The sequence below is a fragment of the Corvus kubaryi genome, unplaced genomic scaffold (assembly GCF_017639235.1).
Source record: "Corvus kubaryi isolate FWS band 111438036 unplaced genomic scaffold, C.kubaryi_AGA036_p1.0 134, whole genome shotgun sequence".
Lineage (NCBI taxonomy): Eukaryota > Metazoa > Chordata > Aves > Passeriformes > Corvidae > Corvus > Corvus kubaryi.
This window is the reverse complement of record NW_024580668.1, coordinates 6,136,001-6,254,184: the sequence shown is the minus strand read 5'-3', so window position 1 is coordinate 6,254,184 and position 118,184 is coordinate 6,136,001. Positions and strand designations below refer to the sequence as shown.

Sequence of the window (118,184 nt, the reverse complement as noted above, 5' to 3'; positions counted from 1 at the left end):
TGCCAAGTTTTTTTACTTTCCAGCAGGAACAAAGTTGCTCCCTTCATGCAGGCACCTGCAGGCTCTTGTTTTCCCAGCTCTCAGAAGGATCAAACAGCCAAACTGAGTAATTTGCAGGCAAAAATCAGGCAAAACAGCACTTGGGGCAGTGCAACACATGGGCCAGCTGGGATCCAGGGCTGCCAAACCGAGTGCAGCCCCTGAGCTGCCATCCACCACACCATGAGCTCCGGCCCAATATCCAGATCCACAAAATGCATGTCCTGAGCAAGCCTTATCTCTCTCCTCATTATGGAGGGGTCACTGTGCACCCAAATCCTCCCCCCAGCCCCAGCCACACCTGCTCAGGCCCTGGAACTCGCTCCTGCCCCTCGAGGTACCAAAGCAGAGCAGGGCAGCCACGTGTTTGGGGAGCAAAACAAGCTCAGTGCCAGCAGGGGCAGGCTGTGTAGCCAAGTAAGGAGAGAAGAGGGTGAGGGAAGGCGTTTGCAACACCACCACAGCCCAGCCAGATCCTGCTCACGTGCAAAACACACACGGCCCAGTGAGTCAGGCTAGCACGTGGTATCTGGCACCACTGCATCCTGCTCTGCGGCCAGGAGCCGTGCTGTGTCCTGGTCCAGCCCCACCAACACCCCCAGCACCGCTCTGCTCCCCCCTCCACAGACAAAGAACAACCCACAGCGTTTTAAAAGGCTGCTCAAGTTTATTCGTTGCCATTGTACAAGTTTAGGAAAAGCTTTGGGAGGGCTTAGTTACACTGGGAGAGAGTAAAAAAGGCCGGAGTGGAATCGTCGGGGTTGCTGCACTTCTCCATCAGAAAGCAGCACCTTTTCCTTGGAGCAGCCAGCTACTCTACAGGGGAGGGGGGGAGCAGCCGCCGACCCGCTCACACCGAGGGCCCCGCGCTGGACTCGCTGACGTGGCGCCTCCGTCCCGCGCCCGGGGCTGCCACCAGGGCACAGGCCATCGGTCCTGTGGCCACCCGCAGAGCTCCCAAGCTGCAACACAGAGCAGAGAGAGAGTCAGCACTCATGCCAACCCCGAAATGTGGCGTGACTGCTCTGCATTTATTCCTGCAGCCCTGGGCATGGACATGGCTCATTGGGTCAGAATGCACCTTCGGGGATGCAGCGGGGATGTCCCCAAGTGCCCTGGGTGCTGCATTGGTGCTCCCCTGTGTCACCTCTAAGCACTCACCTCTCCTGGGACTCTGACACCGTTGTCATGGCTGGGTGAGTCGTCTTCCCAAAGAAGAAGCTGGCCCACCACTGGCCGGGGTCAGACTTGGGCAGGTCTGGGGAGCAGTGCATGACACGGACAGTCCAGGTCACTGCAACCTGGGCAGCCCCATGGCCACCCCAGCCTCATCCCACAGGAGAGGCTAGGTCACCTCCAGTAAGATTTCCCAAGGAGGGACTGGGAGCAGTGTCTCCCTGGGCCACGACAGGTGACACTTACCCGGGCCATGGGGGATGACCTCCCCAGAGTACTCTGAGCTGCAGGAGCTGGTGCTGGATGTGGAGCTCAGGCGCCCTGTGGAAAAATCATGGCCATCAGAACCACTGCTGAGCCATGGTCATGCCACAAGAAGGAAAGCACAGCCTTGGCATGGCTCTCCCTGGGTGCTATTGCTCAGCCTCATCACTAATTCGCTCCAGTACTTGCCCAGTTTAGGGCCAGGCCAATAAAAACCACTAGAAGGGAATACTGTGGAGATTCCAAGAGCAGGGAGCAGAAAAACACCTGAACACCTCTGTAGGAAAAAACCTGCAACCCCAAGGACATAGTTTAGTGGCTTTGAGAGGCCTCTGCAGATGAATTGAGGCCATGAGGATGCAAATTCCTGTGTATAATCCATGTGCTTTTAGTACAACAGCTACGAGCCTGCTGCTTGTTTCAGCTCAGGGGGAATCCTTTAATTCCCTCTGGTTTAAGCAATCCATTAAACCAGAAAGTCTCCCCTGGCTGAGGTACGAGGAGCTACCATTGCCCAGACTGGTTTAGCAGCTCATTTCTGAATGAAAGTGCAAGGTGAAAGTGCAAGGTGAAACCATCCACTCTGGCCCCTACAACCCTCGTAACAAGTGAAGGAGATTTGAGCCCCCTCACCAGCTGGTACAGCTGGGCTGGGGGGCCCAAAGGGGGGCTTGGGCAGCAGCACAGACACTGCTGGCTGTCCCCTTTTCTCAGCAAATGCTCACATGGGGCTGCAGCTGAAAGCACAGACCTGAGCTCAGCTCCATCTCTGCAGGAGCCACATCCCCCACACCTGGCAGAGATCCCCCATATGCTCACCCACCACCCCAAGCCCACGCCGGCCCCCAGCCTGCCCTTACTTCTGCGATAGTTGTGCGTGGCCATGAGGGAGCCGCTGGATGGAATGGATGCCATGGTTCCTGATCTTGGTTCTTGTGCAGATCTAAACCTGGGAGCATAGAGGCAGCTGTCAGCACCCACCCCTGCACCCCCGAAAGCTGCAGGGGTGTAAATGGAACCAATGTGACTTCTGGAGAAAAGGGACGTGCAACCCTGCACTGGGAACGGCGGCTGGTGCTCACTGCACGTGGATTAAATCCACAGAGCTCCAAGAGCTATGTGCAAAACCAAAATAATTCCCCTCATCCACAACCGCCTGCCCAGAGCACAGTCTGCACAGCCCCTTCCCGAACCCCCCTCCTTCCAGGGTGTTTTTCTTGCAGAAATCCACCTCCCCTCCTTGGATCAACATCTGGAGTTACAAAATCCCAGGCGGATGTTGCATAAGGAGCAAAGAAACATTCAGTTGGGGCACATACCGGGGCTGTTCCTGCAAGGAGCTCCAGCCCCAGCCTGTCCTCAGCAGCTTCCCCATCACCCACAGCCGGTACAAACCTGCCTGCCTTTAATGTGGTGAAATGTTCTGAACTGGGGAAGTTTTTTGCCTCTTCCGGGTACAAACCACCTTCCTGCCAGCAGCTGACTCTTCCCACAGTCTGACCCCTTCTTCCCCAAGAAAGCTCTTAAAAAGGCTCAGGGGGCCAAACGTCCCAGCTGCCAACAGCTGGCGGGCACCGAGCCGCATCCGGGAGAAGCAACCTTTCCTCAGCGGGGAAACCGAGGCACGGGCAAGTCCCAGCGCAGCCCCCTGGCAAAGCAAACGCGCCGATCGCTCGCTCGGGGCCGCCCCGTTCCCCCCGCGGGCAGCGCACCTGGGCTGTGTGCGGGGTCCGGCGTGCGGGATCCGGCGGCCAGGGCAGGGGGTCCGGGGCGGCGGCCGCTGTCCGCTCGCACCGCACGGCCTGAGCCGCGGCGCTGCCGCTCCGCCCCCGCACGGAGCCTTTATCCGCTCCGGACGCGCCCTCCCGGCGGCCGCCAATGGCAGCGGGGGCGTGGCCGGACACGCCCCTGCCACCCGAGGGGTCGCGATTGTCGCGACGGGGAGCGGGGACAGCCCCCAAGGCCGCGCGGAGCCGCCGCGGAACGCCCCAACAACGCCCGGATCCCGGAGAGAGGGGATTGGAAATCCTGCCCGCCCTTCGCCTTTGAGGTGGTTCAGCTCCCGTTCTGAGCTGGTGAAGTTTTGGTTTTTTTTTTTTTTTTTTTTCTCCTTTCAAGCGATGCCGCCTTTTACATGAGGGTAAACATGAAAAATAAATAAATACGGATTCGAGGGATTCCAAGCTGGCTGGGCTTTATCAGTTTTGGGAAGGAACGCTTTATTTCAGAGGATAAACTTGCAACAAGGCCAAAGTACGACCTGCACCACAGTCCAGCTCCTCCGTGTTTGGGCACCGGTGAACAATCCTGCTCCATAAATCACTGGTTTTGTGGGATGTGAGTCTGGGAGAGACAAGGCAATGGATGTGTGTACAAGGAAGCAGATCTGTGTAAGAGGAACAGAAACTTCACAGAAAATTTCTTTCTGTATGGAATGGAAATGGGGTTGAGAACGAAACACTCAGAGAGATGCCAGAGCCTTGGGGTATCTCTGCAAAGGCAGTTTGGTACTTGATATACCTAAAATGTTACTCATTTTTTTCTCCCCTAAAATTCAGTAATGCTCCAGAGCAGAGCTCTGCAGCCCAGCATACTGAGGATCTGCAGTAAAATCCTGCACTTTGAGTGCAGCTGTGGAAAAGAGCATTTTCTGGGGGGGTGATACTTCAACCATTTCAGGGATTGGAGGCAGAAGGGAGCCCACCTTGCAGCCTGGGGTGGTTCTGGCACAAACTCCCAATGCAACAAGGTTCACTCCTCCCCCGGTTAGTGTTTTTTCTCATTAATCTGGAGTTATTCTTTAAGCACCAGAATGAGGAACCAGTGCCAGGGGAGGCAGCCCTGGGTTGCTCCAGGGCATCGATCTCCCTGCTCAGCTCATGGGGCAGTAAAAGGGCCGAGGGTGTGTTTCTCAGTGGGGTATGACCACCCCAGCATGGGGACACTCCATGTGAGCCATGTCCCCAGCTGACCCAAGAAGAAGGCCACACTGTCCACTGCCATGGCAACATCCTGTTCTACTAGCTAAAAAAAAAAAAAAGAGATCTAGTGTGGAAATGTGGAAAAACCCACAAAAACCACAGGACTTTGTGTTGTAACACCTGCTATTGCTCATGGCTTGCAGCAGCAATAATCTACCCTGTATTTGGCACAAATTGTATTGTTTGCTATGACAGTTGTCATGTTCCAATTCCAAAATGCAAGATTTGACTATTCTCTGATTGGCAGTAATATAAAACAGCACATTAGCTTTATTTTACTTGCTTTACAGAATTTCATCACAAGGTAAAATCAGAATCTGTCCCATTAAATAGGCATTGAAAATCTGGACAAAAGTCTCAAACCCATGAAACAGGTGAAAGTTTTAACATAAGATCACATGGTTTTCACAATTACTTTGGATTAATTTTAGGATTTTTTTCTGTGCCTGTCTGAAATTTCCTGGGTCCCTCATGACTGATCTAAATAACTAAAATACTAAAGATTTATTGCCATAAAAGGATTTCTGTTTTCCAAGTGATAAGAATTTTATGACACGTATTGATCTACTGAGGTGGTAGTAGTCACTGAAAGATGGATCTTCCCATTTATTTTTTTGTCCTTTTTGCTATTATTATTTTATTGAGAACATGTGAGAACAATTGGCACAAAACCTTGAGATGCTGATAAACTGATAAGCCGTGCACATATCCGAAGCACTAGTTGATCAATGTATATTAACTAAGGTTACTTGGACAAGGAAATTTAATACTTTCCACATCTCCTCTTGGAAATAAATTTAATAGTCTATCTCACCTCCCATGTGTGTCCCAGTAATCACCCTGTAATTTTTTTTCCCAATTAATTACAGCCTTTTAGATGATGAATGGAGTCTTTCTCATGGGGACATGAAGTCAGAGTATTGCTTGGAAAATGCAGCCTTACCTACAGATTATTTCTAAGCAGATTTTTCCCTGTGTCTCACTCATCTCAATGCGTGTTTGGAGACTCCAGAATTTATTCCAACCTAGTTTACAACTAAATTAAAGGACGGGAAGGAAACACCAGAAGGAAGATTTCATGCAGTTTGTCAGTGTAAGCTCTGATCTATTGAGGATTATTCCCTTGTTTTTGGAGGTTTTATGATCTTTATTGTGATTTAAGGAGGAAAGTGCACAGGATTTTTTTTCTGTGTTCTTTCTCTTCTGTTCATGTGACCTCCCTTCCTCATTTTTCATTTACAATGCTCGCTCGGAGAACACACAACAGTGGCAACATTTAGGAGCAGGGAAAGATTTTAATTGTAGTCTTCCAAGGCAATGACGACGACGAACATAAACCATTCTATGTGAATTATGTTACAGCAGAGAATCTCACTGAGGAATAATGAGGAAGCAAACAGAAAATATTTGCAGGAAGGGAAAATTGGAGACAGACCAGATTGCAGATTTCTGTAGGATCTTTTTCCTTAAGCCATATCCCAGCCATGCTACAAATATATCCTAGAGCAGGAATTAACTGCTTAAGGAGGTCGTGCTAATGGGGATGGTTTTAAAGCATGAGAAATTTTGCTGTTTGTGTTTCAACACCAGGGAAAGAGGCATCATTTGGAGTCCACTAAAGTAAATCTCCACGCAGACATCTGACAGGCATGAATATGTGGTGTGCATAAATAAATGCATACTGTGCAACAGAATTCTTATGGAAATTGCCATATTGCAGAGAATGTATTTTAAAAATACTCAAGGTATCAAAAGTGCATCACCTCCTGTGCTGCTTAGCTGCTCCTGGGATATTGGGGGAACGCTTGACATCTCAGTGTTCCTAATTCTGTCAGTGGGCCCCACTCCTGGTGTCACTGAGTCCAGCTTTTGACTGTCACAGGTAATTTTTCCCTTTAGTATTGAGTTTTAGGTCTGAATTTAATTTAGACTGCTTGTGTGATCAAGTTCATTCAGTGTGGGCTTCACTTAATAGATGGGCCAGGGTTACCACATTGATTTGCATAGAAATTAGAATTGATCAAAACTAAATTATTGATTATTTCAAGTTGAAAACCACCCTCTTCAACCTTGCATTCCCATAGAGCACCTCCTAATTGATGAGCTTTTATCGTTACAGAAGTGGTAACATAATAAATGCAGGTAGGGTGGGATTTTCTGGTCATTTTGAACATTGTAGAATGGATAATAAGTTTGAATCTGAAGAACTTCCCTTTAAATGTTATGAAGACCTGATACATTCTGATATTTTCAACATTATTTGGGAATGAAAAAGGCTTGATTTTCTGCTTCACATTAAAAAATGTGGTTTCCCATTTAAAAATTAATCAATTAAGCTTTTGATGTTGGTATTCATGTGTTCTTATTTATTTGAACTTTTTGTGGATATTTTTGCTAGTAATTCCATGGGAAAGTGACCTTGTAATTCAAAGGTACCGTATATTTGCTACATTAAAAGTGAGGTGGTGCTCTGTTTGTTGCTGGGTTGTGTTTTCTCTCAGGATGGCACCACTGAATTTTCTTGGAGAAAGTTCCAGTGCTGCAGTGTGGGGTGGAGGGTGCAGCTCAGCACACGCCGGCTCCTGCCGGACACGGGGAGCCATGAAAAAAACCGGGACAATTCCATCCGGGATGCAGGCTGGGGAAAAACCGGGACGGGATTTTTCCTGGAGTACGGAATGGGGAAAAACCCGGACTGGAATTTTCCCAGAACACGGAATGGATACGGGGAAAAACCCGGATTGGATTTTTCCCGGAGTACGGAATGGATTCTTGGGAAAACCCGGACTGGATTTTTAAAAAAAAAATGTAATGGGAGAAAAATCCGGACTGAAGATGATAGTACCGGTTACCTCTCAAACTCAGAACAGATTTTCATTCCCTCCTCTCCCTGCACACCACAAGAACTCATCCTCAGAGCTGAAGAAATCGACCCGGTTTATTTGTAACATGTCCCTGAAATGGAATTTAAAGATTCCGAATATTACTACCCTGACTTCCTCCCACCCCCATTCAACCTGTGGGACCTGAAGCAGCTGGGCATCTTTGTCCATGTGGAAGGGGAAATGGATTTCTGTCCCAAGCCCACGGGATCTCTAGAGAAATACATCGAGTGCCTGGTGCAGCTCATAAACAAACCAGAAATTGCATGCCAGCATTTTGAATTAAAAATGCATTTTTGGGAGATCAGAACCAGTTCTTAATGGTTTAACAAACTGGAGTGAAACAAACCAAAATTCCCCATGCATGTAATTTGCCAGGCACAGTTTGACAGGCTCCCAGTAATGGCTACATTTTTTCTGCACAATAAATACCAGCCTTGGAGTCACACTGTTACTTCTGTTTGGAATGGCGCTCTAGGTGTCATTCCAAAACTGCCACTCAGCCCCTGGGGACTGGCTCAGGTGACCCTGCCTGGTTCTGTCTGCTACCCTTGGCTTCAGCTGGAGCAGAGGAGACCGACACTGTGCCAGATGAGGATTTTTGGAAGGGCTGTTTCTCACAGAGCATCCAACAATATTCTCCAGGCAAATCTTCTCTCCATGATGTAAACTTCATTTCCCATACACATTTACATAAATTTGCTGGTGTTTCTCTGAAATTTCAAACACAAGGTAATCTCTGTGATGGGACACCGCTCCTTGATTTATTTGTTTACATTACATTAAGCAAAACAGAAATGTGAGTGCTCCTCACAAGATTTTTTTAGGACATCATTGAGGACACAGGGATCTTTACAGAATTAACTCAGACATTCTGCAGATTCCTCTGCCCTCCCTGTAGTTTTGTGGGATTAAAACACATCCATGCCATTGACACCTGTCTCATTATCTTCAAATGGCAGTCCCTGGACTTATTACCAAAGTAGTCAGGTTAAAAATGATTGTTGAGGCTTAACTATTATTCGATTGCCAGTAATGTTTATCAGTGCTCTTTGCATTTGAACTGACTCAGGGGAGATTGCAGGGGGCAATAACTGGGCTGATCTGGCTCAATGCAACGTAATTGCAGGGTCACTCATGAGGTGTTTTCTATCATGTCCTACAGTGTAAGATGTAACCAATAGCAGTATTCTGTGATCATCTTCACCAGCTGTTAAACTGGGTGGGGCAGTGATCGCTATCTCCTACCATGACTCATCCCTGATAAGCTCCCTCCAGGTGCTATCTTTGTTCAATGGGCAATCAAGGACCCACCACGTGACTCATAGAATGACATCATCCCATTGTGAGCTGCTCCGCCCAGGGGGAGGAGCCAAGCATTCCCACCTGGATATAATCTGGGGTTTGAAACAGCACAAGAAGCCTTTACCTCCTAAAGTCTTGCAGGATAAGAGCTACTACTGGGCTGTCTGGTGAAGACCAGACCCTTCTACAGGATCCCTGCTACAACAGGACCACTTCATTTGGACTGCCACCACCACTACCCTGGCTAAGAGGGTGTCATGTTGTATCCTGACCCTGTCAGTGTTTTTGTTCTATTTCATTTAGTTTAATTTTCCTGTTAAATTATAATTCTGGTTTGCAATCTGCCACTGGTTTGTTTTCAAACTGGCACATTATCAGTTTGTTCATAAAGCTGCAAATGCTTTTAGGAGTCTGTGGTAGTGCTGCAGTGAGGCAGTTGACCTGAGAGTAGCCAGTGGAGGTGGAAAGGCCATCCCAGCCCATGCACTTGGAGAGCACTTAACAAAAAATCCCTCTTTTGTTTGTGTGTGACCGTGGGGATATTTTCATGCACTGAAAAAAAAGTAAGTTTCCATGAAGAGTTCCCAGAAAACACCTTATATGATAAAGTTTTAAACATTAAAACTGATGTATAGACACCAACCCTCCAATAATCTCTCTGATGTTCTCTCTCTGATTCTGTCCACAGACAATGCCACACTGTTGTTAGAAAAGCAAAGGAGGGGGAGAAAAGGAAAAAAAACCAAGGGCATTTAATGATGAATTCTAAAATCAATTTCTTCCCTATCCTGCCCTCCCCCCTTCAGACACTGAATTATTTAATGAAAAGATCTGAGGGCACATGAAACACATTACAAAGGACGATGTCAGCTGGGGTCTCCATTACCACAATCTTCTTGTGTGGTTTTTTCACTGACAGTCTAAAACCCAAACTAGCCATATTATTTGATGGAGTTTAAAGAAGCAGAAATTTTCAGGGGCAGGGATAACAGTCTTGTTTGTAATGAAAGATAAGCTAATTTCCTTTGGAGTTTTTAATTGCAAGACACAGGGAAGCGATAAAACAACATGAACAAATGGTCTAGAAAGTATATTTGTGATTGGGTGAATTTGTGATGCCAAACTGGTGGCAGCAATAGTGGATCAGGGGAAGAAGGAGGAGTTACTGGGCCAGAATCTTGTTTAGACAGTGCATTTTTGGGGTGAAAACTGCAGACTGGTTACAGAACACTTGTTCTGATAAATCAAGTTAGGAGAGCCTCAAATACAGAACAGTGCTAAAAGAGTTGCTCTCCATGTTACCCAGCTGAGTTTCTAAAGGGTAACATATCCTCTCATCTGTGATGCTGTAACAACCCTCAGCTGCCAGTGCCATCAGTGGGGACACTCTGGTGTGTGATCTCACTTAAAGATACCACTGGTGTGTTTTAAATACATTGGAAAAAAGAATTTGACTTAGATATTTCCCCTATTTTTATTGTGTATTGATATTAGGGGTCTGTTACCAGAAATTTAGAGATATTAGAGCTCTAGGTAGATCCCGTTTCGTGGAAATGAGAAAGATATAAAAATGCATTTGACTTTTTTTGAGTTTGCTTTATTTAATATGAATTGTTCTCTGTATTCCTATTGCTGGGAAGATAGAAACTTGCTAGTGAGCTGTCTGTGAAAGTCAGCAGCATTTATGAAAACCAGGCAATGTTCTGTGTAAATTATTGAATATTGGCACGCACCTGGCTGAAAAGGTTGAACTAGAGATGAACTAGATCTACTCAGAGGTGGGACGAAGCCACGCCCACTCATCCTGCAGATCTAAAAAAGGCTTAATTTATGCTTTAGGCTCTATCCCCCAGTGTAGCCTCTGTCCTGGTGTCTGTGCTGTCATGGCCACTGACGGGAAGGGCTCTGCTTTTCCCGATGTCTTCCCTGGAGGACAAACATAAATATTGTGGGAGGTCTGCATAAATAAATACTTCTTTAAGCCCAGATAAATTAAAGAATAAAAATTCATGGAGTACAGTTATGGTCCAGAGTCAAGTCCATAAGTTTAGTGATAAATTTTGGGGTTTACCAGGGTAAAATGCTGCCTGAATTCAGAGCTGCATTTGCTGCACAAACCAAGGTCATGCAAACGTGGGAGACTGATTTAGCTTAAATCTGGCTCATATATCAGTAACAGAATTGTTAATTGACTACAGAATCGTTTATAGCCACTTACACAATATCAAGGACTCTGATACTAAATTTACAAGTTTGTTTATCAGGCTGGTGAACAGGAAAACCCTTTCCTTGGAAGCTACTGCAGTTTTAAATGAATTCATTGATATAAAGCTGCTATGTCAAATTCTCAGCAATACACTCCAGTTCTGCCTAAGAGAATGAATCTGTGCCAGTTTACAGTGTCTGAGACTTTGGTCCCATGAGTCCATTTTTAGATTCACATTTTGACTATAATTGTATTTTAAAGTGTAAGGCAGAATATTATGTGGCATTTTCTTCTACTCTGTTAAAATGATCCCAGTATAATGGAAACAGGGGGAAAAAAAAAATCACTTTTTTAGGCAGTTTCCAAAATTGCAGTTCTGCAGAAAGGAGGGAAGTGAGTAGTTATATTTAAAAACGTTGGTAAATTGTCAGGAGCACGGATGGAAGAAGAAATGGAAGCGGGAGTGTCTGCACAGCTTCAGCAATGAGTCTGTGTTTGTGGGCACTGCGCACACGTGCAGAGCCTCCTGTTGGCACAGCCAGCTCTGTGCTCTGGCAAAAATGCTGTGGGTTTGGGAAAGTTTTGCTTGGCATTACACTCACTTGACTTTACTTAACTGTGCACACATCAAAACCCTTACTCCTCTATCTAACAGAAAAATGACTTTGAAATATACACAGTCATCTTTCTTGGGTATGTATGAAGATGACGTCAAGCATTGTGGTATATTCATTTATGAATAATTCATCCAGCTGCACACAGTTATTTATTACTATTATTATTATTAATAATTATGTGTGTATAGCTGGAAAAGACAGCAAAGCTGTAACTGCTGCCTCATGAGAGATGCTTGATCTTAAGAATTTGGTTAGACCAAGATGTGTGATGTGAGAAAGGGAAGACAGACAGTGATAAATAGATCCGATGACAGAAAGGCTTTAATAATGTTGATGGGGAGAAATGTCATTTGTTTGAGATGATTGCCTTGGGAGCACAGGCTACTGCGAGTTCCCTTGGCAGGAGCTGAGCTCGTCTGCTGCTCTCAGTGAGCTGTGGCTATTCAGAGCAGCAGTTTACATTAGAGCACATCTGGATATTCAGAGCACCAAGTCTACATTAGAGCACATCTGGCTCAGCTCTGCAGTCTCCGCGTGGTCATGGGAGCTGAGATGGGCAAGAATGTCAGGAAAGGGCAAGAAAGGCTGTCCAGGTTAGACCAGCCACCCAGAGGAACCTGCATGGGCCCAGAGGCAGCCCTGTTTGAAAACAGACTGCAGAATTCCTGATCTCACATTATTTAGCTCTCTGAGAGAGAAAAGAAGGTGTGGAAGCAGAAAACGAAGATGCAAAGAGGAGCTTCACAGCAATAAACCACTCTCGGACAACATTTTGCTTTTATATTCCCCCTGCAATTCAGAGATATCACAAACACCTCATTGAAATTACATCAAATGTAATGCCGTGATTTACTTCTGGCTTAACTCAAGGAAAATATTTACACTTCATGACAGAACTGGGTAAAGTCTCAGTAACAATTAATCTATATTAATTATAATACCTATTTGCTGTGTTTAGACTTTTAGGAGAGCATGTGAGGAAATAAACTGAACTTAGTGCTGGTGCAAAGTTATTTATCTTGAATTCTTCTTTATGCAGTAAAAATGGAGTACTGTAGGACACCTTTGGTCTGCTTTTCTGATGGCTCTTGCATGAGGCCGGGCTGTGCTTCTTCCTTTCAAGGACTGTATCTCTATTTCTTTGCATAGAAAGAAAACAGCAATTTACAGTCATCCCTCTGTCCAGCCCCAGCTTTTCACTAGTGAGAGCAGAGCTTCTGGAGTAACATCCAGGCTGGCATTCCTCGTGGCTGCCATCTACCCTGCCCAAACCACCTCCTTCAGAGGAGCCCTTTTATAATGACAAACACACAAGTGCTCAGTGAACTGAACACTCACGGGCAGAAACACCCCCAGAGCCAGGCAAATCCAGGCAGGCAGCCTGGGGTGTTCGCATCCCAGATCCATACAAATTACCAGCACTGTGGATTATTCCCTCTCCCAGTCACACTGTGTGGGGCCTCTTGCAGAAAAAAATAAATTCCAGTTGTTATGTATGGGCAAATTGAAATTTTAGTACCATTTAAAGCATCAAATCTCAACTCGGGCTGTGGGGCTGGATGGGGTGGAGGTGATGATGATGATGAAAGGAGTAAGAAGTCCCTGCCATGTTTGTGTGAAGCCTGCCTGTCCCTTCAGGGGGAAGGGGGATTTCTTTTTTTTTTGAGGCACCCTAAATCATTTGGTGGTGGTTTATGGGGAGGGTGAATCCAGCCTAAATATGATGTAGGGGAATTGTTTCAGCTGGGCCGTGGATCTGATGGCAGATGGAGGGAGATGAGGTGCTAAACTTCAGCCACCCTCAGATTTTGCTTGCTCGGGTCTCTGTTATTTTACACAGCTGAACATTTAAGGGCAAATTTACACCATTTTTGTGAGGGAAAATTATTGCACTCAGGCGTGGCAGTTGAGCTTGATGGTCCCCAGGGACCTCATGTGTTCAGTGAAGTCCTTTGCCCCCAGTGCCAGCCAAACCTGGGCACACAGCTGTGGCTTTAAGCCTCTCGAGGCTGGGGGTAAAGTGGCTTAAGGGAGCTGGGATTAGCCAGGTCCGACAGCCCTCTCTCCTACTCAGGTCCTGGACTATTTATAGGCTGATGGGCCGCCAGGCTCTATTTCAGTGCAGAACAGGCCACTGCCCAGTTCCCTTCGTCCTGCCTGGGAAAAGGGATAGAAACTAAAATTCTGTTTACTGGAGAAGGAAAGGAGACAGGAGCAGTCCATCCCACGCTCACCTGGCAGAGGTGACCAGGATTTACTCCATCTCCATCTTCATTGTAAAACCCAGCCATTACTCTGCTGAGGGCAGTTCCCAGGCTGCCTCAGCCCTTCTGTAAAAAAAGGGAAGAGCACTAAAATATGGATAGGAAGGATAAGGGATTTATAAACCTCTCCCTCCTCTATGTTATCATGCTTGCTGTTCATCTCCAGCCCATCCAAAACTGTGGTAAAGCTTCTACCCCTGTCCCAAAACTAGGCTGGGGTAATCTCTTTAAATCCTCTTAGAGCCTTCTCCTTGGAAGTTTCTTTTTATTTTTCCTGGCTTTCAGTGCATTTTATGTTGTGCAAGGAATGCTTCATAAAAACAAAAGATAGCTTGACTATCATATTTCTAAGAAAATACCAATGAGCTATAATATTCATTAAAAAAGGCCTCCCTTTAAGCACTAATGAGAAGTTAGGAACATTTTTATCCACATAATGAGTAAGTTTTTAACCCTCAGTCTAGGAAGGTAAGAGTATCTTCATAAGGGTATCTAATTGAGCTGTTACATTCACTGGAAGGATGGTCTGGGCCATAAAATTAGTCTGGATTATTTCATATCTTTATTCAAAATTAGCTTTCTTTTGACCTATATTTGGTTTTGGGACACAGAAAATTTTGGATTGGCCTTGGAAATGCACAGCTGACACAGATATGAATATTCTGACCACTACATATTGTTGTTTTTATGCAAAGAAAATGTCATTATATTACTGAAAGAGATTACTTATGGTTTCCTTGTCCTCCTAGGACTTGAACCCCACTTGCTGTTAAATGAGATGATGTTGATAAACCACAAATTCTTGAGCAGCCCCTGTCCATGTTGCAGGTGCAGAAATCTGTTTTGCTCAGTTTGTCCCTTGCTTTGCCACTTGCTCCTGGGCTGATGCGTTCCCAGGGAGGCAGAGATGTGGGGCAGTGCCCTCAGCATCTGCCCATGGTTGTGTTTGTGCCCTGCAGGGACCCCTCTCCTCCCAGCCCCTGTGGGAGCACAGCCCTTCTGCACCACTGGCCCCAGTGGGGGCAGAACAAGGGATGTGGGATTTGGTGGCCCCCTCCAATCCCAACCCTGTCCCTTCTCTCCCAGGCTGCCACAGGGGGTCCAAGCCCCCTTCCACAATTTCTCCTGTCTTCCAAAAAGCCCTTGCCTCCATCTACCTGTCTTCCCCCCTTCTCTCTATCTCTAGTCTCTCCATCTCCTCCATCCCTTCATCTCCCTCTCATGTCTTCATCTTCCAGCTCTCCTATTTCTCCATCTTTTATCCTCCCATCTTACCCCCATCCCTCTATCTTCCATCCTGCTCTTTCCCTCTGATTCAGTCTTCCCATCCCTCCATTTTCTATTCCTCCACCTCTCCATTTCTCCTCCATTTTTCCCATCTTTCCATCCTTCTGCCTCTAATCTCTCCACCTCCCTCTCACGCCTTCATCTTCTGTGTCTCCTGTCTCTCCATCTTTTATCCTTCCACCTTCCTCCCCTCTCTCCATCTTCCATCTCACTGTTTCCCTTTGACTTCAGCCTTGCATCTTCCCATCCGTCCGTCTTCCACCCTTCCATCTCTCCCCACCTTTCCATTTCCCCCATCCCTTTATCTCCCATCCTTCCACCTCCCTCCCATCCCTACACATTCCCTCCCAGTCCCCCGTCTCTCCCGCCTCTCCCTTCTTCTCCTCCTCCTCCTCCTCCTCCCCCCGTCCCCCCCGCGCCTCCTCCTCCTCCTCCCCCGCCCGGTACCGCATTGCCGTAGTGCGGGGGGGCCGCTGCATTGCGCTGCCGCCGTCGATAGGTGGGCCCCTCCCGCGGAGATAAAGGCGGCGGAGCCCAAGCCGGCAGCCTCTGGCCGCCCCGACCGCCGCCCCGGTAAGAGCTGCGGGACCCCGGCGGGATGGGGGGGACAACCGGGATGCAGGGGGGGTGTCCTGCCCCAGGGGCTGCGGGGGATCAGTGCCCTCCCCACCCCGTGCGTGGGTGCTGTCAGCCCCTGGGGTGGGGGGTACCCCGAGAAGGGAAAGGATGGGGCTGGACCATTCCTTCATCCCGCAGGTGCGTCTTCCCGCAGGTGGGAAATAACACGCAAGCCGTGGTGCTTCAGAACATGAAAATCCTTCTAAAGGTTGTGCATGAGGAGGAAAACCTGATAATCCCCCCGAGCTCCCCCCTTGTTCCCCCCACCCTGCCTTTAGAATCATAGAATCCTCGAATGATTTGGGTTGGAAGGACCTTAAAGATCATCTCGTTCCAACCCCCCTGCCATGGGCAGGGATGCCTTTAGCTCCCTAGGGAAGGAATAAAAAAAAAATCCCCAATTCCCATAGAGATCCTGCATCTCCCCCCGTGTGCCAGGGGTCTGCAGGGGGGAGAGGGACCCGCACCCAGGACTGGGAGCTCCGGGACCGGGCATCACAGTGGAGCCGCAAAACGGCCAGATCCGGGCTGGCTGGGTTCAAGGGCAGGAGGGACGGGACAGCCGCGGCTCCTGCTGCCCAGGGAAGCTTCTCGCTGGGAATGTTATCACCCGCATGACTGAATCGTTATTAGAGCAGCAAACTCCTCCTGACCTCCTTTACTTCTATGGGCAGATTCGTGAAATTGGATTTTATTAGACGTCAGATTAAAGCTCCTAATTGTGCCCGGTTTGTGTGCAGCTGCAGAGTCATGGCAACGCCGGGAGATGCCAGGACAGCTCCCCGGATACATCCGTTTGCGTTTTTAGCCTCCTCCCTCTGTTCCATCCAGTTTCATGGCAGCAAAATATAATAAACCCCCCCAGTGCAGGCTCAGAGGAGCCCTCGGCAGCCCCACTGTTGGCAGCCCTGCTTGGGGGAGCAGGCGAGGGCTATTTTTGTCCACCCCATTTTGCAGACGCCCAGTTGTCACCTGAACTGTGCCCAGCTGGGGAGTGGTGAGGGCAGCCCGGGAGGACGGGCACCCTCGGCTCCTCCCAGGGCACCCACGACATGGAGGAGATGCCCTCGGGTTTGGAAAGAGCGAGAAGGCAGCGGAAGCAGCGCTGAGTCGCAGGGAGGTTTTCCAGGGAGGAAGGGCACCTTCGAAGTATCGATGACGTAGCCCTGGGAACTGGGGGTCTCCGCGAGGGCGGTGGAGGGCAAGATGCCGAAAAACACGGCATCTTGCTGAGACTTGGAGGCTGGACGTGGCAGCCCGAAATAGCCCGGCTGGCCTCCTCCGGGGGCAGGCTGGCTCTGACCCAGCACGGGCAGAGCTGCCAGACGAGGCCGGGCACCCCCGGGCGCGTTGGTCCAGCGGGAAGGTGGGGCGAGGGGAGGACAGCCTTTCCCGAAGGGCTGGGAGGGGGCTGGCACAGGGGGGCTCTTTTGACGCCTGCCTCTTCCCCCGCAGCCTCCCCCAAAAGGCAGCTGCGTTCCCACCGCCCTCCCCAGCGCCGCCCGCCCCGGCCAGCCCCGCGTAGCCCAGCAGCATGGGGAAGGAGAAGACGCACATCAACATCGTCGTCATCGGGCATGTGGACTCTGGGAAATCCACCACCACCGGGCACCTCATCTACAAATGCGGGGGCATCGACAAACGGACCATTGAGAAATTTGAGAAGGAGGCTGCCGAGGTGAGGAGTCCGCCCCTCAGCCTGCCCCCAGCCCGCATTCCCTCCCGCGGGGATGCTCCACGCTGATCCCCACGAGTATCCCGCAGGCAGTATTCCCCTTTTGCTGGTGCTGCCCTTCTCTTACCTTCTATTTCTCCCTTTGTTCCCATCTATTTTTCTCCCTTTGCACCCCTGGGTCTTCCCAACTTCTCTGGCCTTGGGAAAATAGGCCATTTGGGCGCTCGCCACCCTCTTTTCCGGAGCTGAGGGACTCCCAGCTGCCGGCTGTTAATGAGGGCAGGGGCACGGCGAGGTCTGCAAGATGGGTTAGGGAACCAGCAGTAATCACCAGGATTCTGGAAAAGCCACAAATCATGGTGCTTCAAGGCATGAAATTCCTTTTAAATACGGTGCACGGGGGGGAAAACCTGATAATCCCTCACTGCCGAGGTCAGGGCTGCCTGAATTTCACTCCCAAGCATCAGCTTCCAGTGCCTGCTGGGGACAAGGTGCAGCATCAGCTGAACCACTCATTTGATCCGGTTGAAAAACCCCATTCCCATTTTCCTCAGGCAGGTGGTCTGGTGTGTAGTTTGATTGGTAGCCTATGCTACAGAAAAGCTGGCTAGAAATCTGAGCATTTAAGTTAAATTCTTTTGTTTGACCCTTATAATGGGGGCATTTGTAACAATTTTATCGTGCGTGCATTTAGAAGCTGTCACACAGCAAAGCACCACCCGATACCTGCAATGTGGCAAAGCCCGAGGTTAAAGAGGAAGAAACAGTCTTGGGAAAAAAATGTGAATTGGGAGTACTGAGAAATTAATGATGGTAAATTCTAGAGAGGTGGGTGAGCCGGGAACAGCCTGGCTGTGTTATCCATAGGGCAGCTCCTGTCACTCAGAAGATGGCTTGTCGTCATCGCTCTGGGAATCTTTAATGCAGATACCCCTCCTTTCTCCTTTCTCTTTTTTTTTTTTTTTTTTTTTTTCTGGTCAAGATCCCACATTTCAGTCACCAAAAAAAAATTTACAGAGCTGCCACTCTTGATTTCACATTTTGCTGTCTGTCTTAACCTTTTTAATTTGCTGATAGCATCTGAGCTAAATCTCTTATTTTCCTGCCTTACTTTCAGCCTTTTTTCCCCATCCTTGAGCAAAGAGCCTATTCCTTCATACAAAATGATCCCTTTCCCCTGATTTAAAATGATTGCTGATATCCTTCCATAAATTCCCCCCTTTACCTATAAGGTCAGATAAGGCATGATAAGGTTATCGTCGATGTGATTGCAGTGGTTTTAATTGAACAGACACTTTCACTGACTTGCCAGGATCCACGGGCACCGGAGGCTGCTATTAATAGCCTATTGACTGAGCTTACAGACTCCATTTTCTGATGCAGGGCTGGGGAAGGGTTTGCTTCCATTAGGTGGCATTCACAGGAAATGGAGGCCTGCGTGCACCCAAAAAGCCAACAAAAAACCCAGGGTCTGTTATTTTATTTAAGAGAAAAGAGTGAGGATTTCTCCCTTTTTTTTCTTCTGATTCAAGGGCAGAAGTAACAGTATCTCTGAAAGAGGAGTTGTTCTGTTTTTAAAAAAAATAAATAATCAGTATTTGTGGCCTCCAAATAGAAAGCTGTCCCTCCGCTGGGGTTTGATCAGGGAAAATCAGGCTATTTCTGGCACTGAACAGGGAAGGTATTGTGCAGAGCTAGATAATACCCTGGGTTTTTCAACACCAGCTCTGGGTAACTGAATACACCCCGTGAAAGGAGGGAAACTGCTTGCTAAATAAAGGATCTCATTTGTCTTCACGTTACGTGTGATGCCGAGCTCTGGGGGGGGTCTCACACGTGATGAGCAGCTGGTTGTGTGTGTGGACATGGCTGATGGCAAGAAGGTGCTGATTCCCACTCATCTGCCATGGGAGAGCCAGGGGTCTACTCTGTGCCTCAGTTTCCCCTTCCGGAAGGGAGGGAATAGGCTGCTGATGGGGGAGAGGCTGCGGGATGTGCTGATTGACCTCCTGCCCAAGAAGAGCCCATTGTTAATGCAATGCACAAATGCACCATTCCCTGCTGTATCTCCATCCCCAGCAGTAAATGAGCACACTCTGATGACTCCACCCTGTTCCCTGGGAAGGGGGAGTTTGATGTGCATGCTGGAAAGGGTTAACTAGGCCCCATCCCTGGAAGTGTTCAAGGCCAAGTTGGATGAGATTTGGAGCAACCTGGTCTAGTGGAAGGTGCCCCTGTCCATGGCAGGGGGGTTGGAATGAGATGACCTGTGAGGTCTTTTCCAACCCAAACCATTATTTGATTCTAAAAACCTCCAAGCTCCTGCTCTACCCCCTCCCTAAATCCAGTGTCAGGAGGATGCTCAGGAGCAGAGACTTGATTCTGGATTTTTCCATCCCAGTGAGAGCTCACAGCTTCCCAGTGGAGATGGGGCATCACCTCCTCGACCTGGCATCCCCTCTGAGGAGCGGAAGTCTTGCCCCTGGCTTTAGGATTTTGCCTGTAATCCTCCAGAGCAAGCTGCAAAGTCATCGCAGCACTCAGCTGTTATGAAACAGGCTGTCACCATTAATTCCTTGTGCTGGCTGGAAACAGGGCTGGAGTGTGGGAGATGGAGCAGACCAGCCCCCAGGCATGGTGTGGGCAGGCCAGGTTTAGATGTGATGCTGCCTTCTCTTTCTTGGGGAGGCTCATCACTGGAGCCTTTGGTACCTGCCACTGGGAAGTGCTTCCCTCTGACCGGTGATTGGTAATGGGCCAGAAGAAACTGTGGTTGCAGAGAACAGAGGGATGGATGGATGGGAGCAGGGATATCACAGCTCTGGCCTTGCATAGCAGTAGACCATTAAATCATCTGCAAATGACCTAAATTCCTTTCTCTGCCTTAAAACTCCCTTGTATCTGAGGCCAAGAGCTGAAGGCCGCGGCCCATTTTAACCCCTCGCTTTGGCCAGGCTCCTCTGACTGCCCCAGCACACAGCGGGGTCAGCAAGGGTGGGCTTGTTGTGCCCCATCTCCACCTCTGCAGGATCCCAGCTCAGACTGGGAGCGTGACCTCCATGCTGGAGGGAAATCCAGCTCTCCCTGGTGCCATGACGTCAAAGGGCTCCAACCCAAAGGAGAAGGCACTTCAGAAGTGCCACTGTGGTTTTACCAGGGAATGTGCTTTATCACTGGCAGAAAGATTTACTGGAGCTAATCTCCCCCAGCATGATTTCCTGCATTACAATGTTGGCTGAGATTTTGGCCATTTGGCAACGACAGTTGGTCTGGCTGCAGCTCACAGTAGCTTTTCCTGTGAATTTGCACACTCTGTGGCAAAAATCAATCACATTTCTATTCTGCTCGTAGCAACCATCCCTCATTTCATTTTCTTTTAACCCATTCCACTCCTACACCCCTGCCAGTTTTGGGCTCACTCATGCAGCAATGTCCTTTCCCCCTAACCAGCTACCTCACAGGTCTGAGTCTTGGATTAAAATCACAGAATCAGAGAATCATTTAGGTTGGAAAAGCCCTCTAAGATCATTAAGTCCAACCATTAACCTAGCACTGCCAAGCCCACCACTAGACCATGTCCCTTCATATGCATCTCTGTGAAACCATGGGAAATAAAACAAAATAAATCCCATAAACAGACCTTTTTCAATAACTCCATTAAGGTGAGGAGATGGGATAAGTATATAAATATCCTCTCAGAGACATCTAGTGTGACAAGAAGCAGCTTTCCATGTCTCTGTACAGGATTTCCCAGCAGCAGTGCAGTATCCTGGTGTTTCATGGAGGAGTCCTCATGGGTTGCTGCCTTCAGGTCCTGCCCATCCAGCCCTACTCACAAATTCACTTCATTCCAACCTCTCCTGCATCCTGTTGAGGAACATGTTGAGAGCAACATCTCCTTTCCCCTGTATTTATTAGTAAATAGACCACAGCTCTCACTGAATTTAGGGAATTTTGCCTTTAATGTTTGCAGTGTGACCCTGTGTGAGCTTGGGAAGTGCCCTGATGGGTGGGAGGCCATCAGCAGTGCTGTGGGCTTGGGTTTCTCACTGGTTCTTGCCTCTGTGTTGGCTAGATGGGGAAGGGGTCCTTCAAATACGCCTGGGTGCTGGACAAGCTGAAGGCCGAGCGTGAGCGTGGCATCACCATTGACATCTCGCTGTGGAAGTTTGAGACCACCAAGTACTACATCACCATCATTGATGCCCCTGGCCACAGGGACTTCATCAAGAACATGATCACTGGAACTTCCCAGGTGAGAAATGGGGCCCAGGGGGCGGGGGCTGCTGGAGGGGGGAGGCTGAGCCTTGTTCACAAGCCCAAGGTCACATAGGTGCAGTGGGAGTCCTTTTGGAGGTGGGGATTTGAGAGAGAAAACATTGAGGAGTGTCCAGCAGGGTCCAGGGTCCTGCACCTCCCTGGGTGTCTGGGACAAAGGGTGTCTTTGGGCACAAAGAGGGGGTTTCTCCACCCCATTTCCACCCACGTGAGAAGGTGGGATGAATGTGGCCTGCCTGGGATCCGGGATACTGTGAGCTACAGGCCTTTGTGTGAGGGTATCTCCACATTATTTTAGCCTCAGCCAAATGAGATATACAGGAAACTTCCAACAGTCCACTAGGTTTTATTGGATAAAGGAGGCTCCACAGATCTTTTCTCCTTCCTTTTCCTCAAAACAGCTGTCTTTGTCGCACATCATATTGCCAGACCCAATGGTCTACCCTTCCTGAGTAGGGTGGTTTCCTTTCATTGCACTGTGGGACATTCCTGCATCTCCCTGTGACTGGTGGGTGCTGGGTGAACCCCAGCACATGCCCAATGAGATTTCCATTGAGGTGCCAGCTGGGCTGGGCATGGCTTTTTGCCAAACCCAGGCAGCTTCTGCTGTGTATTCTGGGTACAAAAGTAATCTGGGGAACAGTTTCCATGGCTGGAGTCACACCCATCACCCAGAGAGGTTTTTTGTAAGACTTCAGGGGGGTTTTAAATAAAACCTTGTCTGTAGATGATCAAGATGAGGTCCTGGTCAGAGTCTTGCATCCAAGAGGGATCCACCCCGGTTTCCCACTCGCAATGCACAATGTGGGTCTGGCAAGTCTGAAATAGCACAGCTGGGTCAGTTTTGAGGTGGATCAGCAGGATTATGGGTAGCAGCTGGCAGGGAGTCATCTGGAACTCCCTCAAAGCCCTCAGGGGTGTCACCAGGGCCATGCTCTCTGGGGACAGCAGCAGCTCATTTGCTCTCTCCCCCTAGGCTGACTGCGCTGTCCTGATCGTCGCTGCCGGTGTGGGTGAGTTTGAAGCCGGCATCTCCAAGAACGGGCAGACCCGCGAGCACGCCCTGCTGGCTTACACCCTGGGGGTGAAGCAGCTCATCGTGGGCATCAACAAGATGGATTCCACAGAGCCCCCTTACAGCGAGAAACGCTACGATGAAATCGTCAAGGAGGTCAGCGCCTACATCAAGAAGATCGGCTACAACCCGGCCACAGTTCCCTTCGTGCCCATCTCGGGCTGGCATGGAGACAACATGCTGGAGCCCTCTCCCAATGTAAGTGTGCCTTGTGTTAGACTTCTCCCCCCACCCCGGGGATCCTGACCCGGGCTGAAGATGAACTCTGTGCTCTGCAAACGTTTCATGTGCCCGTTGTGCACAAAGGCCCATGCTGGCAGCACAGATGATGTGCCATGGAGCTCTGCTTGGCCCTGGGCAGGATGAATGGGCTCACTGTTCATGGGTGCTGTGCCCTGGCCAGGCACCCCAGCAGCTAAACATGAGCATCTTCAGGAGATGATCTTGCTGGCTTTGCTTCTGGGCCGGGACTTGAAGTTTTTGCCTTGTCAGAACTCACAGTGACGTTAGAGCAGCAATTGTCACTCTCAGCAGGAGCAGCAGATGTGTTTTTAGGGCATTGTTTTCTGAGGGGAATAACACAGTCTGGTGTCAGGCTTGGAGCAGTTCCCCCCTGCAGCCAGGCTCCCTCATGCTGGGTCTCAGTCCCCTTTCCCACTGATGCTCTGTGTCACTGCCATGGCCAAACCTCCAGTTCCAGTGCTGGGATCTCACTCCCAAAGGTGACGTTTTCTTGAGGAAGTATCAGGTTTTCCATGCCAAACCCAAAGTTCTGTAGAGCATCCATTTGGGGCTGCTCCTTTTCCAGTTGGTTTTTACTCCCTCTGTGATGAGGATGGTGGGGAGACAAAGGCAGGGTGCTCTGGGGGGGGCCTGTGCCATCAGTTCACACAACAGAAGGAAGAGCTTAGGAAGGATGGAGGTTTTGGCAGACAGGCTGCCCATAACACTTGTTATTCTGACACTGGTTTTGTTGAAGGAAAAGCTACCCCAGGGTTAGTCTTCTAAAGAAGTGATGGGCTGGAAAGTCCTGGCCAGAGGAAGGTCCCTGCTCTTCTGATGACTTCTGTGTGACCTTGAGCAAGTTGCTCAGACCCCAGGAATCTCTTGTGAAACCAATGGGAAATTTGATGCTTAGGGGGACTTCAGGACATCACCTGTGGATTACAGGGCAGGGCTTTGTGACAAGGGAGGCAATCCATGAGTCCAGCAGCAACTGAGGGAGGTCAGGGATCACAAGCCTGGGTGAGGGGAATTCTGCAATGCAAGCTCACACAGTCACAAAACACAGCTCCTGCCCTGCACAGGAAGGGCAGCTCACTTGGGATGGTTTGGAAGGAAGGAATTATCGGGGTGCTTGGGAGATTCCTGTTCCCTGAGGAGCAGAGCTGGGATAAAGGTCAGCCACGGCCATGCCAAACCCAGCCCCGTGGTTCCTGGGTGCCTCAATCAGGCAGGCTCCAAATGTCAGCAGCTGCTGGGCTGGGAAGATGATCCTGAACAATTCTCCTATTAATAGGCTGCAGAGGGGAGGCACAGAGCAGGAGCTCAGTGGGCCCCTTCCTCCAGAGGGGTCTCAGGGCAGGTTCCCAGTGTAATGTGCTGCCTGACAGAAGGCAGGGGGTGAAATAACTCTCTCCTTTGTCCTAAGGAGGCAGCTGGCTTCTGGGTGCTGCCTGAGCTGGGGAATTGGGAAGAAAACCTGGCCTGGTCTGGAACAGCATGAGCTCTGCTGGAGAGGGTGCAGGGACAGACTCCTCCTCCCCATATTGCACCATCTCTAGGAAAGCTTAAGCAGGAACCTGGTGTAGATGTCTCTTCTCTCCTTCCTCGCCTGAAAAAGCTCTGATTATTTTCACTTGTAATTTCTGGACAGGTTTCACTGAAGCACAAGGCAGTCAAGTGACTTGTCTATCTGTCAGGGGACTTATCAGAAAGTGGGGATTAGAGCCATGATGTCCCTGCAGCTCCTGTTGCCTCTGAGCAAGGGGGGTGTGGTGGTATGTCAGGCTGGAACCAGCTCTGTGTGGGAGACTCCAGCCCACATCCCTGTTGCACAGAATCCCAGGGCCAGCTGCAAAAAAATGACAGCTGGGCCGTGCTTCCATCAAAGTTTTGCACTCAAGAGCTTTTTGGGAAATGGGGTGTTCTGTGAAGCAGCTATGTGATGCTGCAGCTGGCAGAATGGGGCCGTTCCATGTGGTTTGGGAGACTTTCACCCCATGGGATGCTGCAACCCAAACACACCCAGTCTCTGGTGCTAGGGAGTGTGGTGGCCTGGGGCTGCAGCTTCAACACTGGGGTGCGTGGGTGGGGGTGTTGAGGTGCTCATGGGCTGGGGAAGGTCAGGGAAAGGCAACTGTTCTGTACAATAGACTTTGAGTGTAGAAGAGCTGGAGCTCAGCTGTTATTTTGGGGGACCGGAGCCTGTCTACCTGCAGGATTTGGTCAGATCCTGCTTTTGCCATAGGAGTGGTAGAGTAGGAATTGCTCCTTGGGAAGCAGATTTGGGGAATACATGACAGTGGTTTTATTTGGGTGGCCATAGGAGGCAGCACAAACCAGGTTTTACAGACGCTTTTCACCCTGAGGCCATGCTGAGGTTTCGAAGAGATTTGTTCCCGGAAGGTGTCTAAGTCTTTATCTGATTCTTGGCTTGTCAGAAGTTCCTTGGAGAGAGGGATGGCTCTGACAGCCAGGTGTCATGGGCAGAGGTGGTCATTTCCCCATGTGCCAGAGCTGTGTGGGGCAGAGGGATGGGAGCTGTGGGCACTTGGTGGCTGTCATCCTCGAGAGCAGAGCCCGTGGGCAGGTGGCCACGGGGCAGCTGCTGGCACAGGTCCCTGCCTGGCATTTGGGCCCTGCCACAGCAGAATGGGGGAAGGTCTGAGTCATCCTGCACATGACACGAGACTCCCTCGATGCCTGGATGGAGTTTTCATTTAGCCAAGCTGTTGCCTGGTGCTGGGTCTGGCTGCAAGGCAAGAGCTGCAGTGCCCTGGGAAGAACCTGCTGCAAAAGTGTCCCCAGGCTCCTCCTGCCACTGCCACCAACAAAGACAAGTGGTGTCAGACATGACCCTCTGAAGGGGGCTGACCTGAATGCTTTGGATGCAGGCTGAATTCCCTGGCTGTGTCCAGTCTTTCCCTCTCTCCTTCCCAAAGCTGGTGCAGATTGCAGGACAGGAAACCACCCTTGGCATAGCCACATCCTCCAGGGATGGCTGTGAAGCTGAGGGCACTTTGGGGGTCTTGCTTCACCCCAGCTCCCCATGCCCACTGCACTGTGCCACTGGTGTTGGTAAGGGAAAAAAGCCACATCCACAAAGTGTGTGATGGATTTGGGACACACGGGAAGCATTTGACTCTGGAATGGGAAAATACTGTCTAACCCTCTCTGTGCAGAGGCAGGGGAATGGCCTTGCAGACTCTGATCTCTGCTTGTTGTATTAGGGTTGTCTCAGACCCAGGACTAAATTTTTCTTGCTGGCAAGCTCCAGGTGCTGCTACACCATCCAGATGTGCAGCATCATCCCAATAAAGCACTGCAGTTCCCTGCATTAAACCATGGCTGCTGCCGAGCACATTTCCATTCCTCTCCACCTCTTTCTGGCCAATTTTTAGTTTCAAAGGTCCAGTTTAGGTCAGGAGAAGGGAACATCTATGAAAAACAATCCTGCCTCTCAGCAGCTGGGTTTCCAGCATCCTCCCAAGCCAGGGGTTTAGAATCCAGACCTTGGGGGGGTGATAGCAAGACTGAGTGGGGAGAAGCGTTTGTCTGGGGCTCGCCTTGAAGGAACTTGGTTCCCAGGACTGAAGGTTGAGCACTTTGTAGCTGGGACTTGGCTGCAGACCCTGTGTTCCCTGTGCTGGAGGCAGCATTCCTGGAGGCTGGGATCCAGGCAGCTGGTGCAGTGCCCATGGATTGTGTTGGAAGTGGGGCTGTGAGTTTGCTGGCTTTAACCACTTCCATCCTTTTTCTCCTATTAATGGATGTCTTGCTCATTTCTAGAAGACAGAGGGACAGATTGAGCAAAGGGGGGCAAATAAGCCTGCAGGGATGGTGGAGTGGAAGGAGCTCCCCAGCCCCCTGGTAAAGCCAGGACATGGCAGGACTGACTGTATGGAGGTTGTCCTGGTGGGACATCTCTCTGGGTTCACCTCTGGGTGCTGAGGACAGACACACTCAGTGAATGTTGTAAGTGTTCAAGGCCAAGCTGGATGGGCCTTGGAGCAACCTGGTCTCATGGAAGATGTCCCTGCCCATGCCAGAGGGGTGGAAAAAGATGGTCTTTAAGGTCTCATCCAACCTTGTGATTCCATGGTTCTCTGTTGCTGCTCTCTTCTCAGATGCCTTGGTTCAAAGGCTGGAAGGTGGAGCGCAAAGAAGGCAACGCCAGTGGCGTGTCCCTGTTGGAGGCCCTGGACACCATCCTGCCCCCAACCCGCCCCACAGACAAACCCCTGCGCCTGCCCCTCCAGGATGTCTACAAGATTGGAGGTGAGCCCTGCCACTCCTCTGCCTTAACTGGAGTCTTCATTCCATGGGAATTTGGGAATGACATTTCCAGGTGTTGGGAAACTGGAGGGATTTGATTCTTCAAACCAGAGATAATGTTGGAGAAAAGGGTGGTAGCTGCAGGGCAAAGGCCCCATTTGAGCCTGGGCTGTCTGGGGTGGAGGGCACATGCCCAAAGGTGCCCAGGGACCAGAAAGGACCAGCAGGTTTGTGAGCTGTCCCCAGGGAACACATGATGCCAAAATGGCTGCAAATTTGTGTGTCCCAGAGATCATGGCTGGCCAGGCAAGTTGGAGGCAGCAAAAAGCATTCTGTGACCCAGATGAGGGACAAGACCAGCAGGGAGGGCCGCTGAAGCTGGTGGAGCTTGGCTGTGACCTGCTGAAGCTTCCCAAATGCTGGTGTCCATCATCGGCACGTCCTCCTGCCGAGCTGTGCCAGCCATGTGGGGAGCGCCGTGGCTGACGCGTGTCCCCTTCCCTCTGGAGGGGTGATGGGGACACTTTGCTCAGCTATAAATACCCTGTGAGCTCTCTGACCTGCTGGCATAAGTGGACAGCACTGCTGACTCCCTGGGGCTGGATTAGGCAGGCACAGCCTTCTCCAGCCCATTCCCACACTTTTCCAAGGATACATGCACTGCAAGGGTTGAACATGGGATTTAGCAGGGTTTTTTATGCAGGCTGCTCTTGTTTGCAGTGGAGATGAAAAGTGGTTAGAGGTCTGTGTCCTCCCCTAGCTCAGCTGGGGCAAAGAGATCTGGTTTTACTGGGAGGCAGGTCCTTGGGGAGCTGAGACACCGTGGGAAGAGGGAAGGTGGAGGCAGCAGGGTGGATGTGGAGGAGCAGATGGGTCCAGCCAACCTTCTCAATCTCTTCAATGTTGTTTCTCTCCATCATTCTTCACCTGCCTCCAAAGGGGAATTTTCCCAAAGTCTCCTGGTGACACAGGCTGTAAAAGATCCCAATCATTTTCTGACCCTCATTTTCTGTCACAGCTGGTGGTGTGGCTGTCAGGGATGCGTACAGTGCTGTTGCACGCATGCTATGATGTCCTAGTCCTCCATGCAGGAGGTGCCACAGCTGCTCCAGGAGAAGAACTTTTGGGGCATGTGGATTGAGCACGACTTTCTGTCTGTGGGTTGGTTACTTCTTTTTTACAAAACTTTGAGTAGGAAGGATGGACTCATAACAATTTTCAATACCCCAGTGTTGATCTGCTGAAAACTTGGGGGTTTTGGGCAAGGAGCAAACATGTTCTTTGGTGAAAACCACCGAAGATGTCTTGCTTTTGCTGAATCCAGGCTCTGGCCCAGCTCTGACCAAGCAGATTGAACTTGGCTGCACTCTGTCCTTGTCTCTGCAGGGATTGGCACAGTCCCCGTGGGCCGAGTGGAGACCGGAATCCTGCGGCCTGGCATGGTGGTCACCTTTGCCCCTGTGAACATCACCACTGAGGTGAAATCCGTGGAGATGCACCATGAGGCCCTGAGTGAGGCTCTGCCTGGGGACAATGTTGGCTTCAATGTGAAGAACGTCTCGGTGAAGGACATCCGCCGCGGGAACGTCTGCGGGGACAGCAAGTCGGACCCGCCGCAGGAGGCAGCGCAGTTCACGTCTCAGGTGAGCAGGGCTGGTGATGCCACCATGCCTCATTTGCCACCATGCCCAAGCTCCCAGCCTTGCCATGACACTGCTCTGTCCCTCAGGTGATCATCCTGAACCACCCTGGCCAGATCAGTGCTGGCTACTCGCCCGTCATTGACTGCCACACCGCACACATCGCCTGCAAGTTTGCCGAGCTGAAGGAGAAGATCGACCGGCGCTCCGGCAAGAAGCTGGAGGACAACCCCAAGTCCCTGAAGTCGGGTGATGCAGCCATCGTGGAGATGATCCCTGGCAAGCCCATGTGTGTGGAGAGCTTCTCCCAGTACCCACCCCTTGGTAAGGGAACGGCTCTTTGGAGGTCTCCTGTGGAGGAGCATGAGGGCTCTGTGGGTGCAGAGCTCACATCAGACATGCTGAGCTTCTCCCAGCGGGATGGCGAGGGAGCTGAGGATGTTTTGTTGCTGCCCCATGTGCTGGTAGGCTGGGGTGGGGCAGGCTCTCTGCCGAGCTGAGTTTCCGAAGGCTGGGTTTTCCCTCTGGGAGCAACGAGGTTTCCTTCACAGTTACTAAACCCTGATAGTTTCTGAACACAGAAACATTTTTCCAGTTTCCTCCTCTCTGCCCTAAAACAACTAGTCAGGAGAAGAAAGAGGAAAGTTTGCTCAGTGGAGGCCACCTTTTAAAGTAGGGAAGTGCCATGCTTGAGTTCTAGGATGGTTTGGATTGGAAGGGACATAAAAAAGCCATCTTGTTCCACCCCCCTGCCATGGTCAGGGACACTTTCCACTAGATCAGGTTGATATTGCACATCTGGAAGCTTCAGCAATTCTGGGAGCTTGCAGAGAAGAGATGGGGTTTAAGTTTAAAAAATATTAATTTAAATAGAGGGGAGCCTCAGTACTGGTGGTCAGAGAAAGGATTTATAGCTCAGGAACCTGCTCCAAGGGCAGGGGTAACACATGGCACCATGAGTGGAGGTGTAGACCCCACTACCACTCTCCCAGAAGAGCTCAGCCTCAGAGTCTCACTCGCATTCCCCCTCTCTCCGTCCCTCAGGCCGCTTCGCTGTCCGTGACATGCGGCAGACCGTGGCCGTGGGCGTCATCAAGAACGTGGAGAAGAAGAGTGGTGGAGCCGGGAAGGTCACCAAGTCTGCCCAGAAGGCCCAGAAGGCTGGCAAATGAATCGTGGGCTCCCAGTGCATCGCGCAGAAACCATCCCTGACACCAGGACGCTGCCACCGTCTCCCCCGGGCGCACGTGTGCACATCAGCTTGTAAGAGTTTATATGTCAACGACTGGATGCTCACCATTAAGGTCCAGTGGAAATTCTTTAAAAGGAAAAGCATGTTCCAGCGTTTGTGAGGCTTCATGTTAATTTTACCAATAAAACTGGTGCAACATCCACAGTGGAAAAAAAACCAACCCAACAAAACCAGACAAACCCCCCCCTCCCAAAAAAAACCAAAACAAACCAACCAACCCAAAAGGTGTGGAGCTGTGTGTGTGTGCATCTGTCATTGAGAGGGGCTGGGTTGGGTGGGGATTGTGTAGTCCCACCTAGAGCAGATGGTGGGGTCGGCACAGGAGGGCCTGGGATGGAAGTAAGGAGGAAGGAGGGCAGTTGGGAGCCCATATTCAGGGTGTTAGCCAGCACCCAGCCCTTCCCCAGCTTGCACCCCTTGACCTGGGTGATTCCCCCAGCCTGAAGCAGCGACAGCTCTCACAGCAGTTGTGATACTCTCCTTAACCAGCTCAAGATTCTAAAATCATTTTCCAGGACCTTTATTATATTTTTTTCCATGCAAAATAGGCTTAAATTGACCTCCTAGTTATGCCACTGAAAGGAAGGAAAATAGAGCACCCCATGTCTCCTGGAAGGGCGAGCAGCATCACTTTCGGTCTCTGTCATACCCCATCATCTTGGGAGCAGTGGCTGAGACTGCCTTCTCTCCCCACCTGCTGCTCTGTCCCCAGGATCCCCCAGCCTTTTCCAAACAACTCAACAGCAACATTTCTTCCTGATTGAAGCCCAGACATGACTCAGGTCTCACAAGAAGCCCCAAAACTCATGGTCTTCACCCAGGGCAGTGTTTTGACTTCCATCACAATCTTGCAGCCCCAGGCAAGGTGTGCACCTCTCCCAGCTCCACTCAGTGCAGCTGTCCCAGTCCAAAGGGCTGTGGGTGCTGAGTGGTTGGGATTGACCAAAAAGCAACAGCCAGGAGCTGTGAGGGGAAAAGAGTGGGAGCACCGAGTGTGAGGAGGAGCAGTAGATGGTACAATGGACCAGGCAGAAGGAGGGAGGTGGTGTGAGAGTTGTGCTGCCACTACAGCATTGTGGGGATGTTTCCAAGGGCCATTTCCTCCCTGGAGGCGCATTAGCAGCGTGCTGGGGCATCCTGAGCTTGTCTGTGCCTCTGGCTTGGCTTTCAGGAAGAGACAGTACTGGGAACAGGCGGCCCTACATAGTCTCTGTGAAGGGCAGCATCGTGCGAGGCCCTTCCCAGGAGAGCTCCAGAGGCACAAATATCATCACTTCTGTTTGTGTCACAAAGCCCTTAATGATCCTAATTAACATCTGATGCTCTGCAGCGCTGAATGTCCCCAGGCAGAGCCTCAAGGAGCTGACATCAAGCTGAATTACAGAGAGCTCTGCATGAACTCACCCTGCCTGCTCCCCAGACACTCTCCCCATCCCATGTCCAGGTCTGACAGCCACGGACATGGACCGGCTCCCTGGGCTAAAATCCCCAAAACTGTGCACAGGCCACCAAGGCTCCTCACCCCTCTCCGCACACCCCACATCCACCAGCTTCATCCACAGAAACCAATTTGATGCCAAAGGTCTTTGCAGTACTGGGCTCTCTGAAGTGCTGTGTCCTTGGCATTCCACAAATTGGAAGAGGATCTGGGGATCCCTGCGAGGCACAGCACAGCCACGGGGGAAGGCTGTTTTCCCACTGATAATTTAATCTCATCTTCCAGCTCCTCCCGCATTTCCCAGTTCCCAAGGCGTGTTTTCCCTGAGACAACTTGTGCCTCTTCCTGGGTATTTGCAAGCAGGAGAACATCCTCATGTGCATGATTTTCCTGCATCCTTAAAAGCAGCACCAACAGGAACTACTGTGGGAATATCCCTCCCACGCTGTTCAGGAACCTCCAGCTCCCTGGTGCCCCATGGAAGCCAGCTGCTGGCACAGCAGGAGTGAGCACCACCGTGGGGTCAGGGGGGGGACAGAGAAGAGCAGGAGCAAAGTCTGCACCTCTCCTGCTATTTTAAAAGCAAATACAGGCTTGACAAAACCACGGCTACGTTTCCAAAGAAATATGCCAGGGGAGCTGTGAAAGATACTCTGGGAGCACTGCACAAGTGGTGAGGTAATTAATGATGGAACTGCAGAAAAGCAAAAAATATAAAGCCAGAGGACTTAACTCAGACTTGCTCATGGCTCAGAGCAGGGCCAAATTTTCAGCCTCATTTAAGTGTGGGTTGGCACCCCAAGTGATCTGCAGGAGCAGAAAGAAGAGATGGTGCCTGAAGTGAGATCTCAGCAGTAGCAGCAGCGTCCCCCATTTTGGGAGGTTTGGGTCAGGATCTTTAGCGAGACAGAATTAACAGAAATATTGTGATTTAAACCCACTTCAAAGCATAAGCATTTTCCCAAAAGAAAAATATGCTGCATTCCTGGGCATCTCAACGCAGTATCAGTGAAGCCACAGCCTGCCTCCAGCCAAACCTTGGGTTTGAATCCCTTTTGGATCAGTGTTTTGGGACTGGATCAACAACCCACCACGTGCAAATCATTGCCTGGCCCCACAGGGCTTGCAGGCAAACAAGCAATGGTGCCCTTAGTTTGACATGATCCACTTTGGGATCCTACCAAAATGATAAGCAACCCAACAGGCCCCTGAACTGGACCACAGGTGGATTTTGGCAAAAAATTTTGAGCAGTGAGCTCAAGCTGGTTTTGGAACTATCAGCACCGTGTCAGAGCAGGTGGGTGTATGTGACCCATGGCAGGTGATAGAGCTGTGGTGGTGAGATGGATTTCAAAATACCAAATTCTCCTCCAGTTGCTCCCTGCCATGGGCAGGCATGCTGGGGCAGGCATGCTGGGACCCCACAACCCAGAGCTCAGAGGCATTTTTTCATAGCAACATTTATTGTTTTGGAGTCATTTTCCATCCCAGTCCTCCCTGAAGGCGTCGCGGTGGCTGCTTCCCGTCGCAGACTCATCGGTGCCATCTCGTGGAAACGGGGACAAAGTCCTCCTGGAACAGCTGCCAAGCAGAGGAAATCCAGACCCACGTCCCTGATCCTGGCAAGGCAGCACGTCCAAAGCAAAAAGAACATCCCGGGGAGACGCATTGAGGACCAGAGTTTGCAAATGTGATTGTATTTCCTGAAATTAAAAACTGGTGGGAGGAAAATTACTCGAGGTTGTAGGAAAGTCAAAAACCATCAGGGTGGGCTCCACTGTACAGCTGGGGATCAGCTCTTCAAGAGAAGAGAACCCAAAGGACCTGGAAGAAGAGGGAAGAAGAGAGAGGTGTGTGAGGCTGGATGTGAACCAGCACCCAGTTTCCCAAAGGGACATAATCTCCACGGTGCAGCACAGCCTGTGCACAGCATGGCACTGATGCCTTGGTGGGGGTTTCTGATGGAGAAGGGAAGATCCCAGGAATGGGACCATCCTTCAGGTGTGAATGGACACCTCTGCCAAACCCCAGCCTGGTGCTGGCTGCTCTTGTGGCATCCACCGGAGATGAAGGAATGAATACTTCTTCTTTCCCACCTCTACCCTCGTGTCTGGCTGTGTGCTGTTAATAATTTAAGGTAAGTTTTCTTAATCCACTGGAGCTGATTGGCTGACTCAGCAGGCATTTGGGGCTGCTCTAAAAAATTTATAAGGCTTTTGCAAGATTGCAAGTGGAATCCAGGCTGCAGATGCTGAGCTGGGGGAATTCGAACTGCCTGGTTCCCTTCTGCACTTGGAGCGGAGTTAAAGCATCAGCCACAACCTCTTGTCAGCCTGGGCAGGTCCCTGCAGAGAGGGGGCACAGGCCACACGTCACTGGCGTGCAGGAAACCTCTCCAGTCAGGGCAGTTGCTCTCCCATGGCTCCGTCATCTGTCACCAGATTTTGCTGAACCCTAACCCCACGCAGGCAGTGAGGTCTTGCCTGTCTCCTGCTGACTCAAAAGTCTTGGTGGCACCTGGAGCATTTCAACAGCATTTGAAGACACACCCCACTAAGGGAGAAAAGCAAATGAGCATCTCCTGACCTCCCATTCCGTTTCTGCTGCCTTGGATGTCAATGTCACTGACTGTCAGGGAGGTCAAGGTGCCCTTCAGCCCAGAATTCCCAGAGGACATCACCCAAGGGGGTTCTGCCATCGCCTGCTGGAGATGGAGATGCTGAATCATCTGTGGTAGAGGTGGGAATGATGCACATGCAGCACAAAGTGACTACACGACCTCAGAAAGTGACTTCGTCACTGACCGATGTCTTTCCTTGTGTCCCAGCAGGTGCTTCTCCTCTCGTTGGGAAGCTGCACAGCACATTCCACCTTGCAAAGCTGCACTGCCAGTGGGCAGCTCTCCATCCAGCGTGGGTGTGAATCACCTCTGCTCTGCTCTCCAGCCCAAATGTCTGGGCTTGGCCTCTTTCTGAGCAGATCCACACAACCTTGGGCACTCAGGTCTGAGCAGATGGGGCTGGGGCCATCCCCACAGCCTAGGCAGTGCCTGGCCCAGTGGGGATGAGGAGCTCTCCCTGGGTTTAGCCTCCTTGGGACTGGACACAAATGCCTCAGACTAAACCTTCTTAGGAAAAGAGGGTGGTCCAGACCAAAAGTTGGGGCAAAAGGCTGATCAGGGCAGAGAACATCCTATGCCTGGGTGGGTCTCACCTCTCCATCCCGCTTCCATCACACCCCCTTCACAAAGTCCATCAGCCATCCTTGGCCCCAGAGGTACAAATTCAGAGAGGAGGGTGGCAAACCAGGCCCTCCCCTCTCCCCCCTGGCATTTCGTAACATGCCAAGGAGCAAACCTGGGAGTTTTTGACTCATTTCCTTTAACCACCTCCCTCTGCATTCCCCCAGTGTGAGATCCACATTTTCAGGTGCATCTGCAGCCAAGGGAGCACAAAGCAGCAGCTCTGGCCAGGGCAATGCACCACGTCCCATCCTTCTCTTGGCCTGTGCCCTACCTTGTGCAGAGATATTGCTGAGCTGAAGAGAAACTGGAGCTGTAGCACAGCCCAGGGTCCAGCTCCGGGCCAGACCCCGCCCTTCTGCCTCGGGTAGCATTTGGCCACCACTCCGATGTTTTACGTAGAGGTACAGCAGCATCTTCAAATAACTCATTTCAGCTCTGCTCACAAACACTCCTTTGCTGCTTACAAATTTAGGATGGCCTGGTTTTGCTTAGTCTAAATGATTTGCAATCATCCCGTGTCTGGCACTATTCTCGTGCCTTATATCTGCTAAATGTTCTCTGCAGTCCCGGCCAGCCACAGCCGAGCACTAGAGTGATGAGTCTGGAAGCAGCCAGGCTTTGGGATGGGAGTACAAGTAGGGGAAAGAGAAGACGAGGATCCCCGGATATCAGCTTTGTGGGGATGTGATGGGTGTGACAGCAGTTACTTCGCACAAGCTGCGGGTTTCTGAGCTGGGTTTTGGTGTGGGGCGGCAGTGCAGGGGACACAGGAGTGTCTGTGCCAGCCCTGCCACCTCTCACACATCAGCGGGATGGGAAGATCCTCTCCAACGCGCGCCAGCTCCTGGGACACAGCCTGAAATTCTCCCCCAGCACCGACCTGAAGGACTGCGGTGACAAGAGAGGGCGGCTCATGCCGGGCGGGAGGCGGCTGTGATTTATGGGGCCGCACCGGCCCCTCGGATGCTCCGAGCGGTTCCCATTAGAGCGATGGCTGGGAGGGAAGCGCTGCCGCAGGTCGATAGCTTTGGTGTCCTCCCCGCCCATAAATCTCCGCGGGAACCACGGGGGATGCGCAGGGAGCGGGGACAGGGAGGGGCGGCTGAGGCTGAGCGCGTCTCCCGGTGCGGCTGAAGTCCCTCTCGCGGGGTGGCCCGGGCAGCCGGGCTGTGCCCAGCTGACAGCTCCTGTCAGGCTACAGACACAGCTCAGTTTTAAAGCTGCCTCCCTAGCTCTGCCTGCACACGCAGGCGAGCACACAGAGATGCTGAATGAGAGGTTTTGAGGGCACAGCCGGAGCGTCCGGATGCCCAGAGGACAGGAACAGCCTTTGGAGCAGCGTGAGCAAGACAAAGTTGCGAGAACAAAGCAGGGGCTGCATGAAAATCAGGCTGGAAGTGAGGAAATGTCACCCTGCAGGCACAGCACCCGCATTTTTGCCTGGGGGAACGTGCCCAACGTGCTTGATCCTGCTTTGCCCAGCACCAAGATCCCGAGATGTTTAGCAGGTGCTTCCCAGACAGGATCCAAAGTGAGCCCACAAAGAGGCAGTTTCATGATCAGTAGAACCAGGGGTGTCCATTTTCACATGGATTTATGTTTTGAATAATGTCCTGTGGGTTCTCTGATGTCCATTATTATCGTGCCCATGCATCACCATTTCCCGCAGTGAGGAGATTTCTGCCCTCTCTCTCATCACATATTCTCACTCAAAGCCATCTGAAACGTCCCCCCTATCTTTAATAGAGAAGATAAAAATTGCCCAAAAGCTCTGCAGTTATTAAAGGAGGGAAGGGAGATGCAGATGCACATACACCAGCTTTCCTAAAGACCTCAGGTTAAAGATAAATAAATCATAAACCCTTGTCCTTTCACGTTCTTTTGATTTCCCAGGTGTCCAGGCTGAAAGACTGAAGGCAGCCTGCAACAAAAGCCCATGGTGCAGAGAAACTACGAATTTAGTTACTTCAAGAGTTTTTCTTTGCAGATGACACATGGTGTGTGCTGTGACAGAGGCAGGAGCATGGAGACAGCCACGTCTGTCTGGCAGCTCCCCAACAGAACACTTCAATTTTTTAACCTGAAACGTGGATCAAAAGCAACCCTCCTAACTAAAATCAAAATCTAATATTCCTTCTTTAGCATTTTTGGAACGGAAAAAAATTACATGGAAGAAACGGAAAGCAGATTTTTTTTAGATTTGGAAGGGGTTTTTTTTAATCTCTCTCAATAATGAAGGGGTAAAATAATTCACCTTAAATCTTTTCAGTATTTTAGTAATTGGGTTTGGTTTTCTTACTTGCCACATCTGGAGATTTTGACATTTCAGCAAGAAACAAAAAAATTGAAAAAAAAAAAAAAAGCTTTTGCAACAAAAAAAGAAAACAATTTTTTCACCATGCAGGTTTAGAGCTTTTGCATCTCCTCATGCTGCTCCCCTCCTGCTGGCAGGGACCCTCCCAGCCAGCACCTTGTACCCCCTTTCCCTGCTCTTCTCTAAGGAATACCCCATCCCTGGGACAAGATACAATGGGATTATCTCTTTCACACACCCCTTGTGATCCAGCACAGCTCCCCAAGGGCTGTAACCCCAACAGGGCTGGAATCCCCTCACATCCTGCCCCAGCATCTCGTGCCCTATACACCAACCCCCCTTTTATGCCCCAGCACCTACCAAGGTTGGGCTCTAGAAGGTCCCTCCCAGCCCAGGACACCTGGGACCATTTGGAGCCCATTTATTTGAGCTGGTTTCCCTTCCATTGCAGGATAAAGCACAGAGCAATCTGATGTGCCCCTCCTTGCAGAGATGATGTGTCAGAATCAGCTATTTCAGTATGGGCTTGTTTCTTTTGGATGACAACCTCCAGTCCCTAAATATTCATGCAGGTTTTGATTCAGCTTTGAAGCTGGTGGGAGGCAGGTGCTTGAATGGGAACAAAGCACCTAATGGGCTTTATGGGACTGAGTCCCAGCCAGGATGCAGTTATGGTTCTGGGAGGTGCTTTACTGGGAGCAGAGCCAGTCCTTAGCTGGGTTCCAAGCTCCTGAAACCAGGCAAGGCTGGAAGAGCTCCTAGGTGAGACCAAGTTTAGTTTTGTTGCTGTAAATTGGGTATTGTGGAGAGCCCAGCGCTGGTTTGGAGACACGGGAAGGGGGCTGCTGGTGGGAAATCTTCTCCATCTCTGAGTGGTCATCCCCAAGGAGCTTGTGGTGGCCATCAGGGTGTGGGAGGAGGTCCTGGAGCGGCCCTGTCATGGGGAATGAGGTCTAAGAGCACTGAGGTGATGGGTATTTGATGGTGCGGCTTTGGTCCTTGTGGGTGCAGGAAGAGGCGAAAACCCAAGGAGGTCAGGAGGAACAATGTGAGCACTGGGAGACGTGAGGGATGACTAAGAGAGCTAAATTTACAGAGTCTGGGAAAAGGAAGGCTCAGGGGCAACTGTGGTCACGGGCTAAAAATACCTTCAAGGTAACAGTATAAATGAAGAAAGGGAATTACACGTGGTCCCAAAGGAGGTGAGGGCAGGAGATGGAGCTGGAGGGCAATGACAGAAGCAATTGGGGCAATGGAGAGTAGAGATGGGGAAGGAGACCTGGCCAGTGGGGAATTTGCCAGAAGGGTTTGTGGCAGCTGAGCAGAGCAGAAGCAGAGCAGTCAAAAGGTGACAGGGAAATGGGCTGGGTGCTGGTCCCTCCGAGACTTATTTTATGCTTTGTGGGTGCTCTGAGAGTAACACAATTTAACTCAAGAGAATTCACCTTAAGTTGGATTTTTTTCCACTTGTTTCTCCTTCCACATGCCCAGTCAAGTAGATGTTCTTTCCAGAAACTGGTTTTCTTTACTGTCAGGCCTCCACAGCACAAATTAATATTTAGATCGCAGCAATTTTAATCACCCTTAGAACGGAGGAATATAAATTTCTAGTTAAGAATGGAGTGCGTGTGTCTCCTAAGTCAGTTCAGTGTAACTCGGGGAGATTTCTGTTCATACAGTCAGACGCTTCCAGCTGCAGCTCAAGCTGATCTCATACAGCAGGATTTGTCGTGGGTTTTTCTGGAGCAGCCTCCAATGAGGTCAGTGCTGTCTGAGAACAGGGCAGGAAGATGGATGGTGGCACAGAAATTTTGCATCCAATAAATATGTAATATAAAATAAGCAGCTCTGTCAGCAGCAGGATAAAGGGAGCCTGGCTTCTTCTTATCAGCATGTTGCTTGTAAATTCTGATTGAGGATTTTTTTAGTGACTGGGAGGGGTGGCCTCCTCATGGGTACCTTTTCCTGTGCCTGGTAAAGATGAGAAAGCACTTTAAAATCCCCTTTGGAGGGGGAAGAAGGAGACATTGGGGAGCCTCTGTCTATCAAGGCTTTTAATGAAAATTGATAGAAACTTAATTAGCATTGAAACTGATGACTGTCAGATTTGATTTGAACTGGAAAACCATCTGGTGCATCTTCATTTCAGGTGATTAAAAAAAAAGTCAAAAAAAAATCAGTGGCGATACTATGGTCGTGACTGATTGCCAAGAGCAGCCTTTGCTCTCTGCCCAGTTTGAGCCCTCTTGCTCTCGAGGTGATCCTTCTGCACCAGTGTCCTCACCACCGTGCCAACCCTCTGCAGCTCTGCCCACATCTCCCCCTCCAAAATGTGGAAGCTTTGGCTGAGCATTGCCTTCTATTCTAGCCAGAAATGTCACACTCACCTTTCTCCTTTGGAAATCTGTATTTTAGAAATCTAAATTGTCTCCATTTGTGCACGTGAATTATCTTTCCTGCAGCATTTTTTTCTCTGAGGGCTGCACCTTATGCTGGAGAAGCATCCCCTTCCAGGTTGAGTTCCTTGTATGAACCAACCTCTCTTGGGTCAGGGCTGCTGGTTTCAAAGCCAAAACTGATTTGGCATGTGTTGGGGAGAGTCAAGCAGGGAAGAGACACGAATAATCAATAGACAGGGGCTCTCAGGGTCTGTTTCCTGCTCAGAGAAGAGGATGGGGTGGTGGGAGGTGAGGGGGAGCTGAAGCAGAGTGAGATGGGTGGACACTGGGTGCAGAGAGACCGAGCTGTTCGTGTCTTTTCCCTTGGCAGGTTAGTGCTGCTGGGATGTTGCAGCATCCTGTACGAGGGGAGGTAAAGCCATCTGCTTTAGGGTTTGAAAATAGCTCTGGGAGAGAGCTGTGAGTTACAAAACCCAGGCTATGGGTAGCACAGTTCACACAAACCACCAGCTGGGTGGGGATGGAGAAAGGGCTCCCGTTCAGTGTTTCAAGCAGAAATTTATCCCTGGAGTCATTCTACATATTTTTTACACCAGTCATTTCTTACTACAGCTCAACAATTGCCAGGGGACAGAGCATGGACTTTCTGCATCTTAACATGGATTGATGGATTTCGTCCTACCTTCAGGGTCTAAGCTATCTGCCATGGTGTTTGTGTTTTAAAGCCATCACGAGTGTTGAAAGCAAAGGACTGACTCAGTAATTCTGTTTGTTTGTGGAGACATAATGTCCTTGGATCAGATAAAAGCACCTTCCCACTCCTGCTTTTATATACCTCATTAATTCCCAGTGTTAATGGCTGTGTCTTGTCTTCTGCCACCCAGGAGAAGTAGCACACAAGTGACTTCATCTCTGAAATTACCTGCTGCAGGCTCCGTGCAGGACATCACAGCTCAGTAAGTGTTTGTGTCCCAGCTGTTCCCAGAGACTGCTGCTCCTCTCAGGGCTGCAGCTGGCCAGGCACTGGAGACTGGATCAAGGGACAGCTCCTGTGAGCTGGTGGGGTGGGAGGTGGGGCTGGAAAGGGGAAAGCCATGTGCTTCTGAACACTCAACTACAGCTGGCGGTGCCAACCCATGCAATAGTATAAAAATGGAGTTAGAGATGCCCTAAGAGTCCGAGGTGAAAAGAAAGAAGGGGTGAGGCTAGAACAGGCCTTCATCCACAATTTCAGGCCTTTTCCATCTCTCAAGGACCACTCTGATTACAAAAGGAGGCAATCCTTGATGCCACTTGCTCTCAAGGCTTGTCTTTGTGGATTTGCCTCCCTCCCAAGCAAAGCAACAATCCCTGACAGTCCCTACAACCACGCCGTGCCTTTCCTCAGCTCCCCCATGCCTTGGAAAGGGTGAGATCCCACCCCTTACCTTTCCCACTCTCGATTTCTGGTGGTCTCAGAGATGCAGGATACCCAAAGCTGTGCTGCAGTGTGACACTGCAAATGGCCAACTAATGAGGCAAAGACGAGCGCTTGAATTTAGATTCTTCTTTAGGGCTCACAGACTATTTGTAATCTTGAATTTGTTAATTGAAAATTGCTTCCTTTGTTTGTTGTTGGCCTTTTTGTGGAGGGGGATATTTCCTGCTTTGGGACTGCGTCACTGGATCTATAATAATGCACTTTGTACATTAGTGCCAGGCACATTTGTAATTGGCCACCCTATTAAAGAACACTAATGATCTTACAAGTGTTCACAAATAATGAATAGAATGGCCCCTCATTGAATTGAGCAATTTATTCACTGACATACTTGCTGATCTGTTTTTCCAGTATTTAACCCAGCTTTAGTTTTCTGTCTGCCTTGCAGAGATGGCTTCTCTTTCAGCCATGTGTTGGAGAGAATATGGGTCACAGGAAACGTTCTGTTCATACAAAATGTAGGGCTGCTCCACGCTTGCTCTTCTCTCAACGTGCATGACAGGGTTTGGGGAGTGAGAGGCAGCAGCTTTAATCTCAGTGCTCCTCTCATCCATTAGTTCTCACTGGGATCCTCCTGAGGAATTAGGAGAGGACCAAAAAGCCAGGACTTGCGAAGTGTACTCTAAAAGGTTATGTTGGTTTTCTCATTTAAATATGAGTTTCAGGAAAAGCTGGTAACAGTACAGACTGGCAGGATTGGTTTTCCAATGAAACACAGCCCTGGGTGGCTCCTGCAGCCATAAAACTCGGGGCCACCATTTTCCTGCTTCCCTACTAACATTGTGTGGAGGTATTTGTGATGAAAGGAGCAGCTTATCTGAGCTTGCAGTTCATTTTACATACAAAAAGTTTTGTCCTGAAGCCTTGTTTTACTTAAGAAGAACATGCAGAGGTGTGCACTTCACAGCACTTGTGATTTTTTGGGTTGTAAGGGATAGAACTGTTACTGGAAAGGAGCTGATGATCTTTGACTTGATTTTATTTGATTGCAGGTCTTCCCATTGCACTGCTAAGAACCCATTCCGTGGAGGATAATTATGTGGGGCAGGCACCTCTGTCATATCTTCTGCAGTCTCCCTGTCTTCTCCTGAGTCCTGTGAAGGTGTGTCAGGAGGAAATATTCCTTGGGGCAGAATCTAGCCATGGTGTAAGGGGGAAAAATGGTGCTACTGGACTATAAATACTGGGGTGTTAAAGAGCTGATTTGTGTCAGCACATCTGGAAATGTACTTTCTATGCTGGGAGTTTGGCTTCTGAACCCCTTGGTGACCACATCATGATGGGGTTTCAGTGCATGAAGGAAGCTGAATTTGGGCTTCCAAGATGATAGGTTGGGCCTTCGGGAAGCATGGAGAATGGGAATGACTTTGCACGCTGGGATTTGTGAGAGGTGGAGCAGGACTGTTGCCGAGTGGGCTCATGAACATGGGGCATGGATTGGGTCCCTCCTGTGAAGCTGCAGCAATGTCTGCACTCGCTGCCTGTGGGACCACGGGGATGGGCATCCCCTCCCAGGGTGCTGCCCAGCCCTTCCCGGGGGTGCAGAAGGAGCCCTCCCCGTGGTGATTTTGAGGGGGGTGACAGAGCCTGGTTTTGGGAGCGGACACTGGGTTGGGGGCAGGGGGAAGATGTTGTATCTTGATCTGAGAGTGGGATGTCAGAGCCCGCTCTCGGAGGGACCTACATTTGGGGGAACAATGCCAGACCCTGATTTTCTTGAGGGGCGCGGCCGGAGTCGCTTTTTTTTAAATTTTGGGGGGAGAGGAATGGCAAACCCGGATTTTTGGGAGTGGAGGCAGCGCGAGAGGCGGCTGCCGGCGGGGGATGCCAAGGGTTAAGGGGGCGGGCGGCGGCGGGGCGGCGCTGGCGGAGCCGATTGCAGCGGCTCTTGCGGCTTCGGCTGCGCCGGGCGCGGAGCAGCGGCGGGGAGCGCGGGCGGAGCCCCCGCCGGAGCCCCCCGCCGCCCCCGGCCCCGCCGCCCCCCGCCGCCACCATGGTGCAGAAATCCCGCAACGGAGGCGTCTACCCGGGGCCCGCCGCGGAGAAGAAGCTCAAGGTGGGCTTCGTGGGGCTGGACCCGGGCGCCCCGGACTCCAGCCGGGACGGAGCGCTCCTCATCGCCGGTTCCGAGAGCTCCAAGCGGGGCAGCATCCTCAGCAAGCCCCGCTCCGGGGTCTCGGGCAGCGGGAAGCCCCCCAAAAGGAATGCTTTTTACCGCAAGCTGCAGAATTTCCTCTACAATGTGCTGGAGAGACCGCGGGGATGGGCTTTCATTTACCACGCATACGTGTGAGTAAAAGGGTGGGGGGCAAACCTGATGGCAGAGACCCCCCCCCCGTTCGGTGTGCCCTCCTCCACCCCCTCAGCCCCCCAAATGCGCCGGAGAGGAAGGATGCTCCAGCTGCAGAGCGGGTGCGGGGAAGGGATGCCGGGTGCCAGGGCTGGTTGGGGAGCCCCGGGGGATGCTGCGGGGGGCGGCGGCTGAGCCGCTGCCCCCCATCCTCTCCCAGAGCAGTCGGGCCGCCCGGCCGGGCCGCCGCTGCATCCCGCATCCCGAATCCCGCATCCCGCATCCCTCGCCCCAGCCCAGGCGGTGCCCGGGGACGGGGCGGTGATGGCCATCCGGGGACGGGGGCGGGGGGGAAGGAGCTGCCCCTGCAGAGCTGGCGGGTGGCTCCCAGGAGAGGTGCGATGCAAGGAGCCCCTGTCGCCCCCTGCCCGCTCCTGCTTGCGGGGGAAGGGGCTGCTCATGCGGTCGGTGCAGGGGGCTGGAGCAGCGGGAGTGATGGGTAGCGACTGTTCCTCCGTCTTGCTTGAAATCACCATAGCAATGCTGTGAGCAGAGGAACAAAAAGCTCTGCTCAGGCACCGTCTCTCCTCCCCCCCACCCCCCAGCATCCTTCCCTCCCCGGCCCCATCTTTGCCTTCTGGCTGGCTGCAGTCGGTTTGGGTCTGGGGTTGGTTCTGTGGCTCTGCTCAGGGTTCTGGAGGTATTTCTTGTCCCCCGTGGGAAGCGTCTGAATGGGAGATGTGTCTAGAAAGAAATGCTAATCAGTGTCTGGGGCTCCCTGCCTGTACGGCCGAGCGGTAAACAAAGGAGCATCCCTTGGGTGCACATCTCCCCCCTGGTACCCGGGTTTTGGGCAGAAATGGCCCTGCTGACCCGCGTTTGGCAGAAGGATTCCCATCTCTGAAGCACTGCTGCATAGGAGAGCAGATGACTTCCCGTTGTTCCCAGGATTGCGAAGGGAGGGTCAAGATAAATCTCGGTGTTACTGCAACTCCCTTCCCTCTGGGACTTTCCACAGTCCCACTGGGCTCTTCCGCAGGCCTGGGCTCAGGCTGGGATGCTCCTACCCTGGTGCCAATGGTTTTTTTGTTTAGTTTTTGTGTTTTTCCTCATGGCCAGGGCCTCTGCCAGCCATAGCAAAAGGATTTTTGGGGATTTTTCTGGTTTTTTCCCCCCTCCATCCTTTTGCTGTTATGCTGCTGTAAGATAAGGAGTTGGGATGTGCTTTCTGCTCCTCAGCCATTTTGTACAATGAGGCCTTCCTTGGAGGTGTTGGTGGGACCAGTCAGAGAGGGGAGATCCTGGCTGAGTGGAAGGGGGAGCTTTGCTGAGCACTGCAGCGAGTTGGGGTCCTTGGGGAAGCTCATCCCCCCAGGGAAATGGGAGAGGAGAAGAGAGAGCATCTGTGGAGCTCAGTTGCAGCTACGATGAGGAGTGTGAAGTCCAGCACTGGGCATACTGAGCACCCTTCATGCTGCCATCCATCCTCTGGAGTTGTGGGTGGTTTGTGTCGCAAAATCTTCCAGAACCATGTGGAGGGGCCAAGTGTTCACGTTATGAGCTGGGTTATTGCCTGTGTGTGTGCACTGAGGGTGGGGATGTTGTGTGCAGCATTAAATGCAGGTGAGACCCCAGCTGGGGATGCTGGGGTGACAGTGACAGAGATGGAAGGGGCTGAAAGCCGAATGTCAAGCAGAAGGTGAAGCTTGACCGTGAGGGCTTTACAAACATCTTTGGCTTCTTCAGCTGCTCTGTCTTAACTTCTGACCTGTTTGGCTCTCTGCGGTGGGGTTTGCTTGGGCAGCCAGGAATGCTCCCAGGGCAGGAGTAGGGTCACCCTAAACTGCCCTGTTCCCAGTGCCAGGCTGTTCCCAGTGCCCCCTGGCTCTCACCATGTAGCTGCATCCCCCCCAGCCCAAGTACCCGCATTTGTTCTGGGCTTGTGACTCCACTTGTATCCGCTGTGACACCACAGGGAGCATGCAAAACCAGCCTCTGCCCCCACCCCTCACGTACCTGCTGGGAAATGGAGGCTGAATTCAGGGCTGAAGTGGTAATTGCACCAATGTCTGTGAAGTGGCAGTGATATGATTATTTTTTTACAGTGCATTGGGAAGTTCTATGGACTCCCGTGTCCTGTACCATACACATGATAGGTTTAGCCTTGGCAGTTTGCTGATACAGTGTTTGGAGAGCTGAAGGATATGGGAAACTTCACACAAAGTTACCAGGATAAGCTCCTGCATCAGTTATCCCCCCTTGCTGCCTGGGTGAGTGTAGTGTGGCCTGTGCCAGGTCTCTGGGTGTTGGAATGGGTTTTGTAACTGGAAGTCAGTAATGCAGACAGGACAGATAAAAAGCTTATTCAAAGATGTGGGAGGATGACAAGATTGCCTCAAGGTCACAAAGTTTGTGTGGAAGAGCTGGAGCCGCTTCTATGTCCCGATAACCAGTGCAGTGCCCTACCTGTGCTATTGGGGTCACTCTGTCTCCTCCTGCCCCAAACCCCAAACCCCATTTTGTGCCAAAGCCTGGAGCACAGAATCGCCTTTAGCCCTCATCCTGCAGGAATGGCAGTCCTGAAGAAGACTGTGGATGAGAATGCCCTGTCCTGCCACTGTCTTGGGCTCAGGCAGCCCCCCCTACTACCAGCACCGCTATTTCCCTGCTCCTGCTGCTCACAGGGACTTTCTTGCATGGAGATTTATTTCCAGTGTGCGTGAGTTTGTGATGCTGCAAGGCTGGGGTTTAGCTCATAGAGATGCTCACAGACTCAGCTGCCTTTCCAGGCATGGAGCTGCTCCGGGGCTGCTCAGGCAGCTCCCTGCATCCAAAGCCAAGACAAAAACTACTGGGACTCTCCCAGTGTGGAGATGTTTCAAGAAATACGAGAGGTGCCTCTGGGTAAGTACCTCTGCTAAATTCCTGCCTGCAGAGGCCCAGGCTGGTTCTGCACCGGGCCACTGATGCTCTGCCTTGAGATGCCTGTGCAGGTTGCATTTATTTCCAGTGCTGCATCCTAGATCGAATCCATCTGATTTCATTCCCCACCTCTTCCTGCTGTCGATCATCCCCTTTCACAGCATTTCATGCATAAGAAATCAGGGAAATTCAAACCAGGGAAGCTCTCACTCCCCCAACCCCGGTCTCATCTCAGATGTTGCCTCTCTAAAAGCGCCGTTACCTCTGTGAGCAAAAGCACGGTTTTATATTTCTGTGTCATGATTCATTTTTGTGCTTAATAGCTCTTCCTACACTGACACAACTGGGTGACCTGCTCTTGAGAGCTGTGTGTATGATATATATGATATATTTTGCACAACCCCATGGACAGCTGAGCCTGGTGGGCCCTGTTTTTGAGTGTAGCTAGAGGTGCTCTCTGGCTCCCAGAGGTCTGAGCCTCCCTTATCTCTCACCTTCTTCTGATATTTCTCTCAACATCTTTCTATTCCTCCCCATGGGGTTTTTTTTGTTGTTGTTGTTGTTGTTGTTTTTTGGGTTTGTTTTTTTTGTTTGTTTTTTTGGCAGATCCTTAACAATGCAGCACATGGCTTCATTCTGTTCAAGGCTGAGCTGAAACTTGAAAAGTTGAGCTGTGTTTAAAGAGCAGGTCAGGCTTTTTGAGGGGTGCAACAGCACTTAGATCTCAGGGTAGCTCTCTGTACATGTGGGCATTTGGCTTCCAAAATTTTTCCATTTTATTACTCTGAATAATTTTTTTTTCCCTTCTAGTCCTTTTGGCTTGGTTTCTGTAGCCTGCCCTGTGCTCAGGAAGGGCTGTAATACTTGAAAGTGATTTTTGTCCCTACCTGCCAACTTATTTCAGGAGGGATGACTGTTCTGTGCCAGCCTTAGCAATGTACTTGCACTGGGCATCCCCATGGTCTGAGGTGTCTGGAGACACATTTGCTGATCCCTGGGTGAGCTGCTCATGTTGGGTCCCTGAGCTGATGAAGGGGCAGCTTTTGGAACAGTGGCACAAAACCAGCCTGGATTCAGGCACTTTTAAAGCTGTGTGCTCAGGAACCAACATAATTCTTGCGTTTCCTACTTAGAATTTACAACCCTAATGCGTCTCTTTAACTGTGTTAAAAATAGTTTGGGTGCATTTTTCATCTGCATACTGTGCACCATACATTTAGTTAATTAAGCAAGTGCATGGACTTAAATTATAATAAGGAGGAACATTTCCTCCCTGTCTAATTCTATTAAAATTTCCTTGTACCATCTCCATCCCATTTGTTCTTCCCTTTTCACCCAGACAAGCCACCTCTCTCTCCAGTGTCCTGCCTGCATCCTGGCATGGCCATGGCTGGCACGGGGGGGAGCATGGAGAGTGGATGAGGTGCTTCCCTGGAGTTCCAGGTTTCTCTTTGCAGAAGTGGCCTCTTTTGTGACCCCTTTCACTCCTCAGAACTGATAAAAGCATGGTTATTTCACATAGATCCATTCCCAGATAATCTCTTACATCAGAATTCGGGGTAAATGTGGTCTGACAGTCTCGATTGTCCATCCCCAAGCCCTGAGGAGTGGTGGTTCATGGGCAGCCCTCACCCACAGCCAGGGTTGTTGTGGGCAGGTATGATGCCACCAGACTCAGCCCATCCACCAGCGACGTACAGGGACCTCTCCTGACTTCTTCCCCCCTCCAGGCTGAGCGGGATGAAGGGGCCAGTACAGATCTCCCACAGGTGCTGATCTTAATGGACCTGCTGGGCTCTGACCTCCAGTGCTGCTGCCCTGAGCTGTGGGGTCGTGTCCACCCCAGGGACCAGGGGACCTTCCCTGTGGGATGCCTCACGAGCTCCTCTCCAGCTGCTTACTCAGAGCTTGGTGGGAGCAACCTGATTACAGTCGCTTTAATGTGTCACGTTCCAGCCATCACATTCGCCCCACACTGACATTAAGGAAATGAAAAACAAGCTGATCCCCTGGGCGACCTCCTCTTTGTGCTGCAACACACCTCAACTAGATGAGTCTCACTATGGCTTGATGTATAAAAGAAAGGAATAACCCAAAAGGCAAGCCCCAAATCCTGTACTAAAGGGAAGATGGGCATAGCTCAAAGAGATATGGTAAAAAAAAAAAAATCAGGTTTCTTGATTTGGTTTTTTTTGCATTTCAGCAGAAGGAAGGGATGACAGGGTGAGACACGGTGTCATTCCTTTGGCAAGGCAGGGTGAGCAGGGCAGAGGATTTGCCTGCCAGGCATCAATGGTGCTCACAAGGATACAAAGCATGTGAATTTAGTGTTTGGCTTCTGGGAGTTAAGTAGCAAACACTTAGCCCTGTATAACCCTTTTTAAGGTAGCCCAAATGCTCAGTTGGTTTCTTAGTTCCAGAAGAACAGATTATTCTTTAAATAGTGGTGACAAGGAGATGTGCCAGTCCCTTTTCCTGCCATGGAATCTCCTCTAGAACAGATATGGTAGAGCTGAGTGGTTCCTACAAAGGGTTAATGGCCTGTCCCTGTTGGTGTGATGGCCCTGTATATCAAAGAGAGGAGTCTCCAACACTGAGCTACACATTTCTTTAGAGTAATGCGGTGATTTTTAGCCCCCCATGATCCTAAAGGAACCACATTGCAAAGCCAGACTGTTGTGTTGGTCTGAACTGGGTTTCATGGCTGTATTTAGAATGCATTTAGAGTGTATTTAGATGTACTTGAAGGGTGAGCACATGATGGCAAAACCAGGGAGCACAGAAGGACGGTGGGTGCTGGGTCCTTCACCACCATATATTTAAATGCCTCCTAATCAGGTTACAAGACAAAAAGACTTGGGCTGTTCTGACAGTCACCTGTGACAAAAGATGATTCCACCAGGACTGCAGGAGTAGACCAATGTAAATTTCAATGTAAATCTTTTCTCCCAGTAAGAGCAAGCTGTGTGATGAGCAAGTCGTGTGAACTTGCTCAGTTCCTGAAGCTGTGGTGACCTCAGCTCCCCACGTGGTTCTTGTGGCCTTATCCTGGGTGAGCTGCAAACGCAGCCTCCTGTGACACTGACAGCAGAGGTGTCTTGGGGGCGTCGTGTGCATTTATTGTGAGGCACTGAAATAATTACTCAGTGTTTGATGGGGAGTATCTCACACAAGGCACTGGCTGGGATGGCAAGAGCTGCTTTGTTACAGCCTCGGGGCTTCTTGGCTGTACAACTGCCAGTAGATGAGCAAAAGCAGAGACTTCCTGCAGATCTCTCTGGTCTCTCTCTGGCATCGCTCCAGCCTCTTAATGTGCTTTTTAGATGTGTGGAAAAGTTTTGGTGTTGGTGAGCACCCATCCAGTGATTTTTTTTTGAGTGGATTGGATGTCAAAAGCAGACTTTTGCGAGAGAGGAAGCAAGAAAACCTCTGGAATCTTCTCACCTCTTGCTCTTGCTGCTGTAGGGCGGTGATTTAAAGCTACATCAGAGTCACTGGGACTGCTGGGTGCAAGCTCTGTAACTGAGCAGTCACTTGATTTGTCTTGGGACCTATAACGTCCAGATGTTTAAGGCGTAGTGGGCTTTCATTGTGAATGTGGTGACACTCAGATACATGCTGGTTTCCTGGTGGAAATCCCACAGGAGCCTCAGTACAGGCTTAGGTGGGCAGGTTTGCCATGTGGAGGTGTCCATTTCTCTCTGTTGATGGCAGAGGGAGCTGAAATTCCCTTGCGCACCTCAGTGAGAGCTGGGTGGGACCAGTCCAGGCAAGGAGGAGAGAAGACAGAGCCTGGCAGGATTTCAAACTGAAAAACAGGAGTGAGTTGAGGCATCTCCCACCTCCTGCCACAGCCTGTGGGAACTGGGGTGTTCAAAGCCAGAACTACACTGTGGACACCCCACCAGGTAAGGTGAATGGGAGAGATGAAGCTGATCCACACTGAAATGGGATGACCTAGACCTGAGATCCACCTTGGAGAATGGAACTTTCATAGCAAACCCCGATCAACTCTTGTGATCTGCAACACAAGACTGGGAGAAATCAGAAGTAATCAATCCTTATTGACACTGGTTGTAGTTCCTAAGCAGCTCCAGTTGTGTTTCAGAGGGAAGTACCCAGTTGCCATCTTCATTCAGGGGTCCTCCTTTTTTTACTGCCTCCCACGGGAGGGTGGGACAGGGAAAGAAATGAGAGGACAGGCAAAGGCAGAGGGAATGACTGGGTTAGGAGGCAACTGCTCTTCATCTGAACTTCCTGGCAGTCCATCATGGCTGGTGCTTGGTCTCTTCAGGACAGATCTTGCCTTCGGGAGGGTCTTTCCCAGGCATTCACAAATTCCTCATTTGTAAACAACCCCTGATCTCTGTGGCAGTCCTGCTCTCTCGTTTAGAGCTCTGCCAGCCCTGGGGAGGTGACAGTATGGGAGCAAATTAGGGCTGGGGTGGCAGTGGAGCTGCTGTCACGCACTGCGAGGGATGAGCACAGCAGGGCAGGCACTCCTAACACTGCTCCCACAGCGAGCCTGTCACTCTCCATGAAGTTATCATGATGCCCAGGAAAAAAATAAACTCTCAGAAATCCTGACTCAAGGGTGGCTTGTGTACCCCTCGTGTGTCTCTTGTGTGAGGGCAGTGGGTTGTGTTTGGGTACCTGCAGTGTCTGTTTCTTGCAGATTTGGGTTGATGTGGTGGGAAAAACTGATATGGGGTGCAAAGGAAAAAGAAAAAATCAGTCAAAGAATAGTTAAAATGAATAGAAAGGGGAAAAGATTGTTCTATTAATATTACAGCAGTGTACAAGCACCCCTAAAGGGAGTAGAAGTCTACAAGCTTCTGTTCTGTCCATCAAGTCAAAAAGAGCCAGTCCCTGCTGAAAGACACAGAAAAGGTGTAAAATAGCTGTTGGAGCATTGCTGGTAGATGTTCTCTTTGCTCCCCTTCTCTTTTTAACAACATTTCCTGTCGCCTGATTTGCTTTTTGATTGTTGGTTGGTTTCTGTCTGGGCTCCTTGGGTTTGCAGAGGAAGGTGGGGTTGGCTTTGGCCAACCTGTGGTCTGAGAACCTCAGCAGGGCTAACGTTGGGCTGAGAGGATGAAGGTGGCATCTTCCCAATGACATGGACCACCTACAGAGGGACGCTTTGCTGTGATCTGGCTGTTCATTACAGATGCAGCACGTCGAGGGCTGTGAATGGGTCCTATTGACTTTGTCCTGTTGGAGTGTTACATGTGGCAGCGAAATGACAGCTCTGGGAGACGTTCTCCTGCATGTTTATGGGTTTGTGCTCAACTCAGAGTCTCCAAGTGGCCATCAATTGAGTTTATGCTTGCTGGGAGGTTTGTTACCTGATCTGAAGAACATAATAAGGGATGTAAGAGCACTCCATCTTTCACTCAAGAGGAGAGCAAAAGAGATAAATATAAATGTCTGTATATTATAGCTGGACAAACAGGGAGTGAGGCTCTGTTGCCTCCTGCCACTTCAAGCCATATGGTGGCTAAGCCTGAGTGCTTCCAGGAGGGGCAGTAAAAACTAAAACATCTCCCCAGTAACAAGGACTACTCAATGCTCTGGAGGCAGGTAGACTGCAGGCAGGGCTTAGGCTGGTGTGACCATTGCTTCAATGCTGGACATTGTTATTTTTCAGTGGTTACTCATCCTTCCTCTTCCTTTATGCCTGGCAAGGCTGGAAATGCCAAGTCTTGCCCAGCTGACCTCTTGCTAGGCCTTCCTCCAAGTTTGCTGGGGTTTATTAGCAGTGATTTGTGCTTTAAGGACTAGTGAGATTCCTGAGTCATCCCCTTAGGCAGGGAGCTATTTATTTCAGTGTGTGTGTTACACTCCCTGGGAGTGGGTGTCTCTCTTCCGCTTTTGGATCCTGCCCTGACACTATATAAAGACTCCAGGCTTGAATGAGCAACAAAACCAACCCTCAAACTGGCTCCATCCTTTGGAAGATCGGTGCTGCTGATCCCATCTCTCCTGGCTGAAGGAGCATGGCCGTCTGGAGCATGGGTAGGAGCTTGCATGGGATGTTTGTCCATCTTGGGGTGTGGAGCTGCTGGGACCTCTTGTGGGGACCCAGCACAATGGCTGTCCTTGTCCAGGAGAAGCTCTTGCTCTGCAGTGGCTCATGGCTGAGGGGGAGGTGGGATTTGTACCGTCTTTTTCCCCCAGAGGTTGCTTTGCTGGTGCTGTTGGGTTTTTGATCAGTGGGAGAAGGAGAGATGAGGTGAGTGTCTGTAACAGTCTCCGTTGGTATTAGAGCAGGGACTGGAGGTGCCATGGGCTAAGGTGGATGGGCTCCTCTGAGACAAAGCCAGTGCAGGAATTTCATTGGGTCATTTTTCCCTGGATGGGCCTTTTCAGACACAGCCCACGGCTTCAGAAAGCTGCCCTGCTGTGAATTTGGTGGGGAAGGAGAGCCCCTCACAGAGCACCTCTCTGGGAGATGCACAGAAGCCAGCATGCTAATGGCAGTGTTCATCCAAAAGCTGACTTCACACCCAATTAAGCATCACCCTGAGCCAGAGGGACAAGTCCTCATGTCGTTATGTCTTGAACTCAATTGCTGGCACTTCATGAGGGCTGTGTCTCCATAGCCTGAGGGAACGAAGCATTTAATCCATATCAGCACTAAAGAAACTTGGTTAATGTGATCTCGTGGTTTGGTTCTTGTGGGTAGGGGACACACATCTCTGTCATGGTCTTTTTCTTAGTTATGGCTATTCCTGTAAGGAAGGGAAAAGACTTAGACAGAAGGAGAATTTCCTGAGCTCTTTGTCTGTAATTTATCAGAATTTTGCACTGAATTTTTCTTCTTTGCCACATTTTCTTCTTATAACATCTAGATGTTTTTAATGCTATTCTTAATTAGCAGCTTCTCACTTACCGTGCCAGCTGATGATGGGATAGGAAGAATTTCTGCACTGGCCTTGTGTAGCTGATGATGTTTCTCTTTTCTGCAACAGAAAACAGATGTAATTCAAAACCTCCTCTGAGCTGCCTCTCCAGGCCCAGAGCCTGTGCTCCCCCGAGGCAGTTGTGGCTGGTGGGAGCATCTCAAGTCATGTTAAATGACACAGAGAGAGCTGCTGGGGCTTAGCAAGGGAATCAGTAGATTAATGGGATAAATAGAATCATAGAATTGGGTTGGAAGGGACCTTAAAGCTCATCTCGTTCCACCCCCCTGCCATGGGCAGGGACACCTTCCACTATCCCAGGTTGCTCCAAGCCCCATCCAACCTGGCCTTGGACACTTCCAGGGATGGGGCAGCCACAGCTTCTCTGGGCACCCTGTGCCAGGGCCTCCCCACCCTCACAGGGAAGAATTTCTTCCTAATATCTAACCTAATCCTGTCCTTTGTCAGTTTAGATAACACCATGTAGGTATGAAACTTGGTTTTAAATTGGTGACGGTTTTAATCAGTCTTAGTATGGGGGGAATAATTTGAGGTTGCAATTATAGGGAAAGTGTCTGAATAAGACAAGGGAATGGGACTCTAAAGTTGTTTCTATCTTACATGTTTTACCAGGAGCTGGGAATGTAAATATCTCAAATAGGTGGGACACATCCCAATCTCAGGTTTCCACTCAAGCTTTGGAATAGCCAGACCTAGGAGACCTGCTAATAATTCAGGGTTAGATCTTGCCTGGACTTGATCCATGCATGTGCAAGAACTCGGGCACCTGGGGAGCACCTCCATCGAACCTGCCATTTTTGCTGCCCATCTTTGCAAGCAGCCGCCTGTGGGTGTGCGTTTGGCAGGGAGCACCTGCCCAAACCCCACCCTGCACTAGAGAAAAAGCTGAACCTCCATGGAGAAATTCATGAAGGTAATGAATTGCCTCTCCATCTGTTTCTGGGGAAGCCCATCTGCCCTGCAGCCACATCCCTGTGGGATGTGTTGGGAAGAGTGGCTGGAGTCAAGACTGACCCTGCGATGGCATTCCCTGCTGGCTGCAGTGGCCTGGTGGGATGTGCATCTCATCTGGGAAAAGCAAGGGCTGGTAAAGCCCAGGGAAGCACCACAGGCCTGATGGGCTCGCTCACTTATTTTCCATTTGCTAAAAGACGGCAGAAATTAAATGAAGATTAATTAAACTTTTTTTTTTCCCTCCTTCCTGCTTCCTCTTGCTCTTTGCTGTTTCTAGGGAAGACTGAAAATACGTGCTGGAGAGGAAGCTCAGCTCTGAGCATCCTTTCACGAGTGCAGCATATGGCCCCCATGGGACTGCAGGGAAAGGCCCTCTAATTATGGGGAATGTCCTGTGAGGCTGGGTTACACAACCAGGATGGAGCTGCTCCTGCTTCGGTTTAGCAGCAGGCTGAGGATGCTGTGACTCCAAATACTACCTGGCTGTTATCCATTCATTGCTTTGTATCACTGTTGGTGTCCTGAGCACACAGCACAGAGCACGCACGCGGCTCCGAGCCAAGCGGGAGGTAGCAGGAGCGTGCGGGATCATAAAAGGGCCATTGGATATTTACAGTGCCCGCTGACATAATTCCCAGACAGCCTGAGCATATCTCGGAGCCGGCTGATGAGTCGCCAGGGAGATCTGGCTCCGATGCTACCGAGTGAAGGTGACTCCTGCCCGGCTCTGGCAGGAGCAGGATGCCCTGGTGGGGGATTCGTGCTGCGGCGTCTGCTCGCGGGCTCCGCACCGGCTGCTGCCGCTGGCTCCGGAGCCAAGTCAGCATCCGGGAGAGGGGTTTAAGACTGTTGCAACTGCCTTGAGCTCTTACCTAGGGGAGGACCAATCCCTTGGCTGTGGTGCTGGGCATGGCCTGGGGTCATGTGCTGGAGGACACTGCTCCTGTGCGCTCCCGGGTGGCTTTGTGCTGTCGCTTAAGATGCTGTGTTGGCTCTGGTCCACGTGAGCCCTGGTTGCTGGTGTGCTTTGCAGTGGTTTTTGTGCCAGGCTTTGTGCTACTCCAGAATGATTTATTGCTTGCTGAGGGTCATGGACGTATCTTGAGCTAGACCCGGGATTAACCTCAGGTGTGCCTCTGTGTGCTGGGGGGAATCATCACCCCGTTTTCCAGTTGGGAGCTGAGGTACAGAGGAATTCAGTGACACAGGATGCCTGCAGCATAAAAATCCAGCATCCCTTCTCCCCAGGCTGTAACCCTAGCCTCTCCCTCCTCCAGCTGCAATAACCATTTCCCATACAGACAAGGAGCCTTCAGGATGTATCCTTGTCCCATCAGGCCTTCCTAGGTTTTGAATTATTAAATATTGTCTCTGATCTCCATTATAAATGTTTTTAAGGCATAGTTACTTATCAGAATAGAAAATGCTCTGGTTTTGGCTTCATCTGCTTATGGGATTTACAATAAATGAGAACTGTTTAAAAAAAAAAAGGGGCTGAAGGTGTTCAAGGCCAGGTTGGACAGGGCTTGAAACAACATGGTCTAGTGGAAGGTGTCCCTGCCCATGGCAGGACGGTGGGAACGAGGTGATCTTTAAGGCCCCCTCCAACCCAAACCATTCTGTGATCATGAAAGGCTTAGGTGACAGGGAAACACAGAGAAGTAACATCTTTGCAAGAGGATGCCAGTTTTGTCCCAGCGGGCACTGGTTTGTGTCTTCTGTTTAAAACAAAATCCCATGCAAATTCATTAGGGTTGATAGGCTGAAGAGCGTTTGTTGCCGTGACTTCCATGGTGCCAGATTATAAACTGTGCTCTGGGAGTGCTCCTTCCCACATCCCCATCACCTCCTCCTCCCGCAGCTGACAGAGGCCTTGGTAAACCAGCCTGACCATGTTAGAACAGTTACAAGGACTGTACCTCTGGCTTAGAGGGAGCTAGGAGAAGGTGCAGATGCAGAGCAGGAGACCCAGGGCCAGCTGCAGATCCAGCCAGCTGCTGAGCTCAGTGCTGGTTTCCCAGCTCCTGGAGCCTGCAGTCCTGGCTGTGGATTGCCGTAATTCCCAAGGTCAGATTCGTGCTCGCTGCTTGTAAGGAATGGGTGGCACCTGCAGCTCTGCAGGAGATGGTTTGAGCAGCACAAACCCAACCATAGTCGTGCTGTTGGTCATTCCCTTGCTGCAGCAGGGTCTTGCCCCACAGCTGGGCACATCTGTGTGTCTGTACCAGGCACCTGCAGCATCCCTGAGTGGAGCTGCTGGATGTGACCCAGGCAGGTGATTCCCTGTTTTTTTTCCAGAGGAATGAACTGTGGAAGCTGGCTTGGGACTAAGCTGGGAATTTGATGTGGGATCTCACTGCTGCCAGGCTGGCTCTGATTTCCTCTGGACCCCACGGGAGAGGCACCATCTCCTTCTCGTGTTCCCAGGCTAAGCTGCAGCAGCTCTCCCAGGCAGCAGTACAGCTCGATGCCGCAGGGCTGGGGGAGCTGCTGGGGGACTTGGATCATGCCTGAGAAAAGGGAGTTAAAAGCAGATTTTTGCAAGCCTTTGCCTGCCATTTTAAATGGGAAGGATGTTTCCCTGGCAACGAGATGGATGCTTCCCAGCAGAGCATATGGCTTCCATCGACTTTGATTTACCAGCGTGTTGAAATGGCAGCTAGATAATCTCTCTTCAGCTTTAAAGTGTCCATGCCCTGTGTCCCTGTTCCTTAGGAGTTTTTAAAGGGTCCAGCCCCTGCAGTGCTGCCCCTGCTCCTGTCCCAGGGCTGGGGCTGCTGGTGTCCCATGCCAGGGCTGGGTCTGGGGACCTTTGCAAGGAGGGACCTGCACAGAGGACCTGAGCATCACCCGGAGCAAGGAGCTGCAGGGTGGGAAGGAAAACCTTCCCTGCCTCTGGTGCCGTTGCCCAGGCGAGCAGCTCCTCCTCCTCCTCAGAGATTATAATCCACAGCTCTCTCTTCCTATTCTCCTCCCTGCTTTAAATCATTTTTAGATGTTTTCCACCTTTCACCACACAATCATCTGCCTCCTGCAGCTTGCTATTTATTGTTGTGTTTACTGGCACAGGGAAATAAGTAGAGGGAACAAACCTGTCATTTGCTGTGCGGGGGAACACGGGGGAGCTGCTCTCCGGGAGCTCGTGGCTTTCCCAGGCTGGCTGGTGTGTGCCAGCCCCATGGAGCTCACATGGCAGCCTCCTCTGAGGGGCAAAAACAGAGGGGAAGAGGTTCTTATCCTCACTGCTGCCCATCACTTTGGAAAACTCGATTAAAACCAGCCAACAGGTCCAAATTTTAGGTAGAGAGGCAGCCAGACAGGGCAATCGTTTGAGGTTCATCCATTGCTTTAGGAGTCAGGAGATCCACAGAGATTTAGTCACCACCTGATTGGCGCTGTCTGAGCCTGATTCCCATCTGCCCACGTCATAGCAATGAGCAGCAGTGAGGGACAGGGGTGAGGTTTGGGGACTGGCTGGGTAATGTAGCCTCGACTGAAATGAAAAGGTTGTGCTGACCTGTGAACTGCTGCACTGCAGGGATAGCTGGGGGGAACACGCATCGCTCCTCCCCTCTTCCACTGATGGAAGTTTTGGGGGAGCTTTGCATGAGGTATTGTCACCTCTTTTGCAAGAATCCGGGTGAGCACAAAAGCCGTGATCTGCACATGCTCGCTCTCAACACCCAGCCCTGCTTGCAGCAGCCCCCCAAAGCTGCCCAGCTCAAATGAGGCTCCCTCATTAACTGAGGTTGCCTTTATTTCATCTGGCAAGGATCATGGCTTCCCTCCACATCCCGGGGTGTGCAGCTCTCTGGGCAGCCTCTCCCTCTGCAAACGGTTCTCGATGTGTGAGCTGTGCTCACCTGCTCTCCCATCCACACCTGGCCATCCACCTGCAGAATTCGGGTTATGCCGGGGAAGAAGTGAGAGGTGATAGAAGTGATTAATTGTCCTTTGGTGCTGGGGATTAATTTATCAGGTGCAAAGAGCTGGCACCGTCTGTGCAGGTGTCACGAGCTGGCCGATCTCTGCTGTGAGCCAAGGAGGTGCCGATGTGGGTGGTGGCAGGATGATGTCCCCATCGCTCCTGGGGAGCACACAGCTGGCACAAATCTGGCTGCTGCTCAGAGAAACTTTGCTGATGGAGAGGAAAAGGTGGAAAAGGACTTTTGAATTCAGAGTTGCAACTCCTGGGAGACCCAAAATAGTTCTGTTAGTGGTGAAGTTAAGCAGGGATTGACTGGCAGCTGGCGTGATGTTCTCCCCCCTCTGCAGCATAACTGGGCTGGTTCAGCAATTTTTTAGGACTAAAGAGCACTGTCTGCTTAATGATGAGCTCTCCAGAGATGCAAGTTTGTTTTGCATCCCTTTACCCTGGGCAGCTCCTCTGGGCTGCCTGGCTGCATGGCCCAGGTGCTGCTCCTGGAAAGAATGTTCCCATCCTGATGGGAGCAGCTTCACAGACATGGAAAGCACCAGGGCCATGTTCTGCCACCTCTGCCGTGGAGGATGATGACAGCCTACCAACGTGGGGAAGGATGCAGAGCTCCAAAACTGACCACAGGCTCTCTATTTCTGGGGCTGGACCCAATCCTGCATTTTCTCTGGTGCCAAACTCAGGTGTCTCTCAGGCATCGCAGGGTTTGGAGCCAGCTGAGCTGGATCCTCTCCTGGGGCAGTGCAGCCCCCTTGGCTTTCAGGGCATTATTCCTGATTTGTGCTGGAGTGGGTGAGAGGGAACATCAATCCTGATTATTGTGGCATTCCTCTTATTCTTCAGATTACTTTTTTTTTTACGTAGCTTGGGGGTCATGATCTTTTGGGAGCTGAAATCAAAAGGCTGTAAGCCAATTCTTTTGCACCTTGGCTGTGAGCTCCTGCTCACTACCTGGGACAAGAGAAGTAAAATTAAACAGATGTTGAAATTACCAACTTTTAGACATATTCTATGGGTAGTTTGCAAATACTCCCTTCTTTTCCCCAAGACTCTGTTAATTAAACAAACCAATGAGCAAATGAAATTAGCAGGACTTTGGTAATCCTTGCATTTTACACATTGGTGTTATCCATTAGCCTCTGGCTCTCAGAAACCACATCCTTGTCTTCTAATTGTCAAGGAATGTAGCAGGGAGGGGACCCTGGGAAGTGACTGGGGCATCTGAGTGCCTTAGAAATTGTCAGTATCTCGGCCATTCTCCTTCACTCTTATCTGGGAGGGAGCCCAAGAGCAACAGTTCTGGGGTCCTGCTTTTACAGGAGCACAAGCCAAGGGCCTCACCCATGGGGAGACAGGGGTTTTTAAAGGTAACACAAGGATTTTGAGCCATTTAGTTGCCTTTGGTGGGTCTGGGATAGTTCAAGTGGCTGCTGAGAGCTGCCAAGCCCCTGTGGCAGCAGCTCCCTGTGGGTGCTCTCAACAAGGATTTTTGTTGCTGAGGTGCTGGAATTCGTGGTGCTGTGGAACTAGTGCAAAGTCGGAGGTGGGGAAGTGAAGCTGAAGGAGCTCAGGGGGATGGAGCTCGTCCTTCGTGGGCAGGAAACCTCGGGCTCCAGCTGAATAGCTGCTTCTGGGACAGACCTTTGAAAAACCAGCTACTATTCCTGTCTGCCGCGGGAACCAGCCCGATTGGAGACAATCTTCCTATCTGCAATTAGACCAGAGCCTATTTTTATATATCACATTCCCTCGAGGAATGTTTAGATGAGATGCAGCATTACACTTTATAGGGACAGCTTTCTTTTAACCCAGTTTTAGAGCTCACTTAAGTCAGATCGAGTGACTTGCCCAGGTCGGTCAGAGGAGCTTGACCTCAGCAAGAGGAATTTCAATTCCTGCACGGTCCAACCATGCAGCGTTTCCTTGGCTTCTGAAATTTATTTTTCTTGAGGTGTTGCAGAAAAGACTTAGGAAACAGAAATAACTTGATCTTCATATAGGGATAAAGGTTAGACTAGGAAGGTTTGTATTCCTGTGCTCACTAGCAAGGATTTCTCCAGGGTGGGGAGGAAGTAGAGGCTCTTTTGGGGGAATACCCTGTGGGATGAAAGAGAGGCAGTGCTCAGATTTCAATCTGAATAATATGGGTATTGCATGAGACAGCAACTTTCCCTCACATTAAAATCAATGAACATGATCTGAATAAATGCCTGCACAGACATTTTAAGAATTACTTAAATGTCCAATATTTTATACTCTTAATTTACCTCCCAATGCACTGTAATTACACCGTGGGCTTTAGGATTCTCTCCCATGAACCATTTCTGCAGCTGCATGAATATATTTCTCCCCACCAAATTTTTTGAAAGAAAACCTCAGCCCAGCAGAGCTGAATCCCAGCAGGAACAGACTCTTCTGGCAGGTGCACAGGCTTGATTAATACTTTGGGTTTTCCTCCAGACATCTGGCTCCTCTGAGGCTGCGTGTGCAGGGCGAGGAGAATACGCAGACAAGCATTTCCCAGTGATTCATTCTGGGTGAGGACAAAGCAGAACATTGGAGCTAGAACTTTGCATGCAGTCATTATTATTAATAAGGCTTTTATTCAGCCTAAGTTAAATGATTAGAGCCAGCCTGTAAAAAACCCAAGCAATTCCTTACATTTAACTCCTTTTCCCACTGTAAGCGTTCAGATCTTGATCTCCATTCCCTGGCATTTCCAGATGGCTTTTGTTCTTTGAGGCTTCAATCCAGAAAAGCTCTTAAGCTCACTCTCACTCCTAAGTGTGAAGATAAACAATCCTTTGCTGGACTAGGGATAAGTTATGTCATGCAAACCCAATTTCTGCTCAAATTCCTGCAGTCCGTGGGTTTGGATCAGGACTCTGGCTCTGGCACTCCAGACAGATGATGCCAATTCTGTTCTCTGACTGTTACAAGTACAGGCAAAAGGCTGGAGGAGCCCTTGGAGTGGAAACTGATTTCAGAAGTGGTGGATGTTGAAGGATAAAATGTATTTGAACCTATATCCTGCTCTTATTTCTGAGAAACGTGTTGCCTAAATAGAAGGAAGGCAGGGAAAGAGGTTTTATTGTGACTTGGTTGTGCAGCTTTGCCATGCTCTTACAGGGGGATTTCACAGATGTGTGGATGTGGCACTTGGGGACATGGTTTAGTGGTGGCCTTGGCAGTGCTGGCTTGGTTGGGCTCGATCTTGGAGGGATTTTTCAACCTAAATCATTCTATGATTTTCCTTCCCATCCCAGCGCCAGCCCTCTAACATGGATCTCTAAGAGCTGTTTCTCTGTAGCCAGATGAATTCTCACCTCCCAGCCCACCATCTAACTCCACAGCCTTCCCTGGAACACTGCTTTGGCCCTCTGGAGATGCTCCAGTGCTCCATTTAGCTGACCTGCTCCAGTGGAAGGTGTCAGCCCCAAGGCAGGGGGTTTGAATTAGGGGATCTTTAAGGTCCCTTCCAATGCAAACCATCCTACCATTCACACCACAGTCCTCAGTGCTCTTTATGGCCTTGTACAGCCGGGGGGCTCTTATCAAGGCTGCTCAGGCATCACCTGGGTGCACTGAGAATGCACAGGAGCTGTAAATGTTGTCCCAGACAGGCCTTTGATAATGATTTATTAGAAAGTTTATAAACCATGACAATCCCTGCCTTGGAGCCAGCCAGTGTGTTTACCACAATGTTTCCCACCCGCATGGATGCTCAGGGATCCTCCAGGCTCATCCAAGGAGCAAGATCTCAGGACAGAGGATGGGGCTGGGCATGGCCAAGCCTGAGGGGATTGAGAAGCCATCAGGAGCTATTTTTGGGAAGGAGAATGTTTATTGAGGCACAGCACCAAAAGGCAGGACTCTCCACTTCTATTTCCAGCTCTCCTAGTGAGAGAATTTGCCTTGGGAGATGATTTTGGCTGAGACTGAGGGATGTGGGAACCCGGAGTGAGGTATTTAGGCTTCTATTCAGCCTTGTAAATGAGCAGCCAGGTTGCAAGTCACAGCAGGATTGCTTACATGAATAAAGATGATGGATGCTCCTGGCTAAGGGTAGGTGCCATACGACAAAGTCTTTATCCCTGGAAAAGTCATGGCTTTCTCAGCGTTTTGCTTCTGACTCAATGGAGGTTTAAATTGAGCTGCAAATACTCCCATTCTGATTTCGAGGCTCTCTGAGCACTAAAAGGCATTTGATAATCTCTGTTTCTCTTTGGTGTGGATGCTCTTTCACCTTCACTTATTGTCATTTCTGTATTTTCCTGGCCTTTGATTTACATCAAAGTTTTAGGTACTTGAACTGCAGCATTTTACAGAGCCCACAGCAAATGGATTTACTGGGATTGCAGCTGGATTGCACATAAGCGTGTTGGTTTTATTTTAGCACAATTATCAATGTCTTGTTTACATCCCCAAAGTAATTTTCAAGTGTTTTAAATGTTTTAAGTTGCTTTTCATTGTGCAGCTCTCGAATGCCTGTAGTGAAATACTCCTTCCTTTCCAGCTTTGCCTCTTCTAATTAAACAAATCGTTTATGTCCTTTCCCAATTCCAGGGAAAGCCATCAAAGTGGGCAACAAGCACAGTGGCTTGTTACAAGCTTCTGTCACGTCCTCGTGTTGTATCCATCTCCATCACATCCAGGAATCCAGTTGCTAATTAGTGGTGCTCCATCAGAGGAACCCAACGTTTCTGAATGTCAGTGAATGTTATTTGAATATGAGTATTTCAGGAATAAATTTGGAGGCCTTTTAAAATTCTTATGTAAATGGGCATGTAGATTCCAAGGGGGTTTCTTTTGGAAGGCAAATTAGATGATTAACCTGAGCAGCTTTATGATGATTCCATCATGTGCTTTCACTGAGGAGGGGAAAAAAAAAAAAAGGGAAGGACAATCTTTCCTGTTTCATACCTTTTTAAGTATTTTTATTTCCAAGGGGGAGTTCAGTCATTCCTTTTTCTGTTGCTAACCTGAAGCACAGTGGATATGAAATCTGGATATGCAGATTTTGTGCTGGGATTTAAAAATTGTAATAAGAAGCTTGCATGGGTGTTTTAAGTCAACATAACCTTTGGATGTAAAGTAAGACTTTGGAGGTCTTTGGATTTACTGGTATTAGCAGCAGTCAGATTTGCACAGCTGAGTCTTGGCTGAGCTTAAAGGTCTCAGCAACAGGCGTGGGGGATGTGGGAGCAGCAGGAGGTGCAGGACGGGTGGTGGGTGACAAAATGCACTGAGGAGTCCTTCTCCAGGCTGGAGACAGATTTCTCCTTCCCATCACTCTGAGGAGGAGACAGTAGTCCCAAACCACTCTGAATCCTGCCTGGAGTTTGGGGGATGCAGGTGCTGACTCCAGCCATGCCTCAGGCAGGACCTGTCTGCTCGGGAGGAGGATACTGTCTTCCCTAAAGCTCTAAGCAGAATTGGCATCTTTAATGTAAAAATCATTAGATGGGACCTAATAAATGTTCCTTATTGCACATTAACATTTCCCAGAGTCAGGCTGCAGACGTAATTTTCTTTCATTAGCTATGTAGCTTTAAAAATTAGATTCATCCCAACTGCTACACTATTTATTGGCTTTTTTCCCTTTCCTTAGCTATCCATTATTATCTGAAGCCCTTTCCTGATCTGTCTGGGTAGATTAGGTGGAATTAAAGCAGAGTCCAGCTTCCCGTTCCCCACTGCCCTCCCTCTGTGACAGCTCGGAGGATACGTGCCCCGAAGTGCACGTACCTCTCAGCTTCCCTCTTCCACTCCTCCATCCAAAGGGGATCTGCAGATCCCTCAAGGTCTCCTAGGAGCCATATAGACCTCAACCCCCCCAAATTCAGTTTCCTTGCAGAAAGGTGTCATTCTCTGAGTCTCCTTTTCCAGCCCCCCCCCAGAGGCTGGTGGGCCACATGGTCAAGCAGAGAAGCTGTGCATCACCGCGGAGCTATTTTTAGGATGCTTGTGCAGCTCACCCTGTGCTGAGCCAGAGCTTGCATCCCTTGCTGGCAGGACTGCTCCTTTCCTGGTGTCTGGGACAGGGAGATTCTTTACCCATTGGGACTGAGCCAGGGGGAGGTTTTTGTCCCTGTGGGATTTGGCCATGGATCTCCCATGCTCCGCTGGAGAAGCTGGTGCATTCCCTGCTGCCTCCCGTGCTCGGCAGTGCTGTAATTAATGCTGGCCCTGCCAGCCTGATCTGCATCAGGTCTCCCTGGCAATGGAAGCCCTGGGGAGCCCAGAGTGGAAATTACAGCAGCTCTGAGCTGGCCCTGGGGAGCTGAGGAGCACAGAGAGGCTGGGGATGAGGCTGCAGGGATGTGCTGGAAGGGAGAGAAGCAGCACCCAGGTGTCCGACTGCTCCAGTAGCATCTGGAGCTGCCCCAGGTCTCCCTATAACCACGGTTTGCACAACCCATCCTTGGGATTTGGAGTGATAAAGCAATTTCTGTTCCTTTTTTTCCCCCCTGTCCCATCAGCATCTGTCGAACGACTGCTTAACATACAGGAATCTTCTTTTCAAGTGTGTGTCCCTGCAGGACTCATGATTTGAGAGTGCCTTCATTCTGGATCTATCCAAGGTGATCAGCTGAGCAAACACAGTGTGCAAGCCTGCTCTGATACTGGCACTTTGCTTTCAGCTCTTTCTCAGGCACTTTGCAGTGATGTTTGGTCACAAAAATAAATACAACTCACATTCTACTTCTTTAATCAGAAAATGTAGAATCCTCTTTTCCCTTGATCCCTTTCCATTATCTTTTGTTGCTGTTGTTTTCCTCTTTCTTCTCTCATTGATTATTCATTTGTTTCTCACTTCAACATAGAAGTTTGCAGCAAAATCTGGGCCATCCCAGGAGTGGGGCTGCCTGACCCAGTTGCAGCTCCTTCCCTCCTGGAGTGTGGGATTCTGCTCTCCCTGCATGGGGTGGGCAGCAGTGGAGCCCCTTGCCCAGCTCCCAGGGCATGGCCCCAGCAGTCTGGAGGATGTTGGGATGGATGGAGTCCCTTTGACTGCAGGGCAGGTTGTGGTGGGGTTGTTGATGGCAAGGGTTATTTTAAAAGACCAGCTTGGGGAGAAAAGATATTGAAGTGGGACCTAGACAAGACATTGAGGGACATCATGAGTGGGATTGCAAGTGAGGTTTTCTTGCTCTCCTGAGGTTGTTTCAAGTGTCTGCACATGAAACCTGGTGTAGGAAGGGGAAATTTGCAGTGAGAAATCAGGCAATTTTCCTTATCTGCTCGGTGCTGGATTCATCTTGTGGCTGATAAAGTTCAGCCTTGGCTGAGATGGCTCTGAAGGTCCCTTACCTCCAGCAGTCCCTACCTCACCACCACGTTTCAGCCTGTGGTTCAAATAAATACTGCAAATCTTCCTATTTTTACTTGCTACTGTGACATTAATGGTCACTGCAAAGCCACAAGCACGACCTGGTGGTGTGAAACTCCTTTCCTTTATTCACCAAAAAGCAACAGCCCCCACTAGCAGAACCAAACCTTATAAATATTCACAATGCAGTTTGTAGGAATGTGAGACAAAGTCAGACCGATGAATTATTTAATGCTCTTAAAGAATGCAGCTTTTAGTTTCTCCTTGCGCTGGCCTACTTTATTGTATTAGTAAATCGATCCCAAGTAAATTAATTTCCCCGCTTTTGTTGGAGCAAGCAGTGGGCAGGGGTGGAAGCATCCAGCCTTGAGCAGATGCCAGGACACCTCGGCAGCTGCGGATTCAGGCGCCGAGTGTCAGGAGAGAGCCGAGCTCCTGTCACTCATTCGGTGCCCTTTGATTTGCATCAGAACATCCAGCACTGGGCAGCCGTGATGGGGGCAGGCAGTGAGTGACAGGCTGGGGTGGCACTGCTCAGGCTGCTTTTGGGAGGCTGCCCGTGGATGTAGATGTCAATGAGAGCTGGATGCATGCTGGGGTTTGGGCATCTCCCCAGTTCTGTGGTAAATGAGAGACTGAGAGAGCTGATATCAAAGTTGGGTTGTCCCGAGCTTATTGCAGGGTAAGGCTTCTTTTGTCCATGAAGGGCTGGGACAGAGACCAGTCCAGCTCCCTCCCCAGTGCCAACAGCACCAAAATCACATTCCCTTGGGCTGGATCAAACCCCTCTTCTGTCCCATGTCTGGCCACAGAAGAGCAGAGTAACAACAACCCACCTCCCAGTGATGCTCCAACAAACCCAAAATGTCACCAGCCTTTCCAGCTAGTGAGGAGTTAATGTGGAGTACCTGCCTAAGGAAGGAATATTAAATCCACCCAAAAATGTCCTACTCTGGCAAGAATTGCAGCAGCACTTCTGTGTGAGCTTTTGAGGATGGAAATGCATAAGTCGAGCATGAGTGGAGCTCATGCTCAGCCCATGCTCCTGCTCCTCAGCCAGTCTGGTCCCCTCTTACCCCAGGTAGAAATGTCCCAGCTCATTTGGATGCTTTTGGACGCATGTTGCTGAAAGAGCTGACACTTCCTTGGGGAAAAAATGTCAGATGTGATCAGAGCTATCAGCTGGAAGGGGAACTGGATTGGCACTGGCCAAACTGGGGACAGTCCAGCGGGTCCATCCACACATAACTGTTCCAGTTAGCAAAGCCGGGCACTTGACTTACCCTTTTTACCTGGTGGTGTAGCAGCAGTGCAGTAAATACTCAGAGAGAAATAGACCCAAAATTGCTCTCTGAGTTAGCTGGATGAGTATGAACATTTACTGCCATTAAGACTGACCTTGTCTCTCTCTCCCTTTTTGTGTTCTGTAGTTTTCTACTAGTGTTCTCCTGCCTGGTGCTGTCTGTCTTTTCGACCATTGATGAGTACCAGAACAGCTCAGAAGGGGCCCTTTACATTTTGGTAAGTGGGGACTGACAGTGAGGTATTAAAGTCAAAACCACACAAATCCCTGAGAATGGGGCTGTTTGAGGCAAGAATTTAAGCTGTCACTTGTGAGAGGGGGACCACTGGGGCCTGTAGGTCAGAAGTGGGAAAAATTTAGGAAAAACATCTGGGGCTGCTGGATTCACCCGTCTCCTCTCCTTTTGCCTGTTTTCCTCTTCCCCATTCCTACCCTTCATCAAACCAAAAGGTGCTGCAGGCTAATTAGGGCTTCACCAGGTTTGACACATGAGAAAGCTGAGACAAGATCTCAGAGGGAAGGGAGCATGCACGGGATGTTCAGGTGGAAACGGAAATAGATGGAAAAAGCTCGCCTGGCATCAAGGGATGGAGAATCTACACCACCCCTGCTCCAGCTCACCCAGCACACACAGGCAACCAGGCCAGTTTTCTAGGGAAAAAGCTGAAATCCCCTTTTGTCATCCTCTAGGATTATTCTTGTTCAGTGATTCCCATCTGCGCTCTTCCCTCAGCACTAACAGATTTGAGTCCTGGAGACTGGTGGTAGGGAGACAACGAGGTGTTCATCAGTCCTGTCATGGGGGAACAAGCACAACATGAGGAGGTGTAAAACTCCAGTTCATGGCTGCAACGTGCAGCACCTCTCACCACCCTGGGGAGGGGGAGGGAAGACACAGAAGCAGAGATCTGATGATCTTTCAAGCCTGGGCTCTCTGTCGAGTGGTGCAGACAGCTCGGTGATGTATTTGCTGAGGTGTATTTTTCTGAGGTTGTGGGTTTGTCCTGGGTTCCGGAGCGTGCTCTCCATTATCCTTCTTTCCTGACTAATGGCACTGTCCCCCTCACAGGAAATTGTCACCATCGTGGTGTTTGGGGTGGAGTACTTTGTGCGGATCTGGGCTGCCGGCTGCTGCTGCCGATACCGGGGCTGGAGGGGAAGGTTGAAATTTGCCCGCAAGCCTTTCTGTGTCATCGGTAAGAGCTGAGTCCCTGTATGAGATTTCCCAGCCCAGGATGGCCACTCCAAGCACTTCCTTGCATGGTGCTGCAGTGTATTGCATGTATTTTGGGGGTTAAACTTCAGCTGCTTCATGGTCACCTTCAGGAAGAAAAAAACCCAAAGGCAGAAGTCCTAATCCATGGACATGCTTTTTGTTGTTATTCATCACAGGGCTCTCCCTGTTTTCTGCTGACCTGGGAGCCATCCCAGCGCCCTGCATACCTCAGGCATCACTGACAGCTGTCCACAGCCACAGAAACAGGGTTTAGCCAGAAGAAGCTGAGCACAGGACCTGGAATCCTGCAATCCTGTGTCCAACCTCCACACTGAATTGTTCCCAAGTCGTTGAGACTCCATGTCTCACTTTGCCTTCTCTGGTGCTGCTGAGCTGCCTCACAAGGGAGTTGTGAGACTTAATTAATTCTTGTTTGGAAAGTGCTCGGTGAATCTCCTGTGAGAGGGGCCATCTGGGCACAGCAGTGATATTTTCTGGGATTGGAAATGGACAGAGTGGTCATGCCCTTCACTGTGGAGACTGCCTTTGACTGTGTGGGAGCTGGCAATGGGCATGTGCAGGATTTCCGTTTATTCTACAGAAAAACACTCCTATAAAATTTGTGTAGCAAATCAGGGAAGAGGGAGGTTTATAGGATCTTTGATATATATTGAACTAGACCTTCTTCTTGGCCTATTCCTTGGACTTTCTTTGTCCATATGCGCCTTAGGATTACCGTGGAGGATGTAGAGATTTTCATTCCCAGTTTAAATGTGGGAATTCCCTGCTCTTTGTAACAGGCAGCTATGGCTGATGAAGGAAGGGGCCTTTGGCAAGGATTTAATCCAGTTTTAACACTGAATCAGATTGAAATTCAGGCTTTGCAGCATTTGACACTTCTTCTATGGGAATGATGAGTGTGGAGAAGGAAACTAGGATGTTTCCACATGGTGTGCAGTGACTCCTTTCATCCAGTTTCAGATTAGTGCTGTGTCCTTCCAGCACGGGATACAAGTGTAGGAGATCCCTGTCACGCACAGCCTGAGGCAGTGGCAATGCCATTCCCTTTGGTGCTGATCAGGCAGCATTTCCTCATCTTTCCCTCCCTGTGTTCCCGCAGACATCATGGTGCTGATCGCGTCCATCGCCGTGCTGGCGGCAGGGTCCCAGGGGAACGTCTTTGCCACCTCAGCACTCAGGAGTTTGAGGTTCCTGCAGATCCTGCGCATGATCCGCATGGACCGGCGTGGCGGCACCTGGAAGCTCCTGGGCTCCGTGGTCTACGCACACAGCAAGGTGAGCAAGGCCCAGGCGAGGACGTGGAGCTGCCCTTTGCGTTCTCCCCACCAGAGACACTGCTTTGGTTCAGCTCTCCATCCCAAAGTTCTCCCAGGCCTGGGGAGATTGGAAGGACACCGTAGGTAACACATGGGAGCAATGCAGTCAGAGACACAAGGTCTGATGGAGCACTCTGACCACTCAAGGAGGGAAGGGAGAGAGATTCCAGTCATGGAACCAATCCCTGGTGTAAGGGGATAAGTCTGGGAAGAGTTTGTTGGTAATTTTTTGTTTCCTGCTGCTGTATATATGATTTTAACATTTCTCCTGCTTCCTTCACTTTTCCCCAGAGAAGCTTAGCCAGCTTCTCCAGCACTGTGTAAAAATTTCAGGAAATCTGTGGGTCTCTTTTGTCCACCCTTGCATTAACCTAACCAGAAAATACTCACTCCTGTGGATTCTGAATGAAAACTTCCCTGCAACTGGAGGATAGTCCATGCAGACCCAACTTCATAGCTCCTCCTCGTTTGGTGGATTGGACCTGCCCTAAGCAGAATCTCCAGGGATCTGGGGATTCCTGTTTCAGTTTCAACTCCACTTCCCTGTGTGAACTGGGGAAATATCTGAGTTTTTAAAGTCTCAGTTCCAGTTCTTGCAATAATGGAGCTCTTAACACTCCCTTCTACATTTGCTGTGTGTGTTTGTGTGATTTGGTCTTCAGGCCTGGCAGAGCCATGGTCCCATCTCAGAAAGTGCCATCACTGATCTCCAACCAAAGCCACAAAACCTAAACAAATGCAGGGGAAGTTCAGATCCAGCAGCAAGCAAGGAACTCGGCGTTTGGAGATGCGCACCAGGACTGCAATTATTCTCTTCTTTCTTTTAATGATCTCGCAGGAGCTGATTACTGCCTGGTATATTGGCTTCCTGTGCCTCATCCTGGCCTCTTTCCTGGTGTACTTGGCCGAGAAGGGAGAAAATGAGCACTTTGATACATACGCAGATGCACTCTGGTGGGGTCTGGTAAGTAATTTCCATAGAGCAGCTGCTGGTTATTAAAATAAAATGTCCATTAACCCTCCATCTTCTATCACTTACGTGAGGTATTGACTTAGAGAGTGCTTAGTTAACATTTTTATTAAATGGTTTCAGGCTGTTCCATTTAGCTCTTTTTCTTATATAAACCTCATAGAAATTGTTAGGGGATCACATTTCTGAATTAGCTGGAGCTGCAGGGGAACTGAGAACTCATGTGCTCCCAGTCGTGGGATTGAGCTCTGTCGTGACAGAGGCAGGTCAGAGAGACCTGGCCACCCACGCCATGGGGTGCTTTGCTCATTGTTTTGACAAGTATTGCTGCCCTTTAATTATTTAAATTGCACTTGGGCAAGGCTGGAATAAATTTTATAAAATTAATAGGGCCTAAGTAGCAGAAAGACTCCAGCGGGGCAAGCACTCCCTGTCACATCTCTGCTGAAAGGGCAATACTTGTGGTTTGCTCTGCGTGTGCGTGTGCATGTGAATTATTGGATTACCCGATTACAAAGAGAGAATTAATGACGTTCTAATCTTCTTGTGTTATTGTTCTTCTGCTCCATCACTAGTTTGGCCTTGATTATAAAGCATGTAATGAAAATCCCCGATCTGATCAAATCCCAATAACAGGCTTGGGGAGGAATCGGCTGATCAAGCAGCTCCTCCATTCCAACAAAAGGAAAGAGGCAGCAAATTGCTTTTCAAGCCCCTTAGTTAGGACAGAAAAATAAAAACAAAGCCAAGTTTAACATAACGAGAAAATAAGCAATGAGGGAAAAGTGACAGCCCAGATTAGAGCTCAGTTTGGGGAGAAACATGGGCAGATTTATCCCTTCTGCTTCTGAGACTTTTTTGCCACTGAGAAGCTCAGAAAAAAAAAGAGCTTCATTAAAATAAATAGTTTTTGTCAGTGTCCAACTCCTGAGTCCAATACAGGCAGATGTTGAGAGATGGGATAAATCAAATATCAGGTTCAGAAAATTATCCCTTGGTTGATCTTAGTATATCCAATACTTGTTGTCTATAGAAATTACAAAAATATTGTAAACCAGCTTTGCAGTGATTATGGAGAGAGTCTTGATCTGACTTTGTGTTTCAGTAAGGATTAGCCACTTTGATGCATTTTTTAACCACTTGGTCAAAACAGCATCTAATTGATAAGGCTTTTAGTGGGCCCAGTTAAAAGGCACTTTGGGACCACACTTCCATTTGTGTAAAAGTGATTTTTTATTCTAAATGGAGTGCATATTTCCAGTGCCACACCAGCATGGTGTCAGCTCCCATCCCGGGGGCCAGCTCTGTCCATGGAGGCTGTGTGACAGGGACAGCCTTTGGGATCAGAAGTCTCAAAGATGTTTCTAATCAGACCATCCCTCTCTGCCTTGCCCTGGCAGTCCCAGGCTCTCCAAATCCTCTTGGAAGCCTTGGGGGAATACCCAGCATTTCCCATTAGTGATGTCCATGGACTGCAGCGGGAAAAGGTGTCTTCCCCTACAGTTTGAAATTCAGGGGACTCTGTCTCCAACAAAGCTCTCAGGTCCTTCCCCAAAACACAGGCAGCAGCTTCCCAGCTCTCTCTTGGTGCATTGCAATAACACAAACCCCATCCCTAAATGAGGTGGTGAAGGAGACATAATTCATCCTCTCAGCCTAACAGGCTGTTTTTAAATCGAGGAGGGGAGACCAGCTGATAGGCACTGCTGGGAAGACTGGGAATAAACAGCAGCAGATCTTTGTGCATGCAAATAGCTTTCCTGAGCTGCCAAAAGCGAGTTTGGGGGAACGGTGCCGGTTCGCTTCCCCTGCCGAAGGCACAACCCCTCCTGGGGGAGGTTCTGAGCTGCCGCCAGCCTCTGCACCAGATGGCAGCTCTCTCTGTGACAGCAAAAGGCACCAAAACGCTCCCAACTGGTGTGAAAACTCAGCACGTGAGCAGGGCAGGTGGAGCTGCCCATCCCTGCTGGGTCCCAGGGTCCCCCAGCTGCACCGTGCCTTGGACAGCTCAGGGCACGCAGTGACCCTGCTCCTCTGTGTGCCACTCGGGGGTTGCGGGAGTTCTGGCTGCCCTGTTTCAGTTTTAAGGCTGTCTGACTGAGGGCTTGGCACTGCTCTCCTCCCTGCAGATCACTCTCACCACCATCGGCTATGGGGACAAGTATCCACAGACCTGGAACGGGCGGCTGCTGGCGGCGACCTTCACACTCATCGGCGTCTCCTTCTTCGCCCTTCCTGCTGTAAGTGGGGGGGCTGAACTCACCTGGGCCTCATCCCCTTCCCCTGGAGCTGAGGGCACTCTAACAGTTACAATGGGATGCCCTCAGAGATCTCCCAATTGTGATTCTCTGTGGCTTTTGACTCAGAAAATGAGGGAGGAAAATGGAAAGCCTGTTTGAATATCTACAACTTGGGCTCATGTGCATGAGCAAACGGGATGGCAACTTTAGATTTGGCTCTGCACAAATATTTGTGGAAGCAATAAAAAGCATTTTTTCCCCAGAAGGCTGTTCCTTGGGGTAATTAATGTCTTTAAGATGAAAGAGGGTAGATTTAGATTGGATATTAGGAAGAAATCCTTCCCTGTGAGGGTGGTGAGGCCCTGGCACAGGGTGCCCAGAGAAGCTGTGGCTGCCCCATCCCTGGAAGTGTCCAAGGCCAGGTTGGATGGAGCTTGGAGCAACCTGGGATAGTGGAAGGTGTCCCTGCCCATGGCAGGGGGCTGGAATGAGACGAACTTTAAAGTCCCTTCCAACCAAAACCAGTCTGCTATTCTGTGGTTGCACCATTTCAGCAAATCCCCCCCGTCCCTTCGGCAGTGTGTTTCAGTGTGTTACACGGAGCTGGATTCCTGTGGGGATAATCTGCTGAATACCAGTGTGCTGGGGTTCTTTTGTATTTTATCAGTTGGCTGGAGGTAGTTTGGGAAAATTTGCAGTTCCATTGAGTGCCTGCAAAGTCTGCTGCCCCTTGGAGAGTGTCTGCCGTGGCTGCTGGGATGGAGGCTCCTTCCTTCCTCTGTGTTTGAATCAAAAAATGAGCCAGAAAAAAACCTTTGGAGGGAAAGCTGGCCATCATTTTACAGTGGAAGCTTAACTAAACCCCTGCTAGCAGCAAACTGTTGTTCTCTTCCCCAGGGCATCTTGGGTTCGGGGTTTGCTCTGAAGGTTCAAGAGCAGCATCGACAAAAACACTTCGAGAAGAGGCGAAACCCAGCAGCGGGCCTGATCCAGGTGAGGGTTACATCCAAGGAGCCTTGTGGTTACATCATCCTGGTTTTGGGGGGCTTTATAGACTTTTAGTAGTTGGGGAGGAGACAAATGGGGCCGTGTGCGTAAGGTGTGAGACAGCAGCTGGTGACTGGTTTTGTCTGGGAATAAATGCCAGGAAATCAACCACGGGAAAATAGCATATGTGGTAGGGAATCTAGAGAGAAAAGGGATGAAATTCAGCAAGCAGCCAGCTCAGCAGGACAAATGCATTAGGACAGTCTGTTTTCACCCTTTTTTTCTCCCCAAAGAGAATATTTATACTGATATAAAGGTACAGTTAGGAGCATTTTCTTCACGAGAACAGATGTCTGTGCAGAAGGCTGGCCTTGGTGTACGTCTTGGAGAACTGAAATTAGTCATTTTACATTCCCCTACTCCTCTCTCTCCACATTTTTTACTCCTTAATGGGCAACAATGCCCATTTCATTCCTGACCTCAGCCTGGCAGTGAATGCCTGGCACCCACAGCATTTTTAACTGGGCTCACATGGTCAGGAGCATCATGGTACCACCTCAAATTTGTCACTTACCAAATCAAGGAGAAGGCAGAATGCTGGATCCATCCCATAGCACTTCGTGTTGGTTGATGTTTATAAACTCAGGGGTGATTCTGGCCATGCCTGGGTGCACAATCCCACTGGGTTTTCTCCTGCACAGGCGGCTTGGAGATTTTATGCCACCAACCTGTCCCGGACGGACCTGCACTCCACCTGGCAGTACTACGAACGCACCGTCACCGTCCCCATGTACAGGTACCTCCTCCTCCAGCTTCCTCCTCCACTGCCTTCCTCGTGATGCCACTGTCTCCATAGTTATTTTTGTTATCTGGATATATAATTTTGCTTATTTATTTACTTTTGTTTTGGTTCAAAAGGTTGATTTCGAGCTCCTAAGAGCTGGTATATGCTTTTTCTTTTGGAATTTTTTTGCTTTGTATTTTTTCATTGTTTTTCCTTTTGACTTGGTTTTAATTTCCTTGTTGCTTTGTGTTTTTTTTCTTCCCATGTCTTTGTGTGTGTACACACTCTTCTTTTCACCTTTATTTCTCCACGCCTGCTGGTAGTTGCATTTTGTTGTGACAGTTGCCGTGCCCAGGTGTGAAGACCTCCCTCCAAGCTGCCCTGGATCATAGGTAAACACCACCCTCACCCTACCTGCAGCTCCTCATGCCCTCTCAGGCTCTTCTTCCCGGTCCAACTGGTCTCTAATGGTCCTTCTGCCTTTCAGCAAACTTCTCTCCCTCCCTTGACCAGCCTGGCACTCTGTCTGGTGCATTTCCCCTGGGTCCTCCTTTCCTTTCTTTTCCTTTTTTTTCCTAAGAGGAGGAAAGCTAACTTGGGGTTCAGGGAGCGTTTTCCCATTTCTTGTATCTCATTTACCCATCCCAGTGTGTTGACACAAGCAGGGAATGCTGTTGGAGCTGTGATGGATGAGGCTGTTGAACACCAGAGTGTTTTAGCAGCACCCATCTGCCTCACCCTACCTGCAGTAAAACCAGGCAGGTTTTTAAGGTGAAACCACACACGTTAGAGCAGTGCTGTGGGAATTCACAGCCTCCTGGGAGTTGGAACTTCATGGAGCTGGGGACAGAGTCCCTTGCCATGCCTCCCAGCCCTCCAGGACATGGGGAAGTCCTTCATGTCCCCTTTGGGCCTGGTGGCTTCCTCAGAAGCTAAAATGCATAAAGTTCTATTCATTTTCACCCCACACTGCCCTGCATCCTGGGCAGGGCCATGCATCCCTTCCTGGTGTATTTTTAGGGGCTCTCCATGACTCTCTGGGTTTGAAGAATGGTTGGATGGGTTTGTTACACATTTCTGTAGCTCTGTGGGGTTTTGTTGGGCATGATGGGGCTCTCTGTGCCCCATCTCCGTGCTCCCACACAGGGCTGTGGTCCAGTATTGGGCTGTGCCACTGCAGGAATAATCCCTTCCTGTTTTCCCGTATTCCTGGTGCCTTTTAGGCCTCAGGCAGACAGCCTGGATGTATTTCCTGGGGTAAGCTTAGGCCTGTATTTCGAACACAGCAGCCAGCCTCTTAATCCATCATAAAAACCTGTTGGGAGTCCCATTGTTGTGGTCAGTAATTTCTCCTTGGATTCATTCCCAGTGTGTGTCTGATTGGTTGCTTTTTCCCTAGAAATGTATGAACCAACTTCAAGATTTTGTCTAAAAACCCCAAAACAACAAAAACCCAACAGAACAGAACAAAGCTGTTTTCCAATAGCATTAAACCCACCCATTGAAACTCTCCCTCCCAGTACCCGACCTGCTGGCTGTACCTTTGCAGCACTGCCTGGGATCAGCTACTGGAGAGGATGAGGATGGAGCTTGGCCCAAAGTCCACTGCAAAATGCAGGCATTCAGGGCTTATTTTCAGTGGACTTTGACAGATTTTACTGCTCTTTGAAACACTGAACTTACCATGCAGCCAGACGTGCAGTGACACCCTTTTGATTACCTGGTACTCAACCCCCTTGTTAAAACCCGTATTTCCATGGAGCTAATATGCAGGAAGAAATCTGAGCTAAAGATCTCCAGAAAGGGCTAAATAAAACTCTGGGGAGGAGAAAGAGAAAAAAAATGTAGTTTGAAAAGCCTGCTTATCTTGAGTAAAAAGGACAGATTTGTAGCTGGGTCGCAGCAGTTCTGCTGGCTGCTGTTGTGGGGGCTGCTCAGCCCCACACAGCAGTGTCACCCTGGCCTTCCTTAGGCATGGATTTCTCTGCACTCCAGCTTCTCCCTTAAATCCCAGCTCCTGTTTGAACACAGATCAAGTGAACATCACCCGGGCGAGTGAGCAGTGGGTGCACCAATGGATTCAGCCCTCAGTGAAACTGCTTTTTTTACCAAAAAAGCAGTGAAACCCTTCTGAGTTTATTTTGAATGCTGTCAAATAAATAAATAGGATTTAAAAACAACAAAAAAAAAAGGGAGCAACTGTATGTTCTGGCTGCAGCTTGCATCACTCACACTGTCCATCTCTCCTTGCCTCCCCACTTCCCCAAGCCAGCTGGCAGGCACTGGCAGCTCTGTGCTGGTCCTGGCGCTGCTGCAGCCATAGCAGCACGTCAAGCCCAGCAGCCCCTTAAGGCCATGGCTGCTGACATGTGGCTGCAATGCACAGTGTGGTTTGGAAGTGGGCTGCAGGAACACAAAATCCCCCTCTCTGGTGTCCGGGGATGATCTGCAGTCACCACAACCTCGGCATCCTTTCTGCTCAATACTGAGCTGCTTATTCCTCATAGCAGGAGCCTGTGCCTTTAGCTTGTCTCTCTTTCCAAGGCATCTCTGGAAAGGCTTGGCTGATTGATATGAGAAAATTGTTACACGTGCCTTGGAGGAGCTCACATGGCTCCAGAACATCACTCCAGTCACTGCAATAGAGCTACTCTGACTTGTTTGGGGAAAATGTGGTGGCCTCTGAGAGAATTCCAGATTTCATCTTTAAATTCAAAATGTGACAGGACAAAATTTTGAAATATTCACAAGGCTTCTCTGTGTGCAGGTGTGGTTTGGGTTGTGATGCACAAGTGGCTTGGTGCACCCAGGCACCCCAAATAACCTGTTCTGTATCAGCCACTGGATTTATTGGAAAAAAATCTGCTCTTATTGTCACTCATGAGAGCAGGGCCTTGATTGGAACTACAATCATATATTGGTCCTCACTAAAAAATAACCAAACCCATGGGCACATCCTGCCCATTCAGCAGCCCAGCCCAGGGAGTCTCTGGCTGGTGGGGCTGAGGGCTGTGGATGTCCCATGGAAGGTCTCTGGGAGGCTCCCACACTTTCCCTGGCCCGTGGTGCCCATTTGCTCTCGGAGCAAGGTGCCAGCTGCCTGTCCCCGAGGGTGACACGGGTGTGCCGTGGCTCCTGAGCCAGCCACAGCGGGAGCCAGCTCAGCCCATGCTCCCGTGCTCACCTGTGAGCTTGGCCACAGCATCTGCTCCCGGGGACACACTTCGTTCATATGCTAATTTTCTTTATTCTGTTTCTTTTCCCCTCTCCTCCACCCCAACTTTCCCCCCTGTTTTTCTTTCTCTTACCCCTTTGGTTTTCTTTGGTGAAAACACTTGAAAAGCACGCAAACGCAAACGTATGGTGCCTCCAGGTATGAAGTGCATGTGACTCTGAAAGTGTGTGTCATGTCACTCCTTGTTCTTCATTTGGGACTGTAACATGCAAAGCCTTGAATTAAAAAAAAAACCAAAAACCAAAAAAAAAAAAAAAAGAAAGAAACCTTTGAAGATGAGTTTTTTTCCAAGGAATGAGTGAAAGCCCAAAGCAGACGCGCCCTCCTGCTGCTACTGACTAACCCCCTGCACCTCCATGTACATTTTAGCTATTGGTACACACAAGTGTTGGGAAACTCTGCCAAAATGACAATGTAAGGAAGGAGAATGGGAGCGCGCTTAATAAGCTTGCTTTGTTAAGGATGATTTCTTGATGGTCTCCCCCAATCCATGCAACACTTAACAAGAAAACATCCCCAGTCATCTTCCATTTCCCTCTGCCCTCACTCCCTTGTGTTCCCTCTCTCCAGCCTTCTTCTCCCATCCTTCATTGTGTCATTTATCTGGCTCTGTGCTGCAGGAGTTGTGCCCACCTGGTAATGCTGGCTTTGAGTTTGCTGGTATGGTGGCACCACAGGGCACATCAGTGGTAGCACAGATTAAAACCTCCATAGCAGCTGTGCCTGCTTTCGAGGGTAAAACCTGGAGAAGAGAAAGATCTGGGATGCCAAACTGATATGATCATTCATTTCTTCGAGTAATCCAATCTGATTTTTGGGGAAAGAATGCTTCATCTCAGCAGGACTTTTCCATTTCAGTTTTTAGTTCCAAGGCCCACCTAGAGCTAAGCAGTTATTAGCCACAGTTATTCAACCTGGGACTTAACCTTTTGGGATCAATCCCAATGCAAAGTCCTGGATATGGCTGTGTAAGATTTATGATAAATAATATTATCTCAGGTTCTGCAGAAAGGAGTAGATTTGCAAATCACAGGCGTATTTTATGTAAGATGGGTATCTGAAGGTGTAGTCAAGTTAATATTTTAAGATAGGGAATAAATGACTTGCATTTCAAGACTGCAGGCCAAGCTTTGTTCTTAGAGCAGTTTAAATCCTCACTAGATGCAGTAATGCCACTAGAGCTGATGTGATTTAGTGTCTGATTTCGAAACCTGATTCCAGTTTTCACAGATGCAAGTTTTACAGCCTTAGTAAATCACATTTACTGCTCTGTGTGCTTAATTTATAGCAAATTGCATGCATGAACTGCAAGTATAATATTAAGAATATATTTTCCTGTTGTGCTGAACATCAACCTGTTTTAAGAATCAGACATTTTTCTACTGCTGGGAGAGGAATAAGTATGTGCCACTTCTGTTTCATTTGTTGTAATAAAGTATCTTATAACCTTCATAAATGTTCTCAGTCATGAAAAATAGCTTCAGCCGGAGACATAAAGCCATGGTTAGGGCAAAAATTGGCAGCTCATAGGAACTCCAGCACTGCAGGGAGGCTCATTTAGGTTCCCATCCCATTCCAGCACCCATCTCCTTGTCACTGCCTCCCTACTTGTTCATACTGGGACTGTTCCAAAAAATCATCGTGGCGTCCGTGTGCGTGCTGTGGTGTGTCTGTGTAGCTCCCACTGTGTCCTGTGCTGCTGCCCTCCTCGTGTCGTGGGGTTCTGGTGGTGTTCTGACCTGAGGCATGATCTCCCTCCTGTCCCCAATGCTTGAAAGTTGTCTGTGCTCCCAGGAACAGCGGATCCGCCTTTCCCTGTGGATGTGGGAGCCGGCACCCGGAGTTAGCGTGGCCTTTCTCTGTGCTGTACTGGGAGGGGTGATGGAGGCAGCTGGGGGGACCTGCAGCAGCTCAGAAGTGTTGCTGTGGTGGGTGGCATGAGCTGTGTGTGTCCTGTGGTGTGCAGATTCCTCACCCAGCTCCCCCTTAACCGGAACGTGCTTTCCTTGCTAACCAGTGACACACGGACCAGGAGGAGAGAGAGAAAACGTGAGGAGCCCCAGCCAGAGGTTCTTTCTGCACCTGGCATGGTGGCACCTGCGTCCCCTGTGCCCTGGGCACACACCAGGGCAGGGTGCTGTGCATCCGTTCCACAGCAAAGCTCAGTTCAAGAGCTATGCAGAGTTCTGCCTTTTTTTTTGTTTTTTAAGGTTCTGGAGAAATGGTGTGGTGGAGTAGCTGTTCCCCAAGCTGCTCTTGCAGTGACAGGTTAGGCTGAGCATTTAGTTGAGATTAAATTTCAGGTCAAGTATATGTATAAGTTTTCACCCATTTTTAATAATAATTATTTCAGTAAAATACTGCTTTTTTCCACCTCATGTGTACCAGGCCCATGAACCAACCACAGAAATGGTGAATTTCTGTGTTTGTTGTGTGTCTGTACTACTCATGGAAGCATCTGTGGTGGCCCAGGAGGTGGCCACCTTCAGCACACTGCAGACCATGGGCTGATGTAAAAGACATAGTTCCTTTTGGAATCCTGAATCCTTCAGTCTTTTGAGCTAATGAGCTCCTCAGCTGAGACTTGCACCAGTGAGAGCCCTGGATTTGCGATCCCAGCTGGAGAAAGTGGCACAATTGTCCTGTGTTCTGCTGGGTATGGACCTCCCTGAGGAGTTAATTCACCAAAGAAGAGTAGTGCACCCTTCATTACCTGAAGTAATGAAGTACACTCTGAGTACACTCTCTGCTGGATTTTGTGCACCACCTCTCCCATCCTGGAACGCATCTCCAAACCCTACAGTGTGTTTGAAGGGAGCTGACAGCCCAGCACTCGTGCACGGCTCCACTGCATCAAGGTCAGCTTCTTCCTGATGTCTAGAATGAGGAGGATCATTAATTCAGCAGATCAGGATGTGCTTTTCTCTGGATGGAAGCGACTGGGGAGCTGAGCCAAAATTTTTCAGGCCTATTTTTACTCTTTTCTCCATACTTAGAATTGGAAAATTTTCTGATTGCCTCAATCTTGTGAACACAAAATCTCTGCTGAACCGCTGTGGTTTTGAGGATAAGTTTTGTGCCTGCAGAGAAGAGGCTTTTCCAGTTGAGTTGTTTTTTTTTAGTTAAAGTGTGAAACTATTGGTCTCATAATGGCTGAAAAAGTGTGGGCATGAATATCTCTGCCTTTATTTTATTAGAAGCCTCATTTCTTACAGTCTCCCCCTGACACCTCCAGCCTGTGTTTCTCTTGGTTGGAAACCTGGCTGGGAATATCAGTGTTAAATATTTATGGAGCAAGCCCTGGTCTCCCAGGGTCTCAGGGAAGAACCCAAAAATGGATGTGGAGCTAATTCAATGGCTTTTAGCACAAATGCAGGATAGGCCACAGGGTGTTTGTTCATTGGATTTTTAATTCTTAACCAGGATTGTCAGGTCATTGTCAGGTTTGGGGTTCTTTTTGTTTGTTTGTTTGTTTTGGTTTGTTTTGGTTTTTTTTTACTGAGAAAAAAAGGAAGCCCCGTGGCTCCTGGAAGGCAGTGACACAAGGTTTTGCCTCATTTTGGGGGAAAACCTGACATGGACAGTAGGGAATTGGTTAAATTTGACCCAGGAGCACACTGCTGTTTCTCCTGAGATGCTCCCAACCCCAGGTCTTTATTTTCTCTGTTCCACAAGCTGCTCCTTCCCATGCCTTCCCACATTCCCAAGAGCAGCAGGGTTGAGTTTGAGTTTTCCTATTTTCCCCCAAAGCTGGAGTTTCTCTCCGTTTAGCAATGCCAACCTGCCAGACTACAGCTCTGCCAAAACACCACTGGGCTGCCCAGGAACCCTGGCAGCTGCTTGGTTTTGGGGACGTTCAAAATCCAGTGGTGCAGACAAGTTTCTCTCTCTCTCTTGCTGTCACTTTCTCTCTCTTACCCCACTGCTCTGCCTTAGGACACTGTTGGAAGTAGCAGCCAAACCCCTCTCCATCCTTCCTGAGCTGTCCCCCAGCTGCAGTTGGTGGCACAAAGCTGGTTCTGGTTGAAAGGATGGGGCAGCAGGGGAAGTTGCCAAGATGGGAGGCTCTGGAACCAGTTCTGTCTGGATACTAATGCTCTTTGTTTTCTCCCTCTAGACTAATCCCTCCTCTGAACCAGCTGGAGCTCCTGAGGAACCTGAAGAGCAAGTCGGGACTGACATTCAGGTTAGCAGCAGAGTTAAGAGAGTTTGGAACAAACACACTTTGCAATATTTTTCTTCTTTTTCTTTTTTATTATTTTTTTTCCTTCCTGCCTTTTGCGTATGGACGTCCTTGAAGATGAAAGAGGTTTGACAGCTGGTCCCCCATGGGTCACTCAGTCACCTCCTCCCTGCCCCTCTCCCGTGCTCTACATGAATTCCTTCAGCCTAACTTGGCTCCGGAGCAATGTCACAGTGCTTCACTGACAATGCAAAGTCATATTCTCAAAGGGGCTGATGGAGGTAGTGATCCCAGTTTTCCTCTGACCTTTCTGCTCCTCACCACACTCAGAGGACACTCAGGCCCATGATGTGTTAATTCATTCTCTCTTCCCTCCAGTGAGAGCAGACAAGGTTGCAGCAGTGAGAAATTTTTGCTAAATTAGCAGTGGCAAGGTTTACACGAATCCCCCAGAAGAGTGGGAGTCCTGCACCTTCACCCTCTGCTTGGGAGGGATAATTCTTGGGGTTTTTAAGCAGTCAAGGCTGTCCTGCTGGTGAATGGGGAGTGTACAGACCCTGGGAGGGATGGAGAGGTGCCAGTGTGCATTGGGGCCAACTGGGAGGTGTGGGCTGGGGCCTGCCCTGGGCTGTGTGCCTCTGCAAAGGATAGAGCCCTGGGTCAGCCCAAAAACTTTAAAATATGAGTATTTGAGCTAGTGACTGAGGCTGGGCCTCCAAGCTTTTCTGAGCAAGAAGCAGAGGGGGGGAAAAGAGATTTTTATTAGTCTCTCCAGGCTGCTGCCTTTAACTGAGGGAGAGGAGTCGGGCTCTGTGCAGGTCTCAGTGGTCACTGCTGAGCAGTGGCAGGGCCAGGGCTGGTGCAGCATCATGCTCAGAGGGCACCTGTGTTAGGGGAGGCAGAGCTGTATCTGCTGAGAAACACGGTCTGCTCCCTCTCTGGGGGGCTGCAGGAGCAGGGCTGATCGAGGCCCCACACTAAACACCATTCCTGAGTGTAGGAGTTGTGAATCGGAGCAGCTGAAGGCAGAGCAGGTTTCCCTCATTGCTGGAGGGAAATGCCACCATGATGCCTGGTCAGTGAAGGTGAGAGGTTTTTTTCAGTGTGGCCTCAGCATGGCTTGCAGTGTCCTGGCTGCCCTTTTGTAGGTGTTCAGCTCACTTTGTCCTCAGTGATTTTTCAGAGCAATCCAGTTTTGGATCTCAATAGGAAACCACAAACACGGATTGTGGTGTCCCACTCCCTCCATGTGGCCTTTGCCAACTACTTGAGTAAAGTAGCTGCCAAAGGCTCTGGAGGCATAAACCCCACCTGAGGTGTCAGGATGCCGGGGCAGGGGTCCATGCTCCTTCCCACCCATGTCCAATCACAGCACCCGGCATGAATCCGTGCATTCGGAGATCTGACATGAGCTCTGTCCCAATAGCCAGGGAAGGAAAGCGAATGCAGCAAGGTCATGGGAGCTGTTCAAACCCTTCCCCATGTGCAGAAACATGAGGGCAGTGCGTTTCCAAAGGAAGGGGGCCGCTCTCTGAGCCTCTCAGAAGTCCTCCTGTGCTCACACAAATCACACGACCCCCAAGTGTCTCAGTCGTGCGTAGGCACAAGGATGGGTTGGGATAAATTCTTCAACCCTGTGCGTTGTATGTGTCTTCTCTGAGGTTGTGTGAGTCTCCAGTGATCTCCTGTCCGGGCCAGAAACTCCAGGAATTAAGTGCTCCTTTCCCTTTCTTCTGTCCACAACTTCCACTTAGTTGTATTGTTTGGTATTGTCGTTTCGTTATGTTTTAACAGTGAAGCAGCAACATCTTTTGCCACCTGACACCATGCTAATGTACTATTGCTTCTGTTTAAAGGAAAGAGCAGCAGCCCGAACCATCGCCAAGGTCTGTATCACTGCCAACACGCCATCCCCATGCATTCCCTGTAGATTTCTATGTGTGTGCGTGTGTGTACCATGTTGTGGCACCATCGAGGGAAGCATTCCTAGGTATTACCGTGCTTTTCCTGTGCTGTGCAGTCCAATGTATCTACGTGTATGCTGGACCTTAAATCATATCTTCCTTCCAGTCTGCCTCGGGCTGGAGCTGCAGGGTAGCGAGGCTGGGGGGGTGCAGGGAGTGGTGGCAGCACGGGTGGAGCTGGCAGACACTCACCGGGGTGACAGCAGGGGTTGGGTTTATGCTTCTTCGTTTCATTTCTTTGCTGGGGTTGTAGCTGAGTGAGTCGGTATACCGCAGGCTCAACGCGTGCCCAGGGGCAGGGGACGCTTTGCCCGTGTCCCTGTCACCCGTGCTGGGCAGAGGTGACATGGGGAACACGAAGCCATCGCCAAGGCGCCGCGTTAGCGACTTCTGCCGAGCTCCTCTCGCTGCAGGGCACTGCGTGGACCTGCTGCTCCGTGGGACACGGAGCGCTTTCTGGCACGGCGCGAGGTGGCATGGCAGAGACACCCTTTGTCCACCCCGTTCCCTGGGGAGGAAGCACATTCCCTGCTTCATCTTCCCTCCACGCCTCGAGCCCACGGTGCAGAGCGTGCTCTGGATCGTGGCGAGCACTTTCCAAGGGCAGCCGCAAATCTCACTTGTGGTAGAGCTTTTCTCCATCCGCAGCTCCCCGGGAAAGCGACAGGGCTGGTGTTTGGGATACATTTAGGACACTCTTCATCCACTTAGAAGTATTTCATTCTGGGATTTTTTTGTCCTATATTTTCCAGTTCTTTTAAAAAATAATTCTGGAGCTGAATGTCTTTTTTTTTCTTGGCTGATGAGACACAAACTGATGATCAGCAGAGATCATCTGCTTGGCTTTCAGATCTTCCATCTCATTCCTCAAAACACAGCTTACAGCCTAAATTTTGTAAACAATGAATACATTTTCAGAAGTACAGCTAGAGCCTGGCATTCTGCAGATGTACCTCTCTGCCATGCCTCAGCTTATAAGAGGCCAGAAACTAATTTTTCCTTGGCATGAAAGCCAACCAAAGATATCTGGGTAGATATAGTGCTGATTAAAGGGTGGAAAATTTCATCTTTCCTTCCTTCCTTCCTTCCTTCTCCCTCCCCCCCCCCCCCCCCCATTTTTTTTCTGTCATTCATTTGAGCTTTTCTTTGCAAGCAGAACCTTTGTAGCACTCCATCTACTTTCCTGCCAAATAACCCAAATCTCCAAGATCATGTTTCAACTATCCAGATTTTTTTTTTTCTTTTTTCTGCTTGAGGTCTTAAGTGTAGCTCAAGTGAAGGCAGCCTCCATCCAGCATTATTAAAGCAGGGAGCATTACTTGGGAAGTGCTCTGTGAGAGCAGACCAAGGCTGAAATCTTGGCCACCTGCCTGTGGCATCAGGAGGGTCAGAATTTCATCCCAGGATCTGGCTGCCCCACTGCCCTGTCTCAGCCAGTGATAAACTTCGGATGCATCAAAGGGTAAATCCACATTTCTTACAGTGCAACGAGACAAAATCCCTGCTCAGCCCCATCACCTCCATAGCCAAGAAAATCTGAGGCCTGACAGTCCCTTGCAGGGTTACACCAGCCAGCATCCCTGCAATCACAAGAAATAGTCTTATTTCTGAGTCACTAGCCTTATTTTTAATTTTTGAATCTCAGTCCTGCCTTGCAAGGTTCATATTTATTTACTGGAAACCTTAGGTTGTGTACAATATTTCTTCTTAACGGTTGCAGGTTTTTCCCTGTTCATTTTCTACTTCCTCAACCTTATGTCACAGAAAGAAGTAAAAATAGTCCTTCTCTGTCCTTTTTCAGAGCATTTTTTACTATATACCTTCATCAGAGTCATTTCCAAGTGCTGTTTCCTGCTCCTGTGGTGCATCTGTCTCTTGTGACACCGATGGGTTTTGTTGTTAAACCCCAGCCCAGGAGGGCTTAAGCTGAGGGTCTGCAGCTGCTGTGCAGAGCTTTAGAGTTTATTCCATATCGTTCAGTTCTGCTGCAGGGCAGCACCAAAGCTCCTTCCTTCTGTTCTGTTAGGACAATACCAATTCTCCCTGCTCCCACTGTCCTTTTCCTTCCATCTGACAATGTCTCAGACCTCAGGAAGGAATCTTGTGTTCAGGGGGGCCCCAAACTGCCTATTTTCCCCAACAAAATTTTCTGGGTCTTTTACATTCACATCCCAAATCTGCCACCCACTCTAATTTCCAGCAGCCTCCCGGTGATGCTCAGTGTGTCATCCTGCCCTTAGAAAAGAGAACTCATCCTGTTTCTCTGCCCACCTGGCAGTTAATCACCCACTTGCTGATGATGCTTCACTCAGGAAGCTCCTGGGGATGAATTGTCTCTCTTAGCAGACCCCAGCTCCACACTTTCACTGCTTCAGCTGGGAAAGGATTTGCCACTTTGCATTTCCATTGCTGTGAGGAAATACAGCCTTACACCTGGAGGTAGCTGGATGTTCCTCCTGTTTTAGTGATGTGTAGGGAGTGGCTGATTTCCTATAACCCTCTTTCCACAAGAGATACACCACAAAGTCCTGGCAGCAAATGGAATAGAAAGAGCTTTTTCACTATTTTTCACTTTAATATATTTTAATTTAGAGCAGGGATGCTGGGAATGTGCTGTGCAGGACAAGCATTGCCTTGTGAGGTCAGGGAGCATCCCAAGCATTCTGCCAGTGCACAGGGTGGCTGTCAGGGTCCTGCCCTGTGACCCCAGTGCTGCTGTGGCCCTGCTGATTTCTGCCCACTCAGCACTGGGAGAGCTGCTGCCTGGGCTGAGAGGACATGAGGAGGTGATGGGGTCAGTGTGGCAGAGGCTTGGGGTCACCTGGAATTTCTCATGGGTAGCTTTTGATTCAGTCTTAGCATAAAATGGGACAGCTGATCTGAGAGTCAGGTTACGTCCTTTCTCTATGGTTTCTGCTTTGTTTTTCCACCACGAGCTTGTCTGCATCCACATCCAAGTGCTGGGAATGCTCTGTGCTGGCCTGCTTGGGGGCCAGGGGCTCACATCCCCCAGGTGGAGGTGGAGCCCAGGCTGTGATGAGCAGAAGAGATGCTGGTCTTTTCCTACATGCTGTGTACCTCTTCCCCCCTCTTTATTTTCCTCCCTTTAAGAAACAAATGCTTTCAGAGCCTCCTGTTGCCTGTCACTCTGGGTGTTGTGTCCACCCTGCCCCTGCCCTGGCCAAGCAGTGCCACCTGCTCCTCCTCAGGCTGGCTGTGCTGCTGGGGCCCTGGGACCCATCCCACGTCCGAGACCATGCTGCTGCTGCCATGCAGGGTCCAAATACAAGTCCACTCTCCCTCATATCCCCAAGGAAGGGGGTCTACTCTGTTCTGGGGCTTTTCTCACCCCTCGTGCTGCAGAAAGCCAGCAGATCAGAGTGATAATGGGGGGGTGATTACTCTTCTGTTAATCAGGCTGGAAATTAGCTGTGGCATCTCATTTCTGTTTGTTTTGCTTTGATTGTAATGTCAAAAAGACAGACACATGGTTAGCCAGGGCTATGGAGGCTCCTGTATGAAATGTGGGCTTCAGATGCTCTTCAACAGATGGTTTGAGAAACATCTGAAGGCATCCACAACCACATTTCTTCCTTTCCTTTCAAAAATACAATTGGATGAAAAGATAAAATTAATGAACCAAATGATCATAATAACGCATTCATATCAGAGAAAAAGAAACAGAAGGATTCCAGGGAAGTGGGAAGCTAAAACTCAGATTACTTTGTCCAGCATGAGTTCAGTGCTGTAGGTAATGAGAGTAACCTCTTTGAAAGGTTGTTCTCAGCTGTGGTTTGTCCTTGGCCCCAGTGAGCTCAGCAGGACCTTGGCCATGTTCTGGGTGAATGCTGGGCTGGGTCCCCTGTACCGTGTGTGTATATCTGTGTGTGTATCTCTCTCTCAGTGTGTGTATGTGTCTGTCTGAGATACACACAACCCCAAGATCTCTGTTCAGGGGTGTGATTAAGGCTTTTGTACGCACTGGAGGATGCCTTTGGTTGACTCAGTGGGCCCCTGCTCATCCAGCCAAGGATGTCCAAGGTGTCCTGAACCTCTACTGCCTATGGAAACCGGGGTCAACCATAGGAACCCCACGGGCCACATGAGCCTGGGCTGGTGTTTGGCCTTCTAACCAATTTAACTGGTGTCAGAGACTCATGCTGGGACTGACAGTAATCTGGAAATAATCAGTTGCCTTTAGGGGAGCGGATTATTTGCACGGAGGAACTGCATCTTTCTGGAGGGACTGCAGAGGAGACTGAGGAGAGAAACCCACGCGTCTCCCTGAGGCTCTGCATGCTCAATATCCCACTCCCACGCCAGCTCCAGGATAGCCCTGGTAGCACCACCGGCCCCTGGGGCTACCTGGGGATGCAGGGTCCCATTGTGGGCACCTGAGGAGTCCCCAAGATGCCGAGGGTGGTGTCAGCTGAGCTTGCATGGGGTGCTGTGCCCATGAGCTCCTCCGACTGCTGAGCTCAAGTGTAAAACAAGATTGGGATTTGATGCCCTTCAGCCTTTCCAGTCTGCCCATGAATTCGGCAAGAGCTGCCTGCTGGTGGTTGGTGGCCTGGTGGGGTGATGGGGCCACGTCATTCCCCTTCCACAGGTAGAGGGCTGCTCCATGGCGTGGAGGACCCTGGTCCTGGTGGGGATCTCTGGCAGGGCAGTGCCTGAGCAGACATTTGGGATGGAGCTGTGGTGGTGCCTCCTCAAAGTCAGCAACTCCCCACAAGTGGTAGGGCCTGTCTAAAAAGCATTACGAAAACCAGATGTGTGAACACAGATGTTCAACTCCCTTCCCATAAGGGACTGCACCACACCCTGCTTTTATCTTTTTTTTTTTTTTTTCAATGCCAGGCTTAATAGAATGGTATTTCCCATACAAAAAGTGCAAATAATTCACAGATTAACTAGCTCTCTTTGTGAGTGGGGTTTTTGGGGGAAAAAAAAAAAGAAGAAAATTGAGCTTTTTGGATATTATTTGACAAAACAAGTTACAGTTTTGTCTTTCCATGGTTTACACAATTTGAAAAAACTTATGGTTTTTTTTATATATTTAGAGGAAGAACAGAGTATTTTTTGTTTCCAATACAGACGAAAAATCTTCCTGCAGTTAATTGTAGATAAACTGACACCACCAACTCAATGAGCAGAATGCCTCATGTCTAATAATTAAATTTACTGACCACAGTGAAACAAATTTCAGAAACCCTCTTGATTTTTGATTTTTTTTATTTTTTCCTCACTTAACACTCAAACAGAACAATCCTGTCATGAACCCGGCCCTCAAAACACCTGTCTTTTAAACCTAGAGTCCATAATCAAAAGTTTCCTGTCTGGCATTTGCTTCCAGGTCTAATTTTTACTCTCCCCTCATTTCCAGTAAGAGCAAACCGTGCAGAGAGTCACTATGCGGATGCTGCTCAGGAAACTCTAGGTACCACGGGAAATGCGTCGCACGAAACTAATCAAAAGCTGCACGGCTCATTCTCCCTCTACCCTGCTACCACCCGTTCTGATCACTTCTCTGCTTAATAGAGGTACTAGATGAGTAAAAAAAGGTGGAAGAGCCTCCCTGCTGCCCGCCCCGAAATTAGAGCCTTCCCTGGCTGCCAGTTGTGCAGAGCACACGAAGCGAAGAGATGAGGATGGGGAATTTGGGCTGGGCGAGCCAAGCCAGTGTCTGCTCAGCAAGGGAGGAGGCCAGGAAATGAAGTTTAACAAATGATGGAAAATTAAAAAAAAAAAAAGGAAAAAGAGAGAAAAGAAAAGAAAAGAAAAATGAAAAAATTAAATTTTTTTTAAAAATACCCTTTCCTCCCTGTCGCTCCATCCTTCCTCAAGGTCCAGGGAATCCTTGCAAATTGACTTGCACTGTACAGCAATGTCTAGTTAGTAGCATGAGAAATACCAGCTTCCTGCCTCTGCTCAGTCACCATTCCTTTGGCTCTCTGACCATGACAAATTGACCTTTCCTAGTCTGGTGGCCTTTGGAAGCCACAGCTTGCCTATCTAGCACCTCTACTACGCAGCTAGAGAAGGACTAATCTCAGCCTGTCCTGCCAGACATAGGGGACACGGGCTCCCCTGAGCGTTGGCATTGGCCTTGTGAATGGTTCTGTTTCTAGACCCCGAGGGGGACAGACAGCTTTAGCTCAGGGCTTTGTACGAGCAGGGTTTGCATCTTTTTCGTCCAGTTGACAACTGCTAGGTGTTTTCAGGGACTTCCCAACGAGCATCCCTTAGTGCACCCATGGCCATATACACAGACACGTAGATCCTATCTTATTTGTGCATAAATACTTCCACACCTGCACTAGAAGAGTCTCTGCCCCCACCCCAGACACTGCTCCTCAGCAGCAAACATGCACCTTCTTGATCTCCCACTGCCCAGAGTTTGCATGCTGTGAATGCTGGCAGGGGACCCCCCGAGCTCCTCGCCCCGCAGCCAGGCAGGTGGGCAGCCCAGGAGTGGCAGGGCACTGAGTGATGCCGCATGTTTGTGAACTCGGATTTTTGCATGCTCTTTTTTGGAGTCCGTTTTAATTCTCAAAATCACCAGTCTCTGTATCCCTCAGAAAGCCAACAAATGACAGCTTTGAAAGTATAAAACTGCAGCTCTAACAGTATATGTATCTCTGATTTTCTTCATTAATTGTTTCAACCTGTATCTTTTCTTTTCTTGCTATTTTTTGACCTGCTGGCTATTTTTATTCTCTGTCAGTCTAGAGGGTAGGGCTCATGGCTGAGGTTTGCATGTACCAGGTGCTCAGAAGTAGAGTGGTAAATCCCATCTCTGAATGGGTAACAAAGAGGAATGGGGCATGATCTAGGGTTCATAAAAAGCAGTTTCTCCATGGTAGGAAATCCTCTACATCTGGATAAAAAGCCTGAACCTCTGAGTCAGCCTCCTGCTACATATTTGGTGGTGCTGTGGCTTTCCTTGAAGGTTAGCCTTGAGAAGTGTGGGTAAATACTCGGTGATCATCAGTTGCACAGGCAGCATTTCACGACATTTCCAAATGGCAAAGATTTGGTCAATAGCCTAGCTGAAAAAATGATCCTGACTTCTGTGGTGTTTCCATTTGCCAGGTGAGGTTGTTTTATCTGTGGAGGTGTAGTGTGAGCAGGGACTCCTCCCCAGAGAAAGCCTTTTCTCAGTTGCTTCACACTGAGGTTGTTTTTGGCAGAGATGAAAATGAGCAGTGCTGTTCGTAATCTGGTCTCTCATCTGTCCATGTCTGGTTCTGTTTTCTGGAAAATCAGCCACTCTGATCTCAATGTCTTCCTTGCATGTCTTTCTAGGCATGGATTTTTAATTGCTAAAGCAGTGTCAATTTTTTTCTGTTTTCTACTGAATTCCTTCCCACTGTGGTCCTCATTTCATCTCCCCCATCTTGAGTTCTGCAAGGGAAAGGGAGGATGGAACAAAGTGTTACCTCAATATCTTCTTAATCTCCTGGAGCCCCTGAAAAGGAGGATGACAGACTGTGGTTCTTCCAGTCAAAAAGGAGTCTTGGACTTTGGAATAGCTACAAGGGCATCTTTGTTACCTGCATCCATCCTGAGTATAGTGTTACACACCCTGTGCTTTAGTAAAACTGTGGTTTAACTGTGAAGGGACGTAAAAATAATTCAAATGTCTTGTTTCCCTGGACCCTTGGGTGCCTGCCAACAATCCCCACTGCACAAACTCTTGGGGCAGGTGCCAGCACTTTGATGCAGCTCAGGCTGAGTGCTAAAAGCCTTCATCTAAGATGCACATAAGGAAATAACAGCAAACCATGAGGCAATCATGGAAAACTCAATGTAGGTAAATTAATAGGAAACTCCTTAGAAGCTGTGGTTTCTTAATGTACTAAACCAATGATCTTTAGTTAATAAATGCAATAACACATTCATTTTTAGGCAGTAATGTAACTACACCAAGCCAGGTTATCAGCTCTATCATATTGTGCTTTGTAAGAGACTTTCCTGACACACTCAGAGATGAGGGCACCTCACAGTGGGAAGAGGTGGCACCCAGAGCAGTGAAGGAAAGGTGTTTGCAGAGCCCTTGACTGGCCTGTGGCTCTGGGTGGAGCAGATTTCTTAAAGGCTTGTCTGGGAATGATCAGCCAGCTCAGAGGTGCAACCTCGCTGCTTTGCTTTGCTCTCAAAATGCAGAACAGCCGAGCTGGCAAACAGTAAGGCTGGGAGAAGAGGCAGGATGTGGCTGATGTGGTGTCTGACAGCACCCAGCATCAGTTTGGGAGAAGAGGGCTGTGAATTAGGAAGAGATGGGTGATCCTAACAGAATGCTGCAGAATAGCAAAGGTTACAGACATGAGTCTGGCTCCAGTGTCCCTTCACTCACCCAAGGCCCTGTGCTTTTCCGTGCTTTTGTGGTGGTGCAACTCCAGTCTTTGCCATCGCAGCATCAGTGGCTCCCATCCAAGTCTAGCACTGTGGTTGTGGATGAGGAAAAGGAGAGGGATTACTCACCATGACTTGATCACTGGCTGATGTTTTGTTTCCCTTATGCCCAGGTTTCTCTGCTTCTAGAAACTCCATTCTCTAGGCTGAATTCACCTTTCAGCAACGGCTTTTCTGAAATCACTGGAGACAAACCAGGCTTGAGCCAGGCCCTCTCTTGCTTTCTGTTTTAGTCATGGCAAATTTTGCATACACAGTTTTATTTTCCTTTCCTTCATGTCTCCAGTAATTGGTTTCTGCCTCTTATTCACACCAGCAAGCAGACTGGAGCCCAGTGATAGTCGCAAAGGCCATCATTCACTCCTGGCACTCCTGCCTGGTTTTAATGAGTTGTTCTCATATGCCACGAGCTCAGCACAAACTCTTGATTTTAAAAAAGCCCTTCATTTACCAACAGGAGACAACCTTTTTCTCCTGGCCACAGCTTCTCAGAAGAGTGAGCACTAATAATGGTTGAGTTTGGATGCAGAGATGGATCTGAGTCTGTGCTAATCCAACTCATTCTGGCTAGCCGAGAAGGAAGTGAAGTAATGGCTCAAGCACAGTTTAAAATCAATGACAAGACCTTACAACTGATACTTTTTATTGATCCAAAATTACTGCTAATGTAATCAGTCCACATTGCATTAAAAGTGCTGATTTGATACTATAGAGAACTGGAACGAACCCCAAACCAGAGGGTTTCAAACAGGAGCTTAAACCCCTGGCATCCTAAGGAAGCTGATGGCAGCTCATTTTGAAGGTCAGTTCTCTGCTGAGTGCTGGCCTGTTGGACTTTACCAAAATGCAAAGCCCACTAAATCAGTGAACATCATCCAGTTTCTCCAACATGGACTCTCATTTTTTGACTGGCAACAGAGAAAAATCAGCTCAGTTTCTATCCTTTGTTAAATTCAAGTCAAAACGTGAATATTTATAAACCGTCCCCAAAGTCAGCCTGGAAAGGCGATTTTTTGCTATCAAATCTTTTTGTAGATGCCACCTGGAGTGGTTATGAGGACCTAGAATTAAATCACGCCCTCTTAGGCTATGGTGGCTTCCCCTAAGCTGTGCCTCTGGTTGCAAAGCCACAGTTCCCTTTCCCTTCCTTCCCCTGGCACGAGCACAGCTCCTGCCCCGTGAGCGTCCATCCGTCCCTTCTGTGTGTGTGGCTGGGTTCCTGCTGTCCTCACGTTCATGTCACCAGCACGCCCCACTCAACTGAGGCTCATTTACCATCCTGGAGTGACATCCAAACACCACCTCTCTGAGATACTCTGAGTCCCTCTGCATGACTTTCTGGTTGAGTGAGAACATGATCTTGGATTAGCTGACAACATATATCCCTATGTATGTCTGTATTTCTTTGGGATTTTTTTCCTACCGGCTCCTGCAGACCCCAACAGCATCCTCCTCTGCAGGGATTGTACTTGCATGTGATTCCAGGTGTCGTTTCCAATGAGGCGATTGCATGGCAGAAGAAAAAATTCAGTTAATTGTTCATGGTGTCTCATGTCGTCTATGTTAAAACAGAGAAGTTACATCAAGTGTTGGGTTTTTTTCCTTAGTGAGTACTTGGGAACAAAACCTACCCAGATCTTAATTGTTCATCAGATTTCTACGAGGTTTTTTAATGTGTTGCACCTCATGCTGTCAGGCTTGAAACTCTTTGCTCGTATCCCTCACCAAGTTCAACCCTTTATTTTTTGCTTTTTGTGATTCCTGCAAACATTTGTAGCACATTTGTTGTGGGAATGGAAAAGGGGCTCCAAGGAAAAGGCCCTGCTGTACTCAGTGAAAGGCAACTGGTTTTATGCTGGGATTGGTGATGGGAGAAACTCAGCAGAGGATAGGGCACAAAGAGATCGCTTTGAATCCTGAATATGGCTGTGTTGCTAATGCATTTTTATAAAACTTGCTTTTTAAAAAGGTAATTCAAAGTAATAGTACTACTGAAACACAGTGGATTCAATAAATATTATTCTGTAAAATCAACAAAAATAAAGAAAAAAGATCCAGTTGGCCTGTTTAGAATCAAAAGGCAAAATTTCAATCTGGTTTCTAATCCAAGAAACTCAGAGTGAGAATTTCTTTTAAACCTTTGGCTCACTATGTACAATGGTTTTGGTAGCATTAGTAATTAAGGCTTACATCCAGAAAGGTGTTTAGGCACGTGCGTGTTCCCAGATTCCCATGTGGATTTGTACCTCTGACTTGGATTTCAGCTCTGCTGAGGGTCTGTTGATCCCATGGCTTTCAGACAGACCCCCGCAGATGGGCACCACACTGGAAATTCAATCCCCAGCACTTACCTGAATTAAAATTCATCTTTAATTGGAGTAATTCTGCCTTTTTTAATTTGGTCATGAGCAAATTTTATTTTCTCTCCAATCCATCTTTCAATGTGAAATTGCTGCTGAACTCATGGCCGCAGCCAACCCTGCCCTGCAGCCCAGGGGATGCCGTCCCCACACAACTCTGCAAAATGCTGCCTAAGCACCTTTCTCTCCCTGTAAATGTTTGTTGTCTCTCAATGTAAAGTGACTTTGTAAAAATAGCACCTTCTTACCCGGCAAATCTGCTCCCTGAGTGTCCTCGAGTCACATCTTCTTCCCTTGCTGGCCGGAGCTGGTGTCTGCTCCTGTCAGCAGGGAACAGCCGGCGGCTGGGAAAAGGGAGCAGCGTTTTGCTTTGCTTCAAAACCAGCAGCCAAGTTCTGATTGAAGAACCTCATGCCAGTTTTGAAGGCAAAGAAGGACTGCGCGGCTCTGACTTTTAAGTTGGTGTTGCTGAAAGACACAGCAAAAAAAAGCAGGTCTTTGGTTGGTGATGTGGAAATTAAAATTTCTGAAATGTTCTTCCCGCAAACTGAGGCAGAGAGTTTGCAGCAGAATGATAAGTGGCTGCTGCAATGGTACAGAGTGTTGGGAATTAAATCCCTGTCTTCACTCAATTTTGATACACCTATATATAAAATACTGGCTATTTGTGCAAGTACCTTGCACTGATTGTCCAGCCTCTAATGAGTGGAGTTTAATCATCGATTGCTATCAAGAAAATATGAACTGATCCCAAACTATTTGCAGTCTGCTTTCCCCAATGCTGTCTCTATAAAGTTTGTGGTTTCATAAAGATTCACAAAATCTCTTTGTTCTTAAATTTTCACATGAAAATTCCATGTCTTCATTTGGGCGAAAGGCTTTAATTGCAAATTTCAGAATTTGGAAACCAATTAGAGCGGGGTGGTCACTATTTCCCAGTGAGATCATCTCTGTTTCTGGGGAGAGCTTCTTTTCCAACCATAATTGCAAGGATTCTAGTAGGAAAAAAGGCAATAAAATGCCATATTCTGGAGTTTTAAAATTTTGCTTTACATGTTTATGACACCCATAGCAGTCCTCCAGGGAGATGGCAGATAGCTTTTAGATGGAATTTTTATAGGATACAAAGGAGTTGCACAATTCAGCGTTTGTATTTATGTGTTTCAATATGTAACTGGATAAAGAGGAGCTCTTTGGAATACATAAAGGGGGCAGATCATGTTTGAAGAGGGAGGAAATACAGGAGCTGAAGAAAGGGAAAGGACAGATCTGAGCACCAGAAGTGAAGTGTTTACACAAAAATTCTAAGATAATGGTTTGCGGTTTTTTTATTGGTATTTTCTTATTAGTCATAGTGTTTTGGAAGGCAGTTGTGAAAGAAAAGCTTCCTAACTCGTGATCGGAGTCGATCAGTGATTTAAGGAATCATAACCTCATTGTTAATGTCATTCTGTCCCGCCAGCCCTGGCATCCCATGAGGGGCTTCTGTTTAAGTCCTCATTATTTTCTCTCTCTTACGAATCATTCCCATTTCACTCATGATGACGGAAACATTTCTACAATGCTTTCTTTAAAACAAAAATAAAAATAAAAAATACATATTGGAAAAAAGAGAAAAGCCAACAGCAAAGCTACATGTCACTGCTGCTTGGAAGTGCTCTTGGTTTCTAATGGCTGGTGGGGAAGGACTGCGTGGTTTCCAGAATGACTCCTCCTGCTGTCTCCTTTTTGTCTTTGTTTCAACGTGTTTCTCTGAACAGTCAGAAGGTCAGTTTGAAAGATCGTGTCTTCTCCAGTCCCCGCGGTGCTGGCACCAAAGGGAAAGGCTCTCCACAGGCTCAGGGCATCAGGAGGTCCCCCAGCGCTGACCAGAGCATCGAGGACAGCCCGAGCAAAGTGCCCAAGAGCTGGAGCTTCGGAGACCGCAGCCGAGCCCGGCAAGCGTTCCGCATCAAGGGAGCGGCGTCGCGGCAGAACTCGGAAGGTGAGGGCTTGGGGTGCTGTGCTGGACCCCAGATTCCCAGCTGGCCCCCACATCCTCTCCCTCCCCACATAAGAAGGGCAGAGCTGCCAGCCAAGATGTTGGAACTCCTTCCCCTCCCAGTCTTTTAGCTTGGAGTAGCCTGAGCAACTTGATCAAGTTGAAGATGTCCCTGCCCATTGCAGGGGGTTGGACGAGGGGGCCTTTAAAAGGTCCCTTCCAACCCAAACTAGTCAATAATGATTAGAAGAGGCAAGAAAACCCCTTCTGATATCCATGTTAATGTTTATATTTCTGCATGTAAGGATGGGGAAAGGAGAAAGAGTCAGGCATTGAGACAAGAGGAAATAACCTCAGGTTGTGCCTGGGGAGGTTTAGGGTGGATATTAGGAAAAATTTCTTCACTGAAAGGGTGGTCAAGCCCTGGAACAGGCTGCACAGGGCAGTGGTGGAATCACCATCTTGGAGGGATTAAAACCACACCTAGATGTGGCACCTGGGGACATGGGTTAGTGGTGGGCTTGGCCATGTTGGGAGAGTGGTTGGACTCAATGATCTTAGAGGGCTTTTCCAACCCAGATGATACTGGGATTCACTGATACAGAGATGGGTGAGAGCTGCAGTTGTCTCTGCTGAATGTCACCTTAGCACATCCTGGGAAACGCTCTCATTTGGATGCTCAGCAAAGGCTTTTCTGCTGCTTCCCCTGGGGTTGCTGTTTGTGATCTGCCTCATCTTTCCTTGAGTGGCACTGGCACGGGAAACAGTAACGTGTTGTGTTTCTCCTTCCCTGTCCCAAACCCAGAAGCAAGCCTCCCTGGAGAAGACATTCCTGATGAGAACAAAAGCTGCAACTGCGAGTTTGTGACGGAAGATTTGACACCAGGGCTGAAAGTCAGCATCAGGGCAGTGTGGTAAGAGAGGGAGAGGGGGGGATGCGGTCCAGAAGAATAAATTAGAGAGAAAAATGAGAAGTGTAAAGCCCAAGAAGTGCTGGCAAATGCTGACATGTGTGTGCTGCAGACTGTTTTTCCCCTGGGTGGCCTGCCCTGCTTTATAGACAATTTTGCCAGGAAGGGCAATTTTTGCTTAGGGAAGGAATAAATGGAGAAACAGGAAAATCCCCCGCAGGGATGCATCCAAATGACCATTTTCACCATCTCTGAGATTTACTGCTGACATTTATAAAAGTGGTGCGGAGAGCACATGCACAGATGACAGTCCAAGGGGCATCAGGGACCCCCCGTCGCAGACAGGGCTTCAGCCACCAGCCCCCGCAACCCCCTTCCCCTCTCCTATTGCTGCATCCTCTCCCAAATCCACAGGGTTGGGATTTATTCCATTTTCCTTACAAAGCAGCTCCCTGTGGTGTTTTTTATCCACCATTAAGCAGGTCAGGCTGCACCCAGGGACTGTGTTATGATTTTGCTCTCTGTCTCCTGCAGCATTATGAGGTTTCTCGTCTCCAAGCGCAAGTTCAAGGAGAGTCTCCGGCCCTACGACGTGATGGATGTCATTGAGCAGTACTCAGCTGGGCACCTGGACATGCTCTCCCGGATTAAAAACCTTCAGGCCAGGCAAGAGACCCCTCTCTTTGCTTCATTTCCCACTGCTTTTTTTTCATTGTGGAGGTATTACCGAGAGAGACACTTTCCTTTGCAGCTACAGATTATTGTTTTCCTTTCTAAGAAAAATCCTCAAGGAAAACATCAGTGCTTATGGCTGGAACTCACAGGGACAAGCAGGACAGGGACTGCCACTAAAACACCCTTACTGCCCATCACAGGACATACAAAAATCATGGCTCATCCTCCTGCTTTATTTTGGGAGATTTTTCATTATGGTATATCCCATAGGAAAGGCCGGTGGGTATTTCCATGGTCCTCCAGGCAGGGTGCCAAGGTTGCCCCAGTGTTAAGGCTCATGTGGGTTATTTGGTATCTAAGACAAAATTTGGTGTCCTGGCTGTGGCCCTGCTGCCACAGACACAGAGAGCAGGGAGGAGGCAGCAGCTGCCTCCCACTGTTGAGATGCTAAGCCACTTGAGGAGGAATCCCTCCTCGGATGGTGCAGTCTGCTGAAAATCCGTGCAGATGGGAATTTCTCATCCAAGCCCACCGACGTGGGTGGGGTTTAGCTGAGCTGCATTTCAGCTTCTGTGCTCAGATTTTAGGGAGAGATGTGTTCATTTTAATAGGAGAAGGAATGTGGAAAAGGGACAAATGGAACTGAGAAGGTTCCATTTTTTTCATGTTTCTCCTGGAAGAAAAAAAAACCCCAGCACATAAATTTGATTCCTTGAACAGAGGATCAGAGTTTAATCTTTTAGCCTGACCACTCCTCCCTCAGCCCTGATGGGGAAAGCAGACCCCAAGCCTCCAACACCCCTGGCTGTGTTGGCTCAGCAGAAGTAGCACCAGTTCTGCTGAGCTTGAAGGACACCCAGAACTGTGGCACGGCTTGGCCATGGGCAATCTCCAATCAAAAAAATACACCATTTGCTTTTACACTTGGAGAACGAAATTGCTTCCCTTGATGGCTGTGGCAGCCCAGATTCCTCTAGAAGGCATTGAGGAAGTTTTCCTTTAATTTCAAACCCATCTAAGTCCCTGATAGAGTCAGCAAATGTGAAGAAAAGAAGTGTTTGTGTATGCAAACAGCTGACATGAACCCCAGGAATGAAGCAGGAAAATTGTCTTGGGAAAAAGAGGAATCTCTGTTCTGCCATGAATCTCTCAGACACCATTTTAACTCTGCTATTTTTGATACTCAAAATGCAGAGGTAACTTTCTCAGCCCTGCTGCACACTGTGCTTTTCCCAGAAGGAACATTCTCCCTTGCTATGGAGACCAAAATATCCTGGAGAATTTCCTCGGTGTGAGCCTCTCACTCCTGTTCAGTACAAATTCAGTGATCATAGATCCAAGATGTGTAGCTGAATATAGAGGGGGAAGAGGAGGAGGAGGGGATTGAGATTTCCTAACTTTAGTAACCTGAAACAAGAGGCCTCCAGGCCGCCTCCGCAGTGGGTACTGGGCCATCAAGGTTGTCATCTCCGCTGGCTCCAGGTGGACTCCTGAGTCGCCAGCAGCCTGAGGGCTGCGGCAGATTGCCTCACCACCCATCCAAGTCTCCCAGTCCTTCAGGGGGATGTGCTGAAAAGCCAAAGCAGTTTGGTTGGCTGCTTTTTTGGGAAGGCTGGGGTAAGGAATTGCAGCTTTCAAAGCTGAGGGATTCTTCCCTCAGCTGTAGCTGTGGGACTGCGAGGATGAGGTTCTGGGGATGGACAAGGCCACCAACCATCCTCTCACAGAGAAGCCAGGAGGACCAGGAGCTGCTTCAAAAACATGAAGCACCTGGATTTGGGATCCAAGACTACCAGGCAGCTTCAGTGGTTTCACTGTCCCCACTGAGCAGGAGATCAGTGATGGTGATGGGAGCAGACCCCTTTGGGGCCACACTTTGGGCACCAGCAGGTCCCATGGCTGGTCACCTGCCCAGTACAACTGGAAGGACCCCCTGTAGACAAGGCCATGGCCGATGTTGGACCCTGCACCCATGCGATGGATCCCAGGGAGGAAGTCATGGGGCACCTTGGAGAACAGATATTTTAATCTCCCTTGCCTTCATCAATCAAAGCCCTGTGTTCTCCCTGCCAGCTCAGCTCGGCAGGGCTGGCTCTGACCTCCCCTAGCCAGGGCTTTGGTGGATTAAAGCTGCATCCAAGCCTATTTCTGGGGTGTTTACATGCACTTTCCTCTCTAATCAGTAAAGCCTCTGTCTCTGTCTGCAATGTGCTCTTTTCAGCGTTGTGTTCACATTGTCTCGTGTTCCATCCTGACACCTTGCCAACCATGGATGTCTCCCATTCATTGAGTTATCCAATCCTGAAGCGTTCCTCGCCGACTCCCAGCAGCTCATGCTTCCCTGAACTAGCTGAGGATGTGTTCCCTAGCACTGGAACTGAAAGGAGAATGAATATATGTTGTTTCATATCCAGCCACCTCAATGGGACATTACCTCACATATGCAAATATATTCCAGAGGGTAAAGCATGTTGCCTGTTATATCTGGGGCGGGGGGAACTCCTGATGATGTTGCAGTGGTGCCTAAATCTCCAAATCTTACCCTGAGGTGGGTAAGACTCTGGTTTTTCACCAACAACCAGGTGGTAGGAGAGAGCCTTCTGTTTCCAGCAGAATATATTTTCAAATTCTCTCTCTTTCCCTGTCGTTCTGTTTTTCAGTTGTTTCTTTCTGCGACTTTTCTCTGACCAACTTTTCTCTACGTGTTGCTTCATTATGCATTTTGCTGGTGTCTTTTTTCTTATTTACTTTGCCAGGATAGATATGATTGTGGGTCCCCCACCCCCTTCAACTCCCCGGCATAAGAAGTATCCAACCAAAGGACCCATGTATTCTTCCAAAGAGTCTCCCCAATACTCGCCTAGGTTAGGATTCACCAAAATGCCGCTTTCTCTGGAATTTTTTTCATTTGCTTTATGTCAAACCCCTTTCATGCCAGTTATATGACGGCATTTCTCACTTAGCAGTGCAGCCTGCTAAATCATGACTCACGAGGGTTTGCTGCTCTGGGTGTGCTCTGATTTGCCTTCAAGCCAGAGGGGTACAAAAAAGGGGACGTTCGTTCAGTCATCAATAACCATCAGTTCCTTCAGCAAGCCTATTTCCTATTTTCAGTCTTCTTTGAGGTGTTAGAAAGCTAAATTATATCTTTTCCAAAAATCTCATATTTTATCAGGCTGTCTTCAAATGTAAAAGGTGGAATATTTACCCACAAAGCCAATGTAAAGTGAATAATCCACTTCCTAAAGAATGACACTGTCCACACACAAGCAAAGGAGCCTTTGCAGCTCTTTGGACAATGAAAGAAGTTTATTTCAGTGGGCAAAGTAAGAATGAAGTGTTTTGTAGCTGATGAACACAATGGTCTCTATTTCTTGCTGGTGCCACTTTACTGACCATGGAGGAAAAAATTGTGTTAAAATACTGCAACCATGGGACTCATATTCCAAAAAATACTAAATCAATCCTGATTTTCCAAGCAAAAGGAGCAGGAGTCAAACCCAGCCCTCAGTCACACAGCGAGAGATTTCTCATTAAGTTCTCTCCTTAAACAAGACCATATCTGAAGCTCATGCCATGAGGAATATATTCCTACAAAAATTCCCATTTTAGGGCATTCTGAGATCTGGGCAGCAAGGCCATGAGCTGGGTTGTATTTTTTCTCGTTGCATTGAGACCACTGGAGCCCAAGGCAGGTATAAATATTTTCTAGAAAGTCAATTTCTATGCAGAAATAGTAGGTGATTTTTAAATGCAGCAAGCTTAGCCTTAAATATTTTTTTTCTAAATATATTTGCCTCCCTAAGAGCTAATATGTGACAAATCTCTTGATTTTTATTTAAGCTGCTCTGAGTAATCTTCACTAGAGAAATGTAAGTAAAAGGAATATTGAAAGCTTACATTTTCCCACTCAGCTAGCTCAAACATTAAAAAAATAGAATTTTCCAGAAGCCCCAAGCTTTATGCTTGAAAAAAAAAATGCTTTCAGATGAGCATTTTTTCCCATTTCTCCTCCCTGCCAAAACAAGTCTTTGAAAATGAAATAACCTTGTTATCTGAAGAAACATTTAGATTTTAAAACAAAAATACATATTCAAGAGGATTTTGCTGTATTTAACCTTTAAGATGATATGTGCAAGAAGCCTTCACTAAAGGCAAGACTTTCTTGTGAAAACCTGTGCCTCATACACAGCAAAGGTGATTGATGGATCTGAGGGGAGGAGGCCTCAAACTGGGATATTTATTTTATTCAGTCCAAGTCTGTTGCTGTATCAGCTTCATGCTAATGACTTCCCCCCCGCTGTTTTTACAGTTCCTAATACTGATTAAAAATCCTTTGCACATGCCCACAAGGCTCCTGGGATGTTTAGAGGTTTTTTTGTCATTTCTCCCTTTTCTAATGAAGTTTTTCATTTCCCCCTCATTAAGCTGTGGCTGCAGAAAGCAGCAGTGTACAGAAGGCTGCTGAAATCTCTGTTCCCACCCATGAAAAGGCTTATGCTGCACTTAATTTTTGGCAGTTTTATCCTCCCACAGACACCAGCGGCACTTCTGAGGTGCTCAGGGGGCTGATGGATGGGAACCAGGGCTCTGAGCAGCCCCAAACCCAGATCCAAAAATTCTTGGTCAGGCTCTGCTGCTGCCATGCCCTTCATCACCCCAACACCACGTGGGTCTGTGCCATGGGGATGTGTCCTGTGAGGTCCCCATGGATGGCTCCGGCCTCTTCTTTTCAGTCTGCACACCCCTGTTTTAGCCGAATTCTGCCCAGAGAAACATCGTGGAAGTGATGTCCCATGAGCTCTCTTAACCCTGTGGATTGCTCAGTTCAGCCAAAATCTTCCTGCAAGCAGCTCCTGGTAAGGGCAGGGGGATCCTGGTAGATGCCCACAGCTGTGGTTTGGCTGATGGTGTTTGCTCCATGCTCTACACACAGGTAATTTGGATAAAATTCCCTTGATCAGCTGATTTAGCCTAGAATAGGTGCAATCTCAGCTGTAATTTTTAGACAACAGTTGTTGATCAAAATTTGCCCAGAGCAAGATTTATTGCCAAATGAAAGGGTAAGTAGCCAGTCCTGTGACATGGATGAAGGGGGTTTGGCTTCAATGCCTGGATTGTTTACAAAAATTTATAAGAGATAAAGAAAAAAAAAAAAAAGAAAAGACTTGACTATCTATTCCCAAACACTTCATTTTTATCTCATTTGAGCCGTTTGACCTTTTGATGTCTGCTTCTGGCCCGAGGGTGACATATTACACCTCTTTGCATGCACTGTTAGCATGAAGCATAACGAAGCATGAGAAAACCTGCACTGTGGCTGATGCAAGAATTTACATTTTTTTTCTATCATTAGAAAGAAGGAAAGGCAGTAAAGTCCACTTTAAAGAGCAATCCCCTCTTCTCTCTCCCTCCCAAACTGAGGCCCAGCAGAGCCTACCAAGGACAGCAGATGGCACAGTTTGTCGTGCATCCGTAGAAATCTCTGAATCCTCTTCTGCCAGGAAAGGAAAAACATGGGGCTGCCTCTTCCAAAGCTTCAGCTGAATTCTTCCCTCTGCATGTGTGTGTTGGGCACAGATGAAATAATTATTGAGAAGACACAAGACTCCCCATGGGCTGTAGTGTAGAAGTGGGACGGGCAGCTCAGAAGATTCTTGGTCCTTTGTCACGCTGTAAGAACACAAATTATCCCCTTCTGCTTTGCTAAAGTGGAATATGTTCTCTCTTCTTCATCTTTTGAGCTTTGTTGCCCAGTTTGGACAAAATCTCAAAATCTTGTAATGGCTAAAAGGACCTCCTGCTCTTGGTGGTCCTCTTGGTGGTCCTCCACCCAGCTCGGTGCAGGTGGGTTGGGAGCTGATAAGGAATTCCTCTTTTCTCTTGTGTCAGATAAGGCACAAATGAAATCTCTGCGCTTTGCTGGGGATAGGAGCACTCTCCTGTGGTCCAGCTTGTGCCGTGGGAAGCAAAGGGGTGGGAGACCTCGAGCCTGGTTTCTCCCATAAAGAGAGAAGGACTTGGTTCACCTTCTTCTCCCCTCTCTGCACTGAAGCCAGAGGCCCCGAGCTGCCCCCTGCACCATCCTTGGTGCTGCCCTGCCTCCGAGGAGAGATCTGGCTCTGCTTCCTCAGAGCTGTGGAAGACAAACACCCCAGGAGCTGTGTTCAGGTATAGACACAAAGGGAATGAATCAAGCAGGAATTCTGGGCTCTGGTGTCAATTATATAATGGGAAAGGGCTTCTGAATGCTTTATAGGTGAGCTCTGTGAAGGGCTTCAGCCCTGCTCCTACATCCCAGCAGGTCTGAAGGCAGGTTGTGCCCTTGAAGGTGGGTGACAATTTAGTGCTCTTCTTAGTGATCACTCCATCTGCAAAATGCTAGCTGGCCACTGAAATGGGCCATGTGGGGTTCACTCTCTGGATAGCTCTTCTCTTAAGATATGAAAAGATAGCAGAAGTCCTGCCTTGATTTCTGCAAGGTTAGAATTAGGGTACACAAGACTCTCTCTGTTTTTACTATGCAATGTTCGGTTCTCCTCTCTGTGTCACAGTCTGTCCTGCCTCCCTGCTCTACTCCACAGCTGGTGAGGGACATCTCATTTCCATTAGTGGACACATTTCAGTGTCAGTGCCGTGCTGGATGGGACAGGAGGACAGAGCACCCTGATTGTTCTTGGCCTTCTGCAATATTCAATAACATTTAGGCTTTGGGCCTCTTTAAACTCGTGTTCATTGTTTTACCAGTCTACTTGCTTGTGCATACAGGAGAGGAGTTCATACAGTGGCTGTACCACGCCTTGACTTGTGATTCCCCACCAAGGTAGCCCGAGGTATCCAATTTAACAGCTCTTTGCTTACACGGTAACAACATTGTCGTAGGATTTCTTGTGCTGTATGTCCTGTCAGTAATTGCATCCCTTGTGGGGAGTTCCTGTACATGTCAGTGATTTCCTTCTCCCATTACAAGAGAGAAATAAGGCATGCGTATTCCTCACACTTGTAATTCCAGCACTTGGTGCTCCTTGTACTCCTGTGCTTATATTGCTAAGCAAAGGATCAAACATGGCTTTTTAAGCAGAACAGAATTCTGTCACATCCCTGCCCAAATGAAGTAGCTTCTGGGATCAAAGCTAAACTCTGAAACAATTGTTGGCTTATATTTTCTGTCTTTGGTGTGATGTGCTCATCCACTTCATCTCTTTGAGCCAGATCTGGTGCTGTAAAGTGCTGTTGCTCTAATATAAGCTAAGGGAGCCACGCTGGTCCATTCCCACTGGTACCTGCCCCTCAGTGTCAACAGCCAACATCTGTATGAAGTCCCTGTCCAGTGTGAAGAAAACAGATAGCTCTTGTGTTGGAAATAGCCTCACATCTCATTCCTTTCCTTGGTTTTTGTTTGTTCATTTTCCCCTGTCTGTCTGTGTTCAGCTCCTTCCTTTTCCTCCTCCTGGTGCATGGACCTGTGGCCCACAACGCAGAACTGCGTAAGAAGCATTTTGAGTTTTCGCTCAAGATACCTCAGCCTGGTTTTAGTCAGATTAATTAACCCTTCTTTCCCCCCACCACCCTTATGTTTGGTGCATTATGCAAGAGTAAAGTTTGCCCAGCACAGAATTATTCTATAAACCTGGCTGCCATTAAGAAGTTATTCCAAAAATGAGTTGCTCCCCTGACTTTGGAGGGATCAAGAAGCTCCAATGTTTACTCTCCAGAAATTTATATTTGATGCCTCTAATAAAATTGAGTTCCAGCTTCCAAATGGGTTCTGCCCTCCTTCTTCCTCTGCATATGGAGCTGTTAATAAACCCAGGTGTTTCCATACTGGGAGTGAGGAAGTGCAAATGTGATGTGTAAAGAAGTCAGTACCAAATTATGTGCCTTGTAACCTTTGCTGGCTGATTTGGCAGGAGCTTCCTCTGCTGTTCCCAACTGGGAGCCCTGCTAATAAGAAACATCTAACAGTACAAGTGTGAACTGCATTGAGATGAAAACAGTTTGGTAATGTTTGGTGAGTTCTGGCCAAATTCAGCCTTGCTGTAATTCCACTAAAACAGTTGTCACTGCACCTGTTTGTCTGGATCTTAGGACAAGCAGCTCATTTTCATGGTCATGAGAATTACACACAGACATTTGCATTGAGGAGAGGAAACTGCTGCAAAGACTGAAAAAGATCCCATTGATATATGCTAGACAGAAAACTTGATCTTCCCCCAAAATAATAATTTCTCAGTACAAATAAGAAGTTAATCAATTTGGAAGAAAGCCAGTTAAAGAAATTCTTTGCAGTGGGTAAATTTACTGTGCATAATGTGCCAGGTTTTATCTGTATAAACAGAAATGGATAATTTCAAACTCTGCTAATACTGCTCTGAATTTTGCATCTGAATTAACACTTCAGTGCCACTGCGTGTCTGTGAGTAATTTGGAGTGTTAGTTGGGAGAGAGGCTGTTGCTTTGTCCCATGGAGGCACCACAAGCGGTGCCCTCCTCACCTGCTGCCTCCAACTGACTCCAGGTCCTTTTCCGGGGGTGGGGGGATTTTCTGATCCCGGTAGAGTTGACCAGATCGTTGGGAGAGGATCCTCCATGACTGACAAGGATCGGACCAAAGGGCCAGCAGAGGGGGAGCTGCCTGAAGACCCCAGCATGATGGGCAGGCTTGGAAAAGTTGAAAAACAGGTATCTTGGGTTAGGAAGGGGTTCTTGTCAGAAGGTTTTGCATGCATTGTGTTGTTTTTTTCTTGCCTTTTTCTCGCCTTTTTCTCTCAGTGGGACATTACCTTTTAGTTAAAAGAAAGTGAGAGCCAGGAATATTTTGAAAAAGAAGCAATATAGATGTTATGAAAGGGGACTAAATGTCTTGGAAGCCTAAGTGCTACCTTTAAGCCAGGCACTTTGAGTCTAGTTTAGTGAGTTTGTCAAATGTCTACATAATTTTTGAAAACATCACATTGGTTTCTTTGCCGCTGCACTGGACATGCTTCAAATGAGTCCCTGAGCCTGGCTGCTGCTGCTGCTGGCCTTGCTGAAGATTTAAAATCTTCCTAGAGGATAAGGCTCAGAAATCCCCATGGCCTTCTGAGCCCAGACAAGTGCCAAGTGCAGGAAGGAGCTGGAAGGAGCAAGCGTGCTCCAGCTTTTCTGGAACTTGGTGCCTGTCAAAAAGGTTAGAGGAGAATAAGGGAAATCCTGTAACAAGGAAAACCCTGTAAAAAGGTGGAGAATTAAACCCTTCAGAACAATTAAATATTCACTAAAAGTTTGAGATGCTGTGGGTCAGTGTAGGTGGAGGTGATCTGTGAAGCCCAGCCCCATATTTGCGTCTCAATGGAAGTTGCTCATACTCAGGATGTTAACGTGCTTCAGCCTGCACATAGTGCTGGAACTGTGGTGTTTTTCAGGTTCAGTCAATGGAGAAGAAGCTGGACTTCCTGGTGAACATTTACATGCAGCGGATGGGCATCCCACCAACGGAGACGGAGGCTTACTTTGGGTCCAAAGAACCAGACCCAGCCCCTCCCTACCACAGCCCCGAAGACAGCAGGGAGCACATTGACAAGAACGGCTGCATCATCAAGATCATCAGGTCCACCAGCTCCATGGGTCAGAAGAACTTCTCCGCCCCACCAGCCCCAAGCAACGCGTGCCCGCCCTCCACATCGTGCCAGCGGCAGAGCCACGGCTCCTCACCCGTCGGAGACCCCGGCTCGCTGGTCCGGATCCCACCTCCACCCTCCCACGAGCGCTCCCTGTCCGCCTACAGCGGCGGGCACCGGGCGAGCGCGGAGTACCTGAGGAACGAAGACATTACAACCAAACACCACGAGAGTGCCATGAGAGACAGCGACACGTCCATCTCCATCCCCTCGGTGGACCACGAGGAACTGGAGCGCTCTTTCAGCGGCTTTAGCATCTCCCAGTCCAAAGAGAATTTGGACATCCTTAACAACGGTTGCTATGCAGCCGTGGCCAAAATCAGACCCTACATTGCAGAAGGGGAGTCAGACACCGACTCTGACCTCTGCACGCCCTGTGGCCCCCCCCCAAGGTCAGCCACGGGCGAGGGACCCTTCAGTGACATGGGCTGGTCAACCCCCCAGCAGTGAAGCCTCCCTGCAGCCGTGAGCCACATCCGAGCACTGGCAGCTGCCCGCTCCAGCTGTGCACATGTCGAACTTCTCAAGGAGATTGACAGCTAAGGTTTTCCTCTTTCTAGGACACCCTTAGCTGGCAGATACTTTTCTTGCAGCTTACTCTGGGGGGGGAACGAGCAGGTCCGAGCCTGCATTTGTGGCAGAGGTCACGGTGATGAGCGAACTGGAGCCGTGAAGTCCAGATTTCTTTCATACTCTCTTTCTAAGATCATTAGGTGAAACTATTTCATGGCGCAGGGTAGGCAATTTGCATTTCTTGGGAATCTTCAGAAGCGCAGGGCAGGAATAAATCACCCGGCCAGGGCTTTTGTAGATCAAATTAACTGGTGGCTGACAAGTGTTAGGTGGGAATTGCTACATCATGGCACGAGTTGATCACACCTTTAGGTGTTTTGGAGTCACAGACTGAACACGTGTTTTTTTCTGGCTTAGATTTCAGGGCACGTGTAATAATGAGGGGTTGTTACTCCGTGGTTCCTCATTAGCTGTCAGGAAGGTGACATAATTCCAATATAATACATGGAGATGTTGTGTAGGCCCCTGGAGGAGAGGGATGGTGGCTGGGATAGTTGCATGAGCAGAAGACATGGCCTCAAGTGGGACAGGCTGGGGCACTGCTCTGAACCAGAGCAGTTTGGAAATGATCCCATCTTAGGAAAAACTCAGCAATATAAGCTTGAGTGCAAGAAGAGGGACAATCCAGAGGGCAGAGAAATGAGACCGAGACGGAGGTTGATACACTATGGGGATGGAATTTTATATTTTAAACCATGTATTATATTTAATTATCTCTCCTTCTGCTGACAAGGGACCTGGGGGTGCTTTGAAGGCAAAGACAAACCAAAGGCAACCCCTCTGGAGGGCTGCCACGATCTCAAGCCATTCTTGTGGCCAACAGCGCTGTTGGGGAGGCACAGCTACCAGGCAGAGAGTGGACATGCAGGATGCTGTGGTCCCCACTTTGCTGTGAGTGCTGAGCTCCATCCTCTGGAAGCCCTGTTGGTCAGAGTGGGCGCTTTTCTTACAGTTTGCATTGTGCCTGAACACTTTTGCACACACTATGCCCATGAAAATCTTTCCTTTCTTCTTCTGCCCTGCCAAGAATCTCACCCCCACGTTCTCGAGACATCCTTTGGTTTGTTTGGATCCCTCAAGCTGAGTTAAGAGGCACTGCTTTGTTTCTTCATGGTCTTTCAGAAGCCTCTTAGCTGTGCTTGCCCGCGAGTTGTGCCAACCCCAGTCTGCCCCGTTTCCTTGCTGTGGAAGCACTTCCTCTTGGAAAGGTCACCGTGTCATTACCAGGAACCTCAGCAGCTCCTTCAGCTGGGGGAAGGCGAGGGGAAAAGTGACGCTCAAAGTTTCTTTTGGGACCAAAACAAAGTCACAAAGTGATCCTTTACATGGATAAGTTGGTAGGGGGTTTTTTTGCAAGGGGGGGATCAGGAGAACTTTGGTTTGGGATCTGTTTCCAGGGCTGGGACACCATTGCTGGCATTGTGCCTCTGAACCTTGCCGCGCATCCACAGCCCAAATCCCACGTGTGTTTTCTGCTGTGATTTCAAACCCTGTCTTTCCACATTTTCCCTGTGTCTTATCAAGAGCCTGTTATTTAGGTGACAACTTCATTTCTGTGTGGCCTTTGAGAGGCTGAACATTGACTTGCTTGGGGTGAAGGGAGACTCACAGCCTTTTTCTCTCCTCCTGTTTGCTTGATCAGACACAGCAACCAGGGGAGAACCAGGATAATTTTGGCCTTAGGGAAGATGTGGGTGCAGTCTGACAACTTTCAGACAGGAAATAAAACCATTTTTTCCTAGTGCCCAGGACCAGCACACAGGTCTTATCATGGAATAAGGAAGAGGGAAGGATCTTCACAACTTTTCCTGCCATTTTTCACCATTCAGGAGGGGAAAACCTTGTTCTTAGGGAGCAACTGGGCTTCCAGCCATGCTAGTTCCTTTCTTTCCCCTCTTGAGCCATATTTTCGTTAACTTCTGCAGTTTTTCCCTCTCTGTTTGTGCTCCAAAACTCCTGGCTCCAGATTTCTTTGTGCAGAGTTAACGCAGTGATGCCCTTGACTTCTACAGAGAGACAACTTTAAATGCCAAATGACCGTAAATTGTGCAGATTTGCCTCTGGTGTGTTCCGAAATGAGATCCTTTCTGCTAGAACAAGAAATGTCAGCAGGTCCTAAATCTAACGTGGTGGCCTGAGCTTTCTACCGACCACAAGAATGGAAATTGCATTTGGTGAGGCAAAAATCAACATCGCTCCAGCCAGCTGCTCGCTGCAAATTTTGTACAAGTCAGAGATAACAAAGATTTATTCTCTTATTTGTTTGCAATTACTTCTCAAGGCCTGCTGGAAATTTGGCATAGAGGGTATGATGTAGAGGCAGGAATGCCAGATGAGGATGAGGATAAGGATGATGCCATGCAGTCCTATTGCAGCACAGGTACATGACTGGTCTTTAATCACAGAATCATCGATTCACAGAACCACAGAACGGTTTGGGTGGAAAGGGACCTTAAAGCTCATCTTCAGGGATTGCACGGGAAAGATTAAGTTTTTCCTCTTCAACCTCCTACACTGGAATCTATAAAGGTCTTTTGACTTGCATCTTGAAAAGTTGTTGGATTTGTCCCATAATCAGAGATTGCAGAAAACTGGTTTTATATACATGCAGCACAGATCATATCTGGCTGCTATTTATTTCACATAGAATTTTTTTTTAAGGTATAAGATATATTTTTCTGTGGCATCATATCAAAGAAATTCTGATACACACCTCCATGCACAACCATGCCATAAATCATCACTTCTCATCCATCCAGGCAAAACCCCATGTTAACTCACACTAGAATTAGCTACAAATAATGCTCATCATTTCCACGAAATTATTTAAGCCTGTATAAACAATGGCAGGGCCTGCTTGTTGCTTATTGACAGGAATAATTTCATTTTTCCCCTAAATCATAGTCCAGTACTCCCTGAAAAGTCTTCCCTTCCAACCACTCAGCTCCCCCATGTCTGCACCACACATTCCTGGTGGCAATCTCCCACAAGTCTTAACCACCAGACTAAAAGAAAATAAATCAGTTTTGGGTTACTAATAAGGCAATCCCGATGACAAAGACCTTTAAAAAGGTGGACAGGCAAACTTTGTCCCTCTGCTGAGCCTCTCTTGGGCTACTCTTTGTACTCTTCCTCTCAGATCTTGTTCCATGTATTTTGGAGGACAGAACAAGTTTTAGGCAATGCCAAGTGTGGACAGAGGAGTCCAAAGAGAGCTGAAGAAGATGTGGAAGCCAAATTTCCAGCAGACCATCTTGAACTGCTCCAGGGCTGCCCATGCCCACGCTTGGTTCCATGCCCAGAGCCTGGTTCCAGGTGAGTCTGGCTGAATGGGAAGCCATGACCTTGGACCAGAGCCTGAGGTATGGTCTCCAAGAAACCAAGAAACTTTGGGGCATTTTTTTTCCAGAATCTGGGTCTAGGTCTGGAAAGAAATCCTGCAATTGGCCCACCCATGGGATGGAGCAATGCCTGGGGCTGGGACATGAAGCCACAGTAAGTTTTTGGGTGCTTCAGGTCCAAGTGTGAGTTCAGGTGGTCTGAGGAGTTCTCTGAACAGGAGAGGTGGCTGGAGATGTTGCAAGGCTGGCCTTTCATAATGTGACCCCGAGACAGAGAAACAGCCATAAGCCAAATTTCCCAATATTTGGGAAGGGACTTTAATGTTACTCAAGGGCAGATTTTGTATGTGAACTTCCTTGTTGACCCATTTTCTTAATAACAATTTTTAAAGTAAAAAATGTCGAGGAGCTCACCAAAACCAAACCTCTCATCCAGCTCAGAAAGCCATTCTATTTCTTTAGACAGACTATGTGATAGATCAGATTTTCTAAAAATGCGTTTTGTTTCAAATGCTGCTTAATAGGTCCAAATAAATTTTGCAGGGTCATTGCTATTTATGGATAAATAGGTATATTTTTACATTTTAAATTGATTTTTAAAACTTTAAATTATGTGAATTTTTAGAACAAATTTGTATAATCTACCTGAGAAGCCAGAGCATCATCTCAGATACAAATGCTCCCCTTCCAGACAATCGCCCAAGAGAAAAGAAAAACACCTTCACTCATACTTTTCCCAAGAGGGAGCTACTGGAAACCTCATTTTCCTGATATCCTCAGACCACCACGGTCACAGCAACATTATTGCTAGGACTAAAATGTAAGTATTTAAAGAGAAACTGAAATTCCTAAGGAATTTACCCAAAGTTGTACCATACAAACACCCTTAGCAGTGAGTATTTTATTGGGAATGTTAAAAAGCCCAGGAGCAGGATAAGGATTTCTGTTTCTCCATCATGTGAATGCTCAGGCTGAGCGAGCCCTGAGCCTCCAGCCCTTTCTTCCCAACCCACAGCTGCACGTCCACATCCTCTCCATCCTCTCTCTATCACTGGTCAGCCTCTTCTGTTCTCATCAGCTTCCTTTTCCTGAGCCAGAAACAAGGAAATCAGATACAAAAGCTCCTTCAGCTCCAGGTAGCATTGAGGCTGTGCTGGGGAGGGCTGTGGGGAGGGCTGAGGGCAGCAGCCCCTCTGAGCCCCCTGGGGTCACTGCTGCTCAGAGGTGTAAAAGCAAACCCTTGCTTTTAGCACACAAACACCCCGACTTTTCTGCCTCACAGAGCAAAACCTGCTCAGAGCAGGGGTGTGGGTTCACTGTTTTTTTAACAATAACAATAGGGTGGGTTTTTAATGATAAGGATTATAATACTGCATAGGAATCTTCTTTAGTATATCTTAGTGTTTGATGCCCCAGTGACACAATACTGCTTGCCTTACCTTAGTGTCTAGAGGAAGAGGGATCACACACCTTTTGATACACTATTAATCACGCTTCGAATTTAGGTAGCAGCAGGGTCCTTTTTAACTTATGAATGTGCTTTCTGGACTATCTCACTGACTGTACTCTCAATTTTGCCTGCTACTGCATGCAGCCTGAGATGAGTAGACAGCAATATGCTCCAGCTGTATCTGCACTCCCAGATTGCTGTAGTACCTGACAAGGTAACATTGCCAAAAGCATCACTCTGGGGAGAGGCTGTCCTCCTAGTGAGCCACCTCGCAGGGTGCTGCGGTGCTTCTGTAGGTAACACTGATATACCAAGTGTCTTTCATGCTGCAACTGGTCATCACCCCATCCCTCTGATACAGCATGCACAGACTCCATTTCTACTGCTTGTGACTACGGGGTAAAAAACCCATGTTTGTACCTGTGGTTCCTTCAAACGTGTAAATGGAGAGGAAAAAATACGAATTGTGTTGGCTGTGTCACAACCTCCTTTCCATCTGGGTGCCTCTGAAAAAGAGCATCTCAGATAGCCCTTTCTGAGGGTTTGGAGGAACAAGCAGTGCCAAGGATGGAGGCCTGGTCTTCGTTTCAAAGATGCCATTTGAACCCACACGTGTGGGACTTGCCATATGTCTGGTTTAATTCCCATAGGATTCTCTCACCTGCATCCAGCCCTGGGGTGCTGTGTGTGTTTGTGCCTGCAGCACAGCCCGAGGCACAGGGCAGAGTGTGACTTCCAAACCTTGGAAACCACTCTTTGGAAATTCCGTCCAGCCTTCTCTACAGCCCTTGGTGGTCTCGGGCACCCTGCAGCTGTGCCATAACCATTCCTCATGGAAGCATCTCTCACTCTCCTTATGGAGTGGCGCTGGGCTACATTTTTATCTCCATAAATGTTTTGCCAGTGTTCTCCCCACTGCAATACCAGGCTGTCATGAGGCCTTCAGGGTTTGCCCATCTCGCTGGTGTTTGCAGTCTCTTGTATCTCTTGGCACTGTTGCCATGAGCTGGTTTGACCCTGGCTCCATATCCTCCCCTTCCTTGCCCAGACTATTTACCAGGGAAGCTGTAAAGCCAGAACTCTACTCTGAGACTTGGCCTGGCATCACCAGATGCACCAGAGAGCCTTTGTGTTGTGTTAATATGACAGTTTTGCTTTTTGTAGGCAATTTTTTTGCTTCCTCATTGAGCCATCGTGGCCTCAACACATCCCTGGTTTGTTCTGCTGGAGCTTTTCCACACAGGGATGGGGTCTGTGTTGTCTGTCTGTGCCCTGTGAGGGTTTGTCCCCGTGGCTTTAGGTGACTAAAGTGAAACAGGGATGAGGGTCTGGCTCAGGTTTTCTTGTCCAGGTGAACATCGCCGAGAAGAGCTCACAGGCTCTACCAGTGTAGATGTTTTTGCTCCCTGAAGAGCTGTTTTCAAGACCCTTGTCCAGATGTGGCTGCGCATACCAGCTCTAGCTCGGTAATGAGGAGAACTGGAAAGCAGCTGGTCCAGGCTGTGCTGTTTCCAAAGCTACCAGTGAATCCAGAAGCATCTTGCCCTCTCCTAATTCCTGCAAATACAGCTGCAGGTGAACTGTTCAAGCAGCATCTGTTTGCCTGGTTCTGAAAACCTGAGCTCACCACAAAGCTCAGTGCCAAGCCCAGGTGGGATTTCACCTGCAGCTATGCCTATAATCTTAGGGCAGGGTTAATGATTTCAGGTAGAAGCCATGCAGAACCTCCAGTTCGGATGGTTCCGACCCCAAAACAAGGCTGAATGTCATGCTGCCAGCAAAGCCTCTGCTGGAATTCCAGCTCCATTTGACACTGATGACTGTGGACCTGGGGAGATGCTCTCTCCTTCCCACTCCACACAAGAAAAGGTCAGCACAAGCCTTGCAAGCCACAATGGGAAAATACCTCCTTATTTTAGCATGCCATGGGCACCTCCCATTAAAGCAGAAGCAGCATTTCACAGGAATCCCTTAAACTTGACCAACACAGTGGCCATGACCTAGTGTTTTCCATATGCAGTGATGCTCACGAAAAGGATTGATCACAGATGTAGATGTGTAGGTCTCAGTTCTTTAGCATCTCCACAGACACCATGCTTAGCCTTGCTGAGGACCTGAGGAGAAGTCATCGAGGCTGGTGACAGGTCTTTTCTGTCCTGCCTGGTTATTCACACTGGTCCAGCATCTTCCCTGGAGCTGGAGTTACCCCGTGCTCCTGTCAGCAGGCAGGATTGAGACCCTTCTTTGTTGGTTACTCTTCCCTCTCCCCAAACCCCTAAAATTTGAATTTTCTTCACTTTTTCTCAAAAAATTCACGCACACTGTAGAGTACCTGAGACCTTCAGGAACACCGAGGCAAAACAAGACATAGCTGATAAATGACAGAGATTTTGTTATTTTAAATCAAGAGCAGATTTTAAACATAGTTGCAGTTACTGTGTGGTGTATCAAACGCTTTAGGAGATTCAATAAATTATTCTTATAAATGTTCTATTCTTTTATCAGTAATTCATATAGGTGGGTGCCACTGTTCTTATACAGCAACAACGCTCCACACACTAAAACTATATTCCTGTTTCTCCAATATAGACACTGTATTTATGAAATTTATCTTGCTTGGTGTCACTTTGGCACATTATCCACATGTACTGCACACGGATTGCACACTACATGCCACGTGGTGATAGGTATCTCTACATGTAATCAACATATGTGCGTTGAACAAAGTGTCACCTGCCTGATTTGTGATGGGACTCAGCATAACTGGGAAAAGGGAAAAAACGAACATCCAGTTTTGTTAAGAAATTCACTGCATTTGAATGCTTCTTTAAACCGATTTTATCAGGAAGCTAAAATATGAGATTGCCTCTGTGATGTTAATTTAAAAATACCTGAACAAAACGAACACACACAGCCCATAAATACTTAACAGCTACTGTATTCCTATATATTCTTCATTGCTATTCATCTGAACTGTAAATTCTGTACAGATTGAATGAAGCTCACAGTTTATCTTTGTCATAACCTGCAAGATAAAAGGACAACACAACTTTGGCTGCAGAAGCGTGTGCATGTGGTTCGAGTACATGCACCCACGTGTGGCTGTACGTGCACGTGGGTATGAACACGTGTGCACACGTGTTCTTGATCAAAACAGATAAAGCTGCATCGGAGATGCACAGGGGGAAGAAAAACTCTGTTTTGGAGTGAGACAGTGGGTACAATAAAACCTAATTACTTTTTCAATAATTTGTTTCATGCAAAAAGGAAGATTTGCAGAGGGGATTGGTGTGTGACTGCCATCCCAAGGAGAAATCCCACTTCTGAAGGAAGCACAGGCCCCGCAGCAGAGCGATGCAGTTCTTTGAGTGATAATTTCTTTGGCTTCCTTTCAAACAAACAAATATAACAGAGTGGCCAGTGCCAACTTCAAGTCCAAAAAGCCCATTCCTAAGATGTGTGGCCAAACAGTTGTCCTGTGCCATTGGAGATCCAAGGGCAAAGTCTTTATGTGCTGTGCCAGGGTGTCCCATGGCAGCGGTGCTGACTGAGGGCAGTGCCAGGATCTCCCACAAACCTACTGCCCAGGCAGAGGATTCCAGTGCCCCATGGGTCTTACCTTTGCCTATATTTAAAAAGCCCCTAGGTAAGAGATGTTTAAGAAAAGAAACATTAAAAGCCTGTCTTTGATCTTAGAGTTATGGAAGAAATGACAGTATTACAACCAATAAATCAGATTTTCCAAGCAGGCCAGCCTGCAGACTCCAATTGCCCCTATACAGAGATTTTACCAGCCTCACCAAATGAATCATCCTCTAGTATTGAATTTTGCCAGTATTTTCACAGACATAAGATTTATATTGGGTAGAACTTACCCTTCAGTGTTTAATCTAAATAAACAAAGGCATGAAGAGCTAACTTTCCCGGTTTAATACTGCTGGATGCCTTGAATAAATACTAATCAGATCTTTTCATTGGCCTGAAATTCATCTCTGGGTCCAAAGTTCTCAGCTGTAAGAGCTGATTCAGTCCTAAATAAGTTACTGAGCAAAGGGTACATCCCTTGCTGGAGTGTGTTGCCGCTTCCCTGAGATACCTTGACACTACCATGGTTTATAACAGCATCTGGCTCATTTGGCCTTACCCGGGCTAAAAATGGTTCATGCTTTTGTCCTGAGAGTGAGAGCTGAGAGGTGAATTTCCCACCGGGATGAGCGCGGGGCCGCACGCCCGCGGCTCCTGCTTGGAAAGCTCCGGGGCTCACTCGAGCCGGGAAGTTTGGTTGTCCTTTAGAAAGCAAAGACAGCTGCTGCTTTGCTTCCTTTCATTTGCTCTGTTGCCTTGGCTTTCTTGCACTTTCGTTTCATCTCCAAAGAATTTCTCATAATGCCTTTGGTACTTATGTACAATTTGAAAACATTTTGTATGTATGGAATGAGACACACTTTTCTCTTGTAAAATAGCAATCGGATTTCTTTTCTCTCTCTTCTTTTTTTTTTTTTTCTTTTTTTCTTTCGGTGGATGTGTAATTTCCTCTGTACTTTTCAATCATGACTTTGTGCAATGTACATTTTATAGGGACAGGTGCCAAGGGAATGACCTGTAGTTTTTGTGAGGGACTGGCTAGAAGCTGACAGACACAGTCACGCATGGTTTTACATGAGCACCGTGGAAAAGTGACGTAGCCCAGACTTTTACACTGAAGCACTGAGCGTGGGTCAGCTTGTACCTTCACAGGAATGACTGTGGCAGCTGCAAAACTCTTTATGTGTGGTGTGAAGACCAACAGCGATGGTTGCAACCGGAAGGGAAATGGAGGAAAATTAAATAATCACAATCATTAATTTAAGCCTCAAAGCATCAGAATGGAAAATTTGCATTCAGTAAAAATGCCAGAGATTTAACCTTCATGAGATGAAATACACATTTATTTTTCTTTGCACTTCTTCTGTTCTCTTTGTTTCTTAATTTCTGGGGATTTCTTGGTACTTTGGGGACGTATTTCATGGTGGGTGAAGAGGAGAGGAGACCTGAGTTCTTGGCATTAAACCTCCACACATTTTTATTTCCAATGTTAGAATATATTTTTCTTTCTGATTTATAAGATAAAGCTCAGAAATCTTAAGTGCCCTTAGTTACAAGGACACTGCCCCGTCAGAGTCCTTTAACAATATTGACTCTCTTAAGGTTCAACATCAACCACATCCTGACAGATAAAAGATGGTTACTGAAGCCTTTCCCCCCCTGTGCCAGCTCCTTTTCACCCTGCTAAAAATGGAGGTTGGTGTCATCAAGGTGGGCTCA

At 48.8% G+C, this 118,184-nt stretch overlaps 3 protein-coding genes across 21 annotated transcripts; 2 read left to right on the top strand and 1 right to left on the bottom strand.

The window, feature by feature from the left end:
* Positions 1–686: 686 nt before the first annotated feature.
* PPDPF (pancreatic progenitor cell differentiation and proliferation factor) lies at positions 687–3,306 on the bottom strand. Of its 2 annotated transcripts, none has more exons than XM_042047000.1 (5): positions 3,192–3,306; positions 2,340–2,428; positions 1,462–1,536; positions 1,201–1,297; positions 687–1,001 (listed from the first exon to the last, which is right to left on the bottom strand). In XM_042047000.1, the coding sequence occupies exons 2-5, from the start codon at positions 2,392–2,394 to the stop codon at positions 890–892; spliced, it is 339 nt and encodes a 112-aa protein (XP_041902934.1). In that variant the 5' UTR covers positions 2,395–2,428; positions 3,192–3,306; the 3' UTR covers positions 687–889. The 2 variants fall into 2 exon arrangements, with proteins under 2 accessions (XP_041902934.1, XP_041902927.1); XM_042046993.1 differs by lacking the exon at positions 3,192–3,306 and adding an exon at positions 2,875–3,067.
* Positions 3,307–15,426: 12,120 nt separating this feature from the next.
* EEF1A2 (eukaryotic translation elongation factor 1 alpha 2) lies at positions 15,427–30,196 on the top strand. Its single transcript, XM_042046978.1, has 8 exons — positions 15,427–15,594; positions 17,095–17,317; positions 21,390–21,569; positions 22,569–22,865; positions 27,017–27,167; positions 28,551–28,807; positions 28,894–29,128; positions 29,849–30,196. Exons 2-8 carry the CDS (start codon positions 17,174–17,176, stop codon positions 29,974–29,976), a joined length of 1,392 nt encoding a protein of 463 aa, XP_041902912.1. The 5' UTR covers positions 15,427–15,594; positions 17,095–17,173; the 3' UTR covers positions 29,977–30,196.
* Positions 30,197–42,898: 12,702 nt separating this feature from the next.
* Positions 42,899–117,822, top strand: KCNQ2 (potassium voltage-gated channel subfamily Q member 2). 18 transcript variants are annotated; one of them, XM_042046867.1, is made up of 18 exons: positions 42,899–43,220; positions 66,724–66,814; positions 67,666–67,792; positions 68,933–69,108; positions 69,988–70,113; positions 72,249–72,359; positions 73,257–73,352; positions 74,048–74,142; positions 77,474–77,503; positions 81,483–81,551; positions 83,405–83,434; positions 88,899–88,952; positions 96,087–96,274; positions 97,077–97,185; positions 97,717–97,848; positions 100,614–100,721; positions 106,416–106,539; positions 107,262–117,822. In XM_042046867.1, the coding sequence occupies exons 1-18, from the start codon at positions 42,925–42,927 to the stop codon at positions 107,964–107,966; spliced, it is 2,667 nt and encodes an 888-aa protein (XP_041902801.1). In that variant the 5' UTR covers positions 42,899–42,924; the 3' UTR covers positions 107,967–117,822. The 18 variants fall into 18 exon arrangements, 17 of the variants coding, with proteins under 17 accessions (XP_041902801.1, XP_041902774.1, XP_041902765.1 ...); XM_042046840.1 differs by having other exon boundaries at positions 96,051–96,274; positions 97,080–97,185; XM_042046831.1 differs by having other exon boundaries at positions 96,051–96,274.
* Positions 117,823–118,184: the final 362 nt, after the last annotated feature.

Excerpts from the sequence above, each read along its gene's own strand:
- KCNQ2 (XM_042046831.1), top strand. The coding sequence starts at position 42,925 with ATGGTGCAGAAATCCCGCAACGGAGGCGTCTACCCGGGGCCCGCCGCG. Across the intron at positions 72,360-73,256 it reads CCTTCTTCGCCCTTCCTGCT|GGCATCTTGGGTTCGGGGTT; the intron begins GTAAGTGGGGGG and ends TCTCTTCCCCAG. Across the intron at positions 83,435-88,898 it reads CAGCCCGAACCATCGCCAAG|TAAGAGCAAACCGTGCAGAG; the intron begins GTCTGTATCACT and ends CCTCATTTCCAG.
- PPDPF (XM_042047000.1), bottom strand. The coding sequence starts at position 2,394 with ATGGCATCCATTCCATCCAGCGGCTCCCTCATGGCCACGCACAACTAT. Across the intron at positions 1,298-1,461 it reads GGTCATCCCCCATGGCCCGG|ACCTGCCCAAGTCTGACCCC; the intron begins GTAAGTGTCACC and ends ACTGCTCCCCAG. Across the intron at positions 1,002-1,200 it reads GTGTCAGAGTCCCAGGAGAG|CTTGGGAGCTCTGCGGGTGG; the intron begins GTGAGTGCTTAG and ends TCTGTGTTGCAG.
- EEF1A2 (XM_042046978.1), top strand. The coding sequence starts at position 17,174 with ATGGGGAAGGAGAAGACGCACATCAACATCGTCGTCATCGGGCATGTG. Across the intron at positions 21,570-22,568 it reads TGATCACTGGAACTTCCCAG|GCTGACTGCGCTGTCCTGAT; the intron begins GTGAGAAATGGG and ends CTCTCCCCCTAG. Across the intron at positions 27,168-28,550 it reads GGATGTCTACAAGATTGGAG|GGATTGGCACAGTCCCCGTG; the intron begins GTGAGCCCTGCC and ends TTGTCTCTGCAG.